We start from the raw sequence: 141,203 nt of genomic DNA, 5'->3' as shown, positions 1-141,203 counted from the left end.
AGTTAGAATGTGAGAATCTATTACAACAGTGGCAAACTCTTTCTGTGACATCAACGGAAAGCGTATTGATTTCACGATCTCCTCTTCCAAAATTCGTCTTTTCGCCTCACCATCAGGAGTAATTCTTTGCCTTTCACTTTCCTTTATGGCCCAGCGATCAACAGCTTTAAACAGTTCCACTTCCTTTATGTTCAACATTTCTCTCTTCACGACAGACTCGACAAGGGATCGCTCAAGTGTGACAAATTCTTCTGACGTCACAGCTTCTTCTGTCTGCATCTCAATCACTTCCCAGCATCGATCTTCCAAATCTTTATCTTCAGATTTCTGAGCGTGCGGCAGAATGCAAAACACGTTTGATGCTTTCAAGTTGTCTCGCAGATATTTTGTACATTTCCCAGCGAGTGAAGGCACCATATATTTGTCCGCCAAATACAGCACTTGCATTACATTATTTCCGCTCAAGTTCACTTCGTCGCTGTACAAGAAACGAAACATCTCAAACAGACTCTCGTAGTCACAGTCAGGCAGTTCAATAGAGTCTGTAGTCTCCGCCATTTGACCATAGAACATGGCAAAGAACACAGGACTGCTGATTGCAAGCACAAACTTGTGAGCTGGGATCACCATCTTCATACGCTTACTTTCACTGTCGCCATTCGATGCTCGAACAATAAATTTCACATCGCTCAATAACTCCTTGTTGAATATAAACGTGGTTCTCTCGACGACAGTTGATCGTTTCGTCTGCCAATTCTCTTCCACAGCAGCCATCGTTAGTACTCAAGTGCAGTCTTTCTTCCTTTAGTTTTGTCCGTCAGCAGATTTATTCGATCAGTCGCACAACTGATCGCACTCGAAAACAGGAAAAGTTACCGCTGAATTGACCATTGTTGCGACTGCTGGCTTCCAGCTTGTCACGCAACTGCGTGACGCGTAGTGTGCAAATGTTCAGAGTTTCCTGCAGCAAAGAGATATGAAAACCGCACAAAGGTTACGAACACAGCAGCAACTAGCAATTCAGACTCTCGATATATTTAAGCTAAATGCAAACTAGTCTTTAAAGATATTTATTTTTAAATTTAAGGCTGTATGGAAACTGTTACCATAGGCCACCCCTAATCTCTGATTCCCTTTACTGCAGTTGACCGTTTACGCATTGCAATCCATTTACGCCGCAAAAATGTTCAAGTCACCCAAAGTTCTAGGGCGGTAAAATAAGGTGCAACTTTTGACAAACGAGTGAGTTCTGATTATTTATAAGTTTCTCTCTTTATTCCGATCCAAGAGGGAATTTGCTAAGAACTTAAGTATATTTGTTCTGAGTTTAAAAACAAAAAGCTTTCTTCACTCAGTAGGAGCTTGAACAGTTATTACAGTAGATCAGTTCGATCACCTTGACTGAGAAGCGAGGGATAAACTGGAATACGGCGTAGGTTTTCTTGGCGATTGATCGATTGCTAATAGAATACCGTTAAATTCCGGTTATAAGCCCCCCCCCCCCCCCCCCCACCCTACTTGGTTCAAGGCCCATCTTCACAAAAAAATACATCCAGTTGTAAGTCTCCTCGTATATAAGCCTCCCTCTGCTGGATTACCGACAGCACTGTCATCCTTTGACGCCTTTTGTTAAATCAGTAAAGTAAATTCTTCCAAGGATGCTTCGTCCCCAAGTCGTAAGCGGAGTCTCGACGGAATCGGAGTCAGCAGAATCAGAACGCTTCCATTTTCTTTCGATTTTCGCCGTTTTCGATTCAAATCTATGACTTTGTCGGTTATGTAGCAGAGGCGGCAGATCAGAATAAACCCGGAATTCTCGGTTTTTACGTGACGTCATCAAAATCATACAATCTCCAGCCAACAATATTTCAAAAACCCATATCGCAATCGATACCTTCTTTTGTATTTGCTGTGTTGTTGAAATGTTCCTTTTTTATTTCTACGCGATCGATTATCTCAGTTGAAAGGCGAAACTCCTATCCTTACCCAATCCTGACCTTACTATAGTATAAAACAAACCGGTACTATCCGAAAGCTGCCGACACTTAGGGCGCTTTCCATTAGTCAGAACTGGCTGGTCAGACAGGTATATCCGCAAACAGAGTTCCGTTCTAGTTGTTAGTCAGATTTGTCCTGTCAAATCTGTTAGTGTATAAGTATTATACACTGTTGTGGATTTGTGGGAAAATTTCGTGAAAAAGGCTCATTGCACATTTAAAACCACTGGATCTGCCGGTCAGTTCTGACTAATGGAAAGCGCCCTTAGACATGGTCCCGGACACATGCAAATACTATATATTTAACCTCTCATAAGCGAGCTGAGCAGCTGTCTTATAAGTGGTCACCTGTCAGACTGCCCGCTTACAGGAGGTTCCACTATTACTGGTGTAGTTTTAGGCTGGGACGGTCAGTGAGTGCTGTCAATTGGTTAATAAAAATGGATGTGGAATCTTCTGTTTAATAAAGGTACAAATCCAATATGCAACTGAACATTTATTCTGGTTTTATTTGTAAATTCGTTTAACTTACTTGACAAGCTACGCAGCGAACGCAAAGCGGAGTCTCACGTTCGCAGGCCTGGGGTCACATTTGGTGCACTTCATTTGAAGAGACGTTAAACAAATTTCCATTAATGAGCGTATTACTCTTTTAAAACTAGGAAAACGCTTGACCAGCCGTTTGGACGAGTATAATACAGCGGGGCTGGCTTTTCAAGCACAAGAAAAATAACAGGACTAAATTTGAACTTTCCAAGAACTAAAACAAAACAAGCATTGTTAGGGATTGTTAAGCTAAAAACAAAAGCTGGAAACTGGCCGCCTAAAGAACTTAAAAAGTCAGTAAAATTAAATTGTACTCCTTCGCATTCAACAGTTTTTTGCCCTTGTTTTCCGCTCCATGACACAGGACCCTTGATAACCGACACTAACTTGTACTTCTTATTTTCCTCTAAGCAAACTGGACGATTAAAAAATACATCAAAGCCATGATATTCATTTATATGGTGTTCTTCTGAAAAGTAGGTTCCCGATTGTTTTACAAGAGAAGAATCGTTGGTGATGTCTTTTAGTTCTGTAGAAACTGTGAACTTTCCACCTTCAAAACCATAATGCTGAACTCCAAGTAACTTGATAGGCTTGTTGACAGTAAAACTAATACAGTCAGGTTTACTCAATACGTATTTTGGGGAGAACACTTTGCAAATCTGTAGCATCGATGGAAAGATGCAATTCTAGGAGTTTTTGTGAATGTTAAAGTGGATTTTAAAACATGATTGTCAGGGGCGTAGCCAGCTTTTTAAGGAGTCGTAGGCCTGGTCAATCGGTCCGTAAGGGCTGCGTTTCGAGGAGGTTAGGGCGCAAGCATTGGAGGTTCGCCAGGGAGATTTTTTTTGGATTAAGACTCTCGAAAATACTTTCTCCTTCACTTTCTGCTGATGTTATGTGTATTTCAGAGCACCTAAATTGTAACATTTCATAGGATGGAATAGCTGCAGTTTTCACTCATGCAATTGTGCGTTTGTCTATCATCTGGCAAGTCTAGAAGGCTCCCAAATTTGCACTTGCTAGATGACAGAGCCTTGATCTCATCGCGAAAGGGTAGTTGCAAAATATATAATAATAAGATACGTTACAAATTGCTTTCTATTTCATCTTCAAAGCGTTTCAGTCTGAATTTTTGCTATCATACATTTTAAAAATACGAGAGGGTCGAAAAATTTGTAGGCCCGGGCCTACGGGCCTATAGGCTGGCTACGCCCCTGATTGTAGTGTTTCATCATGTCACTTAGCTCTTTGAAGGTGAGAATATTACAATCAAATATATACAAGACAAACTCTTTCTCCGACATCAATGGAAACCTTATCGCTTTAATTACTTCTTCTCCCAAGATGCGTCTTTTCACAACGCCGTCTGGAGTTATTCCTTGCCTTTTACATTCTTTTGTGGCCCAGCGATCAACAGCTTTAAACAGTTCCACTTCCTTCACGTTCAACTTTTCTCTCTTCACAACAGACTCGACAAGGGATCGCTCAAGTGTAACAAATTCATCTGACGAAATGGCTTGTTTGGTTTGCATCTCAATCACTTCCCAGCATCGATCTTCCAAATCTTTCTCTTCAAATTTCTGAGCGTGCGGCAGAATGCAAAACACGTTTGATGCTTTCAAGTTGTCTGACAAGTATTCGGTACATTTCCCAACGAGTGAAGGCACCATATATTTGTTCGCCAAGTACAGCACTTGCATCACATTACTTCCGGTCAAATTCACTTCGTCGCTGTACAGGAAACGAAACAATTCCAACAGACTCGCGTAGTCACAGTCAGGCAGTTCAATAGAGTCAGTAGTCTCCGCCATTTGACCGTAGAACATGGCAAAGAACACAGGACTGCCGATTGCGAGGACAAACTTGTGAGCTGGAATCACCTTCTTGCTTTCACTACCTCCAGTCGACACTGGAACAACAAATTTCACATCGCTTAATAACTCGTTGTTGAAAATAAACGTGGTTCTCTCTAGGATAGTTGATTGTTTCGTCTGCCAGTTCTCTTCAACAGCAGCCATCATCGTTGTTCTCTTGGTATCTTCCCAGTTTTATTCGATACAGCAATGTTACCATCGAAGGACCCGCTAGTCGACTACTGTCTCATCGAAAACCGCTGAACAAGTGACTGTCCAAAGTGTCACACAACTGCGTGACCCGTATCCTTTGTCATGAAAAAAGCAATCAGATCGATATACGCATCTGAAAACTCGCTCAAATTCGCGCATCTTAACTAGGCGGAATAGCTGTCAAAAACTACTGCAAAAAGAAGAAAAATCCTTGCATGCACACGTTTTCTTCAAACCTGGTGTACTTGCTAAAGGCTATAGGTGGTTTTCACTGTCACGCCACTGTCACGCCGCGAAAAAATATATCCAAAACTATTTATTTAGTCCAAAAAATCAAGAATATTACAGGTTGTAAAAAACTACTGTATAAACTTATTGTCCAAGTCTCAGGTCAGTACGTTATTCCGTACTCGAGTTATCCGTCAAAATGTTTCACGCAAATTTAGAGAGCACAGTATGGAAACGCTATGCTGGCTATTTTTGAGCTGAAAAACCCTTTTTAATAGGGAGCGTCAATTAAGTATATGTTTCCAACATGGGGGCCGGAAATCAATGCCGAAAACATATGGCATTAAATTCTGCTATAAAAAGCGGTCAGATCACCCTTCTCGAAAAACCTCAACTATTCAGATTGGTAATAATCACAGGATGAGGCATTTTTTTTAAGAGAACGTGACAGCCTCATGGCGCCATCTTTGATCTCGTGTGGCGCGAAACTCCGAAATTCAAAATACTCTATCTAAAAGACGGCCAATGCTATCGAGCATAAAACCTTCAAAAAGATATATTAAGGACTTCTAATAGCCAAAGAAGGATAAAAACTCATGGGTCTTGCCATTCTGGATTTTAGAATTTTGATGACATCACGTAAAAACCAAGAATAAATACTAAATGAGGCCTTCCCAGCCAGGGTCAGGGTAACAGTTCATGGCCCGGTAAACTTGAGTAGCGACAACACATAAAATAAATTCGCGACAAAAGACAACCCTTTTCGGCAAAAATTCCAACAGCAACATCAAGGCAGAAAAACATGGGACAAAGAACAGCGGTTTGGTGTATTTTTAATTCGTTTGAAGACCAAGAATGGTCAAGAATGAGGCTGAAGTAATCTCTTGTTGTTGTGCTATAAAAACGGAACATTCGAACGATCCTCCGAAAATCTCCTACCCCTTCCCCGCTTAAAAGTCTTATTGACATCTGAAACGGTGGAACTTAAATTCTGACAAAGACAAACCATTTTCCTTTCAATTTCCGACAGGGACGTGAAGTGCGATAAAACAGCGACACGGGACATTAATTCAGATCTAGATAAGCAACACGGCCACCTCCCCCCAGAATTGATAGAAATTGAAGAATTTTGGAAAATGAATTGAAATAGTATTGAGTTGTTGTTTGCAGTTGTCATCGAAACGTGCATGCCGATTTTCAAATCTCCTTGCTGCTGGAAGATCGCTAGCTTGCTGCATGCTTGCTAAAGTCTCCTATTTCCTTTGCTGCGAAGCAAAGGAAATACTAAGGATTAGACGATTAGCAAGCCACTGTGATCACATCCCTTAGCAATCTTTATTTCTTTATTTTCATTTCAGGAAGGAAGTTTAGACTCAAGGAAAGTTGAAATGCTGATGAACTGTTTAGAAACTTAAAAGGACATTTGGTCTGTTGAGCCTCTCTATGGGTATTTCAGAACAAATCGAAGAAGCGAAGATCACCGCGGAAAAAACGAAGATCTCAAGATTGAAGCGAAGATCTGAAATTGACCAGAATTCGCGTGATCAAATTAAACACGAAATATTTATATCTCAGTGTTCAATTTGATCACGCGAATTCTGACAGTTTTATAAAACTGTCAAACTGTCAGAACTCGTAAACACTACGGAAAATATCTGGAATTTCTGAATTTTGGCATTTGACCACATTTCACGAAAACTAAAACCGAACGAAGATAAAACGAAGATCTGCTTAAAAAAACCGAAGATTTGCAAAATAACTGCGAAGAAAACAAAGACCATGGGTACCCATAAAGAGGCTCTCTGTTGGTCTGACTGGAATCAAAGTTTGCTTCAGTCCACAGGAACATGACCACTTTATTTCAGCAGAGTTTGGTTTTCCTGCGCGAAATACTCGAAAAGAAGATGTACCTTATTAATCGGGCACGGCCGATTCATGTTTTACCCTTTGGTTAGCCTACGTAGCAGGCGCGTAGTTTCGAGCGCGTGTATGGGAAACGGGAAAGACAGCCTTCTCGCGATCACGCACTCTTTAAAACGCGCTGAAAAACGTACACAGACACCTGCTACGCAGGCTTCCCTTTGGTCTCAATAAGTAAATTCTAATTGCAATCGATGAAATTAAACTGGTTTACACGTATGCAAGCGAGCACTTGTGTTTGTTGTTTTCTATTGTTATTTTGCAGTTCTTGATAATCACCTCTGAAATTATACTAAAACAATTATTCGCCTCAGGCTCCGTGATTATTGTTGAAAACCCAGTTGTTAAATATTGAATATCACAAGAAAGATACGCGAATGTACAGTACAGGTCACGCTGAAAACTTCTACTAATCTGTTATTCTGTTGTATAGAACTTTTTGGACCAGCCTCTATCCTCTGAGTAAAGGGGCAAGACAATTTTCGCCCTAAATTTGTTACTGATTAGTCATAGTTATTTGAGGGTGGTGGCTTTTACGGTTAACGCTTAAAATTTTGGCTTTTTTACGGCTAACGTTTAATTTATTTTTTCTACTTTCCATTATTTTTTGAAGTTAAAAATTAATTTACATTATTGAAAAACATATTTATGTCTCAGGGCCATTCTGGTACGATGAAGTGAACTATTCTCTATTATTTAAAATTACTGACCGATTTTTACGGTTGACATATTTTACGGCTAACGGTTAAAATTATCCAATTTTTACGTCTAACAGCTAAATATTCGGGCGTTTTACGGCTAATGGTTAACCCCATTGAGACCCTCTTATTTGATGGCATATGCTAACAGCTGAATGAACTTCTTTTGCGCATTTTTTTTACGTTGTACTGTGTCGCTTTTATGAAAGCTTCACATAAATTAAATAGCACATTTAAATGGCTCCAATCTTGAGGGATAGGAGTTATCAAGCTTGTCATTGCTGTAGGAGAACTGAAGGCTACCTGAAAGCATCGATATATACAACATAATCGACATTGCCTTTTGGAACTCAAATATCGTTTTATTGTTATCGCAGGATGTACAAAGTGAGATCAAATGGTTTGAGCCCTAAAGAAAACGTTCATTGAATGTGATCTTAGGCAAGCGAGTAGTTTTCAAACCGCCGTAATACCATGGTAGTACACACCTTGCAATCTGTGGTGCATAGAACTGTAGATTTCTAACTGCTCTCCTTTAAGCATCTACAGAACAACTAGACCAATTGCACATGTCTTCCATGAGCGATGTTTTAAAACACGGCTGCGCCACAATGACTGCCCGCACATGTAAAACTTAGGCTCCCATTCTCGTCCCCAGAGTCCATGATCCTTTTGGTCTGCGCCAGGGATTGAGAGCTCTGGCCGGCTCCAACACCGGAAGTCTGCGATTCACGGACTCATTGTCAAATCTGAATCTGATTAGCTGAAATTACAATACTTGTTCACGGACTCATTGTCAATTTTTGAAATATCTGATTGGCTGAAATTACAGAACGAGTACTCTGGGCATGCTCAAAAATCGGGAAAAGAGGTCTCAATTCATGGCGCAGACCAGAAGGAACGTGGACTCTGGGGACTAGAATGTGAGGCTCCTAGTCTGAACTGTTAATTATAGTGCTTTCTTAATGATATTTCAGGACTACTGTCAAGGCTCATGATGCCTGACGTTACATTTACATCGGTACAGTTAAGATCTAATAATAAACCGGTAATAAAAATGATCAGGTTATAATATTAACAATCAAGCTTAAACGATTTGCTAACGAGGTTAATTATATATATCAGTGTCATGCTTTCCAACCAAAACGTTGAGTTCTCCTTTTTTTTTTAATTAAACTTGTGTTGCTGTCGAAAGAGCCGCGCCCAAGCTAAATTATGCTGCTAATAAATTACCACTGATCCATGACTTCCGAGCTGAATTAAGTCAGAATCTAAAATCACGTCTACCCACATTGCTTCTAAATTCTATCTCCTTGCGATACGGAGATATTTCCGTTCAAAACTAATCGTATGGTCAGCACTGGTGCGCTTAGTCGCGTTCAATCGTACACTTAATTCTTCTTCTTTGAACTCTTCAGATTGCAATTTTTGACATACCAGCGACGAGCTCTGAAACAAAATAAAAAGATAATGTTAGAAAACTGAGTTACATCAGCTTTTGCTTGTATGTGGCCTGCGTGACTTTCATCGAAACGGGAGGTGAAATAATTGGGGCAAAAGAAGCGCAAGCTAAGGCGCGAACAGAGGGCGCAAAGACCATTTGTTTTTGCGAATAGGCCATTTCCTATATATTAAAATTCTAACTTGGATCCGAGGCTTGGGAAAAAAAAAAGAAATCACGTCGAGGTTCAGGGATGAATTAATCATTTCTTTTGTTTCATTCCCCAAGGCTCGAAGCCAAGTAAGAATATTAATATATCGGAATTGGCCTATTTACAATCTCGAGCTTAGAGTAGGCCTTTCTCGATTATGCTAGCATTTTTTTTCGGCATTTTTTGGGAAAACGAGCATTTTTTTCGTTTTTTCTTGAAAAAGAATTGCTAGCATTTTCTGTCATTTTTCATGACTGTGATCCAGATTTCAGCACTCAGAACTCAGAAGGATAAATAATCCTAAAGTTTCACAATTTTGATTACTTAATTTGATTGTTTTCTGTCTGTTTCGACTGTTTGTGCGTTGTGTTACTTGTTTACTTGTGTTGTGTTACTTGTGTGTGTTTTAAATAATTTTTATTTTTTTTATTTTTTTTTATAAACAAACAATTATTAAGTATCACCTGTTGTTGATATGAGCATATAATGTAAGAGTTTGTACGTTTTGTTTGAAATAAAACAAAGCATTCTTTGGAATTCAAGTGGCATTTGTTAAAGAAATCAGGCATTATTTTAGCATTTTTTTGGCTTAATGCGAGAATTTCTAGTAGCATTAAATGCCAGTTTTACTAGCATAATCGAGAAAGGCCTAGCCCAGAGTGTCTTCCGGCTCCGCGGTCCGTCAGCGGTTGGTCAGCGGTAGGGTCGCCGGTACACATACCGCTGACCGACTAGATGAACTCTGGGCTCGAGATTGGCCTATTTATGCAATCTTCCTTCCTCGTACCCAGGCCGTCATTAGGAATTTCGTATGAGAGCGGCCAAGCAAGGCCCGTGGGCTGTTCCTCTTGGCCCGCCACTGATTCACTTATTTTCTGGGGAAACACTTTTGACAGCCGCAAGATAATATCCTCTCTGGATCCAATCTCTCTGATTTGTATTCAGCTACCACTTAAATTTGCATAATTTGTTCGAGTATTCGATTGCCTTGTTACACACTGAAAAAAATCCATAATATGTTTTCATGTTTTCAAGTAAATGTTATCATACCTGCGACAGGTCTTACGACCTATGTCATCACACAAAACTTTCCACACAACTCTTCCACCAACATATTCTGTAGTAATAGACTTGACGGACTGTCCTGGGAAAGACATCAAAGCCTTAGGCGAGGTAACAATAATTCTGTACAGTTTGCAAATGTTTTCAGGGCCTCAACATGTTTTTTATTTATAATGGGAGGCTTTGCCCAAGCTCTAAATCCTTATCCTTTCATGTTTCATTTTTAACAGAAAAAGTAATTCTTTGGTAAACGTTCGATAGAAAATGGCGCCACTTTCCAGCTTTAGCTAGCATTCATATACCTACAAAAGGGGTACTCCGTATCACTTTTCTTAATTTGTTCACTTAAAAAAAACCCTTATATATACCTCGGTGGGTCTATTTAGTGCGTCTCTTCAAAATATATTAAACGATCCTTCAAATACCTAGATGGCAGTTTTTCCTATCTTTTTGCGTTCTTGTCTCGTACAATACCAACCCTTTTATCAGTACAGTTAACTCTCGCCTTGCGGACACCCCGCTATTGCGGACACTCGCTATTACGGACAAAATCCAGATCCCCAGCGAAAGAGGTTTGACTGGAAATGACTCCCGCTATTACGGACTCTCGCTTAACGGATACCAAACGACGCCCCGGGCGTGTCCGGTATAACGAGAGTTGACTGTACCTACGAACTAAAAAGGTAACCCTTTGTGGGCGTAGCCTTCCCGTACAGTCCACAATAAGAAGTGCAGCCCTCCCGGGAAGCGTTTCTGCCAGTGAATATGCTAGTGAAACCATCCTTCCTGGTATACACATTTTGAAAATTAAAGTGTTTAGGAAAAGGAGAAACCCTTTGATTGAACAAGACAGGGCAATCAATCCTTAAACAAGATTCAGGAAGGACAATTTCTCTTGCTGCCATGTTGCGGTCATCAACGACGTAAACGATTCAGAATAATAAACAGTTCATCGAAACAATCGCTAATCAACATTGGTTTTCGCAACAAAAAGTAATACAGTAAAAACCCGCGAGTAAGAACCTATCATTTAAGAACCTAAAATTTGCAAATTAGATACCATTTTTATAAGAAGCTATTTAGCCTTAAATTTGTAAACAGGTTCTTAATTTCTAAAATGTATTAAAAATGTTTACTTTTGGGAAACTAATGATATGATTAGTGCTTCAAATTTACATAAACACTATGTGTTTTCCAAATTTTATACAAAAAAAGGCCAAATACCACTAAAATCTCATTAATAACATTGAATTTTTCCTTATAAATTAAAAACTATTAAGAACCCAATTAGCCTAAAGTTGTGTTAATAAGCTTTTATTCGCTATTTTTCAATTGCCCATAATGCACTTTGTTTGCCCCCCAAATTTTGCATAAACTATTGTTTTGGAAATATGCAGTCCTCCCAAAAGAATTTGAAAACAATAGTTTATGCAAAATTTGGGGGGCAAACAAAGTGTATTATGGGCAATTGGAAAATAGAGAATGTAAGAACCTGTTTAGGCTAACCTGAAAAACAATAGGTTCTTATTCGTGGGTTTTTACTGTACTTAATATCTGTTATTACCATTTGGGCATGCGAAACGAAGATAGTTCCCTGGCCAATCAACGACATTCAGCCACCCGTAGTTGTTGTTGTTGTTGTTGTTGTTATTATTGTTGTTATTATTGTTGTTGTTGTTATTGTTGTTGTTATTGTTGTTATTATTGTTGTTGTTGTTGTTGTTGTTGTTGTTGTTATTGTTGTTATTATTGTTAAAGAACCAGCGTTTGCTTATTTCGTTTTCATCGTCGTCGATGTTGTCTGGGGTCACTTCAGAAGCCAGAGTTACTGACATCAATCCAACAAAGAAGAAGACCACCAAGATAATCCAGCGAGTCATGATCTGTGAGAGAACAGCCATATATAAATGAACAGCAATGGAGTAAGGACTAAGTCAAAGAGTATTACCTGAGCAAAAAGCTCACAGTTATCTGAAAGGATGTTTCATGCGATTGGTCATTTCCTTATTTCTTTTTGTGTGCACCATTTTAAAAGAAGAAGAAGATCCTTATAATAACAATCCTCTTTAGATAATGTCTGGTGGAAAATGCTAAAAATGTGTTAACGATTTTTTGGGGGGGGTCTTGAAGTGAAGGGTGGGTCGGGGGTAGGAGTGGGACAGGGGTGGGTCCGGTGAGAGGAGGAAATTGAACCCTCCCCCCCCCCCCCCCTCTCCTCCGAGTGAAAAATCCTGCGTAGGAAGGGTGAGTACGGGGGAGCAGGAAGACATGCGTCCGATTCCAGTGGAACGCCTTTTATTTGAGAATTTTTTATAGTGTCCTAAGTGTTGTTTTGAATTGGTCAAAATATCAGAGACAGGTTTCTTTTAGTTTTTATCCAGTCATGAATATCTCGTAAAGTTATAGATGCCAGTCGTTGCACTTTGTGCTTACGCTTTAAATAAATGCATAATGGTGAGTCTAAGGTGTCCCCCGCGACTTTAAAGAATATAATTTTAATTTGACTTGACCCATTTAGAACTATTTTCGTTTTCAATAATATAATTTGCAGACCTTATACTTTGATAGATCAGTACACAAACACTTTATCAACTACTATTACAGAAATGGTATGAAGAGTAAATGCCCTATCATTAGTCAATAAGTTGTGATCATTTTCGTGACACGAGTGTTTACCATAGGAACAATATAACCTGTTAAAAAAACCTTACTTTTAGCTTGCGGTGCTAATAACTCGAAAATGAGCTTGGTGACCCCAATTTTTATTGTTGAGTTATGATTAGCATGTCATGATTCAACTGTTAGCAAAGTTTAAAGAAATTCTGTCAGAGCGGTTTAGAGCCTTCTTAATATTTTGAAAATTTAAGGTGGCTCTGCAACAAAAGTTGTATCATAACATGTTGATCATAATTCAACAATAAAAAATGGGGTAACTGACTTCATTTTCGAGTTATTAGCACTGAAAGCTAAGGGCGCTTTCCATTCACCCAAAAATTCCGGAAATTTCGAAACAAGAGCGAATGGTACAGAAATTTCCTGGGAACTTTTCTAGAAAATCCATAAAGTGTTGACATTTCGAAATGCAAACCATTCAACCGAAAATACCGGAAATTACAGAAGCAAAATCGATTGGAACTGAAATTTCCAGGAAATTGTTTTCAAAAATTTGGGTCTACCTTGCGAGAATAACCTCTTTTCCAGAAATTTTGGAAAACGCCGCCATTTTACACTCAGCCTAAGTGCCTTCGGCCGAGAATTCATGTGTTAAGAAAGCGTTCTTGGAACTCCAAATAAAAATTAAATAAAGGCATCGTGGTTAACTCGGTTGTTTTTTTTTTTGTTTCTTCGATTATTGTTTTGCAGTCGGCAGCAATGAAATGTGAAGACATTTATAATGCACGCGCAGGCTACGCCATGTTGCTCATTAAACGTTTTCGTTGCTTGTGTGCCTTTTGAAAGATCCCTGTTGTTGTGGCGACGATGACAGTCATTGCGGTTTATCAGTGCTTAGAATCATTTTTTAATTGCAAACATATCGAGTTATTTGTGCAGCAAACCTGGCACAGTGCATTATTCAAATACTGTCACACTGTGGAAATTTCCATATTACACGCACTACCTTGTGGAAATTTTGTTTTGCATTCCGTGCAGTTAACCTTGAAATGTTGTTCCATTCGCCACTTTCTTGGTGGAATGGAAAGCGCTCCACAACTCAGGTTGCTTTTAACACGTTATACTATTGCTATGGTAACCAATAATGTCAAGAAAATGATCACAACTTGTCGACGAATGATTGAGCATTTGTTTCATACCCATGATAAGTGTAATAGGGACTTGTAGTAATGAAGTAGAATTGTATTAATGACCTATCAAAGTATAAGGACTGAAAAATATGCCTAAAACCGCCACCTTAAGAGAGTAAATAACTATTATGAATGAACTTATGTATCACGACCGATACGAAACTTAGGCCCGGTTCAGACGCCGAACTTTTTATGAGCCGAACTCAATTCGAATTTGGACCGACCCAAATTGACAAAAGTACGCCTCTTGATTCAGACGCCATACTTTTTGGCCGTTCCGAGGCCGGTCCTAATGCAGTTCCAATAAAACCAGTCAAATACATTATAATAATTTATGAATTAGGATCGGCACATAAAAAGTACGGCGTCTGAATCAAAGCTGTTCCAAAGGCGTTCCACAGGTGAGATTCTCGGCCAAGCCAGGCGGGAAGAACGGGTGAGCCGATCCAAATTGAAATAGCCGTTCTAATTTGATTCAGACGCCGATCTTTTCATGTACTTAATTCAAGGAATTAGGTTCGGCTCATGAAAAGATCGGCGTCTGAACCGGGTCTTACTTACCCTTTGCGGAAGAAATTAAGGAAATCAACTCTGTAGTTTTTGTCAGCTTGACCACGGAACTATCGAAGTGATGTTAAGAAATAGCCTTTTATTAGCATACACTAATTGAAAGAAACAGCTTTGAATTGAAAGTTCATTAGTGACCCTCAGTGAGTCAGGGTTGATTGGGTTTACGTCATAAAAAACAACAGAGGGCGTAGATTTGCGAAAGAAAGCCGATTTCTAGTGTGTTCAGAATTCTCTCTTTTGTGCTTGGTTGCTCGCCTGTAAAGCGCCGTCTTTGAGCACGATGAAAGATCTTGTGTCAAAAGATCGATTATCGTTGTTATTCTCGGAATAAAGCACAACAACCGTAAGTTCTAGTGCGTTCTGTCTTTTGTGTTTTTAGAACTTTGCGGCCATTTTATGATTATCCCTTGACTGGGGTTGTAGGCTGGACGAGTTTTCTCTATCTTTAATAAACCAGACGGTCACATTTTTTACTAAAATCGTGCAAGCTCGATTTCTAAATTGACTCGAAATGAAGGTGATGGAAAAAAAGAACAGTTGAAATTTCTGTTCAAGGAGGAAACTTTAAACAAGGGCAAACTTCTACACGCGAGACTTTAGATACTGCCAAAATACAGATTTGCAGAGAAATAAAGAGGATTGGACATGGTGAATGTACTTAATTTAATAACAGTTGTTTTTCAAATTTTAACTTCTTTTATCATTGATCGAGTACGCGATATGGTAAACCGCTGCAACAGCGCGTAAAGTGGCACGTACTGATACGTAAGTCATTTCACTCGCCAAAAAACGCCATCAATACTGCAACTCACGTTTTGAATTGATTTTAAAAGAAGATGTAGGCATATATCGTAAGAGGAATCCATGAAAACGGAAATGTTTGTGGGCGAGCTTGAAGTCAGTGATTTCACTAGCACTGAGCAATTTTGCATTTTGTTGACCCTAATCAGCCAAACTGTTCGCGGCCAGTGATAAAGGATTTTACGATAAGGCCAATTAAAGAACAGAGGCAGCTAAAGTATCCTATGTAACAAGACCATTAGAACTGAGGGAAATGAAAACTCACCTTAAAGTCTCTGATGATCGAGAGATCTCAAACGGACTGTGTAAATTTTCGAAGCAAACTGTTAGTAGGGTTGCTCCAACTAATAATTTATTTCTTCATTAAAGCATTTTTGTTATTAATGGACCTTAATGGGGTCTCGGTTCCTATTGGTTAAAGGATTGATATTTAACAATTCGAGTCTTCTATGGAATGAATAGTCAACGAGGCGCGGCCGAGTTGACTATTGTTTATAGATAACGAGGGCGAGTAGTCTAATTGTTTTAGTAGAAACACTTAAAGATGAATTACAGTCCGTACTGCGCAATCTCGGCTGCAATGTTTATGTGAGCCTCACAAACAAAGCAAAACTAAAAATTACGTGACAAACTTACCTGTTTCTTCATTATTAACGCCAGATATCCTTGCAGAACAAATAATAACAAGTAGAAGAACCTTGACGCTATTTCAAACCGACGTTTCAGCTCATCGGAAATTCTTGAACGATGCGAACTGTAATGGCGGACTAAAAACCTTCATGTATGCTGTCAACGAAGTGTAACGTTTCAACGAATTCAAAACAAAAACGAAAACAAACCCCGAGTCTGCGCAGTACGGACTGGAAATCAGCTTTAAAGGACTGCAGTCCAAAAACCTACAATTTTACGTTCTTATAAGCCAAAAATGAAGAAAAATCGATCTTTAAAGGAGCAACGAGTGCGCGATTGTTTTCTATCAGCGAATAAAAAACAGCGCGGATTTTCAATAGAACAAGGTTGAGTTTCTACTATATTCCAATAACACTAATGGACCGAGACAACTTTGGAAGTTAATAACATTCCAGAGCTTGTGACTCTCAGCTAGTGGTTTAGGGTTGATTGGGTTTTGGACAGGAATCACAAAAGAGGGCGTAAAGTTGAGAAAGCCGAAAAGCCGGCTTCTCAGCTGGGTGTTTAGCTAGAATTCTCTTTTTTGTGATTAGTGTACTGTAAAGCGCCAATTTATAATTATGCCTCGAGGGGCTGTAAAAATCGAAAGCAGTCTGTACGAATTTGCTCTCTCCTACGTAAACCAGGATTCATACTTATCAAGTAAACTTTCTATCGTGAGCAAACGCGCTGAGCCCGCTCCCTCTTTTACTTTTGAGAATAACATATTCGATATTAAACAAAAAAGATCAAAAGATTACTATTCTCTCTTATTATTTACTACAAAACTTGAAGAATTCGACAGTGCTGATCCTAGCAGTATGCAGGACGCGTGTCACATATCAACCTAGTAAAATGGCCCAGCTCCCAACGAGTCTCTCGTAGCTCAGTTGGTTAGAGCGCCCAACCGGTATCTGGGAGGCCATGGGTTCGATTCCCGTCGGGGACTCAGAATTTTTCTTTGTCCCATGCTCGTGTCATGTAGAACATCTTATCTTTATTATTCTCTACTTGTTTCCAGAAAGGCTTAACCTCCCAATATCACCTTCAAATTGCAGAGGGATTTTGATTTCACAATCGACCAAATCAATTAAATCTTCCTATTACCACATTCTGTTGCACTTGAATCTTATGTTAAAGCTTTCCAATATAAAGTTATAAACTCTATTTTTTACACGAATACTAAATTACTTAAAATTGGTTACAGAAGCGATGATTTGTGTACGTTTTGTAAAACTGAGTCAGAAACCTCGTCATTTCTTTTATAACTGTTCCCACACTAGACAATTCTGGACAGATTTTTATACCTAATCGTACCTTTTTGGTACGCTTCGGCTGCATATCAGGCGAGTTTGGTCGAGCCATGGTTCGTATTTTGGCGAGACGCAGTCGAGCCAAAATACCCATGGCGAGACCAAACGAGCCTGATATGCAGCCGAAGCGTACCAAAAAGGTACGATTAGGTATTTACCGTATCCAAATTCAGCCAAAAATCCGATTGTATTTATCTGTCTGTTGAAGCCATGCTTGCAAGGTACGTACTGTAAATTGTGCTGACTTGGTCTTCACTGAACACTTTTACCAAGTTCCTCTTCTGCTTTTTATCCTCTCGTTTGTTTAGAGTACCGTTCTCTAAATTTTCAAAATCAAAATTAAGCAAAAATTCGGAAATTCCGATTCCATTTTTTCAGTCTGAATGTCTCAGTACTCGTCGGCAAACATCGCGCAATTGGCGAGCGCGCTCAAGTTTAGTTTTGGCGCGAAAGTTTTTCTCATTTTACGACCGCTAAAGTTAAACTACGAAGCTCTGTTTTATTTGCCGGTAAAACCTCTTTTCAATTCATCGTACAGTAACACTACGTTATACTTTACTTCAAAGTGATCGTGATATGGCGGCATATCATGTCAGTGACTTGATATCGTAGGATATCAGGACAGTAGATCGCGCTTCTGATTGGCTACTTGCGAATTTGGGTACGGTAATGCATCTTACCGTACCCAAATTCGCAAGTAGCCAATCAGAAGCGCGATCTACTGTCCTGATATCCTACGATATCAAGTCACTGACCTGATATGCCACCATATCACGGGCACTTTAAGGTAAAGTAGTGTTACTGTACGATGAATTGAAAAGAGGTTTTACCAATAAAACAGAACTTCGTAATTTAAATTAAGCGGTGTTTAGCGGTCGTAAAAAGAAAAAAACTTTCCCGCCAAAACTAAACTTGAGCGCGCTAGCCAACTGCGCGATGTTTGCTGACGAGTACTGAGACATTCAGACTGATAAAATTGAGTCAGAATTTCCAATTCTCGCTTAATTTTGATTTTGAAAATTTAGAAAATGAAACTCTAAACAAACGAGTGGGGATAAAGGCAGAAGAGGAACTTGGTAAAAGATTTATAGACCAAGGTCAATCAACACAAGTACATACCGTTAGAGAAACTGCTGGAAGACATTACCTGCGTTCCAACAATGGTTTACGCCTTAATTATAGCCAATGTAAATCACTCGCAACGCTTGGGGATCGCTCTTTTCATGTGGCCGCCCCTAAATTATGGAACGATCTTCCAAGTGAAATAAGAAACATGCCATCTCTGCAAAGTTTTAAGAAAGCCATCAAGACCTTTTTATTTTTAAAAGCTTTTTAATTGTACATTTCTTTTTATAGTCATATACATTTTAATCTTTTTTAGCTTGTGAATTTAAATTTTAAATTTGATAATTGCGCAATATAAGTAAATTATTTATTATTTATTATTATTATACCTTGCAAGCATGACTTCAACAGAGCGATAAATATAACCGGATTTTTGGCTGAATTTGGGTACGGTAAATACCTAATCGTACCTTTTTGGTACGCTTCGGAAGCATATCAGGCTCGTTTGGTCTCACCCTGGGTATTTTGGCTCGACTGCGTCTCGCCAAAATACGAACCATGGCTCGACCAAACTCGCTTGATATGCAGCCGAAGCGTACCAAAAAGGTACGATTAGGTATAAATACTGGCACCTACTATCAAAACAGCAAATCCACCTTTCCCTAAAAGAATTCTCTTTTTTGTGATTAGTGTACTGTAAAGCGCCAATTTATGATTATGCCTCGAGGGACTGTAAAAATCGAAAGCAGTCTGTGTAACAAATTTGCTCTCTCCTACATAAACCAGGATTCTTACTTATCAAGTAAACTTTCCATCGTAGACTTGTCGTAAGTAGAACTGACCGCTTACGACAAGAAGTTAGCTATCTCTGCAGTTAGGATCAACGTTAGGGTTGTTCAACAAAAGGTGCCCGGCCGGCTGACAAAAAGGCTTGAAATTCACCAACAGCCACCCTCCCTCCCCCTGAGGTCCCCTGGCTAGACCAGGGGGGCTAGGAGTGCCTAGTCAACCCCGGTGACAGCCAAGCTGCCACAGGGCTGCAGCTGACTGACAAACACAAGACAATCATCATTAAAATGCTATCATGACCTTCCTGTGACTGGCAAAGTCTGATAAAAAAGACACAAAAAAACTCCACTATGCCCACCCCCCTAGCAAGCCAGCAATTCAACCCCTGACCCTCGGCTCCCTAGGGCTGCTGGCTCTACCACTCAGCTACCCGGCACAACCTTCCAAGACGTTGCCCCCCCCCCCCCCCCTCGATTTTTTTCTCGCGGAGTCTACGTTTTGTCAAATCAGTGTAGACATTTAATCATTTTTACATAGATCGCTGTGTTGTGATTATGTTAAATTTGATGTTATTAAGGTGGTTGGTATTGGTTTACAGCACTTTCAAGCTCTTATACTTTGACGGATCAGTAAAACAAATTTTTATTAGTTACTGCTCAGGGTACTGCTACAATAATGGTATCAAATAAATGCCCAATGGTGATTGGTGATAGCCTGCGAATACAGCCGCCTCTCATTCGCGTCCGCAACGAAGAGCGAAACGTCTTCGTGTTTCGCTCTTCGTTGCGGGACGCGAATGAGAGGCGGCTGTATTCGCAGGCTAGATTGGTGAATACGTAGCAACACCATAGCAACAGTACGACTTGTTCAAAACACGCTTAATTTTGGCTTTATTAAGTGCTTATAACTAAAAAACGAGCACGATTACCCCCATTTTTTATTATTGAACATTGATCAGCATGTTAAGATGCACTGATTGAACTTTCTGCACAGTTAAAAAAAAAATCGACGAAGCCGTTTTAGAGCCACCTTAATTTTCAAACATTTAAGGTGGCTCTTAACAGAAATCCACTTTTGTTCCCGTGTTCTCAGCTTTATTTTCCTTTTGTTCCCTTGCTCCCAATTATCTAATGGTCATGTACCCTTGTTCCCTAAAAACCCTGGGAGGCCCTCAGTAACATCCCTGCTAGCAGCTTTTGCTCTTGATGGGGTGAATAAATACCTGGTTTAAACAATCACGTGACGTTCAATGTGAGACATTGCGGAGCTTAAAAATGAATAACTTAGATGAGCCACTGGCTTGGCAGCTGGTATCCGTTGCACTATGCCAGAAGTACACGGAACTTATTCTTTCGCCTTATTCAATGACAACGCAGAAGAAAATCCACGAGACTTCTTTGGAACTCATTGAAACGTCTTTATTGTAGTGGAAACCTTGTCAATACCTCACACTAGTTCATAATACAAACTTTTAAAGGTAATTTATTTGCAACAGTTAATACATGTTGCTTATATACTACCCTTGGCAAACACAGGTATCTTTTGCTATTGATTTCTAGTGCAAAAGAAATGTATGAAAAAATTTTCTTAGTTCGGTTCCTTATACTTCGGTAGGGATCTAATTCCCTTCGTGCCAGTACATAGCAGTGCACATTACAGTAACAATTGCTGGCTTGCAGTGTACGCTACAAAAAGAGTGATAATGATTCTAACGTGAAGAAGCAGCTACAAGTATTGTGCTCACCACTGGTCATTGGATGGACACAACAAAGCCTCAAACCCATCACTGGGCGAACAACAAGGGAGAGTGCAGTGGAGAACTCAAAGCTATATTATTTAATATCACCGTTCAGAAAAAACCGAGCACTAAGTGGCAGCAGTTAAAAAGTTGATTTCTTACATTTTTACCTCATTAATAGCTATTTGATATATGTGAATCCTGATTTCGTTTGTTTCCGCCAGAAGTCCATTTATATCTCGAGAAAAAATACACAGAAAAAGTGAGGGTGTTAAAGAACACCGAGGGTAGTATAAATTTACACCATGTCCGTGTTACCACAACACCAACATGGTGTAATTATAACAATACACTAATTCAGTGTTAACAAACACCAAACTGGTGTAATCGAAACACTGTGCAACACCTTGTTGGTGTTTTTTTACACTGCAACCGGGTAACAAAAACCTTGCACGGGTTTAACACCGCTAGTATGTAATTTAACACAGAATCGTGTATGCCAACGCGAAATAGTTGTGAAATTACACGAAATGCCAATTACTTCTTGTGCCGGGCAATGTTCAAGAAAGACACTTATGTAAGATTATTTGATGTGCTGCAGACCGATATACTGAAATAGACCTTACCCAAATAATAAAGGAAATGCCGAATAAAACCTAGCTGACAAGCATGCATTGGTGTCAGTAAAGCTGAGAAGAGTAATGAGAAAGATGTCACGTACAACACAATAAGTCATGTTTAATATACTTTTTCATTATACATAGTAAAGGGATGAAACTGAACAGTTTCATTTTTGCTGGATAACCTAGACCTTACTCAGACGGGGGAGGGCCGTTCATAACTTTGTCAATATTTGATAAAAAATAATCTAAATTTACATGCGCCTGGGAACAATTTGTGGTCAGTAAACCACATTGGAGGAACAACTTCACAAAGCAAGAGCGAGAAGAACTTCGCGAACTGAAATCCAATCTTAGCATTAGAGTTTTACCTACGAATAAAAATCGTGGACCCGCTTTTGGGCCCGCTCTTTTGTCAACGGTTTGGGTTCAAGTTGAGGCACTTAGACAATTGTATGACAAGCTTTCATGTCGCCAAGTCACGCAACAGGACTGGTTTGCTTATCGCACAAAATGAAGTTGCTGTTGTTCTACTACTGTTAGACGACTTTGATTGTAAAAAAATGTAATAATAACATCAAGGCGATACGAATAAGAAAACAAAGAAAGCTTTCTCCTACTGTGATCAGCAATATTAAGGTTGTGTGCATGTTTGATCGTTCGTGATTGCAATTTGATAGGCCAATGATAGCTAAATAGCTAATTATGATACAGAACAATTTTGAAGACTTCAAAACAGCAGCAAAGTATGTCACGAGATGTTTAGAATCGATCTAGTCTTCTAACTAAAGAACAAATGCAAAATGCAGTCTAATGGAATATTTGCTTAAATGAATAAGGGTAGCATTAGGTGACATATCTACGATGCCTCGCTGTGGCCCTCGGTGTGAAAAGGTGGTGTACTTTGGTGACCAAGCCTTCGAATCTAACGTCATTAAAGAAAAAGGCGGGAATGACGTGACCAACCTTTTATTTCGGCAACCGCTCAAAGAGGGTTCGTTGTTTGAGCACAACCTTGTTAGAATCTGTTATTCACCGTCATCTTGTAGGAATCTCCGTGCATTTTCCGTGATCAGAGGTAAGTCTTCAATTATTCGTGTTTTACTTGGTACTGATTGTGAGTACTGCAGTGAGTAGTGAGTAGAAATACATTGTAGAGGATACTTCACGGTCGGCGAGAAGATATGAATTCTATGTTCGAGCAAAAAACTACAGAAGTGAATCGAAAGCACAACCTTTTATATGTATAAAGCTATTGCAGCTCGGCGGCTGGAATTTTCCTTTTATCTCCCCTTTGGTATAATTTTCACTCCTTGAATTGATTTAAGTCATGTGAAGTTTCCTTTTTTACTTTTTTGCATTTTCCTGCTCCTTGCGGGACGATTTTATGTCAGCTTCGGTGAACGTAACTTCTCGATCACGCAGTCATCTTTCAACCGGCGTTTGACATCGACAATGTTTGGCAGCCGTGCATTGGCGCGAGATGGTTGTTGATCGAGCTTATGCGTTTATGCGTGCACGCAAATTTGCGCTAACTGAATTTTATAGTTCCCAGTAAATATTGGAGAACAATGTTCTCGCTTCATGTCGTTGACCGAGACGAATTCCTTTGCCGTGAGTTAAAGCCGAAAATTATCGGAATTTTTTCAATCAGTAGTTAAACTGAATTGAAAATATACGAGATTAACCGGCACAGACTTCAAGAGCAAAAACTTGCGTGCCAGTTAGGAATCGTCCACATGGATCGATTTCCGGTCTTAATTATTCACTCGCAACATGCTAGGAATATGCGGCCGTTTGTGTCTTTGCAGAACATCATACAAGAAAAACATATGTTTTATAAACTCTACATGGAAATGATATATATTTTATTAACTGTTATTGTTACGTGCAAATGTTTCCAAAGATCAATTTGAGTTCTTAAGGTGCAATGCCCACCCCAATTCCAAGTCTGTACAACCCCCCAACCCCGGGAAACCAATTTCTTGCTAAAAAAAATGTGGGGGGGGGGGGGTTACATCTTTAAGAGGGTGGTGGCTCGATAGAAGATTTTACAGCATTTACATTGCAAATTAAAATACACAAGCACTGATATACATGTAACCTAAAAAATAATGATGCCTTTGAAAATGATAATTATAGAGAATACCCCAAGCAAGGGGGATGGAAAAGCTCACAAATGCACAAATGACCCCCCCCCCCCCCCACCCCTGGGATGGACAGAGCCATGAATTTGTCCAATTTCATGATGGGAAAACCTCACCTTTTGCAATAAAACGCAAGATTGTGTGTTCCAGAAAATATCCATACCTCTCCCATTGAAGGTTTTTTTGCTTTGAATCCCCCTCCCCTCTGAAAATTGCAGTAAAGCCCCATACTTTCCTTTAAAACTTTTGGCTTTTGAGAACCCCACCCCACCCCACCCACTCAGAATTTCAATTTACCTTCCATGAGGTGGTTATGGATATTTTCTGGATATGCACATTTCAGGGCCAACAAATCAGACCATAGACACTATAGGTTTCAGTACTGAGCAATAAATTTTGCAACATGATCTATACATTTCTTTCTTTCTTTCTTTCTTTCTTTCTTTCTTTCTTTCTTTCTTTCTTTATTTCTTTCTTTTAGAGAACCATTTTTATTAAAATGGCTTCATCTATTTTTTGTGCGAGGATGTAAGAGAATGGATGAGGAAGGAGGGATTGAGGAATATGATGACTTTTTCTATGGTAAGACAAGATTAGATTGTAAAAAACTATTGGTGAAGACGTGAAGTTTAAATTAAGGCTAAAATTACTTTTGGATTGTCAACTAAAATCGAAATGACTTTGTACTGATTTCATCTCCCAGTAGATTTTAATAACTGAAAACGCAACAAAATAGCAAAACAGGTTGTAAAGTTTTTAAAAGCCTACATGTATTTTGTGAGGTCTTGTAATGCTCATTTTTTTTGTAATGTTCTTTTTTTCTGTGGTATCAACAAAAGATCAAGTAATTGATGGCGAATCACTAAAGTGCATGAATGAAGAAACTCTTAAGACCCTCGTGCCCCTTGCCGGTCCCAGTTTGAAAAGTAATGGGTAAGATTAAGAAGTTGAATGCCCAGGAAAGCATGGAAAATTGTTCATTTCAATCGATGTCATCTGGAATTCCAACCATTATGGTTCAAGAGGACGAACCTCTGGCTCCTGATAAAGGTGAACCATAAGGCACAAGTGACAAAAGAACAGGTATTATCAAGTAGGACTTGACTGTAATAAATATTTTTAACTTTAGTTAATGTTGTGGGGTGTAATCATTCACATGGAAGTCAGAGCCACTCAGAGGCAGGGAGGTTAGATAAATAATGTTGCAGGGAGGAGGCTTTTCTTTCACTTTTCTATTACTGATTTTCTCTCACTTGCTCAAGACGTCTGTCCAATACTCCAGTATTAAAATTACTTGTTCATTTATTAATCAGTTCCAATTTTTTTTTTCTTTTATGACCTGTCTACTAATATTTGGCCATTAATCGTTATTTTCAAGCAGCATTATAGATTATCACTAGCAATTTGACTGTATTGAGCTTTTTGTCAAACTTTAATCAATTTTAAATTTCCTGTTCAGTAGTTTAATGTGACTATGATTGCACTACGTTTATTGTGCCACTGTTATTCTCGACCAGTTCATCTTGTTGTGGGCTAATCCATAGCTATGTAAAGTGGATTTTCCGCTTTTGACTAGCTCCAAAGTTGAGTCGGATTAATTATTTAAACCACTCATTACTTGGAACATGATGAATTGGCAGATGGTAACAAGTGGTCAGTAACAACAAAACCGATAACAACTACCAGTACCACAACAACAAATTTTGCCTGAAAAATGAATTTCTATATGAGCAATTTATTCAGGAACATGACCAATCGAACGAATTGTGACCAATTTCTTTTCATCTCCAAGCTTAGATTGAAACGGTATTATCATAGAATAACGAAACAACGTACTTTATTATGGGTCTATTTTTATTATTTTTCTTGTTGTTGTTATGTTGTGGTTATCCATCTTTAGCTTTTTAGAACTCCCTAGAAAGGTGTAGTAAAATGATTTAAATAGTGAAATATTAGAAAGAGTTTAAAAGAACTTCAGCGGCAGGGGAAACTTGAGTCTGCTGAGTTGTTTTTCCTCCAGCATTTCACGTTCTTCAAACCAAGAAAATAATAGAGGTGGGCCCATAAAAGTTTCAAGAGCTTCATTCAACTGAAGGTGTACATATCTCCCATTTCATAACACTGTTAATCAATGTTATATATGGTATTGCTTAACTATATAAATCATAATTAACACGGTGTCATATCCGATTTTTTTGTCTTGTAGAATGGCAGTGATGCAAAAGAAGTGGCAAAAGGCACAAGGGAAGGAATGTCTCCCCTATCTTCCCTCCCTTATCTTTGAAGTAGAAGTTCACTCCCCAGACAATATCTTTATCAGTGGGGAGCAGGATCTCATTTTGAAGATAAATGGAAGGGCATACCAGTGCCCTGATCACCTTGCTGTTCTTATATTTCGTGTGCAATATTCAGTACCCAAAGGAATGCATGAACGTATATATATTTCTACAGATACGTGCTTAACGTACATGATAGCGTAAGACTTCTTACGAAAGTGATGCAGCTCTTGAATGAATTGAACTGTAAGGGCCACTGAATTATAAATAACTATTTTGGTTTAGACATTGCAAGGTTTTTTACTGAAACCTGTATGTATGTTGATTAAATAGTCCGTCCTAAGTGTGTTTTTTTGTAACTAAAGTGAACAGTGTTTTTGTCACTGATTAAATACTGAGAAGGAAACTAATGAAAACTTAGTAGCCATTACTGTACGTACTCTTAAGTTACCTATTTTCCCTGTTTAGTTCACTACAAAGAGTGTTAACACAGCACCTGTATGGTGTTGTTATAACACAACTAAAAGTGTTGATTTACACAAATTTAGTGTAAAATACTCATTGGTGTAAATTGACCTAATTTCGGTGTGCACACAGCTGCAAGGTGTTTTACACCATATCAGTGTCATTGGTACACTTTTTTAGTGTAAAAGAAACACTAAAGCAGTGTTAAGTAAGCGCCATTGTGGTGTGTTTCAACACCTCCATTGGGTTATATAACGCGACTTTGGTGTTAACTTACTCTTTTTTGGAGTAAAACTACCCTGATTATGTGTTGTCATAACACTGCGTAGGTGTTTTTAAACGCAACCGTAATCGTAATTATTTGTAATTTACACCATGTTGGTGTAAATGTACACTGTTGCAGTGTTAATAAAACACTAAATTGGTGTTCACACAGCTGCAAGAATTTACACTTTTTTGGTGTTACCATAACACTCTCGATTTTTCTGTGTAAATAAGAAAATTGGTTTTCTTGCCTTAACTCGCAAATTGGCCAAAATTCACCCTGAAATTTTAAACATTAAATTCGCTATCATAAACAATCCTCGTGTTCACAAACCAACCGTACAGAAAAGTTTGCACACTTTCTACCAACAAAAAAATCTTTCTCTAGAAGATAATTTCGTGGTGGTAGCGAAACTAGCCTGCAGGTTATACCAAACTGAAACAATTTAAAAAAAACAATGTGGAGGATAACCCAGAATGGAGTAGTTCCCATACAAACACTGTTAGTGTGTTAACACCAAATACAATAAGGGAATAAAATGACCTTTTGAGGGAATATTGTTTATTTGCGCCCGCGTAGTGTCATTTGTGGCCCGAGCGCGAAGCGCAAGGGCCACAAATGACACTACAAGGGAGCAAATAAACAATATTCCCGAAAAAAGTCATTTTATTTTCATTATTATCAATAAACAAGGCCAAATAACATCCAGATAGGTAACACATTCAGTTTAATGAAGTTAGCATCATGATTTTCAATTCAAATAACACAAGTACTTCGTCGCAATGAAAATTATACACGATGCTACGGAGGCTTTTGTCTTATTGTGTAGTTGAAGTATAAAAGAGCTACCTGCAGTGTCTCTGAAAATAATGAGCAATGGGTTGATTCATGGATAATAATACTTTACAAACTTACATTTTCCGATTGAACTTCGGCGTAAAATTCCTGCAACTGCTTTAGCTAAATTAGCTCGACCGGAGATACACAATTCAAGTGAACGATGTTTCGTTTCTCGCAAGGCAACAAGGAGTTGCTCTCTTTGTCTCTTCGCCTTTTGCATTTGCTTCTAAATCCGATTTTTTGGCTGTATTTTGCCCATTTAAAACAAATAGACTTTGATTTCTCCTACCGAACACAATTCGCTTGTCGAAAAACTGTTCTAGACTCTTGCTGTACGCGTACGCACCTGAATGGTTTTCCCGCGTCAGCGACGCTGATTGGTTAACGTTAATCGGATGATGAACTGAGAACCAATCAGCTGCAGGGCCGTTAATGCATTAACAGCCCGCTAGGAGTCATTTGCGGCCCGCAAAGCGCGTGTTTTCAATAGGGCGGTTTTCAATTTGGCCGCGTGTATTGATAATAATATGGATTACTACAGTATGTGGCCCTAAATCCGGACAGCCCTTGGTCCAGACACTTTCGATTCATCGTGTACTTTTCCGAGAGCTGACAAAGTTTGAATAAAACCGAATGTTTTCAAAGATTTCTTGATCTGTTTGCTGTTTTAACCTCGCTCGAAGGCTTTCCTGCTGGCGGTGAAGAGTGAAGGTAGGTGAAGTTTGTTTCCGCCATGTTTGTTTGTTCATGGCGCCTCAAATTAACTGGTTTTCTTTTCATTCCGGTATATCAGAAATAAGTGCGCTAAAAAAGGTAATTTTTGGTGTAATTGATGTTTAGAAAATATTATTTCGACTAATGCAAAAAATGAGATTGACCGCTTGAGTTTCCGTCCAAAGTAACGAATTAAAATTTCTAAGTAATTTTGCTGACTAGGTCCTTGGTCCGGACCTGACGGCTAACAAATATAACTTAAAAACGTCTGAAGGTGGCAAGCTAAGTTTTACTGAAAGAACAAGAGTCTGACAAAAGTTATACCTTTCTTTCGTCTGTGTTCTAAGGCATAATAAACTTCATTTTACAACAATTAAACTATAAGGAGAATTTAAATTCAAACTTTGCAAATCACATTTATCAGGATAGTAAGAGCTATAGTTTATAATCACTGCATATTGTGGATGAGACGAAATAAACCTCTCTTCTCTAAAATTTTTATTTTATTTTTCTGAATTCCACTAAAGCATATTAAAAATATGCAAAGCGCTTCTTAAGATTGGATTTTAAACAATTATTGCGTAAATATTGGGTGCTGTCCGGACCAAGGACCCGCTGTCCGGACCTAAGGCCGTCAAACCAAACCATCGTTTTCAAAATTTACAGAGTGATCGGGTAAGCACAGAAGCTGTTTTTCCACGTGTTAGCTGGATGTCACGGTCGATCACTTACAGGGCAAATCTCAGCTCACTGCTCTTTTTCTAAGCAAAGAAGTTCATGTTCGCGTCTTTTTCGTCCGGACCAAGGGCCACATACTGTATATGCACACTCACCAAAACGACCAATATTATAAACAAAAAATCAGGGCAGGAAATTGGCCAAGAGCTGCACTAGTATAATTAGTATAAAAGGCCGAGTTACCGTTACTAAAGGTAAATGTCACACCAGAAACCTCGACAGTTGTTTTCCCGTCTCTTCCGTACCATGACGGGGGACCAATTATTCTCGCTAATATTTTATACCCTTTACCACTTTCTACACGAACTGGATGACCAAACAACACATCAAAGGCATAGTATGCTCCAGTCTCGTCCTTCTCTGAAAAATACGATTCAGATTGTGTAACCAAAATGGAGTTATCAGTTATATTTTTCAACTCCGCGTGGTTACTTTGTACTGGCCACCTGTACAGCCAAAGAGCTGAAATCCATGTAAGATACATGCTTTGCTAGCAGTTACACAAATATCGTTATGTTGTTCGCCAAAAAGGCCATCATAGTTCCACCCGCCTCCTTCGAAGACCACCCTTTCAAACCTTAAACATCGCTGAAACTGTCTTATCCTTTTGACTTCTATAAATGGCAACGGCGATGATAATACATCGCCGTAGTACTTTATCATGTCGGCAACCTCTCTCGTCGAAAGAATGTTGCAGTCAGGGACAACAGAAGCAAACTCCTTCAGTGACATCAATGGAAATCGTATCGCCTTTACGATCTCTTCCCCCAGAATACGTCTCTTCGCATCGCCGTCTAGAGTTATTCCTTGCCTTTCACCTTCTTTTGTGGCCCAGCGATCAACAGCTTTAAACAGTTCCACTTCCTTCACGTTCAACTTTTCTTTTTTCACAACAGACTCGACAAGGGATCGTTCAAGTGTAACAAATTCATCTGACGTCACAGCTTCTTCTGTCTGCCTCTCAATCACTTCCCAGCATCGACCTTCCAAATCTTTATCTTCAAATTTCTGAGCGTGCGACAGAATGCAAAACACGTTTGATGCTTTCAAATTGTCTCGCAGGTATTCGTTGCATTTCTCAGCGAGTGAAGGCACCATATATTTGTTCGCCAAGTACAGCACTTGCATCACATTACTTCCGCTTAAATAGACCATTTCAAGGTTACCGACGCCATTTTGCAGGAGGTGCAAAACTACTGGGACGAGCGCAAAGTTTACAGTAAATGAATGGAAAAAGTCGGGAGTTTGATGCTCAATAATTTGACTGAAGGTCGACATTCTGCAATTTCTATTAATTACAAACTAATTTAAAAGATACCAGTTGAAAGAGTTTACCGATCAAATTTGAGAAATTAAGTCTCACGAAGAAAGCCACAAATTAAGATTTTGATTTTCCATACATTTGTCTGTAAAATCGACCGCCATTCGCAGGAAAATTTAGAAGCATTTGTATGAAAAACTAAAAATACGATTTCTCGCTTCCCAGGGTTCCTAAACCCTTCAAATTTAATCGTATAAAACTTTTGCTATGTATCCTTACTTCGTAATTCATAGAAATTGCAGAATATCAATATTTTCTCAAATTATCGAGCTTCAAACTCCCGATTTTTTCCATACATTTACTGTAACTTTTGCGCTCGCCCCAGTAGTTTTGCACCCCCGGCAAAATAGCGTAGGTAACCTTGAAATGGTCTATTCACTTCGTCGCTGTACAAGAAACGAAACAACTCCAACAGACTCTCGTAGTCACAGTCAGGCAGTTCAATATAGTCTGTAGTCTCCGCCATTTGACCATAGAACATGGCAAAGAACACAGGACTGTTGATCGCAAGCACAAACTTGTGAGCTGGAATCACCATCTTCATACGCTTGCTTTCACTGTCGCCAGTCGACGCTCGAACAACAAATTTCACATCGCTCAACAACTCGTTGTTAAAAATAAACGCGGTTCTGCTTCTGATAGTTGATCGTTTCGTCTGCCAGTTCTCCTCAACAGCAGCCATCTTCGCTTTCTGTATCTTTGAATATCTTTCCAAACGAATACATGTACTCGGACAACTCGTAACGAGAATGGATTCGATCCCGGGAGGCCTGGACTCCATGCGGTTGACTGTGGTCATTTGAGACTGCGGGCTCGTTATAAGTCACGCAACACCGTTACCGTGATTTAGCGATCAAATGCAAAACTACAACGCCACTTCCGCCACTTTCTTAGGGCGCTTTCCATAAGACAGAACTGGCCGGCCGGCCCAGTGGTTTTAAATCCACCCATCATTGTATAGTTATAATATTAATGTATTGACTGATTTCATCCTCTCTTGCTGATTTGACAGGACAAATTCGACTATTAACAACAGAATTTACGTTCTCGAATGTACCGGACCAGCCGGGCCAGTTGTGACAAATGGAAAGCGCCCTTAGAGTTCGAAGCAAAAATGTGCGAGACTTTTTAGTATAGGCAAAACGTTATAAAAACTGCGAAAACAGCGAGAATCTTCCCCTCCCCTACTCATGCACACCTTCTTGGGTAAAAATATACTGTATATATGTCCCGACAACGCTCTCTGTAACTACGGTGGAACTCCGTTAATACGGACGCCACATGCCAAAACTGGAGTGTTGCCGCCCGTATTATTGGGGTGTCCGTATTACAGTTGTAAGCGGGTTCTCAGCCCGAAAAGTCACGGACACATGTTTTATCGACACAAAGACGAAAGCAGTTTACGCTGAACAAAACTTTCTTCAACTGTACTGTAACTGTAACAAGTTTAAACTATGGAAACCTTACGGTAATTTATCATACTCTCTGAATAAAACAAATTTTATAGTACTGCTTTTAAATTTAGTTGAAAAAGTCCGTGACTTTTCTTCGCTTTTCTTTATACAAGGAATAAAGCAAACATTTTAACAGCAACAAAATGTTGTTAAGTAGACTAGGGAAAGCTTTCACTCATCTTCTCGTACTCTCGGACTAAAATTACTTTACTGATCTTAAATCTCAACAACGTGCACAGATAAATAATGTCCTGAAACAGGGTTAACGATATATGACTGGTTTCACTCGGTTAATTTTTGAGAAAATATACGAGCTTTTCGTCGGGACAAACGAAACTGTCCGTCATATCGGGGTTTCCGTACGAACCAAATGGGTTTTCAAATAATGAATTGATTACAGTGGTGTAACTTAAGTGTCGACCGTCCCCCAGCCCTAAGATAATTTTCTCGCCAGCGCTCCTCGGGAGGCCTGAGGGCTAGAAGACGGCCGATATTTTGCACTAAATATGCCTTATTGTTACTCGTTTTCGCAATCAATTGGAGAAAAAACGCGACAATTGTGTTCAGTGTCTCCAGATACTTTTTTATCTGAATCATATGTAATGATACCTTATGGAACAATAAATTTACGTATTTACTTGTGGTTGTGAGCAACGAGGGTCTTCCAAGGGGGTCCATGTTCTCTTGTTCCCCCCAAAAAATTTCCCTTATCTTTACTTGTTCATTAAAAGTATTTTGTCGATTTTTGTGATCCCTGCTCCCTAAAATATGAGAAACGCACTTTTGTTCCCGTGTTCTCAGCTTTATTTTCCTTTTTTCCTTTTGTTACCAATTAGTAACCCGGTTGAGCCCCCCGGGGGGTACTCGACATAATTTCGGGTAGGGAGCTCGAGGTGCGGCCCGGCCTCCGAATCCCTGACCCTGTTTAAGACAGATTGTCAATATCGCTACCCCGTCTAAGACATAAACAAGCACCTCACTAGCTTTGATGTGATCGTGAATTAAACTAAGTATCAATGCCAAATTCAACGTAAGTCAGCAATACGGAACAATTTGTGAATATTTGGCTGCAGGCATATAAGCCTATCCTGTTTGACATTGGTTCATGCAAAGATACTCTGTTTAAGACGAAAAGGGGGAAATATATACCCCGTTCAAGACAAAAAAGCCTGAAAACCATACCCTATCGGGCCGCACGTCCCCGTTAAGCCCTAATAAGGGAGTTTCCCCCCCGGGGTTGAGCCACTTGCTTGGCAGCCGGTACTCGTTGCACTATGCCAGAGGTAAAGAAACTTCGCCTTTTTCCGTGTTAACGCAGCAGACAGCCAGATGACTTCTTTGGTACTCAGCAAAACGTCTTTATTGTTGAGAAAACCTTGTCGATACCTTACACTAGTTCACAATACAAACTGCTAAAGGTAATCGATTTGAAAAAGTTCATACGTTTTGCGTATATACTACCCTTGCCTAGGTAAATACAGGTATCCTTTGCTATTGATATCAAGTACAAAAGAAATGTATTTTTCAAAAAAAAGTTAGTTTTTCATGCGGAAAATTGGCTGGGTTTCCGAAATATAATATTCTCATTGGTTGAGTTATAATTAAAAATCCAGTTTAAAGTTTATACGTTTACCGCGAGGAATATATAGCAAGAATAAAAGATCTCTTAAAAATGCAAAATCTATTATGCTCATGAATAGCTCATCCCATTAGTATATTTTCTAACCATAGTAGGTGTTCTTTTTAAGTCTTTTCCTAAAGTAAACTTCGGTAACATTACTGTAATTATTGTAACTATTCTACAAGTATTGTAATCAGTGCCTTTAATCTATTCATAATCATGTGTAAACTCACAGGTATTTTCTGAGTTCGTTTCCTTATACGTCTATTAGGTAGGGGTCTATTTCCCTTCCTGCCACTGCAACTGGCACGACTGACATAGCAGTGCACGTTACAGTTACAATTGTTGCAGCGTACGCTACAAAAAGGGTGATAATGATCCTATCGTGAAGAAGCAGCTACGAGCCGGTTTTGTGCTCTCCATGGATGGACACAACACAGCACCGTTCAGAAAAAACAGAGCATTGAGTGGCAGCAGTTGAAAAGTCGATTTCTTTCATTTTACCTCAATAGCTATTTCAGTTACTTCATATTTTCTTGATAGATAAGAATCCTGATGTAGTTTGTTTCCGCCAGAAGTCCATTTATCTCGAGAAAAATAAGAAAATCGGCTAAATTTTTAACACGAAATTCGCTACCATAAACAATCCTCGAGTTCACAAACTATCAGTACAAAAAAGTTTGCTGACTTTCTACCAACCAAAAAAATTATTTCTCTAGAAGATAATTTCGTGGAGGTAGCGAAACTGGCCTGCAGGCTACACTAAACTGAAACAATTTAAATAGTAATGTGAAGGATAACCTAGAGAAGAATTGTCCCCACACAAACACTGTTCGTTGGCATGCACCAAACACAATATGGATAACTATTTGCACACTTGTCACAATAGCTAATATTACAAGCTAAAAATCAGTGCAGGAAATTGGCCAGTAGATACAGAAGAACGAAGGTAGGTACATTTACTAAAGGTAAATGTCACCCCAGAAACCTCAACAGATGTTTTCCCGTCTCTTCCATACCATGACGGGTCATTAGCATATACTGAAGACGTACACACGTGTTTTATTTGCTCAACGAATTTTTCAATTTTACTACTTGAATATTGCTACAACTGACGGAATTTCCGCTCCAATGGCCAATATTACAATTCTCTCAAGCAAGCTTGGCTATCTGGAAGCAAAAGATCAATTTAAATGGTACGGAAATTTCGATGAACTCGTCACGCTTGTAAAGACCTTGCTGGGAGCTTCTTGTGATGGTGCCATCTCGAGCGACCCTACACACAACTTATTCGTGTACAAAACGGATGCCGTTATTGTCAAATGGTATTCTACAACCAATACCCTTCAGACACAAGGCTCGGATTTCACCACACTCAGAGAAAAGCTACGCAAACTTTTCGATGCGAAGGATGAACAACTCGTACTACAAGCCACCGGCATGGACATGTCAGGTTCAGATGACTCGTCTTCTGCAGCGATTAATATCAGTACACCGTTGGATATAGAGTCATCAAATGCCTCCCCCCACAAAACCAAATGTGGAGGCTGCTCAGTTGTCGAATCAAAGCTGCTTAACCTCGAAAAACAATTCGAAATCCTTCGTAATTCAGTACCTCTGAATGATAATATTCAAATTATGGATCAAAATAATCACACCTTGAAGCAACAAAACAACGAGCTTTCGCGTAAGAACGACGAGCTAAACATGAATCTTAAAGCAGCCGAAAAGAAAATACGCGACCTGGAGAATGAACGTCTAAGTTTAATCACTGCTCTACGCCTCCTACACGAAGAACTAAACACAAATGATTCTGGAAAAAAGGAACATCCAGCGAACTCGATTCAACCAGAGTGGCAAGATGTACCATATTCCAAAACAACTAAATCAAAGACTCAAATCCCAAAGGAGCGTGCACCCTCAAGCTCAACGCGAGAAGCTACCAAACCCAGCAAAAATACCAAAAAACAGCCTTCGGAACCCCAACCAGAGAGATCTTCAATAACTAACTCCGCTGTCATTATCGGTGACTCAATCATCAAACATCTACAAGGCTATAAGATGAAGAAGAGAGCCGGCTGTAATGTCTTTATTAGATCGTTTCCTGGTGCTCAGACAGCTGACATTGCTGACTACATAAAACCAACAGTTCGAAACAAACCTAAATCGATCATCATTCACACAGGCACAAACGACATTCAGACCAAATCTCCACAACAAGTTGCCGACTCCCTCGTCGACATAGCACAAAACATCAATCACGACCATCCACACATTGAAATAGCCTTTTCACAAATAATAAACAGATCCGATGACGCAAATCTCAACCCGAAGATTGCTGATGCAAACAAACGCCTACAAAAGTTCTGCGCTCAACGAGGCTGGGGCTGGATCTCCAATGATAACATTGATGAAAGCCACCTAAACAGAAGCGGACTTCACCTAAACATGTCGGGAACCAAACAGCTGGCCACGAACATGCTGAAATATCTTTCTCGCCAAAATTGATCGCCTATGGCTACTACTCCGTTATTAGGTGAGACTCCTACTAATAAGTATATTGATAAAGGTGCAAATTCTCCTGCCGAAATTAATTCCAAAACAAGTCCTCACCCTCTTCATGAAATTAATAAGTTAAAAGGTTTCAAAATAGCTAGCCTGAACATCACAAGTCTCATAAAACATATCGACGAGCTTAAAATGTTAATGGAGAACAACTCCCTTGACATACTTGCAATTAATGAAACAAGACTTGATGAATCGATCAATGACAATGAAGTAGCACTACCAGGCTATAGCATAATACGTAAAGATCGCAACCGTCAAGGAGGCGGTGTAGCTATGTATATTAAAGAAAACATTGCTTTTGTCGAGAGGGAAGATCTTGGATGTGTACACCTGGAGTCACTAACCATCGAAATCTCAGCTAAATTTACCCAGCCATTTTGTGTTAGCACATGGTACCGACCTCCAGGATCTGACCTCGACCTCTTCGACAAACTTGATGCACTCTTAGCTAAACTAGATAATGTAAATAAGGAATCCGTGATACTTGGTGATTTTAACTGCAACTTATTAGAAGCTAATGCAAGTTTACATACGAAAAGGTTGCTATCACTTTACGATGAATATCAATATAAGCAACTAATTAAACAACCAACCCGCATAACTAAAACATCCAAATCTCTGATTGACCATATAATTACTAACTCGCCTCAACATATATACAAGAGCGGTGTGTGCCATATTTCAATTAGCGACCATAGTCTTATTTATACTGTTCGCCGCTTAGTTTCCCCAAGGGGGCAACCTAGAATAATAGAAAAAAGAAGCTTTAAAAACTTTGATAAAGCCTCATTCTTAAACGATCTAACTGAAGCACCCTGGGACACAATCGAATCTTTTGATGATCCAAACAAAAAATGGTCAATCTTTAATAATATTTTCACCAATATTCTTAATCTGCATGCGCCAGTTAAAACCAGATATTTGAGAAATAAAGGGGTGCCGTGGCTTAGCTTCGAGCTTAAAAAGCTTATGTTTCATAGGGATGCCTTGAAGAAACGAGCCGTAAAAAATAACTCCCAAGCGAACTGGAACGCTTATCGCAAAGCCAAAAACGAACTAAACAGGAAAATGAAGGAAACTAAACGTGATTACTTCATAAATAAGATAAATGAAAGTTGCAATGATATAAAAAACACCTGGAAAGTCTTAAATGCAGCTATGAGTAAAACATCGAAAGTAATCCGAATTAATAAGCTAAAGGCGAATGAAGATGACATTACTGACCCCAAAGAAATTGCAAATCTGCTCAATAAATATTTTGTAAACATTGGACCATCTCTTGCAGAACATCTACCTACTCCTAACCATGATTCCATAGAACTCCATACAGAAAGATCACAATCCTTTAAATTTGAGCAAATAAACTGCAACATAGTTGAAGAAACCATCAGAAAACTCTCAGCAAACAAAGCTACTGGTCTGGACAAGCTCCCGGCATCGATTTTCAAGCTTGCCTGTAATGTTATTTCCACGCCACTCTCCCACATCTTTAATGCCTCAATTTCAAGTGGCATCTTTCCTGATGATTGGAAGGTCGCTAAAGTACTTCCCAAGTATAAGTCTAAAGATAGATGTGATCCAAGTAACTACAGACCAATCTCCATCCTACCAATAGTCTCAAAAATTATCGAAAAAATAATTTTCTCCCAAATTTATAAATATCTAGAAGAAAATAATATTCTCTCAGATCACCAGTCAGGGTTCAGACCATTAAACTCAACACTAACAGCCTTGCTTAAAGATACCATTGTTTGGTTAAAAAATATGGATGAAGGTAAAATTAATGTTGCTGTTTTCCTGGACCTTAAAAAGGCCTTTGACACAGTTGACCATGATATTTTAATTAAAAAAATGCAAAGTTATGGCATAATAGCAAACGAATTAAAATGGTTTAGATCGTATCTAACTAATAGAACGCAATATTGTTATACTAATGGGAACATATCCAACTGTGAAAATATAAAATGTGGAGTCCCTCAAGGCTCTATACTGGGCCCTCTACTTTTCTTACTATACATAAATGATTTGCCTGGTTGCTTAACTTATTCCATTCCAAGTATGTATGCTGATGATACCAGCATAACATCAAGTGGCATCGATACCCATTCTATTGAGCTTAAATTGAATGAAGACCTAAAACAACTAGAAAATTGGCTTGATGCAAATCGCCTCAGTATTAATGTGGTAAAAACTGAATATATGATAATTGGCTCTAGAAAAAGGCTAAATCACGCAAATTTAGACCTAAACCTAAAGATTGGAGATACCAATCTAAAACGAGTTGAAAAAACAGTGTCGCTGGGTGTCACCTTAGATGAAAACCTTACTTGGAAGGAACATGTTTCTAATATTAGTAAAAAAGTTAGCAAGGGCTTAGGTGTCCTAAGGCGAACCCGTGAAATACTCCCTAATGATTCTTTAAATCAAATCTATAAATCAATTATACAACCTCACTTTGATTACTGCTCGCCTGTTTGGCACACATGTGATAAAGGGTTACGGACAAAATTACAAAGACTACAAAATCGAGCAGCAAGAATTATCACTAGGTCTGGCTATGAAGTCAGATCTGCTGATCTAAGAAAGGACCTAGGATGGCAGCCTCTAGAAGATCGCTGGTACCAACAAAAAGTAACAACTATGTACAAAATTGCCAACAATCTGGCACCACACTCGTTGGCACGAAACTTCATTCCAGTTAGAGAGACTCATCACTATGAAACTAGAGGCTGCCATATAAACCTATGTGTTCCAAAACCTAACACAGAGTTCCTTAAAAGGAGCCTCGCCTATAACGGAGTAGTGGCATGGAATGCACTTCCTGTAGAAGTCAAAAAATCGAAAGACCTAAATATTTTTAAGAGAATTGTTAATTATTAATATATATATTTATAGATTCTACACATATTTGAATTCATTATTTATTTTAAATTGTAATTATATTAGAGCACGGATCTCTGGAAGACCATTAACTGATGAATGGGATTCCGTGGGTAAATAAAGTTTTTCTTACTCTTCTTCTTTCTTCTTCTTCTTCTTACTCTTTTCTTACGGGGGACCACTTACTGTTGCTGATATTTGATACATTTTACCACTTTCTAAACGAACTGCATGATCAAACAACACATCAAAGGAAAAGTAAGCTCCAGTCTCGTCCTTCTCTGGTAAATACGATCCAGCTTGTGTAGCCAAAAGGGAGTTCTCAGTCCTATTTCTCAGTTCCGTGGTTACTTCGTACTGGCCACCTTGACAGCCAAAGAGCTGAACTCCATGTAAGGTAAATGCTCTGCTAGCAGTTACACAAATATCATTAAATTCTTGGTCCAAAAAGGTATAATTCCACCCACCTTCGAAGACCACTTTTCCAAACCTTAAACATCGCTGAAATCTTCTCATCCTTCTGGCCTTTATGAATGGCAACGGCGATGATAATACGTCACCGTAGTACTTCATCATGTCGGTAATCTCTCTCGTCGAAAGAATGTTGCAGTCAAGAACAACAGAAGCAAACTCCTTCAGTGACATCAATGGAAATCGTATCGCCTTTACAATCTCCTCTCCCAGAATTCGTCTCTTCGCATCGCCATCAGGAGTTATTCCTTGCCTTTCACCTTCTTTTATGGCCCAGCGATCAACAGCTTTAAACAGTTCCACTTCCTTTACGTTCAATACTTCTCTCATCACAACAGACTCGACAAGGGATCGCTCGACTGTGACAAATTCATCTGACGTCACAGCTTCTTCCGTCTGCTTCTCAATCACTTCCCAGCATCGATTTTCCAAATCTTTCTCTTCGAATTTCTGAGCGTGCGGCAGAATGCAGAACACGTTTGATGCTTTCAAATTGTCTTGCAGGTATTTGTTGCATTTCCCAGCTAGTGAAGGCACCATATATTTGTTCGCCAAGTACAACACTTGCATCACATTACTTCCGGTTAAATTCACTTCGTCGCTGTAGAAGAAACGAAGCAATTCTAACAGGCTCTCGTAATCACAGTCAGGCAGTTCAATAGAGTCTGTAGTCTCCGCCATTTGACCATAGAACATGGCAAAGAACACAGGACTACCGATTGCAAGCACAAACTTGTGAGCTGGGATCACCTTCTTGCTTTCACTTTCGCCAGTCGACACTGGAACAACAAACTTCACATCGCTCAGTAACTCGTTGTTGAAAATAAACGTGGTTCTCTCGACGACAGTTGATCGTTTCGTCTGCCAATTCTCTTCCACATGAGTCATCGTTAGTACTCAAGTACAGTCTTTCTTTCTTTAGTTTTGTCCCTCGGCAGATTTATTCGATCGCATTGCACTCGAAACAGGAAAAGTTACCGCTGAATTGACCATTGTTGCGACTGCAGGCTTACAGCGTGTCACGCAACTGCGTGACGCGGGCGTAAATATTTAAAAACTGCATTGAAACTCTGAACACAGACCACCCCAAACCTCTGATTCTTTCTACTGTTGTTGATCGTTTTGTCTGTCACAATCTTACGCATTACAATCCAATTTCGCGTATGTGATCAAGTTCTAGGGTGATCAAGTTCTATGTAATCAAGTTCTAGTTCTAGGGTGGCTAACAAGTGAGTTCTGATTATGCATGAGTTTCTCTCACCGGTCCTAACCCTAACCCTTGGGGTTTAGGGTTAAGCTTTTTTCGCTAGGGTTAAGCTTAGGGGTTAGGGCTAGGCCTGTAATCCCAAAACTGTAGCTAGTTTCATTGTTTTGCGAAACAAAAGGTTTCCCTTCGTTTGTAAAAGAAAAGTCAAAAAGAAGCCATGCGGATTAGTCAAATTAGAAGGGAGTTCGGCCTTCACTAGTAAATCGCGAAGGTTAGGGGAGCGCCTGATAATAATAAAAACCTTTATTTAACCACGATCTGTTTTAAAGCAAATACATGCTTGAGGGTTCGTGTGTACGTGTGACTAACTACCTACCTAAGAGAAATTAATATTACATTGTAAGAAACTAAAAAAGCAACAACAGGCAACGGTTGAAAAACGGTTTTGCAGCGGTTAGAAGAGAGTAAATGAAAATGTCTTTTGATAATGTTAGAGATGTGAGGAAGCGATGGATTAAAAGTAGTTATGTAAGGCAAGTCTACGGGGGATGTCGGTCGTGCGTTGTATTTGTTTGGTGACAAGGTTACGGTTGTAACCTCGTTTGAGAAGGTACGTTGTAAGTTGGGCAGCGCGAGTATTGAACGTTTCGTCGGTAGAACAAATGCGTCGTAAACGGAGTGCTAGACTGAAAGGAATGGCTTTTTTAGTATGTGAGGGATGGCAAGAAGAGTAAAGTAAATGTTGGTGTTTGTCGGTAGGTTTGGTGTAAAGGTCAGTACTGACAGTACGTCAAGAAAAGGTACGTTAGTTGAAGAATGTGAGCTGGTGAATTTGATGGTGGGATGAATGCTGTTGAGATAATCGATGAAGACTTTTAGGTTATGCAGACCTTCAGTCCAGATCATAAAAATATCATCGATATATCTAAACCAAGTGTGGGGTTGGAATGGGGCACTTTCTAAAGCTTTGGCTTCGAAATAGCCCAGGAAAAGGTTGGCATAAGATGGAGCCATTTTGGTACCCATGGCTGTGCCGTGGATTTGAAGGTAGTGGTTATTGTTAAATGTGAAGTTGTTAAAGTTGAGAATCATACGAATGAGGTCACAGAGTTTGGTGGTAGGAATGGTTTTATGAGAGGAAGTACTAAGAAAGTGGTCACAGTCATAAATACCTTCATTATAACAGAGAGTTGGCGGGTAAAGTACTGATGGTGAGGAGTTTGTTAAGGAAGTCGTTAATATCTTTAACAAAGGATGGTATTTTATGAACTAAAGGTTGAAGGTAGCAGTCAACGAAGTGGGATATGCGTTCAGTGGGATGGCTATTAGATGAAACGATGGGGCGTCCTGGATTGCCGGGTTTGTGTACTTTGGGTAGTATGTAGAATCGTCCTGGTTTTACGTCATCCCATTGTACCTGAAGAAGGCTGGTTTGGCCAGCCGAAATAAAGTACAAAACTAATTCTCTCATTCTACGTTTTATCGGTCTCTGCTTTTCAATTTCAGTTTTCTATGTGTTAAACCGATTAGATCACTCAGTTGATCCAACGTATACCGGTAGGAGATCGTACACAGGGTTTGCTTGCTGAACTTTAAATATATGGTGCCTTCACTACCTGGGAAATGTACGGAATATCTGCGAGACAATTTGAAAGCATCCAACATGTTTTGTATCTTATCGCACGCTCAGAAAGAAAAAGATTTGGAAGATCGTTGCTGGGAAGTGATTGAGAAGCAAATAGAAGAAGCTGTGACGTCAGATGAGTTTGTCACACTTGAGCGATCCCTTGTCGAGTCTGTTGTGAAGAGAGAAGTATTGACTGTGAAGGAAGTGGAACTGTTTAAAGCTGTTGATCGCTGTGCCATAAAAGACGGTGAAAGGCAAGGAATATCTCCTGATGGAGATGCGAAAAGACGAATTCTGGGAGAGGAGATCGTGAAAGCGATAAGGTTTCCATTGATGTCGGAGAAGGAATTTGCCTCGGTCGATACTTGCATTCTAACTTTCGAAGAGGCTGAGGACATGATAAAATACTATAATGATGTTTTAACATCATCGTTATTTTTTATACAAACTCCTATAATTCAGTCTTTTCATCGATGCTATAGATTTAGACGGTATCTTTGTGAGTGGGAATACCAGCGCGGAAAGCCAGGCATTCTTGATTTCACTGTCGACAAGCCTATCATGTTACACGGAGTTCGGCATTTTGGTTTTCTTGAAAGTGCCGAGTACACAGTTTCTATAGAAGTTAAAGATGCCACAAATGGCTCTTTACTGGGAAAACAATCAGGATCCTACATCTCAGAAAAGGACGTGACTCATTCTTATTATACCTATTTTGGCTTTGTTGTACTGTTCGATCGTCCAGTTTTTTTAGTGGAAAATAATGCGTACAAGTTAGTGTCACTTATCAAAGGTCCTGAATCATGGTACGGAATAGAAGGGAAAGCATCTGTTGAGTGCCAAGGAGTAAAATTCGTCTTTCCTACTATTGAAGATATAACCAACAATGGAACCTCTCAAATAAAGGGCCAGTTTCCCACCTTACTGTTCAGCTAATAAAGTTGTATGGGTTTTTGATATGCAGTTGAACCTCTCTAATACGGACACCGAAGGGACAGAGCAAAGTGTCCGTTTTAGAGAGGTGTCTGTATTATAGAGAGTTATAGAGGTCACCACTATGACGTCACTTTTATGACTTCACTGACAGCTTAAAGTGTTCAGTAACTAAAATGAGGCTCACACTCGTCTTTCAACTGAATCTAATTATAAATTGATTGATATGCAGCATTGAGACACACTGTCTATCAGTAGAGTACTACATTGTACAGCCCAGCTACATGTACTGTATACGAATCGCTCGTACGGAAAGGAAGGGCAAGCGTTTGTAGAGTGCCAAGGAGTACGATTCACCTTTTGGCGTGCTTCAGCTGGTAGCAGTCATGGAACCTATAAAACAACGGGTCAGTTTCCCACCTTACTGTTCAGCTAAATATCTTATTTATAACGCTTAGATAGTTGAATGGTCTATTGATGACTATTTGTGTATGTAGAGCTCCATGTTCATAGCCTTTATTTTGTGTTACTACGTATATTATTAACTTCATTACCGACCTTGAAAAAGGCTGGATCAGAGCGAACCGAACGTGACGTATAAAAGATGACCGTGACAGGAGCCAAGCTTATTTTTTTCGCATTGAAAACATCTCAATAACATCTCAATACTGAGATAATATAGTTCTGTATGTTAATTCATGTATATCTTAGAATCAATTAAAGAAAGGTATCAAAGCCTTATTGGAAAATTAATTTTTGTACCGCTTCGCAAATGTACTTAACTACGAACTGAACTGTGAAACCGCTGATCAAGCGGATCAAAAACACGCTTTATTTACACCCGGCCCTAAATGTGAGGATGTGAGATAATGATATGAAACAAATCGTGTGAACTGCAGTTACAGCTAATTTGATGAAGGTTGCAGTCGGAAAAAAGCACAAAAGTGCACGTGACAAGACCGAAAGGTGGTCTGGGTATTCACTTGGATTTTGCATATTGGCCTTGAGGATATGTACAAGTTTGTATTTTTGCACGTTAAGATTTTGTTTTTTCCTCTCAAGAGGCCTTTTTTTTGTTGCTTTACTTTTTCTGTCGCATGTGTTTGTGTTTTGAAAATTTTTCTAAAATTCAGGGGGCTAAAAGTACCCTTTTTGCACATGCAGAAGCGCGTACAGAAGCTCTCTACTCCTACCCATACTACCTTTCGGTCTTGTCGCATGCACATTTGCGTTTTTTCTGACAACCTTTCTCAAATTAGCTGTAAACATTTGTAAAGCAACTCAGGGAGTTGCAATGAAAGCCCACGACTTAACTTGTGCCATGACAAATTCGGCAGACACTTCCAACACTTTCGGTTTGTCTAATTTAGAGTATCGTCCTTACTTGGTACCAAAACACGTAAAAAGCAAGAGAAAAATGTCTTGGAAAAAGATCTTGAGACCTTTGTTTTAGTGGCTGGGTTTTTTTACGGTTAACATTTTTTATGGCTAACGGTTAAAATTTTTCAATTTTTACGCCTAACGGCTAAATTTTTGGCTGTTTTACAGGTATTGAGACCCTCAAAAACTACCCAACCTCGTTCCCAGGGCTTTTCCCTTGGTGATTTGGAATCAAGGGAAAAGCCCTGGGAACGAGGTTGAAAAACTACCAAGAAAATGTGCTAATGTAATTACTTACCACTACCGCAGTGCTTATCCGGCCTCGCTTTACGGCAAATTTTATTTTATTTTTTTGATTTGTAATACAAGTAATTACGATGTTGTTAATGATTTCTTTCGACGAGTGGAGTTTTCACGAAATAAGCATTGCCCTTCAACTGATCAATTCTTGGTTTTCACATGACGTCATCAAAATTCTAAAATCCAGGATCGCAAGTCCCCTTAGTTTTTATCCTTCACTGGCTATTAGACGTCCTAAATATATATCTTGTTGAAGGTTTTAAGCTCGATAGCATGCGCCGTCTTTAAGATAAAGCATTTTGAATTTCGGAGTTTCACGCCACACGTGATCAAAAATGGCCGCCAGAAGGCTGTCACGTATACTTAAGAAAATTCTTCATATTGTAATTTTTAACAATCTGAACAGTTGAGATTTTGTAAGAAGTGTTTATCTGAATGTTTACTTGTTCATGATGGTCATCTGACCGCTTTTTGTAGCAGAAGTGAATGCCAGTTGTTTTTGTTGATTTCCGGCCGCCATGTTGGAGCCCAAGCAGTTGGGCTCCAACATGGCGTTTCCATACTGTGCTTTCTAAATTTGCGTAAAACATTTTGATGGATAACTCGATTACGGAATACCGTACAGACCTGAGACTTGGACAAGTAGTTTATATAGTAGTATTGTACAACCTGTAATATTCTTGATATTTTTGACAATAGTTTTGGATTTATTTTTTTGCGGCGTTACAGTGGCGTGACAGTGAAAACCACCTATAATTCCATCAACTTTAGTTTAAACGAAAGCTCTCCGTAACTTTCAGAATTTACTTCGAGGTACAAGAAGGGGTGAATAGGGGTACGAAAATCCGCCGATCCGTGCTATTTTTTGGCCCAATCCGTCAATGATCCTTCAAGCCGCCGTTATTTTCGTTAAGTGATCCGAATCCGCATAACTTGAAAACTTTATGAAAAATATTGAAAAAAAATGTTTGCGGGCCTAGAAAGGTAAAATTTATTGTTTGCAAACAAGATATGTATAACAAAACATAGTTTGTATTTCGAAACAAAAAAAGGTCGCAGAGAAAAATTTTTCATCTCTCCCCCCCCCCCCCCCTCTCCCCCCTCCCTCCAAGAAAATAATGCTCCGTCCCTTAGCTGGCAAGGTCTAATATGAATTCTATTTTTTTTTTTAATTTGGTATCTTTAAGGGGTCAAAAAAGCTTAATCCAAGCCCAGATTGCATGATCTCTTTAGGAGTTTAATTAAAAATTTCCGATGAGCATCGCGTCTGTTTCATATGGGAGTCGTCCCCCCTCAACCAATCCCGCGGAGGGAAAACACTGTAAAGGTCATTAACAATTTAGTCAACAATAACCACGATCACCTACACAACTCAGTTCATCGAAAGGATTTCAAAACAAGTACGCACAGTCACAAGTCGGATTATTATTTGAAATACATGTGAAGTTCAGTGGGCTTTTCTAATTCTTGGGCCTTTGTTCTCAGAGCTAATTTTTAACTGGTAAACTGATCTTGGTACTTGACCTGTTTTGACGTACATCGTACAATAACATCATGATTAGCCAACATGCAGTAATGCTGGCGTAATTCTCGGCAATAATGTACGCGGCAACAGTTTTTGAGCTCTTCATTTTAAATCTACTTTTACCATCACCGAGAATCAAAGGTACTGTGTTACGAATTTCTTATGAAATATTATCGTGCAGTGTTTAAATATTTTTATTATAGACTAGAGGTAATTAAGCCTATGTAGCCGGGGGCGTAGGGAGAGGAATATAGGAAACTTTTGCACATGTTCCGGCAGTATGCGTTTTGCTGCGTTTTGCTATTACACGTGAATCTTTGATGGGACACCTAAAAACTCCAATCTCAAATCCTGACCAGAAATCAAGAAAGATAATAGCGTTTGTGAATTTCTGAGCACAATATCTTTGCATGCTGAGCTTGTGGCGCCACTAGCAATCTGTCGTATTGAGAAATTCAACTCACATTGCGTTACAAAAGGCTACTAGCTTTTCAATCAATCGATCAATCAACCTTTTTTTGTAACTTTTTGTCCGAATTCTAATATGCTCGGCACGTTTTTATTAGCAGTCATTTATGTCGTTTTTGTCGGTTGGACTGTTTGTTTCTTTGTTTTGCATGGATAATATAAAAAACCTCCCGTGGTGTCGTCTGCACGGAGGTGTGTTTCTCTTATGATTCTTTGTGTCACGCACTCTCCGTTCATTGGAAAGGACTGCGTTGCGTGACGGACCAGAAGAGAAACGACAGACATGGGCGCAAAACGCGAGTCACTTGCGGTCAGGAGTGGAATATGCAGAGCTCAGCTGAGGGAGCTTATGACATGTAACGCATTCTCGTCCTCAGAGGCCACGATCCTTCCGGTCGATCCCTGGCGCTGACCGGAAGGATCCCGGCCTCTGGGGACCAGAACTTTGTGGAGATACCATGTTTGCACGATATTTTGGGCCTGTTTATATAGACTAAAAAAGTTGTCTCTGGTAAGAGGGTTACCCTTCATACCGAGCTACCCTAGGCGAGAGAGCTTTCCATACATTTCTTTTCATGCATTTCTTTGTCGGCTGATAGCTGCAAACTGGCCTGGGGGGAAGGTGATCCTGGGTGGAGGGTCACTCACTTTGAAGACTGGCTTGCCCTGGGGAGGGGGAAGCCAATGCAAGTACACATAAACGTTTATCGATGTAACCACTTTGGCTATTTTTATACGGAGCAGGGACTCAAGCTTAGTAAACGTACTTGTGTGAATGTAGCTCACGAATTGTGGTTTGGTTGTGAGGTGCATATGTGTCGCGTTTTAGGAATGACAGGTTGGCCGGAGGGATTATATGGTCTACCAATGGCTATTAACGGTTGTCCCTCCGACTCATCCATAAAGTGGAACACAGGAACACTGTATCAAGACTTGGAGGATACAGACCCGCAGACGAGACATTCTCTGCAATTCCATTTAAATGCTGCCGTCAGACCGAACGGGGATGTCGAGCGATCGTTTTGTATGAAAACATCTACTATAAACGATTCTCAGAGGAGCAAGTGGCCTTCTGGGAAGTACTGTATTTATTTGTGGGGCCAGAGATGCCCCTGGGGTATGGACATTGGCTGGGTCCAGTGGGATGATGAAAATACCGCTATATCTTACAACAAGAACTCTAAGTGGGGAACAGTGCCGAAGGGAGTTTACGATCAGAATACGTGAGTACAAAGACTAATGGTGGATTTCCACTGACGCGTAATTTTTAACGTGCGTGAAAAATATTAGACACAATGTATAAACGGCTTGCTTACACGTTTACGCTAGACGTTCTTACATTTGCTCTAAATTTTCTCACGCGCGTAAAAAATTACGCGTCAGTGGAAATCCACCATAAAAAAATTTGTTCTAAACTATACTAAATACCAGCGATGTGATTCTAATTTCTTTTTTTTTCATTTTCATTTTGACCCAAGTGGCCCTCTGAGACCATTGAAATAAAAAAAACTGTTGAGAAATGTATTGAGCAGTGCTTTCGCGTGGTACTGCGCAATGTTATTCTAACTTTTGAATTTCAGAGGCTTCTGTTGTATTCGCGTATTAGTGCGCGTGCGAAGATTAGGGAGAGAAAAATTTTAGACTCTCGATGCACGACTGACGCTCCCCTCCCTCCCCCGTCCTAAGATTCTCTCAGCAGCTTCTGCGGAGGAGAGAAATCTTTGAAAAAAAAACTTTTGTACTGTTATGTGGTACTGCTTATTATGCTTTCAAGTGCGGTCCTAACTTTAAGTCTCTTTATGAAACCTTAATGTGTGACAATTAAAATGATAGCAATTGAAAAACAGTTGTTAAACCTTTTCAAGAGAAAATTCATTGTAGACTTGGAAGCAAATGGGTAAGAAATCGTTTCGATGTATGCGAGGAAGTAGTACAATAGCTTTCGAACAAACTATGGCAAATTCAATATAATAGACCTATATTATGGAATGAAATTGATGAGAGATTTAAGATTCTAACCCCTTACTCATTTAAAAGAGAATTATCCTTGCATTTCATTAATTTCTATTAGGTTTTTCTACTAATTGCTATATTCTGGCATTTCTGCCATTTTTCTTTTTTACTATTATCTTTTTTATTGTACATACATGCTTAAGAATTATTTGTTCTGTAATCTACCTCCTTAATTAAGTGTGTAAAATGTAAAATGCCTCTTTTCTAACCTTATACTTACTTTAAATTAATAAATGGTGGTCACCCAACTAGTTGCCAACGAGACAGCCGAGCCAAGAGGCGAGGCTGTCGAGGCGGCAGAATCATAGAGCCGTGTGCGTGTGAGTGTATAGGCAGAGAAAATCTTAAGTTCTGCGTAAGGGACTTGTTTTGACCATATTTGGGTGTAAGTAAACCCCATATTTGGGTTGTATTGTTCTTCCCAACTGGTTCTCAGTCTCTCACTCCTTGCTAGAGAGCAAATGACCAAAATGGCGTCCACGCGGCTCGCTGTTAAAATTTTCAATGTGGTCATTCATCCCTTTACCGATAAATACACCTTTAGGGAATTATTAATCGAAAGAGAATACCCTACAGAATATTCGACCGCCGAAAAAATGAACATCAAGGTCTTCAAAGCGACGAAATAATCTTTCGACTTTGGAGTCCTTTGATTTACGATCGAAGAGAGACATGAAAATCAAAAGCGGACTGTTGACTTCAAATAGAGTTTTCTTGACTTATGAGAATGCTGAAGTCGGGTAAATGCTTCCTTTTAGTGTTGATTGTGTTTATAGTAATTGTTTGACCGATGATTTATTCCAAATCAAATACCGTTTATATTTTATTTGGCACGTATTTTCGCTACGCGTAGGAATAACATCAATACAAAGCGACGCTCACTAAAATTACTGCATGTCATACACACAAGAAAGTCAAAAGTTTTTTGCTTCTAACGGCAAATGTAATGTTAACTTGAATAAAAATTTTGTCTCCAAATAATCCTTGACCGTTCAAGTTTTGTTTTCTGTTCAAATTTTTCAAGTTTTGCGTAACTGAACATGACACTTCGCATGCGAGACTGAAATCTGACCCGTGCATTACTGTCTCTGATTACTGAAAATTATTTTTAAAAAAGCATCTTAGCAGTTTTGATTTTGGGATTTGATTTATAAGAAGTTCTTGAAACATTTAAACCATCGCGTGTTGTATTTAAAAAACAGTGATTAAACCTCATTTATTGCCTACATTTTGTGACATTTTAACGTTGAAAAGAATTTAAAGATTTGTCAAGAGTTATCAATCTGTCAAACCCGTAGCCTGCGTAGCAGACATCTGTGTACGTTTTTTAGTGTGTTTAAAAGAGTGCGCGATCGCGGGAATACACGCGCTGGAAACTACGGCGCCTGCTACGCAGGCTATCAAGCCTGTGTCATTTATGAACACCAGAGACTGAAATAGTAGCACTTTTTCGCATATTACCTAAAATACAATTTACCTTATTTTGGTCATTTCAAATATAGTTCTATCAAAAACCATTCAATATCTGTTCTTATGAACAAACATGAGTATTTCGCTCGTTGGCACTTACCGATAGGTACAACTAGTTTAGCTTTCTAGTTATTTTGGGTGACCAGCAACTGTATGTATTTTTAATTTATTTATTGTTTAGGTAGTAACTAGTAATTTTGCAGTTCAAATAAACCTTGTTGTTGTTTCTGTAATAAAACAACACACGTATTGCGCTTTTTATTAAGCAAATGCATTTGCATATTCCAACAGGCGCATCTACTACTGCTGCAGCACTCGTGGCTCGGCCCTATCTCCCATCAGCCTCCCTCTGGACTGGCCGTTCTATCTGATAGCTTACGGCAGTAAAACTTGCCAGGCGGTCAGAGGGGCCATGTCAAACTTAGAATACATTTACTACGAGACGGAGTATTTGACAATCCTGTCAAAGAACGATTATGCTGGTGCTCATCCTTATGGTGTAACAAGAGACCCTGTTGGTCACGTGATCTACTACTGTTACTACAGACGTAAGTGACGTTTGATTCTTTAATCGTCGAAGGTGATAAATGTCAATTTTCTCCTTACGTGTATTGACAAGTAGGCCGGCGACACTGATAAACAAAACCAGTTCACGTAAACCTGATTCGACCTGATTGTCCAACAAGTTCTCATTAATTACATTTAAGAAAATTATAACAATAGGTGAAGAGAATTAACTGCTCGACTACGCTTTTGTTTTTGTGATTAGAGCTGATGGTTTTATCTTGCTCCTGTCATGTTAGATTTTAAAAAATGCAGGTTATTGGCTCGGCCGATGCTCTAGACATATACAAAAATGAATTGTTAAAATAGGAAAACAATTTAATGCAGAGGACCACGCAATGAAGAATAAAACTGCTTGACTTGTCTGTTTTCGGATCTCTTGCTCAGGAAATGCTCGTACCACATCTGACGTCACTCTAAGTGTACTAAATAAAACCAATATTGATTTCGAGGCTTGTACCACTGCAAAAGGGTACAATGAATTTATTGGCCAGTGTTTCAACTAGCAGAGCTAGTGGCTCCAAAGACTAGCACTGCTAGTTGAAATACTGGCCAATACATTTTGCGCTATTGCCGAGTACCAACCTTGCAATCAATTTGATTTTGAATATTTACAAGTAAGGCTTTCAGGTGGCCCGAATTGCAGCAGTCGCTTGTGGAACATAATTCCTGACAGAGTAGCTTGTACATATTGCTCTGCAAAGTAAATCTGCGGGTGCTATATCTTAGCGGTTCTTTATGTTTCTCCATGCAGCTATTTACTGTCCCCCTTTAAGAAAACCTGACAACGGAGAATTGAAACCCGATCGCTGTGGTGAAAGTAATCGCAACAAGTTTAACGATACATGCTCGGTTACCTGCAATCCTGGGTTCACTCCCGAGAATCCCGCGGGACAGACCACAACATGTTTAGAAAGCGGAACCTGGAAGTTTCCCTTCGTCACTAGCTGCAAACGTAAGTTTTACATTATGCCAGTAATTTGTAAGTTTGTTTCTTCATTATATCGATAGCAAAAGTATGAATTTCTATTCTTCAAGTAGGCTATTGCTGTTGAATCCGCTTTAAATAAGCCCTTCTATCCGATCAAGATGCCCCCCCCCCCTCCCTGGTGAATTCCCGACCCCAAAAAGGATGGTGCAGAGGTGGAGGTGCTGGCAGTGTAAGTAGCTTTTCAGTGACCGTCAGAATATCTTTTAACTTCTATGGCTGAAAGTTAATTATGCTCTTGCGACTTGCTTTAATCAATCACAGCAAAGTTGTTAGTTTTCCTTGTTTTGCGAAACCATAACCAATAGCCATCACCGCGGTCCCTATGCTTTACATCGGTTTATGGAGTTGCCATCAATTACCTTATTCTTACTAATTTTCGCGAGCACATGTACTAATTTTCGCGATTTCAAAATAATCGCGAAATTTAATAAGCGCGAAAAAACATTGCGAAAAATCAGTCCTTTGTATATTAGTTTCTTTTAAAAAACACTGACGAAATCGCGAAATTTAATACACTTTTGCTCTAATTTTTCTTACATTCACGAAAATTAATACTCGCGAAATTTGGCTTCCGACTTTTCGCGAAATTAAGTAAGCGCGAAAATTAGTAAGAATAAGGTAGTTATATCGTTCTGGGCCCAGTTGTTCAAAGGGGGGATAATGCTATCCACTGGATAAACCACTTTCCGGTGGATAGCGCAGTATGTTTTGTAAACACTTATCCACTGGATAGCGATTTATCAGGCCCCAGTTTCTCAAAAGGTGGATAAGGCTATCCACCGGATAAATCACTATCCGGTGGATAGTGCAGAATGTTTTGTTAATACTTTTCCACTGGATAGCTATTTATCCTGTGGATAGAGTTATCCACTTTTTGAACAACTAGGGCCTGGTGGATAGCGTTATCCACCCTTGAACAGCTGGGCTCAGTCACTTACCTATGAGACACTTATAGTGGCGACGTGGCCAGCTTACTGAATAGTAACTTGGACAAAATTTTAGGAACACTACGAGAGAGTATGTTGGTTCCTTTTGTGAAAACATTCTAATTGACAAGTAGTTTATTTTCAGAGCACGCCATTGTTTAACTCTATCTTAAAGGGACATGGTCAGCGTTCACGTTTTGAAAAAAGTCCACCTTAACCCGAAATCAAAATACGCGTAGAGAACCTTCAGAAATCTGCTTCAATCTTCTCAGTGTTTTTTTTTTCTTCTAAATTTTCCCATTTAGTGAAACACTGAGAAGATTGAAGCAGATTTCTGAAGGTTTGTTTTGAAAAAAAGTCCACAGTGGTCTTTTTTCAAAACGTGAAAACTAGTGTCCAGGTCAGCGCGGTAAGAACGCTGACCATGTCCCTTTAATTCCTTTTTAGGTGCTTCTTCTATAAATGTTACAGCCTCGCCTGTCACTTCCGTTTCACACCACTCAACCGCCAGGACCGTTTCAACTCAACCGACAACGTTTATACCCATAACACGCCCAGTCTTTCCATCAAGCTTTATAACATATCCCACCGCAGTGTCTTCTGGTATAGTTAGTGCTCAGTCTCCCTCTCGGGGCTGGAACCAAAGCGAGACTAGACTGTGGACTGCTACTGTTTATTCATCGGCGATTCAGGTTTCCAAAGTTACAGCATCGCTGAGTGTTGTGTTATCAGCAAGCACGAAGTCCCCTACCCTATCCAGTGTTGGTAGTAGTATACCGCCCCGCGGGAACGAGGCTAGGTCATCGCGTAAACTGTTTCATGGGACTAATTTCCTGATCGGGACGGCAGTTGGTGGTTTAGTTCTACTTGGCGTAATAATCTCCATGTTTGTTTTATACAGAAGAAGGTAAGGTGATAATAAACTAACACACTATCCTTCCCGGCCACATGGCGTATAAAATTGCTCTGTACGTGGCCATCACAATTGAACACGATCTCTCCCTGTCCACCGTAGATGTTGTTGCAACTGCCAGTCCCAGTCCTCATCACTTTTTTCAACCTCGGCCCAGGGAAAAGCACCTTGGGCACGAGATTGAGTCACACCCTAGCTCTCACACCCTAACTTGAACTTAATATGTCCTGGTTTAACAGTTGAGATCAAATGGCTTTTACTTGGGCTTGTTTCAGTGTCGACATGTCGGATAGACGTACGCATTTGTATATGAACGCAATTTACGTCGAAACAACTTTAAAATAAAAATTTGAAGGACGCGCTATGCACAGAAAAGAAGCCATAACTGTAGGAAACTTATGTGAAGCCCAATATAAACGTATGGTGATGTTTTGTTTTGTTTTGTTTTTTTTTACGGTGTGGGGGAGTGATTATCAGAGGAACTTTTTACAGACTAGTTTTTTAACCCAGAATATACTGAGTGGACAGTCCTATATTTGTGGCCAGTGAAAAAAGATTGAACAGTTTATTTCGTTCTTTTTACAGAGTGAAATACATAAAACCACGAAAAGGATCAAATGTTAAAGTATACATGAGGTACATAGTATTAAACATCACTGTTATTGTTAACATAAGGATGTTAATTCTCTTTACTGATTGCCAGTCAATTATTTTGATGTTCATTTTTAAATTTAGTGGTACATCATGACAAGATCTGCCAGTTGATGTTTTTCTTCATTTTCGTCACTTGTTTGCAATGGAAAAGACAAAATTAAGAAGTCAATTTGGCAAAGTACCATGATCGGATCCCTGACGTACGATGACCGGTAATCCCGACAGTTTCTATTGTCAGCAAAGAGGGGGCTAGGGGGACCTAGCCATTTAAAAAAAAAACACACACACATTTTCCTGTAATAGTTTCAACCACAGTAACCTGCAACCATGGCGCTTTAAAAACACTACGCATAAAGTAAAATGGTAAACACTGAATCAACGTATCGTTTGCCTTCTGTAACTCTATTTCTTTAGTGCACATTAACTTTCTTTTCGTTTTTCCTGCACAAGCGATATTGAGAAATCTTTGTCCATGGAGGATCTCGTTTCTGGCAGGTTTGTACGATGTTTGTCCTTAAAAGGGGTTTAAAGTGAATTTTGCGAGCTGTGGTTTACGGTTTTTACTTGGCGTGAAATATGAAATCACTTAATTGGCTCCAAGCTTGCAATAAATTAATTTTCAGTTGTGGTCGTCAAACAGAATTACATAAAACATTAATTCTGAACTGGAGAAAACGTAAATGTCTATTGTTTCATTTCCCTATAGCTTTTTTAAAAACATGGAATTAATGTTATACCGACAACGATTCGTTAGACTACTGCATGAGTACACTACTGGCAGTATTTTTCAGATTAGTCTCGACCAAACCAATTAATTTTTGGTCTCTTTCTTTTATTTTCAGGCAAGTCATGGAAAAGACATCTTCACAAGAAAATCTTTTATACGATAGGTATGTTTATGTCCACTTGGGTCTTTGCCTGTAGGAGACAATTTAAAAATGTTTCATTTTTAATATATTTGCAGCGTTTGCACACAGCCACAGAGTTATGAGGACAGATCTTCAGAAAACATACTGTATGAAAGGTAAACTTCGTCTTTTTTGCTTCGACAAGAGTTCAAAAGAGGAATTAATATATACTCGAGTTTAAAAAGGACACGACGGTGAAACGGAGGATTCTTGGGGTTAAAAGGCGTTGATTTTGGTAGCGTGTTTTCAATGTCGTAAATTTTCGTGGGTATTTTGGGCGTGAGTTGTGTTAAAATATATTTTGGGAGGAAGGGTGTTTTAAACTTGACACTTTTATTATTATTTTTAGAATGTACGATATTATTGTAACTTTATTCGAACTTTAAATTGGCTTTCTTTTTCAATCTGTTTTAGTTGCAATCCTCGCTTCTCCGTTACAAAAATAGAAGAAAACGTCCTTTATGAGAGGTGAGAATAAACAAATATAGTACCGTTGTACCAAATTTGGGGAAGGATGCTTGCTTGTCTTTGTCAACCGATGGACTAACTTGTGAATGGTTGCTTTTCTAGTGTGTCATTTGGTGAAGGACCAGAAGACGAGAGGGACTCGGGAATAGCCAATCATCTCCACTACAAAACAATCACGTGATGGTATATGCACTCTACTAACTTCAACATCACAGCCGGCATCTCGCACTTGCATGCAGCTTTTTTTACCTCCCGGATTTTGTTTTGGTTTTTTTCTTGTTGTTTTTTTTCGCTTCTCGTTCGACGAAGTGAGGGAAAAGGAGGACTTCTCGTAGTCTATTAGCTTAAGAAAACAAAAAAATGTACTGAGGTTTAATCGTGTCAACCTTAGCGAAATGTGAAAATAAAAAATTGACTGGTTTTCCAAAATGGTCGCCTTATTACATTTTATTAATAGTTTACTAAAAAGTCTATGGCGCTGAGTAATATAGGGCGCGAGTATGAGAAGCGCGCGAGGGAAGAGACGAGGGATTCGCGAGCAAGAGACAAAAAGCCAATAAAGGTAACTTCTGGTCAGGTGTACCAATAATCTTCCATTTGTGTTCTATGATTGACACCTTAACTTATTAACAGATGGCTATGGTTTAATAAACCGTTTATTAGAATTAAAGCATAAACTTTTTAAAATATTGCGCAAAAAGAAAATCAGTAATAGTTATAAAAATTAGCTGTTTGTCACTGTAGGGAATAAAAGGTTTTTTGTGCGTTAAGCGAATAAACTTTCCTGCGTTCTGAGTATTAATGTCCGGGACTCTCAGTATCAAAAATGTGATTGTAGCAAGGACATTATTGCTTTGCGTTTAAATTCCCTACTCTAGCAGGCATTTGATTTTCTCTTTCCTTTGCACAAGGTCCTTATAAGCAAGCAATCTTATTGATAAAAGAACGCCTTCCAAGTGACGAGGTACACTGTTTTTCCTTTTACTAGCGTCTGTAAGGTAGGATATCAAATTGAAGTTTTTGTTTTCAAGCCCAGTCACATAAACACTGCTATAAACCGAGCTTCTCGGCTTCTTTAGCCTCGAAAAATGTGTACGAGAGAGTGATGATGTCCACTTTAGCCATGGCAGGGTCCTCGGTGAATTCAGGATCAATGTAGAAAAACACGGGCATATCAACCTGCCAAGAAATAACAACACCAAGATCAACCAAATGTCTGCAATAAAGCACACACTTATGAAGGTACGTTGGTGAGCCCGTGAAATCTGACTTTAAACCAGTCAGAACAAAACTGCTGTCTTCTCTGCCAATCAGGTGTAAGACCAAACCAGTCACGTGATGTTTAACGAGAGTTTTTTTGTTTTTTTTTACCTATGATGCCAGTTTCATGTTTCCTCTGGTAGCCTGCATGACAGGTATTCAAAGGTGAGGGAGAATGGGAGTTCAAGCTCAAAGCTCAAAGCTCAAAGCACGAGGAGAGCGCGCACCTCTGCTCCCTCCCCCCCCCCCCCCCCCCCGCTGCTTTGCACTTGAAATCCTATTCTCCCTCCCCTTTGAACGCCAGCCATGCATGCTTCGTCTCTGATTGCAGGTTTCTCATTGGCTTATCATCGGTTACTCTCTTTTGTGAACGTCAAGAAAAAATAAATTATGAGCAATGGTAAAAAGTAGGCCATGAAGAAATTTCAAAAAAAAAAAAACCCTTGAATTGAAAAAATCTTAAAACTGATAAGAACTGTAACTTGCAGTTAAAAAGTATGTGCTAGGTTGCATTCCAATAAGAGAACAAATTGATCTTACCTGTTCATGTGGATTGAGTCTCTGTTCCTCAAAGCAAAAACACTGTCAAGGAAATAATAGTACTGTAAATAACTTTAAAACAGTAAATCTGTTTCTTTTAATTGCACAATAGCACAGAATTTTCAGTGATGTTTTTTTGACCTTAGGTCTTTGGAAATTCCTGAAATGCCACTGGAGAGTTGGTTCGATGAAAATGAATTTATAACTAAAGATGTTTTAAAAAATAAGAATTTAAAAATAAGTATTTAAAATAACCATTTTTACAAATGAAAAACATCGGCCTATAAAATAATACCCTCATCTCCTTGACCATACCATGGTAAAATTAATAATTCAACCCCTGATAAAAACAACAAGACTTCCACTGCAAATTTAAGACTCAAACTGCATTGTATTGGCTTACTTGGATTTTGTTAAAATACTGTCCAGCTTCAAATGGAATTACATTATATGTTGAAATTCCAGTTATGGGTTCGTCAGTTGGATTAGTAGCTGTGTAAAACGCAAGAGCTGTTTCCCCTGGTACGAGCTGAAACAAACAAAAGCATGCCAAGTAAGAAATTCCTACCAAAATGAACACCTTGTAAGGGCCAGTTAGTAGGGGCAAGGGAAATGTGAAACTGTGGGACAAAGATTCAGCATAGAAAAGTTGGAGCCATTGAAAGTTTCCCCTGGGGAAAGAGTCTTGCCTTTGAATGCTGCCTCCTGATTGGGCAGAAAAAGTCTTTTGTATTCCCTTTGTATTATTCTGCCCAATCTATACTATAAAATTCCGGTTGTAGCACCCCCCCCCTCCCCCACTTATAAGCCTTTCCCCCCTAGTTATAGGCCCATCTACCTGGATACAAAAAAAAATACATCCGATTATAATCCCCCCCCCCCCGGGTATAAGCCCCCCTGTGCCGGATGACAGTACTAACCAGGGCTAAATGTTGCGTTATTACGCGTATTTCGATCAACACTCCCATGGCTCGTTTCTCAACGTTTTTTTATTCCGCTTATAAGCCCTCCCGGATATAAGCCCCTCCGGTTATAAGCCCACACAAAACCCCTTACGAAGTTGTATAAGCCCAGGGCTTATAACCGGAATTTTATTTTATGGAAACCAGTTCGCCCAGTATCTTGCCTGTCGCCAAGATTTTGTTGGACAAGGAAAAAGTTCACTATGGATTCAATGCTGAATTTTTTTCCCCGTATTTACGCATTTCCCTCACCCCACTAACCGCTCCTGGGTCTATCCATTCGTAGGCTGACACCTCTCATGAGTGGTATGGCCACTTTTTTCTGGTCCCAAGCCTTGTCTTGTCATGGAATGTTCAACTGTACAGTTAATTATAATAAAGAAATATTATAATTTCTAGCACTCAAGGCCTACCCTGACAGCAGCTTGCTGAGGCCTGAAGTTCCACTGCATGGATGCACTTTTATCTGCATTAAACCTAATAAGAAGGTCTCTTTCTGGCTTTCTTTCCATTTGCTCAATCTTTTCCCCAGCATCTTCTCTCTTCACTGTTCCACCTAAGCCTGTTGCCTAAACACACAAAAAAAGGAAATATACAATAGATGCCATTAACACTCTCAGAAATCCCAAGTTAGTGTTCTTGGGTACAATACTTTACTGTCAAAGTGCCTCACTTCACCCAGCTATTTTAATACTGGCAGTTACCCTGTAACAGACTTTTATCCCAAAAGGCAGTAGAAATAGTTGATTATTTTAAAAACATCACGAAAAACTGGGATAAGTTCCAAGATGTTTAGGTACAATGCAGATATTACTTTTACACCTTCCTCTTATACCACGACAACCATTCTCTAAAGCTGAAAGAGCAGGACCACTTGAATGCATGGCTGGGAAGTTAATACCCAAGAAACTGTACAACATAAGACCATCTTGAATCACATATAAAATCAAGTTCGAACTCGATTCTTGCAAAAAGTATACTTACATGGTTATAAAATGTTGTTCCTGAAAATATCCATACTCCTTCCACGTAAGTTTTATTATTATCCAACTAAGCTCCATAATTTCTTTTAAAAACTTTGGCTTTTGAGGCTCCCACCCACGCCAAATTTCCAATACGTAGTTCCATAAATTATCCATACCTCTCCTACGGAAGGGTTTTTCCCAAGACCCCCTACCCCTCTGGAAATTCTTCCTTTAAAGTTTTTGGTCTCTGAAACCCCCAACCCCCAGGAAATTCTAATCCCTTCTGTAGGGGAGTATGGACATTTTCTGGAATCACACAATGAGCTTCCATTGTTTGGGTATGGATATTTTCTGGAACTGCACAATAGCAATGATAATGATGATAATCTAATGATTCCCCAGACGGATGCTGGGATTACATAAGTTCCGTTTTCTGAACTGCTCTTCCCCACCCTACATAGGATATAAACCACTTCTCAATCTGACAAGGTTTAATTTATTGCCTGTGAAGGGTAGGAAAAGGAGAGAGTTAAGCTCAGTTTATACAGGACGTAACAAGTCGATCAAAGTCGATCATCGGAAACGTAGTCGATAAGTCGATAGTGCTCGATATTTGTCGATAATCGTCAATCGACAAGTTTAATTTGTCGATAAAAGTCGATAATCACAAGTTTTTCAACTGATTATCGACCTTTATCGACAAATTAAACTTGTCGATTGACAATTCAGTGACAATTATCGGCAAATACCGAGCACTATCGAAACCAGTTATAGCTCGAACGAATTTTATATGGAAGTGTATTATTCCGTCCGTATGGCAATAAAGTTTAATAAAAAACTAAACAACAAAGTCGTCTGTTATTCATTACAGCTGACTACAGAATTGAATGTTTAAATTACCTTGCGAAATGATGGCAAGAACTTCATGCAGCTTCATGCTAGCCCGCCGTAACACTGCAACACCACGTAACACCACAGTTTTTTGTATTTCCGATACTTGTCGATCGCAGTCGATCAAAGTCGATAATCACAAGAAATTGTGTGATCGACTTTTATCGATTTCCGATATCTGTCGATTGATTAGTATCGAATTCGATCGACAACGATCGAATTTTATCGACTATCGAAATTATCGACTTGTTACGTCCTGGTTTATATGGCTGGCCCACCACGAACAACAACTTACTAACCTGACAGTAAAGGCGATAAAGAGGTACAGCAAGGTAGGAAAATCCCACAACTGTTAGTACTAGGGCTATTATGTAGATTGCTGTGGTTCTGTTCCGCATATTAGAGCCTGAATAACTTTTCCTTTGCGAGTCCACGCGAGTTCCAACAAAACGTCGGCTTACAACTGGTAACAAACTTGAAAACTTGTTTAGACATCTCGCCTGTTGTAAGGTAAAACTCTTTGCTATATCCAGTTCTTTGTAGCATCTACTGCAAATTATCCTTCGCTGTGAGCCATACCAAAAGTGACTTGAAATGCCATAAAAACGTTCACTTGAAATCTTACATAACCTTGAGCTCTGAAGGCGACACAGAGGAATCGAAGAAAACCCCCTCTGAGTGGCAGTTCGAAAAAGCGACCAAAGCATCATAAAACCTGCTTAACAAAACAATCTTTACACGCGATCAACTTGAATTGTCGTCTTTTTTGGCAATTTTCACGATCGACGCACTCGCACGTCCGCCATCTTGCATTTTAGCTTCTTTAGGACAGAGGAGACTGGGTCGAGAACATTTTAATTTTAGCGCTGGGAGTGGAGGGCGAAGTGGCGCAATGACTTGACCGCGAAACTTGGGCCATTTAACAAGTCCTTGTGGGCCACTTTAGGGACCGTTCATTTTTTATGGGGTATATGGATGGGGGGGAGGGGGAGGCGCTGGTGGGATTTGATAGGTAGTCACCTCTTCAATAGATTTTTTGACCTGCAACTCACTCAAAATCCAATTTTTTCCAATGCCCCCCCCCCCCCAAAAAAAAAAAAAACAATAAAAAAGTTAACTCAAACGTTGTCAAGTCTTGTGACTAAAGAATGTATCAGGGTACATTTCAGAACCTTTAGGAATGTTATTTTGGGCATTCTTACAAGATATCTTACTATTACAGTTGCCCTCATAACACTTACCCCCCCCCCCCCTACAGACCATATTCTTTTTGCTGTCCTCCCCTTTGAAGCAAAAAAATGTGATGAACACTTTCAACGCAAAACAAATCCTGTATACATCTCCATGCATGACATTCATCAAATTTTGATATCAATCCCTACAGCAAACCAAATACCCAATTCTACAGTTTTTGATACCAGTTTATTTACAACTTTTATGTACAAAAGAATGTACAAGAGATCTATACATAAACATGGCAATAGGATTATAAATATTTATATTTCACCCTATGGATTGATCATTAAAATGAAATGGCTCTTTTCTTTCTCTCTTTTTTCCTAACACTTAAAACTTCATTGTTCAATAGTTACACTTACAAAAAAATGTCAATACAAAATATTTCTTTATTTCATAAATACATATGATACTGGCTGCAGTTGTTCAAAAAGTGGATAACGTTGTCCACCGGATAAAACACTATCAGGTGGATAACAAAGATAGGTTTTGTATGATAGTTATACACTGGATAGCAATTTATTCGGTGAATAGCATTATCCACCCTTTGAACAACTGGGCCCCGGAATTTTTATATGCTCTGAAGCCCTACCAAGGCAATCAATGTCACCGATCTGATTTTCAAACCATGCCACATTGTTGTCTGGTCATTGCTTTTCAACTAATGTTACCCTGAATGTCAGGTGCAAGAAAGAATGAGAACAAGGGAGTAATGAGAATGAAATGTCATGTAAGGTGTTGTACGAATTGCCAGACTGACATTAGGCATTGGTGCCAACAACATCACCTACAATACAAAATTCAATTTATGTTACCAGTGGCAGATCTGGGGGAGGGGCCTGGGGGCCCCTGGGCCATCCTTATTTCTGGTTAAAGTTAATCATTATTTTTTTTTCAAAGACTCCTTCTGCGAAAATTTTTTGGGGTGTACACACATAAAAGGGGCCCCTCCTTTGTTCAAGGTCTGGATCTGCCAACAGGTCATCAGTCCATGGATGATACACTGGTCATCAGTCCATGGATGATACACTGGCACAAACCTTATGACACGCATTATTTCAATAATCTCTGTGTGACTTTTTCTCTTTACAAAACAAGGACCTTATATTACATAATATTATGTAATGGAGGCTGTGCTTTAAGCCCATTTTAATTTTTATTAAAAAGCTTACTGTGCTTGTCGAGTATTTTTAAAAATAGTCAAGCAGTTTTTTTTAATAATTGTTTTAAAATAGCTAGTGTGTAACACTGTGGAGAGTTCTAATGAAGAAACTATGGCTAGGAGATCTCTTCCAAGGCACTGCACATTATTTCATCTTCTCTGCTAAACTGCTCGTCATCTTCTGTGTGCTTATTTGACTCATCAACCTGAGAGTTAGACAGCACAAACTCAATTTCAAACTAGGGTAACAAGAAACATTTACTGTACTGTAGTATAGAAGACAAATAATTAAAGACCATCATAGGAAAAATAATAATTGTGCTAGCCTACATTTTTACATCACCAGCTGTATAGCAAGCCCATGTTGCAGGGAGCACATGCATCTGTTATAGGTGGCAGATGGACCCTCCTGCGGCTACCCCATTCATGTTGGCGGTGGGAAGCAGTCTGGACCCTTCTACCTAATCTTAATAGGAAAAGCCTGGCGGGAGCGTTAACCCAATACCTTTAAATTATGGGAAGAGGGCAGTAAAGTTGCCCCTCTACTGTTTTGGTCTCTTTCCCAAGGGAAAAAAAAATCCATCCACGCATCAGCATGCTCCCAAACCTTTTTCCTTTGTATCTAATACCTTTTTCACCTTGCTAGAGTATGATCTGCATGTATTTTACTTCCCTGTACTAAACGTAATGTAGGCATTTTCTTTGAATCTTTAGCCAAAAAAACAAAACTGCAGTGTACCTGCATTTGTTCAAATGAATTGTCTTGTTGCCTGGTGGCTATCTGTAATGAGGATAAACAAGACTGAAGCATTGCCACTACTCTGTCCAAGTGTCTGTGGCAAGAAATAAATAATTATATGTCAATATTGATATGTATCTACCAAAAATGCTTCATTAAGCCATCCCTCTCTATGAAATGCCCCCTTCATGATGATCCCCCAAGTTTTTAATAAGCCCCACTGTCTATCAAGTCCCTGCCCTCTGACAAACTATGAACAGAAAAACATTTGTATTGAAGTAACTTTAAGGCAAATTAATTTCCAACTTCAAAATAAGCCCACCATCTAAGATGCCTTCTACATGGCACCCCCCCCCCCCCTCCCATCTATCCACACCGTCAAAGAAATCATCCACGGAAACCAATGAACTGTTGTTACTTGCTGGCATTTTGTAATGAACAGGCAGTTACAGTGAACATCTCTTGGAGTTCTAAGAACACAAAATAATACTGTGAAAAATAGAAAATGCAGTCTTTGTTTGACAAAGATATGATCCAAAAAAAACACTTAGTTTTACACAGTTCTGCTCCATGGCAGCTGAAAAATAGGTGATGTTCACTTCAATCGGAGAAATCAATTTCTTTCAGATACTAGTAATTAGTTTTTCGAGATTTTTCTCAGACTACTTCTCATATCTATCTAATTGAAATCAAACACAATACTTGTTCAGTTTGTCTGCTGTTTCCAGTCGCTGCTGCTTTTGTCTTTCCATCATCACTCTTAATGTCTCTCGTGCCTACAATGTAACAACAGGACTTGACTGTCACTATTGATAAAAAAATTTGCTAAGGTTTTCCGGCATCTTATGCCGTAAAATTCCGGTTATAAGCCCCCCCCCCCACCCCCCGCTTATAAGCCCCTCCGGTTATAGGCCCATCTACCTGGAAACAAAAAAATACATCCGATTATAAACCCCCCCAGATATAAGCCCCCCTCTGTCGGATGACAGTACTGAACAGGGCTAAATATTGCTTTATTATGCGTTTTTAACTTAAAAACGTATTTCAATCAACACTCCCGTGGCTCGTTTCGAAACATTTTTTTTATTCCTCTTATACGCCCTCCCGGATATAAGCCCCTCCATTTATAAGCCCACCCAAAACCCCTTACGAAGTTGTATAAGCCCAGGGCTTATAACCGGAATTCTACGGTATGCTAGTTCGTTTTATGGTTGCTTGACCAATCAAGACCAAGATAGCCAGGTTATTAGCTCTTTGATTGGTCTAGGAAATCAATCAATAAACAGATCAATCAAACTTTATTTATTGAGGGTGACATATAATAGTTTTTCAACTAATAAATTTGTGGCCCTAAAAATCTACTGTAAACAATAATCTAATTTAAAATCTACTAAAACCCTAATTAAAAATCGACATATAAAAACAACAGAAAATCAATCAAAGGCTTAAGCAAGAAGCAGCAACAACAATGATAATTTGGAGACAGAAACATTCGAACATGACTGCTAAGAGCAACCTTGAATGCTAGTAAAAAGAACCGGCAAAGTCAGGCATTGGGCACACTCTGTGAAGCAGAATGGCAATTTTATGCAGCTGTAAAATGGTAACCTGCAGCAAAATTTTTCAAACTAAAATTTTTATTGAATCATAAAATTAATCTCAATCAATAAAAATAAACAATTTAAACAAAATTTACCTGATGGGGTCTGAGTTCATTGATTAAATGATGGATATTAATAAATAACAAATTCAAGTCTTCAAGTTTTTCTTCTCTCTAAAAATGAAAAAGAAAAACACCATGTCATTAGCAAGGTTAATAAAATCTTGAAGCTTTTTATGCACTACTTGTAAGATGTATTCATCACTGCATCATACTATTTTTGTTATAATTAATTTATGAGGGCACACTCTAATAATAATTGTTAAAATTTGCAAGGGGGTAGGTAGGTAGGTAGGTAGGTAGGTACTTTATTTAGACACATGTCACCAATGAGCCAGGAGCTCTTTTAAAAGTGAATGTGTATTCTAAAAATTACAATGTAAAAAAAATTTAAATATGATTATCTATTCAATAAAAATACAAAAATTAGACTATAAAATTTAAAATTGAAAAACTAGACTATAAAAATTTAAAAAAAAACTAATCGATACAAAGATTACAGGAACAGTTGGCCTCGGTGGTCAGGTTAATATTGTTCAGTAATTTTTTAAAAATTCTAAGAGAGGACGCTCCTCTTATATTGTCAGGTAGGTTGTTCCATAAACGTGAAGTTATGTAGCGATAAGATTTATGCAAAAACTTTGATTTAAAGGTAGGCTGATTAAGCTTACAATAGCCTCTTAGATCATAATTGCTAGAACGCAACGCAAGTCTGCCTCAAGTGTGTTCCTACAGTAAGCATACTAGGAAATGCGTCCATCTCCCGTAACATGTCCTTAACACACTGGGGTGGAGATCTAGAGAAGTGCTGTCGGAGTGTTTTCTCAAGGACACATAGGGGGACTAGCTTGAATTTAAACATCCAAATATGCACTGACCAGTTTAACAGGCCAACATGCCAGGCTAGGGCAAGAAAAATATGGTCTCTGCCCCATTTAGCTTTTTTCTTTCTTTTTTTTTGTCACTAGAGACTACTGTACCTTGGTTGATGAAGGTGATTTGATAAGAATATCCAGCAGCTCCAAGAAGTTAATAAAAATGGAATGATTTAATTTCTTGAGTTCTTTTATGCGATCTGAAGAAAAAATGTTGAATTCAAACAGTGGCTTTAAGATTGAGTACAATAAAATAACATACCATCAGTATATAAAATTATACATCTATAATGTATAAGCCCTTCGATGGACACCTCAGGGCAAAAGGAACCAAGGAAGGCCTAAAACAACATGGAGAGGATCAACTGAGGCTGAAGTACAACAGACTGGAATGAGTTGGAACCAACTGGAAAAAGAGGCCAAGGACAAGAGAAGATGGAGATCTCTGGTGGATGACCTATGTTCCACAGGAACTTAAGAGATTGAATGAATATTCAAGTTGAATGTTTTATATTTTTTTATTTTTTTAGCACTTTAACAACATCCATACATGTTTAGATTTGTATGACATCTGATCCTTATTGCTCTAAGATTAGTAATCAATTTTAGAGTGATAAAGACCAGATGTTATGCTGCATTTTTACCTTTAATTTTTCTAGCATTTTTCAAATTTGATAATACAGTCGAAGCTCTCGTAAGCGGACACCCTCGGTACGCAGAAAAAAAGTCCGTAACTGGAGCTGGTCGCTTACGAGAATGGTTCTCGTAAGCGGCCACTAGAGGTGTAGGGGATAGATGTCCGCTTACGGGAGCTTGCCCAGCTAACAATAACCGGACGGACGTAGATGACGATAAAACAAACACTGAAATATGGTTCTGTAATTACTGTAAAATCATTGACGAACGGCGATGTAAAGTTCATTGATAAAAATAAGATAAAGAGGTTGTAGATAGGATTTTCTATGGGTCGGGAGCTTAAAAACAAAGAAAAAAGTCTAAGTAGTAATCTCTGAAAGTGTCCGCGGCCGCTTACGGGAATGTCCGCTTACGAGAATGTAAAAATACAGAGTTTGTATGGGAATTAAAACGGGGTTTCCAACAAGGCGGCCGTAAGTAGAGCTGTCCGCTTACGAGAGTGTCCGTTAAGAGAGCTTCGACTGTAATACTACAGGCTACGCTAGCATCAAAATCAACTTATTATCGACTTATTCTATCATGTTAGAACTAACTATGGTAAATTTACTTTGCACTTCTGTGGTAATTCTATTTTACTTATTTTTTATTTATTTTTTCTTTCAAGTTGTGTTAAAATTTAAACAAACTATGACTAAAAATATCTTAAGTACTACCTATTCGGTGGGTCTGTATTGAACACTAACTATTGCTTCAAACAACATCCATGATACAATGCAGCTATTGTTTAGATTTGTACAACGTCTGATCCTTATTGCTCTAAGATTGGTAATCAATTTTAGAGTGATAAAGACCAGATGTTATGCTGCTCTTTTCCTTTAATTTTTCGAATTTTTCAAATTTGTTTGGCTACCAGCTGATCAAATCTGAACAATAACTGGCAGTCTAAGGAATACGACAGTTACACCTGCCTTTTTAATATTTAAATATCGTCGAAATTTACTGCCAATGGCCTTTGACAACTTTTTCTCAAGTACTGGTATATCATCTTAACGCAATGATTATTATCATGATAGGTACTACAGGTTATTAACTATTAATAATAATAAAACTATTTATTTATTTATTTATGTAGTAATAATGATTTTGTTATACACGGACAAGCAAAAACTAGCGATATTGACTGACAAAGTAATTTAACCTCACATTAGTAACTTATCATGTAAATTTAGCGTAACATATCATCTTATTGAACTCGCAGAACTTATTTAATCTTTAGACACTTACCTTGACAATGGCGTCGTCAAGACACCGAAACATTGGTAAATATTGCTAGTTTTTCACTTGTTTATTTATTTATCCATTTATTTATTTTTTAACTAGTTGTTTGTCTTGTTTTCTGTTTTTTTTTTGTCCTTCAGTGTCTAACATGTACCACCCAGATAAAGAATGTTAATTTTTGTAACTACTAAGCTTGTTTAGTTTTTACTTTTCTGAGTAGTTTTGCCTACCATTAATTTAGTTACTTTTTATTCTGTTTTTCATGTACTTTATATTCTTGTGGATCACAAACAATATCAAGTTTTCTTATTCACCTAAAAAGTTTACAAATTATTACTACTCCTCACATTTATTAACAGTTACTATCAGTTCCAATTAGGACTTTGCACCATCTAATTACCGGTATACTACAGTCAACTCTCGGATACCTCTATAAGACGGACACATGGTGTTGGTCTCTGCCATTTTTCAGTCATTTTACTGTAACCAAACTCCCTTTAAGATGGACACCTCTCTAAGACGGACAGATTGAAACCATCAACAAACAGTTGAGAAGTATTTCTTTTCGTCGATAATAAGTTTCGTATCAACATAATGCAAAGTTACAAAATTGGTCAGTCAGCGCTCTAAGCATACCATTCTTACTCACCCAAAACAATCCGCTATAACGGATCACTTCTCTGCAGAAGTGTTTGCCGGGGCACTAAGGAAGTCGCTGTCTACTTACAGTGCTACAATAAAATTGCTTGTAGAAGATCTCAACTTTTGCTTCAACAAGCAAATTCGGTCTTTTTATCTTTTATTAATTTTTGTTTTGTTCTATTTTATCAAGTGTGCACAGTCAGTTAAGGTTTTAGACTAGAAGCCATGAAAGTTTGCTTGAACAAACGACTACATAGAGACATTTCACGGTTTACCACATATACACTGTATGTACTGCACACTTCTGAAAAGCATATTCTTTATTCCAGTTTGTAGGTTTCGTTGAAGTAAGCGACTTTAAACACACTTAAAACAGGCGTGTATTTACTGTGCATGGCTGTTCAGCTTTATTATTTTGGAATTACTGGTGTCACGTTACCTCCACTCTCTACTAGCTGGACACCCTTTCTAAGATGGACAGTTCAGACCAGTCCCAAAGGTGTCCGTCTTAGAGAGAGTTGACTGTACTGATTAACAAATCAGACTCCTGCTTCATGGAACCCAATTTTGTCAATATGGTGGATTTTACCACAAAAAGGTCTACAGCTTAAACTTATATCAATACAGGGCAAATTGCTCTCTTCCCAGACCTATTTAAAAATTACTGAACAGACAGTTTTTTTTTTTTTTGCTTCAATCAGGGGCGGATCCAGGGGGGTGGATTGGGTGGCTAGCCACCCCCCTTGATCCACCAGAAAAATGAAAACAAACTTTTAAAATAGAAAAATAATAAGGACAATTTCCATCCACCTTTCATAGTCAGGCGACCGTTCAAAGTTAAGGACGACCATTTTTCCAAAATAGGAGATTTTCGACAGCCTGTTTTACGAACTTCTGGCTTAATGAAGCAAAACATGTGTGTATAATTTTAAAAATTTAGAATCCTTTTAGTTTTCAAGAGTTGTTTTAGCCTTGCTGGAATGATTTTCTTCTCCTTTTACATCTTTTTTAGCGAGTTTTCTTACCGTTTTTCGCATCAAAGCGATTTCACAAGCAAGCAAAGTCGCCAAAGTTGTTCCCAGGCCACTTTGCCAAGGGCTAAAAATTTCCACGCATGTGGGTGAGCAAAAAAACCCGCATATCTGTTCTTTCCTATAAGTTCGTGCCCTGTTAACTTTAAATTTCAATCACAGTTCATTTTTATAACTGAGAACCAGTCTTTTTTCTCTGAAATATAACCCAAGGTAAGTTGAGGAAAGAATATTTTGCTAAAATTTTAAGGAAAAACAGTGGTTTAATAACTTAATTGACAGCTGTATAAAGCTTTTCAGAATCGCGGAAATCACGTCTCAGAGGCTTCAACTTTTCAAAATTTTCTGAGGGGGCATGCCCCCAGACCCCCCTAGGGGGATGCAGCCTACGGCTACATGAAATATGGGCCTCAGACCCAAAATAATTTACACTTCTTCTTTCAAAAAAATTGCCTAAAAGCCTGAAACCCTCTCCCCCCCATAAAAAAAACTGGGGCTTGAACAATATAGTTAACAAAAATAATCGAAAACAGCCACCCCCCTTTTAATAATCCTGGATCCGCCCCTGTCAATATGGTTTTCTCTCTGTCTTAAAATTATAGATCTGGTAATTTAAATTTCTACAGATAAGCCTTACCAAATCTGCCTTGAGTTGTATATAGTCTAGTAATACCCTGGAGTTCTAAAGGTCTGATGATAGATTCGTCGGTCTAGAACAAGAATAATACGGAACAAAACTTTACTACACTGTGCATTGTCTGCGTGATGTTTTTATAAACTTCTTCTGATAAGATCGCAAACCTGCAAAATTTTGAACGATTTTATGAAGTTAACAATCAATGTTTATAACAAAACCGTACCTCAAACGTAGCCCCAAACATCGAATAAGCGCCATCAAACGGAGGTGGTGGATCAGGAGCTATTTGCTTTTCTACATTTTCGTCCGTATATACCTTATAGTATTGACTTGGAGGCAAGGGAAATGGACAAACTCCTTCGGCGGCCATACTGCCAGGAGCTTTCCCAAAGGACAGCTGAAACCTCCCGAAATGGTTTGTGGGTAATGTGTCGTTTCGTACCCAGTCTTTAGAAAACGCGCGGATTGTCGGCAAATAATAAAAGACCGCGTGGTTATCCCATAAAGACAAAAAATGTAGTTTGTGGAAGTTTGTGGAGATGTTACTTTCTTTCAAAAGAATCTACTTCTTTATTTATGGTCATTCAAAAAAGTTTCCCATCACAGTGATTGCAAAGAGAAGGTGCAAAGGTGCTTTTAAATTTGTAATATTTTAGTACATTGCTATCTTTTTCTTTTATATAAAATTATTTTTAACAAGCCTATTTATTCTTCAAGTGTGCTTTTAAAAAGATGATTTCCAGTCCGTACGGCGCAGTCTCGATCTCAGTCCCCAATGTTTGTGAGCCTCACCTGATGGAATGCGAGGAATGTTGATTTCACACAAACAAAATGGCGGACGCTTCTGTGCACGGCGCGGGGCTGTCCGCCAAAGCTGAAAAGCCGCGCTTTTTGTCAAACGAAGAAAAAGCAAACCGGAGAAAAACTTCATATGCGCGAAGGGATTCTTCAAGGATAACTTTATTGGATTGTTTTCCCCGCTGGCGTGAATTGAGAGACCACTTGTGTCTCCCAAAGGACAAAGATCTTGCGGAGTTTCTTATGGACTTCTATGCGCATGCACAAGAACAGAATCGCTTTAGGTAAGGTTTACTTTGAAGGTCTTTTCATTTATGATATAAGCTTAAGTTTACCGGTATATTCTACAATACCAGAAAGCTTATTTACGTCCATAACGGATTTAAGTAAGTTTGGCTTGTATTTTATTGCTAGGGATCCTGTTGATCAGTCAACCTGCCCTCCATCTTCGCCAGCTACATGTACACCATTACGTGATCAGCCGACACAATTGCATCATATGAGTAGGTTATTTCTCCCTCCAAGTGTCTATCTTTTTCTTTATTGCAGTGCAGTATGTTTTTTCCTCTATACACATTTCATAGCCATTGGCATTTTATGTTGTATTTTGTGTAGTGACTTCAACCCCAACTGTAACCTGAAATCATACCCTCCCTCCCTACTACTGCTGCGGGGAAAGGAGGGCATGATACATTTGCTTGTCGAAAGTCATGTAAAAAAAAAACAGATTCTGGTTTTTTGTCTGATTGGTCGAGAAACAATACTCAATGAAGCGGTGTGGACTGATTGGTTGTCGTATTTCAACGAGACTTCCGGTCAGAAGCTGGTAATGGCAAAGACAAGTCACGTTTACTGCGAGGACGAGTTCTTTTCTACGTTTAATAGCTGACTCTCTGAAGGCAGAACAAATAGAGTGAGCGACAATGCATAATAGTTTTGTTTCCGTGAAGATGTTTTTGTTGTTCTTCGAAAACAATATTCCAGAGATGTTGGAATGTTTACAAAAGCGACCGATCCTATCTGCCGTAAAACAGCTCTTGTCAGTGAATTCCTTTTTTTGTGTGTGTAAGATGAAATAAAGGGACGGCATCCAGTACAACCCCTGGTACAACTGATAAATATATGTTCGCAAGCGCCATCTCACCTTGCTACTAAAAGCATTTTTATCTCAACACGGCGAAGTTTAAATACAGGCTGTACATATGTACAATTTTTCTCCAGACGTTTTTCACGCCTTGTGGAAATCCAAGTCTCGAATTTGCCGCCAACCACAAAGAGTGGTTTGACAGTTTGACGACACATTAGTTTATTTAAATTAGGGGGCGGCTGGCGGCTGGTTAAATAAATGTATCAGGCGTTCTTTTTTCCCTCTCGCTTTCGTAAAAAGAAAAAAGAACGCCTGATCGCAGGTTACCCCAACTGCAGCAAAGGTGGTACATAAAAGGGTAAGGGGTTGAACCTCTCAGGCAGGACCATGCTCCCGGGGGGGTGGGGGGGGGTACTCCCATATGTGGTCTATATAGGTATGTGCCGCCCGATAGGGTATGGTTTTTGAGGTTCTCGGTCGTTAAATAGGGTATCATTTTTGCTCCCTTTGGCAATGTGTTCCCGGTGTGATCCTTAGATAGGGTACCTTAATTCTATCAGCTAAAATTAACACCCAGCTAAATGAAAAAAAGGTATCTTAAAACTAAATTTTCTGTTAAGGTATAAGTAAAGCGATTTTATAAAGAATTTGTGTCTTGCCGTGCGCGGTTAGCCGTTATTTGGGTCGTCACGGAACGCCTCTCCTCCCCTTGAATAGGGTGTCATTTTTCGGTTTCTTTATCCTTAAATAGGGTCAGGGTTTAAGAACCTTGGCGGCACATCCCTATCCAAAGTTTATGAGAGTACCTTGTGCCAAGGCCCCGGCTACCAGCTTAGAAAAACAAAAAGGGCTATGCATGGGGACGAAAATGGAGCAGCTGGGCCTTTTCTTGTAAAACTTTGTCACATGCCCCAAGCCTCTATGCCAAATGATGGCTAATATTTTGCACACAGTTTCTTTAGACTTGGAATGTCATAGTCTAGATGGTACACAACATTTTGCTAAGCATTCTTTGTTTATTTAAAGGTATGGCCGCAGCAAGTCCTAATAATGGCTCTCCATCAGTGAGGATAATTATTCAGCAGTGTCTGTCTGCCAGACTTCAGGTCCAACCACCAACTGAAAATGAGGATGCACAGTTGGTTGAGGTGGGTAGCCTGGGGAAACACAGGTACCCCACCATTAGGCATTAAGGACAGAGGGTTGACTGCCCTTATAGTTGCTGTTGAAACACCGATGTTTAGAAAAATTGTGGTCAAATGTCTTTTAAGAAAGTCAGTCTAAAAGTGGTGTTTCTACAACAATAGAAACAGAACTAGCATGAGTGGTTTAATTGACCTAAACCCTCTGTACTTTTCAGATTTCCAGGGGGATTGTTATTTACCTTTGTTTTCTCAAGGGCTCAAACTTGGATCTTGTACCAAAAGTTGGTAAGTTTGGGATAAGGTACCGTAAGCTTGGTAAGCTCCAAATCATTTTGTACGCCTTGTGATGAGTTAGGGAAAATTTTGTAATTATCTCTGGGGAGATTGTACGGATTGGATACTTGCAAATTGCCGGGCAAACCTGGCTGCGATTATAATGGGATGGAGGATTCCGATAGCATATGACAACATGATGCATCCTATTAACACCTTTGACAGTATATTTCTTCAGCCGCATGGGCCACTTGGCCGTAAATTTGTTCAGTAGAACATCTTATGCTTTTTTAAAGCATTATAATTTATTTAAAATTTATTCACCTGTATTCTTTTTGATAGGTTATTTAAATGAATGAGTTTTGTCAGGTCTTTTGTCTTTCATTTTTTTTTTTTTTGTTATTGTTTTTTTCTTTCCAGTTAAATCAATTCTGAATGTGCGATTAAGTGAGATCACAGTCAGACCAACCAATGTGTCTGTTCTGGAGTTACCTGGTGATGTTCTTATTGTTCCACAGGTAAGTCAATGATGTTGAAAATTTACTGGACTGGACTTTTCATGTGAATAAAAGATCAGCCCTAAACCATGAAATCATAGCATAATTATAAGTTATTTTTAAATTCCAAGATAAGGAAATAAGAAAGAAGCGTATATTCTCTTTTTTTAAGTATTGCATTCTCAAGGGTAAGTACAGTAGAACCCCGATATAACGATCTTCAACATAACGATATTCCCGATATAACGATGAGAAGTTAGCGAACCGAACGTAAAATCTTCCCCGATATAACGATATTAACAGAACACAGTCAAAATTTAAGCAAAACCCTGAATTTAATACAATAACTTTACTGTTATCGAGTAATCTCTAACGTTTTTGACAACAGCTTTGTATGATGATATTCAATTTTGATACTGTGTTTTAAGCCTCATTATCCAGTAAAGAAGTACATTGAAGTACATGTTAGCTTGACCCCGATATAACGATATTTTCGGTTATTTTACGGCCATATTGTTATATCGGGAGTTTCGATATAACAATACCCCGATATAACGATATAGTTTTACTGCTCCCTTGGCATATCCTTATATCGGGGTTCCACTGTACTAGGAAAAATGGTCCTTTTATAAACTGTTGCAAGAAAGGTTGTCCTACAGAAATGTCAAAGCATATTATGTGACAATGCCAAAAGGTATTATGGATTGTGCGGTTTACCATTGATTGATTGAAGATCCCGTTAATTTCACTCCCACACAAACAAAAAATGGGAGTACAACCCTTATCATAGCCTGTGTACAGCCATCCCACTCCCCTCACACGGCTATACACAGGCCACACCCATCCCCCACCCCCACCTCCCTTCTTAATTAAACCAGGGGGAGTTGACCCTGTTAAGCCTACTAGAAATAAATGGATTAACTGTAGCAGGAAAATTTGTTTCTGTTTTACCAGGCAACTCTTGGTGGAAAGATGAAAGGGAAAAGTGTACAGTATCATTCTAATATCTCAAAAGACCAGGGAAGGATATTTTATGAAAAGTTTATTACCCTTTGTGAGGTATTTAACTTCAATTGTTTTCAGTTATTTTAGTCTAATATTAGGAAAGAACCTAATGCAGTACATCACTAATATGGATTTTTTTTCCAGCTAGATTAAGCCTTTAGACCTCTTTCTGGGATCCTGCGAGGAAAGCGCCTATTTATTTAGGTTACGCTCTATCAACAAAAAATCCCCAGTAGGAAATTATCTGGCGTTTGGGATAGTCCCTACTCTCTACCCTCTACTTTAATTAGTCCCTCTGCTCTCTAGCCCTACTTCTACTACCCTCTGGTTTCTATAAGCGCCTTTGGATCGCTAAGAAAAGGTGCTGCAGAAATTCATCATCATCATTAGCGTCGTCGTCGTCGTCATCATCATCATTTATTACTCTCTGGATGAGATCCCGATTGCTGAACGCACGTTTGGCGCTTGTAGACTCTGCGCATTGTAGACGCTTCACCGACGTTGTAGAAACTTTGCAATTTGTAGACACTTCTTACCTTTTTATCAGTATTGTAGACCCTTTGCGTGCGTTGCAGTCTCTCTGTGTGCGTTGCAAACCTTTTGCGCTCCTTATAGGTCCTTTGCGCACGTCGTGGACCGTTTGCGCAAGTCGTAGCCCTGTGCGGAGATTGTTCTATAGAAGGTATAGGAGATGTTTGCACGCAGGCTACCGATCTTCCAGCAGCAAGGAAACTCGAAAATCGGCATGTACGTTGCAATGACAGCAGCAGACAACAACTCGATACTATTTCAACTTTTGTTACAAATTTCTCTTTTTCTATCAGTCCTAAATTTGGTTTTAGAAGACTTTACTGGATTAACTCGGGCTAAGGCTCCGCTGTTATGTTACACGTTACAAGCGATTTTTGGACAAAATGGCAGGGCCGTAGAGTATCCGAATTTTGTGTTCGCTCTGTAACGTGTGTGGATTTCAGATCAAGTCCAAAAAGTTCCAGTGAAAATTTTACGAGTCTTTGGTTTGAAAGAGTACACTCTTTTTTTTTTTTTATAAGAATACAGTTTTTCCGACCCAGGCTGAATATTCTTATTTTTCTGCCGATTTTAGGCTGAAATATTCTTATAAACATTCTTAGAAAATATCGTTTGACATTTCCGTTTTAGCAAGTATTGGGTAATCAATTACAAGTTTTTGGTGTCCAGAATTGTTTCGTGTTATATTGTGCACATGTACCATTGCTTTTGGTTGCAGCCTGATCGTTTTGGCTTTAAGTAAAGCATTCCTCGCAAAGATAAAGTGACGGAAATGAAAATACCTGATTTTGTTTCAACTAAAAACATTTAATTGTATTGTATTTACAAATCTTCAACTAAAAACTATATTCGTTTCAAAATCTCAGCCTCGGGTTTATTCTTAAGATATTCTTAAAAGTTCGCCAATTTCAGCCTCGATATTCTTATAAACTACATTCTTATAAAAAAAAAGAGTGTACCGTAAATGATCTAATAAACGCCCGGGGCGTCTATTAAATTTTCGGGGTCTTAGGGGAGGCGTTAAATAGATATGAGACGTTTATTTCAATTTAACTGTAACAACTTCAGCAAAACAAATAGGATGCGTAGTTTGCTAGTTGAGTAAGTTACAAAACAGAGTTTTTGGGTAGGAGACTAATCTATTCTGCGCTAATACAAAACCTAGAGATGTCGTTCATAGTTCGATATCGCCGTTTTCATCGTCATCAGGGTCAACCACGTTGGCGTACTTGGTCTCTTCGATGTCGGAGTCAAGCAAGAAACTAACTATATTGCGTGATTTTATTCTATGGAGCATTTTTGAGGTGATTCTTCGAGGGGGGCGTCTGTTAGACACGGGGCGTTTATAAGAGGGGGCGTCTAATACAAACTTAACACTTCAAGGGAGGCGTTCATTAGGTACGACGCGTTTATTTGAGAGTGGGCGTTTATTAGATCATTTACGGTATAGACCTTGCGGGGAAAATGTCGTGGTTGATTTGTTAAATACATGCTAGAACAAAAGCAAAAACAGACGAACACAGCAAGCAAACAAGGTAGCTATAAATGAACCTGTCGGAGGTGATCTAAATCATCAACATCGCCAAGATTGGGTGTTACCATCTCGTTCTATCTTCTGGCTTTATTAGGAAAAAAAGATTGCCGACCTAAATAATAGTTTTTAGACAAAAACAAATGGCACAACATGTGCATTGTAACCCTAGTAGGCAGAGGAAGAGCTTTGAAGCAAGCTTTTTCAAGTCAGATCAAAATTCCTTTCCAGTTTTCAAACAGTTACGATGCAATGTCCGTAAAAGCGGTCTGGTCTATCTGGCGTGAAAAGTACCTCCATCTCATCCCATTTCTTGTGTGTTGTAAGACTTTCATGTACTTATACTTACACCACAATCCGCTGGATCATGTGGATCGGATCTGGGTTTTTGTGTTTTTTTTTTTCGTGCTTCCGCGAGCTGAAGACCCAACGAACGCTTGTAACGAATGTCAAGGTTTAAATTTAATACAACTTTGAAGATAAATTTAACGAGAATTTGCAACTTAGACATAGACTTTTGTACAGAACAAACGCCACAGCCAGTTCGATTATGTTTGTTTAATTTTACCAAACCGTCTTTCAAGGACATTGAGTTTCGAATCAAGCTAGCAGTGACACATAAACGATAACCGTATAACACAGCTTGATCAAAAACGCAAAAACGGGAAAAATTCAAACTGTATTTTCGAAAGAACTGACGCGGTCTATTTCAATCAAACCAGCGCAGCTGAAAATAAGATACAATCGAGAATGCCAATACAGAGAGAAAACCTCGCGGTATCTCCTTGATGAGATATTTTTATAGCTGAACTTCCCAAATTTTGGCAATCTCATATATTTTGCCTCAATTTTGATAGACGCGCCATTCAGTTGCATCAGCTTGTCTCGCAGATATATTTAAAACCATCAGAACTTTAGGAAATCAATAAACCAAACTTAAGGAAACTAGCTAGGCTTCAACCAGGCTTGAAAAGTGCGTGATCCAAAGGTTTGCCTCCTTTTTTGCAGCAGTTTATGACAGTTATTCGAGGCTCCTGCATTGGGGCGGAGGCGGGATCGGTGGGGTATAAATCCCATTTCCCAGGCCAAATTTTGCCCGAATCCCATTTCCCAGCCTATTGTTTTCCTGATTTTCCAAATCCCAGTCCCAGTTCTATTGTTTCTTTGTTTGTGATTCCCAGTCCCAGTGACCCAAACCCAGTTCTCGTTTTACCCCTTCAGGCCCCTCTTTATTCTGCCTAATTTGAGCGTATGAAACGGGTCACGCTGTTGTGTGACATGTAGACCGGTCTCTTGTTCAGCGGTAGCGCTAGCACTTCCTCTTTCCTTCCTCTTTCGTTTTCGATGAGACAAGAGTGTCGACTGAAGAAAAGCTCCTTCGATCGTAACATTGCTATATCGAATAAAACTGTGAAGAGACCAATATAGCAAGGATGATGGCTGCTGTTGAAGAGAATTGGCAGACGAAACGATCAACTGTCGTCGAGAGAACGACCTTCATATTCAACAACGAGTTATTGAGCGATGTGAAATTTGTTGTTCCAGTGTCGACTGGCGAAAGTGAAAGTAAGAAGGTGATTCCAGCTCACAAGTTTGTGCTTGCAATCAGCAGTCCTGTGTTCTTTGCCATGTTCTATGGTCAAATGGCGGAGACTACAAACTCTATTGAACTGCCTGACTGTGACTACGAGAGTCTGTTGGAGTTGTTTCGTTTCTTTTACAGCGACCAAGTGAATTTGAGCGGAAATAATGTGATGCAAGTGCTGTACTTGGCGAACAAATATATGGTGCCTTCACTCGCTGGGAGATGTTCCGAATATCTGCGAAGCAATTTGAAAGCATCAAACGTGTTCTGCATTCTGCCGCACGCTCAGAAATTCGAAGATAAAGATTTGGAAGATCAATGCTGGGAAGTGATTGAGAAGCAGACAGAAGAAGCTGTGACGTCAGATGAATTTGTCACACTTAAGCGATCCCTTGTCGAGTCTGTTGTGAAGAGAGAAGGATTGAATGTAAAGGAAGTGGAACTGTTTAAAGCTGTTGATCGCTGGGCGACAAAAGAAAGTGAAAGGCAAAGGATAACTCCTAGTGGTGGTGCGAAAAGACGAATCCTTGGAGAGGAGATCGTGAAAGCGATAAGGTTTCCATTGATGTCGGAGAAGGAGTTTGTCTCTCCTGTATTTGATTCTTACATTCTTACTTTGGAAGAGGTCGGCGATATGATGAAACATTACAATGGTGTTTTAACATCTCCTCTGCCATTCTTACAAGCCCCAAGATTTGGATCAGCTAGATATCGATGCCATAGATTTAAGTATCTTTTTCCGCCAAGTGACCGTTGGAACTACTCCGGTAATAATGACTGCATTAATTTCACTGTCGACAAGCCCATCAAGTTACTTGGAGTTCAGCATTTTGGTTCTCAAGGTCGTGAGTACAATGTTTCCACAGAAATTAAAGATGCCACATGTGGCTCTTCTCTGGTGAAACAATCAGGATCCTACGCCTCAGTAAAGGACCAGATTTATTTTTATTACGGCTTTAATGTACAGTTTATTCGTCCAGTATGTTTGGAGAAAAACAAGGAGTATAAATTAATTTCGCTTATCACGGGCCCTAGGTCATGGTATGGAACAGAAGGACAAAAAACTGTGGAGTCACAAGGAGTACGATTTACCTTCCGTACTTCAGAGGGCACAGCTAACGGAACTGGTGAAACAACAGGCCAGTTTCCTGCTCTTTTCTTTATCGGCTAGTGTTTCTCCTTACGTTTCCGGTAAATTTCCCGTTCGAAAATCCGAAGTTTCAGTTGGCAAAAGTCCCACTCAATATGTCAATCAATCCGCGCGCGCGAAACCTAACTTCCGGTGAAGTTAATTTCCGGTTCGCTCCACAAAACTGAAACTCTTTTATAGAAAATGGGGAAAAGAAAATAATCCTGAACAGCTAAAGCTTTCCTTCATAGTTCTTAGAAAGTGGCCCGGCCTGTCAGTTAAACCTTGATATAGAGTTTTCTGTTCACGAGTAGAACTTCGTTCCCGGGGACCATGACACGTGGTTGGGCCCCTGAAGTGCTATAAATTTATAGTTACACTTGTAAAAGGTATATGAATGTTAACGCTGAAAGTGTAGCAACTGAATACGAGAAAAAGATGACTGGGATACTAGGAACTGGTGTAGTTTAAGAAAACATTTTGACAACCGGTGATAATTGTATTTCAGTCCTACATGCAGGTTTAATGTAGAAAACAATAAAGATAGTCAAGCCATTCAAAATAGGTTTTCAATTGCAAGCAAGCTAAAGATGACTGGGATACTAGGAACTTGTGTAGTTTAAGAAAACTTATTGATAGCCATAATTGTATTTCAGTCCTAGGTTTAATTAATTAAGGCATTCAAGGCATTAAAAATGGTTTTCAACGTAAGAAAGCCTAGTTGGAGTTTATACGATGTACGAAACAAATTATTATTATATTTCATGATCAATGACGAATTGAAAAATTGCAAAACAAATTGCAAATTCGACAAATTGCGAAACAAATTGCATATTTCAATGGTGGGGTGGGAGGAAAGGACAGTGAAAGTGTAAGTAATCTTGTCAAGTAGGTTTATAGAATTAATAAACTAAAATAATATTCACTTGTATGTTGGATTAGAACTGTTATTGATGTATGAGAAAGTCTGTATTCCAGTTTAGCACATGTCTCTCAGATGAGATGGTTGACCGCCTGTACATCATCTTTCCCAGTATTTCGCGCAGGAAAACCAAACTCTGCTGAAATAAAGTGGCCATGTTCCTGTGGTCATAAGCAAACTTTGATTCAATTCAGACCAAATGTCCTTCCCAGTTTCCAGACTTCTTATCCGTATTTCAACTTTCCTTGTGTGTAAACTTCGTTCTGGCCTGACAAAATAAAAAACTTAGAGGTAGCAAGAGATTAAGAGGGGCGTGTTATCACGGTAACTTGCGATCTGGCCTGCGCATAGACGTCGCCCTTTAATTGGCTTTACCTTCCCTTCCCTTCCTTTCCCTTCCCTTCCCTTCCCTCACCTCGCCTTACCTTAAGGCGGTGTCATTACACAGGACAACTTGCAACAACAATTTTTTTGCGCAACATTTTACTCGGCAACACGTTGCGAGTTTTTGAATCCAAGTCAAAAACTCGCAACGCAAGGTGACGAATATTTAGAAAGCTGGCTCGTGTAACAGGGTCGCCGTCGATTTTTTGCGCAATACCTCCCCAGAATTCTGTTTAACATGACCTGGACGCCCGCGTTGTTCGGATACGCGAAATGTTGCGAGTCGACGTTGCGCTAGTAATTGTCTCGTGTATCATGCATGTTGCCAAGTACATTTTGTACGATGTTGCGCGAAAAGTTGACTCGTTTAACATACCACGAAAAGTTGACGCGGTGTTGAGTGAAAAATAATTGTTACAAGTTGTCCCGTGCAACACCGCCTTTACAAGTTCATTTATCTTACCATTGTGACATCGATTCAGTACAGTTTTCCCTTTGTTTTGTAAATCTTTTTCAGGAAGCAGTCCATGCTAGTAACTCAGCAGGTTTATCAGATTGCCCTCCTAAACAAGTCAAGCACGGTAAGATACAGTTATACAATGACTAACTTAACCACGAGCACCTGTTCCTGAAGCTGCTAAAACTAGATGTATAGCGATTCTTGATTAAGTGGTGTAAAACCAAAGCTGAATTAATCACTCTGGCCAATCACAAAGGACACAGGCTTCCCAGTGAACCAATCAAACATGAAGCGCGGGAAAACATTAACCTGTAGGAGCGAGTCGTGATTGGTTTGGGTTTCATTTCTTATTGGTAAAGAAAGTAGTGCGAGTTTTTTTGAACCAATCACCAAGTGTAGTAATGCAAAACAAAAGCAAATGCGAAAAACTTTAGACACTCAAGTGAAAATCGCTCTAACACAACAGTAACTACTGTAACAGTGAAGCCGACGTCGCATACAACAAAAGCTTTTCTTTGGCTACAAAACTATATTGCGTAAAATAGAACTATTTTCCCTGGCATTCAAACACCTTGGATGTTCGACTTACTGTCGCTGCAACAAACTGACTGCTGTTATTCCAGGTCTGGCAGACCAGCATTTAAGATTGTAGTAAGGAGTCGATTTACATATTTTGAGTGTTGTACTTTTCAAGTCTGTTTATTCTTTGTTTGTTTGTTCACTTATATTTATATTTTTATTTTCAGGCACGTATGGAAACAGACAAGTTCTGAGTGTTGAAACAAATGGACCATTTACACACGTGTTTGACTTTTAAGTTACGCCATTTCTGAAGCTATCCGGTTTCTTTCCATAAACAACATAACGTTACTATTTCATCTTTTCCTCGAGTTGTTTTCTTCCACAGTGATGACTAACAAAAATAAAGCGGATTCCTATGTTAAAGTCTAATGTACATGAGCTGTAACAACGTAGCGCCCATTCTTACGACTCGCTTCAGACTTTGATGTAAGATGCCAGTTGCTGTAAAAGCAAACTAAGTAATCGCCATTCAGAAAGAGAAAAAAAACTACAAGCTGCAGACAACAACAAACTCATACCCAGGGCTTATAACTCGAAATCTATGGTAATTTTATGTCGGACATAAAAACAATTTTGATAATTTTTCGCAACCTCACTAATATTTTGTCTTGTCTAAATCAAAGGATTCCTGTATGAGTTTGTAAAATCTAACCGTCTCGTGTCAATCTCGTGTTCTTATTTCGTTAGAAGAATAAGTACCAGTAATGTACTGATGCAAGATCCAGTCTTCAAGAGTTGTCCGCGCCCGCTGTTTTCGCCAAAGAATTTGCTTAGCAACATGTTGACGTCACGGTATCCTCACTGTTTTCTGATTGGATGATAAGAATTGGAAATTATTCACGCATACTTAAAAGATGTTTTGTCAAAATGGTGTTGAGGCCTCAAATGTAATAAATGTCCCTAAATGTAATAAAGGTCCTAAGTGTAATAACTTTTGGTCCTAAATGTAATAAAGGTCCTAAGTGTAATAACTTTTGGCCCTAAATGTAATAAAGTTCCTAAGTGTAATAACTTTTGGTCCTAAATGTAATAAAGGTCTGTAGTGTATTAAAGGTTCCAGCTTAACATGAAATCATGCTCGGTGCTTTTCTATGTATTCTATTCAGTTTGAAACCTGTTTTATGTTTACTAGACTAGACGACTTTCATAAAATTTGAAAGTTATGACGCATTTTTTAGTAAAAGTCGGTAACAGGATTTTTCTTAAGTAATTTGACCTGCTGAAAATGAAAATGCTTGTTACCAAAAATTCTTTTGCGATCTTCAGTCTGAAAATGACGTCACAAAAAGGGCACCTAAAATGACGTCATTGCACCGTTAACCCTAACCGTAACTTGCAGAATATTAAAGCAATCACAATGAAACTTAGAGGATATATTGTTTGTCCGAAAATCTATCTTTTGTTATACGTCACGTGGGATGATTACGTCACATCACCTGACAATTACATCATAATGTCAAAACAGGCGCCATCTTGGATCCGCCATCTTGAATTTCAATTTTTTTTCCAAAACGTCAGAAAATCGCCCAAAATTCACTGCAAAGTACTCAAAATAAATAAAACGGTGCAAAACAAAAAACCTAAAAAGATTTTGTGTTTTATTAATTTCATTAACAGAACACAAAAATCACAAATTTTGGAAACCATTCCTGTCAAAATGCCATTGCCATTGTAATGTCAACTTCCCCAAACAACAACCCATCCTACCAAATTATTCCCAGATAAATTTTAGATAAACTCGCAAAGTTGGCAGCGTTCGGTTAAATCTTGAAAAAGTTATAAGCGTTCAAAGTTAGCGCGGTTACTTCCCCCTCCCACCTTCCCCTACCGATCTGGATAGGGTTAACTTTGTGGATAAAAATAGGTTCTAAGCCGTATGCACTGTATTTGCATCTTTTTATACCAAATAAATTGCCTCCAACCTAGTTCCTTCCTTTTTTTAGAATAGGCCACAGAAAGCATTCCAGGCAACCTGTGGCGTCATGTAATGACGCCACAGATAGCTTGCCATTTCACTACACAGCGACAGGATAATTGAAATTCTGAATGAAAATTATAATAAATACTGTCGACTTTATAGGCTGTTCAACTGTGGCTAAAATTTAAAGAAACAACTGAGATCTATACCTTTACCGTTATGGAATCTTCGTTGGGTCTATAAAAAGGAACGGTTTCATTTAAAAAATACGAACACATTCCTTGGACGTTTCGCTATTAGGAAATAGTCATTTGCATCTTTGCCTTATACTTATTCATATTGGCGGTGTTTTTGCTTCAAATGTATCTAAGAAGAAATAAAAGTACTGAACAACCAGCTTTATAGGCAATGAAAATTAAGTTATCGAAAGTTGGAGTTTTATTCTTGTGCATCGTGTCCCAGAATTTCATCTTTGACGATTCATCTTGCTTTTGTCAAGACACAGTTTCCAACCTTTTGCACCACAAATTCTCTCTCCTGTTTTTGCTTTTTTGACCAAGCTCTTTGGTATTTAACAGCGACAGATCGTTCGTGGCAATGCTATAAAGTCAGGTTTGATTTTCTGGTGGCGAAAATAATACTTTTTTTAGGAATGGCGAGCAATAAAGGTTCATCCTGCTTGCCCCAATCTTTCCAACCAGGAGTAGACTTGTTGCGGGAAAACTTCTTGGCTCAATCCAAACATTGTGTGTGTAATTTCAGCAATCTGTGACAGGGGATTATAGAACAGTACCGCTCTACTCAATGCTGATTACTTCTTGGATATGTCCACGATCCCTCTTGCTCTTTTCCCTATCTCATTTAGCCATTCAAGACTGTGATCATTCCATTCCATTTGATCATTCCATTCCATTTGAAAAGGAAGTTTCCCTTCATATGGCAACATCGGGCGGAAACTTGCAAGTACAGATGCCATATCCCCTCTCTATGAGCCCGTGTGAGAATTAAGAGGATAGAGTCCATTTCCATGTAGTTCCAACAAAACGTGAAATTGACCTTTTCTTCGGATCTTTGTGTTACAAATTCGTCGTCAAGGGCATATTTTTCTTTTCCAAAATTTGCAATTTTTGTGTTCTATTAATGGAATTAAGTTAACATTAATGCAATTATTTTCACCTTTTTATTTTTTTGCAACGTTTTATTTATTTTGAGTACTTTTTTTAGTAATTTTGGGCGATTTTCTGACGTTCGTTGGAAAATTATGAAAATCCAAGATGGCGGATCCAAGATGGCGCCTGTTTTGAAATTATGATGCAATTGTCACGTGATGTGACGTAACTATTACACATGACGTATTACAAAAAACAGATTTTTGGACATACGATGTATCCTCTAAATTTCATTGTGATTGCTTTAATATTCAGGAAGTTACGGATAGGGTTAACGGTGTAATGACGTCATATTAGGTGTCTTTATTTGTGACGTCATTTTGAGACTGAAGATCGCAAAAAAATTTTTGGTAACAAGCCTTTTCGTTTTTAGCAGGTAAAATTACTTAAGAAAACCACTGTTACCAACTTTTACTAAAAAATGCCCCTTGATTTATCTGAGAATGACTTTACGCAAATACCGACTAGTCTATACTTGCTTCATTTTCACATTGTCAAGCGCCCTTGAACGTATAAAAAAGGGGGCTATACAAATGATGATGATTATTATTATTATTATTATTATTATTATTATTATTATTATTATTATTATTATTATTATTATTATTATTATTATTTTCTTTCCAGTACTGTAAGATGCTATTTCGATTTTGTCATGAAGCAAGCAACTAAATCACGTGACAACGTTCATCCACGCGATCGGGACACTAGAGTAAAATTTTTTACCTGACTTTTTAGGAAGTTTTCGATTGTTTGAACCGTCCTGCTTTATAACCACTTTCGTTAACTCGAATTTTAAAAAGACTATTGAAGCAACAAATATGATACTTTTACTTTTCGTGCAAACGTACTAGACTTTTGTTTTCTTTTAAACCGCTCTGACACTTCCAAGTTCAATTTAATTAAACTACAGTTTTACTGGCGGCACAGGTCTACAAGAATTCTACAGCATTAACAAGCACACGACGTCAAGCTTAAGAAACCAAATTTTTCTAAACACGTCCCTGTTATGTTAACTTTCTGTAAACTGGATTTTGATTTGAGGTTAAGACAGTAAACGTGATAGTCTTCAGCTTCTTTGCAAACAAGTTTCATTTAATTTTTTTGCGGTTTTAAGTTAGTGCCACAGAGTCTACAGGAATCCCTCCGCAGGAAGAAACATGCAACGTTTGTAAGTGTCTCAGTATATAAAGTAGACTCATCTGCGCATGCATTTAGCACAAAGTGTTTTGTTCCACAAGGAGAGAATATTGCTTTCTGAAACATATTTATACCTGCCTTGTACCCTGACGCCTCTCTCTTGTTTGGGGAAATGGCATGGGCGCTTTCTTTCTCCTTCGCGTGGTCCCTCGCGCTTCGCGCTCGTCACCAGTCACTCGTGTTTCGCGCTCGCGAATAATTAATAATTATTGGTATTTTAAATAAATAAATAAATTAATTAATTGACTATTGAAACTTTACACCTTTAGCCTTAGGGCGTAAGGGGCTAAGTGTTTTAGCGGGCTACAAGCCCAAATAGTCCAGCCATATGGTGAAAAAATTGTGCACTTCGGGGTAAAAGCACCAAATTTGGCATGGTGATAGTATTTAAGTTGCTGAACAATATTAGCTATGGACCCCAGCCAGGGGGGTGATTTTGTACTTAGGGGGGTGGGGTGGTTACATTTTTCAAAGAAATGACTGTAATTCAAGAAAAAAGGTGTACAGTTGAGCCGAATTTGTTATATGTAGTAGTACTTACTTACTATCCAGGTTGCTGAACAATATTAGGTATTTAACCCAGCAAGGGGGGTATTTTTAGTACTAAGGGGGGTGGGGTGGTCACAATTTTCAAAGAAAGTACTCTAATTCAAGAAAAAGGTGTACAGTTATGCTGAATTTATAAGATGTGATAGAACTTGCTTACTGTTCAAGTTCCTGAACAATATTGGGTGTTGTCCCCAGCAAGGGGGGGAGATTTTTTGTACTTATTGGGATGGGGGTGGTTACAATTTTCGAGGAAAGTACTGTAATTCAAGAAAAAAGGTGTACAGTTGAGCCGAATTTGTTAGATGTGATAGAACTTGCTTATAGTCCAGGCATTTTGTAATCAGACCTACTACTAATTGCAACAGAAGCTTTCTCAACGTAAACTAGTTAGGAATGGCCTATACAATAACATACTAAAAGTCTCTAAAGATTCAAGCTTGGGAACACCTCCAAATACGATCAACGTCTAACTCGCTTTCTGCTGCAACATGAAAACGAGGCTATAAACAGGAAGTTGCTGTTTACGGCTGTTTTATTGGTATAAATCATGCCTTTTCTTTAAAATTAAGAACATACTCTTAATACAATGTTTCCCTGGCCTTAATCTTAAAATAAAGACCCATAAAAGAGCAATTTTTAAAATGCTAAGTTATTCGAAAGTTTACATGAGGGTGTGAATGGGGGGGTCCACATGTCGGTAGTCGGTTAAAAATTCCTTACTTTGTCGGTTGTCGGTTAAAATTTTCGACCTTTGTCGGTTGTCGGTAAATCTAAGTTAATCATTAAAAGTGCAAGTTAATTATTAATTTTTGTTATTTAATTTACGCAGTTTTAAGACTTTAAACACTAGACTTTATGAAAATTTGTAATAATTCATTATTTGGTTGCACTTAAACCTCGTTAACTCAGGTTTTCTAAGCAGCGTGTTCGTCTAGTACCGATAAAATCAGTTTGCATAAGCAAATGCTCGTCAGATATTACTTACACATCGAGCGCAACTGAAATTTGGACCGCTCTCAGAAAAGAATAAATGTAAAGGCAGTGTTATTCATTTACCAATAAAACAGAAAGATGCTTATAAACTCTTTTACTCGCTTCTTCCATTTGTAAGGGATTTTTCTTTTCAATTTTGCTTTCCTGGAAAATGGACGGTGTATACAAACATTCCGTTCAACAAAACAGCAAATAAAAAACCGACGTAGAACCAAAGGTTAACCACGTAACCTGCGATCAGGCGTTATTTTTCTCGCGGCGGAGGGGTCAACGGAAAAATGAACGCCTGATTTTCTCCTTCCCTCCGCCGCGAAAAAAAGAAAGCCTGATCGCAGGTTATTAACCACGTTAATGTTTGAGCTTAATACTTAACTATAGAACTACATGTGAAACATTTAACTTCGCTGCACACTAAAACTAAAACGGCTAATAGAACGTTCCACACACCGTTGAGCTCACTGCTACTTTCATCCGATATTAAATTTGGAAGCTCAAACCGCCACTGCCCATCTGTTACAATTGCAAATTTTCGCATTTTTCCCGTAAGCGTTTTCGCCAGGCGAAATAACTTCAGCGAAAACCTGCCAATGCCAAATTAATGCGCCTGCTCCTTTAGCCCTAAAAAACTCCGTTAGATGTTTTTTTTAGCTTGGAAACACCTTTATGAGATTTTTTTTTTCCACCGGAACCCGGCTACGATGGCGTTCGATGGCAACCTCCTCGCCTTACAATCACTTTAAAGTGCCTATGAAATGAAAATCAAGTTAAACTCATATGAAAGGCCTTTCAAAATGAAGAAAGATGGTGTTTTCCTTTTTCTGATATCTTTTCTCGTTCCAGAGATATTAACGATTTTGTATTATGCAAATTAGATAACTGATGACGTCATAAGTTTGACAGAAATTGGTGTAAAAACACAAAATTAGTAATATCTCTGTAAATACTTAAGCAAAATAATTGAAACTTGGCACCAGTATTGTACTCCAAGAAATACACCACATGATGCATATGTTGATGTTGCTATGGCAACAATCTCGGTTCCAGATCTCTTTCATGTGGATATAGCAATCCCGGGTTTTGATCCATTCCAAACCTTATCCCCAATCTTTAGGGTCATTTGGGTGCCTAGCGCAATGAGCACATTACGTATGTTTGGAATGACACCATTTACTTCTCACTGTAAAGCCATAAATCATGATATTTTATTCAAAGAAGAAATAGACTGGGACCAAAAGTGTTGCCATAGCAACATAATTATATGTACCGTGTGGTGTATTTCTTAGGGTACAATACTGGTGCCAAGTTTCAATTACTTTGCTTTAGTATTTACAGAGATATTACTGATTTTGTGTTTTTACACCAATTTCTGTCAAACTTATGACGTCATCAGTTATCTAATTTGCATAATACAAAATCGTTAATATCTCTGGAACGAGAGAAGATATCAGAAAAATGAAAACACCATCTTTCTTCATTTTGAAAGGCCTTTCATATGAGTTCAACTTGATTTTCATTTCATAGGCACTTAAACAATCATGGCCTGTCACCACATGAATAACCAACGCGCAATGAAAATACAACAGCGGGACGCCTTGTGGACTCGATAACCAGCCACTGTTCTACAAATGAACCTCCGCTGCTGCTCGAAAAAGTGACAGGAAACTTTATAATTGACTAAATTTTGAATTGGTGTGGTTACTTCTGAACTAGACATTTCCTAAGCTAGACATAAATTCAAAATGCTGTTCTTTCTGAATACAAACGTCCGTATAACATCGGACCATGTCGGTTGTCGGTTAGAATTTATTTGTCGCTAATCGGTAATTTTTTCCTCGTTTTGTCGGTAGTCGGTAATATTTTTCGCCCTTTGTCGCTAGTCGATTAACCCCATTCAGACCCTCTTACATTGGTCAAGACACGTTTATCACTTATCTTCAAGCATGCTATTCAAGGAAGTCTTCCGAATCTTCACTTTCGTATTCCAGAGCGTTGGTAAAGTTAGTGCACGCGGACCCTTTGCACTGGTCGCATGCTGGAGAGCACTGCATACCATTCTTACGGCAGATGCACCTGTAAAAGCGAGTCTGGCGCAGGCTGCAGGTCCGTCGCAACAGGAAACAATTGACAGCCAGTTGCTCATCCACTTCATAAACTTGAGTTCCTCTTTGTGCGGAAGTTTACACTGCAGGTCTGGTGGTAAACCGCGTCAACAGCAGGCAAATCATGACATTTAGAAGCCTAGCTCTTATCGTGTCAGACCACTCGTCCCCTCTCTCTGAACAAATTTTTAATATCGTGCCTTTCGTTTCAATTGTTGTAACCCTGAACGCTTCCACCAGTCTTTTTCTCTGTTTCCCGAACTCAACTTTGGTATCACAAAAGAAACAGTCAGTTTTGAATGAAATATTGTTCTACTTGGCGAGTTAGAGAGCGACGATTACTCTAGTTGTTTCAGAAGTAAGAATTTTCTTGGCTCGCTTGATGTTACTTGGCAGACAATATTCTCGCCGGCAGTTCTGATGAACCTGCTGCACAGGAACCGTAGTAATAGAATCATTTCGCTCTGTGCTCGCCCGATTAATTCCCGCGCTTCTCTTTTCTCTTAGCGTTACGACCTCGCCCGCGCCGTCAATTTTTTTTTTTGTTTTACAAATAACACACTTTTCTGTGTCATACATAGTTGAGTATCTTGTTTTCTGAAATTACAGGCAGATGGGAACGCGTAAAAGACAACAAGGCAACGATAGATGTATCAACAACGCTTTTTGCTCAAAACAAATCTCAATTCTAATAACAGCTTTGTGGAAACGTCTAGGTTGATTGCGTAAATGTGACTTAAATTGGCTTTCGTGAGTTTTTGATAACGTTTTTGATAAAGTCTTCAGTGAAAATGAATTTTAGGCAAAATGTTTTGTGCTCAACACGAATTTATTGTTCGGATAAATTTTCATTTTAGAAAAGTTTTAATTCAGATCTAGAGATTTCTAAGTTATGAGAAAAAGATAACGCACGAAGCGCGAAGCGATAAATACAATATCAGTTTTCGTGCACTGAGTTGAAACTCAATTTGGGATTCACTACACAGGCCACAATGATTTTTTTTGAACTGCATAACCTTAGCACATGACATCCATGTTTATTTTAGCTTAAAAACTTCTTTTTTTATGTTTTAACTTTGCTAGCGGAAAACAAATTCCTTCGCTAAATACCTCAAACAGATAAGCAACAGCGCAGACGCTTTCTACAAGCTTTGTGTCGATTTGTGTATTTTTATAGAATTAATCATCTTCTTAAAGCAATTATCTGATCTAATCTACATGTAATTGGAGTTAACTATCAGGAAAACACACAAACATATTTCTTTCCCTGCTAGCCCATGCCAAACGTAGCATTAAACTCGAGCAACACAGCAGATAGTACAGTAGCCTCGTTTCCATGCTGCATTATACAGGGACGATACAGGGTTCTAAAAAAACCCGTTTTTAGTCACCTTCCCCTGCTCAGATTTTCAGAGACTTTTGATATGTTATAGAGGACATGTTTCTGGATCAAAAGCCGTTAAAAAACCTTCTGTTGCAATTAGTATCAGGTTGACCTATTTTATGCGATAAAATGCCTGGACTATTACTGTTCAAGTTGCTGAACAATATTACGTATTGTCCCCATCAAGGGGGGAGGTTTTTGTACTTAGGGGGGGGGGTAGTTGCAATATTGAAACAAATTGCTGTAATTTACCGAAAAGGCGAAGAGTTGAGCTGAATTTGCCATACTAACAGTGCACGATGTCCTGAGATATGTCATCTGGCAGGGGAGGGGTGGGGGAGTACATATCATGTTTTTTTTTACTTTGTAAAGTAAGCAAACTTAATCCTCTCCCTCGCATTCCCCACAGCATGTACGAAGCGCAGTCCAAGACATGCCAGTCTTGAACAATGTTCTGCAACCTAACTCAGGTTTGCACCCTCATATCACCAGCACCCTGGCATACTGTTGATGCTTCAGGTGATGTGGTCCACTGAGGCTTACATGCATCTGACTCAGATTGTGCCCATCCCCATGCCAAATTTGGTGCTTTTACCCCGAAGTGCACAATTCCAGTATTTTTTTGCACCATATGGCTGGACTAAAACAACCATCACAATACTTCATTCTGCACTATTGAGGATTTTGAGTAAACTACTTCTGTTGTTACCTATAAGCGTCTGTTTCCGTTGGCCCATGTCCAATAAGACATGCAAAATAAAATAGAAAAGCACCGTGCATGATTTCATGTTTAGCCGAACCTTATTATTACACTGAAGACCTTTATTTTATTTAGGGCCGAAAGTTGTTACACTTAGCGCCTTTATTTCGATTTATTACATTTAGGACAAAAAATTATTACACTTAGGACCTTTATTACATTTAGGACCAAAAGTTATTACACTTAAGACCTTTATTACATTTAGGACCAAAATTTATTACACTTAGGACCTTTATTACATTTAGGACCAAACGTTATTACACTTAGGACCTTTATTACATTTAGGGACATTTATTACATTTGAGGCTTCAACAATGGCCCGATTTATACTAGAGACGGATGATCCGTCTGGATGAACTTGCATTTTAATTAGGCGAGCATTTTTTAGTTCGTCCGATAATTCGTCTGTGTATAAATACGGGAAAACAGACGGATTATCTGTCCAGACCAACTATCTTCATCTTCAGAAAAAATACTGTTTAGTGTTTGGAGGGTTTTTCATGAAAAAATTTAGCATTGTAAATTCTTATCCGATATTCAAAAATCGGATATAATAACTTATGAACTCAGAGAAAATGTTCGGACTTCTCACCGGAAATCTTCGGTAGTCTTCGGAAATCTTCGGCAGTATTTGGGAATAAAATAATATTGGCTTTTTTGAAGCCGTTTTTTTTTTCTTTTCTGGATAAAATTTACTGTTACAGTGACTTTTTTACTGTTAGTGTTAAAATGCCTAAAATTTAACTGTTTCATGTTACAGAGCCAAGAAAAAATAAGTGTTTAGTGCTATCTAGGTACCCCCATTCAGACCCTCTAACAACCGTGAAGATTTTTTTACTGGCACATCATTTAGTTTGTTGTCTTTTGCTGTTGGTCACAAAAATAGGGCATTTCCCAATGAAACGGGTCACGCCGTTGTGTGACATGTTGGCCGGTCACTTGTTGAGCGGTTGCGCTAGTACTTCCTCTTTCGTTTTCGATGAGACAAGAGTGTCGACTGAAAAGATCCTTCGATCGAAACATTTCTGTATCGAATAAAACTGCGAAGAGACCAAAATAGCAAGGATTATGGCTATTGTGGAAGAGAACTGGCAGACGAAACGATCAACTGTCGTCGAGAGAATGACCTTCATATTCAACAACGAGATATTGAGCGATGTGAAATTTGTTGTTCCAGTGTCTACTGGCGAAAGTGAAAGTAAGAAGGTGATCCCAGCTCACAAGTTTGTGCTTGCAATCAGTAGTCCTGTGTTCTTTGCCATGTTCTATGGTCAAATGGCGGAGACTACAGACTCTATTGAACTGCCTGACTGTGACTACGAGAGTCTGTTGGAGTTGTTTCGTTTCTTGTACAGCGACCAAGTGAGTTTAAGCGGAAGTAATGTGATGCAAGTGCTGTACTTGGCGAACAAATATATGATGCCTTCACTCGCTGGGAAATGTACCGAATATCTGCGAAGCAATTTGAAAGCATCAAACGTGTTCTGCATTCTGCCGCACGCTCAGAAATTTGAAGATAAAGATTTGGAAGATCGATGCTGGGAAGTGATTGAGAAGCAGACAGAAGAAGCTGTGACGTCAGATGAATTTGTCACACTTGAGCGATCCCTTGTCGAGTCTGTTGTGAAGAGAGAACGGTTGAACGTAAAGGAAGTGGAACTGTTTAAAGCCGTAGAACGCTGGGCCATAAAAGAAAGTGAAAGGCAAGGGACCGCTCATGATGAAGAAGCAAAGAGACGAATTCTGGGAGAGGAGATCGTAAAAGCGATAAGGTTTCCATTGATGTCACAGAAGGAGTTTGTCTCTTCTGTATTTGATTCTTACATTCTTACCTTTAATGAGATCGGCTTTATGATGAAACACTTCAACGGTGTTTTAACATTTCCTTTGCCATTCTTACAAGCCTCAAGATCTGGATTACCTACACATCGATGCCACAGATTTAATAAGATTGTTTCTCCGCCAAAAGACTCTCAGGGTTGGAACTACTCCGGTTATAATGACTGCATTAATTTTACAGTCGCCAAGCCCATCAAGTTATTTGGAGTTCAACATTTTGGCTCTGAAGGTGGGCAGTACAAGGTTTCCACGGAAGTTCAAGATGCCGCAGATGGCTCTTCTCTGGTGAAGCAGTCAGGATCCTATGCCTCAGTAAAGGACGAGACTGATTCTTATTACGGCTTTGATGTACGGTTTGGTCGTCCAGTCTATCTGGAGAAAAATAAGGAGTATAAGTTAATGTCACTTATCACGGGCCCCAAGTCATGGTATGGAGAAGGAGGACAAAAAACGGTGGAGTCACAAGGAGTGCGATTTACCTTCCGTACTTCGGGCGGCACAGCTAACGGAACCACTGAAACTAGAGGCCAGTTTCCTGCTCTTTTCTTTATCGGCTAGAGCTTTCCATTGTAGGGCCGGTCTTTATAGGTGTTAGAGAGTGGCCCGATCTGGCAGTTGTACATATAGAGTTTTCTGTTCACGACGGTTCTTGGAGTACTGCTTGTAAGAACGTAACTTCAATCGGGGGGACCTTTCTACCAATCCTGGAATGAGGTTGGGTCCCTAAAATCCTATAAACCTTTCACGCTTCCATTACTTGTAATTACACTGTAAATGTAGCAAATACAAGCTTACGATGACTGGGATAGAACTAGTATAATTTAAGAAAACAATGTTTAGAAAACCATAACTGTATTTCAGTCCGAAGTTAGAGTAGAATACAATAAAGGCAGTTAAGGCCATCCCAATAAAATGTTTCGTTTCCCATCGCCCCGTCTCTTGTGATGGTGGGTCGGTCGGTCGGGTAAAAAAAAAATAAAAAAGAATGAACACTTGAAAAGGCCGGGCTGCTAAGTAAGAAAGCCTGATTACAAAGTCAACTCGAAAACGTGGTCTTTTCGTTCGTTATTCCTTAAGAGTCTTTAAATAACGTAGTATCGATGTTTATTAAAGACAAAGAGATCATAAACAAGATCGTGTGCTTGTAAATTGAAGTACTTGCTTCTTTGACTAGTGAATATGGATTTTTTTTTTTTTTTTTTTTACTTTTCGAAAAAAATGGGTCGGTCGGGCGATGGGAAACGAAACATTTTATTGGGCGTAAGGCGTTCAAAAAAGGGTTTCAACAAGCAATGCCCAACTATCTAAGCTATGAATCCGTAAGCAAGCAGCCAACAGCAAGCCCTACTTAGTATTGTAATCAGAAGTACAATATATAGATTTAGGCACGCCTAAAAGCGGAGCTCCCCATTTATTTAATTTTCACTGGAGCTTACAATGTTTTCATTCTAGTGAATAAGCGGCCAAAGTACTAATGTTTATGGTGGTTTATAGGTGCAAGACAAATTTAAATAGCTCACGGTTAAACTGAATGTCAGCAGTACGACAAAAAATAATAATCTTAAAGCGGGGCAAAATCATTACTCATGGCACGAAAAATTACTTTAGAGTACAGTAAATTATCTGCTTTCTAGCAATAGAAAATAGTTTCGCGATCCTGTTATAGTTTCGCAGCAGTTTAGTAGACTCCACAATATCTATTACATTGATACAGGATATATTCAACGTGCATTACAGAGTCTGTCGGATTAGCTCAATCGGTAAGGTGCCAGTCTGCGGCTCGGGAGGTCGTGAGTTCAAATCCCAGAGGGTCAAGTTTACCCCGTAGCGTCCCCCGTAGTAATGAAATGGTTTGTTTATTATATCAACCCGATTTAGCTTTCGAATGCTCCTTCATGTACGATGCTGGCTTTACAGATAGACACGAAAGTCATCGATCGATTATGGCTCTCAATGTCCACTTTTCTGGCAGTCGATTACTTTCTACACGTAATTTTCAGCCACATTTTGTTTCATTGCTTCTTGTTTTTCTTTTCAAACCTCTTTAAATTTTAAAGGCCGCCTTTATACGGCCTTCTTGCTTCACTCTTCACCGTCACCGTATGGCCGCCATGTTGCGCGACTCCGTACGTACGTATGTACGCCGTACGCGCCCGCGAACCATGCCGCTATCCATGTTTACCATGAAAACTCATTTCGATAGTGTTCCTTCTTTCATGGTTGTGGTGCTACGCTTAGGAGCTCCGCTATAATCCAGAAGTCTACATCTCTGGTAATGGATGTTGTGCTATCAGATTCGCGTGTAGGCTATTTTTAGAACAAGCCTCGCGCAAGAGGCTCGCGAGAAAATGACGTAGACGGCTTTTGCCGTGAACTAGTAACCAATAGCGTAAAAGTATTTTTTACAGCGCGCCTTTGATTGGTTGAACAGATTTTTGAAGTTGAGCAAGAAGAGCCGAACTGCTGAAAACAAGCGCACGGCATCACGAAATTTCTTACTGTTCAACTTGTTGTTTATCAAAACGTGCATTTAGTGAGGGTTTTAACCTACCGGATTCGAATCACTGGTCTCCTCTTCTGTCGATGATGACAGCATTGAAGTCGCTAAAAAAAATCGGAGCATCCAGTAGAATGTGTTGTGTTTTGTAGTCAGATCAGAGTGGAGATGGCAGCGAGCGAAAAAGAAACTGACTGCCTCGACTCAAAATGTAAAAACACTTTAAATGAATGGAAGTCAAGAGAAAAAGACAGCTATTACATATTGAAGATGTCTTTTTACATCTTGGCACAGGTTTATTGCTATTGTGGAAAATTTCCGGCTGTCCCTGTCCAGAGCGGTCAAAATCGAGCACGACGACTATATACAAGGTACACCAGTTTAATTGGTTCATGTGACAACAACTTTCTGCTTCATGATCAAGCCCTTTTTCGAAGTGTAAGGACAGGACGGCTAGACAAGAAAAAGAAAGACTTTAGTGACTATTTCTGTGGTTCTAAAGGGTGTCTTTGTAGACCATTTGCGTGCAGAGCGGTGAAAGCATTATTTCTAGACCTGAACTCAAAGTTCGAGAACCGCATTTTAATAGAAATGCAAGCCTAATGCTCTGCTTCTCGGATTCGGAAATTGGAGCTTTTTTTCGAGAAGTTAATCTGAGAACTTTAAGGTAATGTACTTGTTTATATATAAATGAAAATACGAGTTAAATTCACTGAACAATCATGATTTCATTCATGCTTTTCGAATATACTTCAAAGTGTGCAGCTAGTTTATTTCTTGTCTTGCTGCCGGCGCCGCAAATAGATAAATTATAAATTTTCTATGTGTTGTTCAGTAATTAAATACGACGAAACTTAATAAGGACATACTTTCCATGTGAACGTTTAAGGTACTTATGTTCATAACTCTCTCGTTAAAATACGAAAGTTCCTCATGTTTGTTTTGTGAGCTCGTCTATGGAAACCGGCGACGGGTTGCCTTTTCACTTGCCTACAAACTTTAAATTTCAACAGACGGTTGAAAACACTATTTAAGACTTCTGCGACTGTCAAAACGTTACAAGTTAAAAAGAATGGCAAATGAAAATAATGTGTTTTCAATTGTTGTATCGCTCACTTTCCAAAAATATTCCCAAACAATTTTCAGTTAGCAATTTATCGAAATTCAGAAAACGAGTTAACCCCAAACGATCTTCGAGTCGTGGTTGTTTTTGTAGCTCAGGAGCAAGACACTATAATTTTGTTGATGTAAAGGCGTTCAGCAAAGCGAAACATACTTTCTTTAACCAAAAATAAATATTTTGTTCTACCAAAGGATGCGTTTTCTATGGTTTTTAGTTCGCCCTTCGAGTACGCATAAATTGCCTGTGTAATTGATGTAATATGAGACAAATTGCATATAGGTGTTACTAACCTTGTCAAGTAGGTTTATAAAATTAATAAGCTAAAATAATATTCACTTGTATGCTGGATTAGAACTCTTACTCATTGATCAATAAGAAAGTCTGTATTCCGGTTTAGCTCGCGTCTCTCTGCTGAGATAGTAGGCGCCCGTGCATCTTCTTTCCGAGTATTTCGCGCAGGAAAACCAGACTCTGCTGAAATAAAGTGGTCAAGTTCCTGTAGACTGAAGCAAACTTTAATTTAAGTCAGACCAAATGTCCTTCCCAGTTTCCAAACTTTTTGTCAGTAGTATTTCAACTTTCCTTGAGCCTAAACTTCTTTCCTGGAATAAAATTTAAAAAAGACGCAGAGATAGCAAGAGATTAAGAGGGGCCTGTGATCACAGTAACTTGCGATCTAGCCTGCGCTCAGACGTCTCCTATTCCCTCGCCTTCTCTTCCCTTCTCTTCCCTTCCCTTCCCTCGCCTTGTCTCACCTCAACTTTCCTTAATTACCAGTTCAGTTACCTTACCTTTGTGGCATAGATTCAGTACAGTTTTCCTCTGTAAAACTTTTTTAGGAAGCAGTCCATGCTAACTCGGCAGGTTTATCAGATTCCCCTCCTAAACATGTCAAACACGGTGAGTTACTCTCAGTTATGCAATGACTAACAACCACGAGTACCTGCTGTTTTTTCCCCTTTAAAGGCTTAAAAACTGCTAAAACCAAATGTATAGCGATTTTTGATTGATTGTTGTAAAACCAAAACTCTGGCCAATCACACAGGACACAGGCATTCCAGTGAACCAATCATAAACGTTACGCGGGTTTCATTTCTTATTGGTTGAGAAAGTGGTGCGAGGTTTTTTTTAACCACTCACCAAGTGTAGTAATGGAAAACCAAAGCAAATGCGAATTACTTTCGACACTCTAGTGAAAATCGCTTTCAGACAAAAGTAGCTACTGCAGCGGTGCATATGTGCAGCCGATGTCACATACAACAATAGCTTTTCCTTGGCTACAGATCCATACGCGTGAAACAGAACAATTCTCCCTGGCATTCAAACACCTTGTATGTTCGACTTACGTTGGCTGCATTAAACTGACCGCTGTTATTCCAGGTCTGGCAGACCAGCATTTTAGATTGAAGTAAGGAGTCGATGCACTTAAATTGAGTGTTATACCCTTCTTCACTCTATTTTTTTTTGTTCACTTATTTATATGTTTATTTTCAGGCACGTATGGAAACAGACAAGTGCTAAGTGTTGAAACAAATGGACCATTCACACACGTGTTTGACTTTTAACTTAAATAAACGCCATTTCTGAAGCTATCCGGTATCTTTCTATAAAAAAACATAACATTACTATTTCATCTTTTCCTCGAGTTGTTTTCTTCCACAGTGATGTAATATACAAAAATAAAGCAGATTCCTAAGTTAAAGTCTAATGTAGATGAACTGTAACAACTTAGCACCCATTCTTACGACTCACTTCAGACTTTGATGTAAGATGCCAGTTGTTGTAAAAGCAAACTAAATAATCGCCATTCAGAAAGAGAAAAACACTACAAGCTGCAGACAACAACAAACTCATACCCAGGGCTTATAACTCGAAATCTATGGTAATTATATGTCGGACATAAAAACAATTTTGATCATTTTTCGCAAACTCACTAATATTTTGTCTTGTCTAAATCAAAGGATTCCTGTATAAGTTTGTAAAATCTAACCGTCTCGTGTCAATCTCGTGTTCTTATTTCGTTAGAAGAATAAGTACCAGTAATGTACTGATGCAAGATCCAGTCTTCAAGAGTTGTCCGCGCCCGCGGTTTTCGCCAAAGAATTTGCTTAGCAACATGTTGACGTCACGGTACCCTCACTGTTTTCTGATTGGATGATAAGAATTGGAAATTATTCACGCATACTTTTAAAAAAGATGTTTTGTCAAAATGGTACTTGTTGGGGTTGAGTGCAAAAAGTAAGCGTTAAGAGACAAGAACTATCTGACAAGAGGGTCTAAATGGGGTTTAGTGTTAAGTATTATTTGCCCATAATTTTTAGTGTTTGCTGTTCCATTGGCCAATTTAATTTTTGAGTACTTACTGATTTCAGAGAAAATACTGTTAAGTGTTTGGAGGGTTTTTTTTTTTCATTTCAAATTTAGCATTGTAAATTCTTATCTGATATTCAAAAATCGGATAAAATCACTTATGAATTCAGAGAAAATTTTCGGACTTCTCACCGGAAATCTTCGGCAGTATTTGGGAATATTCTTCATATACTAAATAAAATAATATTGGCTTTTTTGAAGCCGTTTTTTTTTTTCTGGATAAAATTTACTGTTACAGTGACTTTTTTACTGTTAGTGTTAAAATGCCAAAAAAATTAAACTGTTTCATGTTACAGAGCCAAGAAAAAAATAAGTGTTTAGTGCTATCTAGGTACCCCCATTCAGACCCTCTCACAACCGTGAAGATTTTTTTTACTGGCACATAATTTGTTGTATTTTGCTGTTGGTCACAAAAATAGGGCATTTCCCAATGAAACGGGTCACGCCCACACAGCGGTCAAACGCAAAAGTTGATGTCACATCCGGTCTTCGCCGCCTCGAACTTTCGACTTGAAAGTGGGCAAACTTTTGTAAGAAATTGTTAAAGAAATAGTACGTTGAAAGAACAGTTCAAGCTGGGACACTCAGTGAAGATGAATTGTCAAATTTGCAATCCATAAGCGGCGTATAAACCTTAACTTTCCAGGGACGGCGTTTAAAGCGAAAGTTTTCGGAAAATTTTAGACTTTGTATCATTCTCGTTCCCAGAGCCCGCGTTCCCCTGGAGTTTCCCGACCGCTGGTCCAGGGGAACGCGGGCTCTGGGAACGAGAATGACTTTGTATGGAAAATTTTGGCGGGAATTACACAGGAACTGCGCACGCGCGCTGCGTTTGACCGCTGTGAAGGTCACGCCGTTGTGTGATTCACAGCGGTCAAACGCAAAAATTGACGTCACATCCGTCTTTGCCGCCTCGAACTTTTGACTCGAAAGTGGGCAAACTTTTGCAAGAAATTGTTAAAGAAATAGTACGGTGAAAGAATAGTTCAAGCTGGGACACTTTGTGGAGATGAATTATCAAATTTCCAATCCATAAGCGGCGTATAAACCTTAACTTTCCAGGGACGGCGTTAACTTTTGGCATTAAAGCGAAAGTTTTCGAAAAATTGGGTGGAAGGGGTATAATGAATAATGAATAACGGGCTAAAACAGAATTAAATGAATAAGGAATATTTGAGGTTTCAATGCTTGGAATAATGAATAAGTCATTTCCAGTAAAGGAATAATGAATAGTGGTTAGGTCGTCGTGCGCAAACATTATCTTCTTATCTGATCCTGATATCTGAATTGTGAATTATCCGTAGGAATGGTTCATGAGTCCATATCTATCTGTAATCAGTCACATTACTGAGGGTGATCTGCATTCAATCAAATACCAATTTTTTTTCCTGTGGATTTTCGCCTGATTGGTTCGTCCTTTGTTCTGTTTGATTGTTCATCTGTCAACAATGTAAATTCGTCTACACTTGGGATGTTTGACCATTGATATAAAAAGTGATCTTCAACCCCGATACTTTTAGGACCGTTCATTGTTTATGGGGTGGTGGGGGGCAGGCCAAAAAAATATGGCTTCAAGGGGATGTGTGAGGGGGGACACTCAAAATAATTACCTATAAATGTTGTACGTTAGTATCTAAAATAGTGCAAAACTTCTACCAGAATGCCTAAAATAGCGCTTCCGGGGTTAGAAAAATGAAAATTTTCCCGGAAAGTATACCCCCGGACCCCCCCCAGTCGACACAGTAACAATCAATTGTCTGATATTCGAAATTTATCTTGATACGTTTTACTTGCTATTTTTTTCGGGGGGGGGGGGGAGGGGTCGTATAAAAAGTTTAGGATTTTGAAGGGGGTCAGGGTAAAAATATCTGATGACGAGGGAGGGCCATTATATTTTTCACGCACTGTTGATCAAATCCCACCCCCCCCCCCCACCCCATAAGAAATGAACGGTCACTTAATTTAGGCAATAGGGAATAATGAATAACAAGAAAAATTTAAAAACGAATAATGAATTTGTCGAGAAAAATGTGCAGGAATAATGAATAAGTCAGTTTCAATAATTCCTTTTCCACCCCCGATAAGACTTTGTATGGAAAATTTTGGCGGCAATTAAACAGGAACTGCGCACGCGCGCTACGTTTGACCGCTGTGCAGTTGTGTGACATGTTGGCCGGTAACTTGTTCAGCGGTTGCGCTAGCACTTCCTCTTTCGTTTTGGATGAGACAAGAGTGTCGACTGAAGAAAAGCCCCTTCGATCGAAACATTGCTGTATCGAATAAAACTGCGAAAAGACCAAGATAGCAAGGATGATGGCTGTTGCTGAAGAGAATTGGCAGACGAAACGATCAACTGTTGTCGAGAGAACCACGTTTATTTTCAACAACGAGTTATTGAGCGATGTGAAATTTGTTGTTCCAGTGTCGACTGGCGAAAGTGGAAGTAAGAAGGTGATCCCAGCTCACAAGTTTGTGCTTGCGATCAGCAGTCCTGTGTTCTTTGCCATGTTCTATGGTCAAATGGCGGAGACTACAGACTCTATTGAACTGCCTGACTGTGACTACGAGAGTCTGTTGGAGTTGTTTCGTTTCTTGTACAGCGACGAAGTGAATTTAACCGGAAGTAATGTGATGCAAGTGCTGTACTTGGCGAACAAATATATGGTGCCTTCACTCGCTGGGAGATGTACCGAATATCTGCGAAGCAATTTGAAAGCATCAAACGTATTCTGCATTCTGCCGCACGCTCAGAAATTTGAAAATAAAGATTTGGAAGATCGATGCTGGGAAGTGATTGAGAAGCAGTCAGAAGAAGCTGTGACGTCAGATGAATTTGTTACACTTGAGCGATCCCTTGTCGAGTCTGTTGTGAAGAGAGAAGGGTTGAACGTGAAAGAAGTGGAACTGTTTATAGCTGTTGATCGCTGGGCCACAAAAGAAAGTGAAAGGCAAGGAATAACTCCTGATGGAGATGCGAAAAGGCGACTTTTGGGAGAGGAGATCGTTAAAGCGATAAGGTTCCCACTGATGTCGGAGAAGGAATTTGTCTCGGTTGTATTTGATTCTCGCATTCTTACTTTGGAAGAGGTTGGTGATATGATGAAACACTACAACCATGTTTTAACATCTCCTTTGCCATTCTCAGAAGCCTCAAGATTTGGATTACCTGTACATGGATGCCACAGATTTAATAAGAACGTTTTTCCGCCAAATAGCTGTTGGAACTACTCGGGTATTAATAATGACTGCATTAATTTCACTGTCGACAAGCCCATCAAGTTATTTGGAATTCAGCATTTTGGTTCTCAGGGTGGCGAGTACAAGGTTTCCACTGAAGTTAAGGATGCCACAGATGGCTCCTCTTTGGCGAAACAAACAGGATCCTACGCCTCAGAAAAAGACGAGACTTATTCTTATTACGGCTTTAATGTACAGTTCAATCGTCCAGTCTGTCTGGAGAAAAATAAGGAGTATAAGTTATTGTCGCTTATCACGGGCCCCAAGTCATGGTATGGAGAAGGAGGACAAACAACTGTGGAGTCAAAAGGAGTACGATTCACTTTCCGTACTTCACGCGGCGAAGCTAACGGAACCACTGACATAAGAGGCCAGTTTCCTTCTTTTGTTATCGGCTAGAGCCTTCCTTCGTAGGTCTCAGTAGAAAGTTGCCTGGCCTGTACGTATAAAGTTTAATGTTCACGAGTTCTTGAAGTACAGTTTGTACTACTTGTATAAAAAAAACTTCGCTCGCAGGGACCTTCCTACTCAATGATGACACGAGGTCGGGCCCCAAAAATCCTAAAAAAAATTTAGATACACTCCTATTGCTTGTGAAAGGTATATGTGTATTACACTGAAAGTGTAGCAAATATGAGATAAAGACGACAGTAGAATAGAAACTGGTATAGTTTAAGAAAACATTAAAATAACCCTAATTGTATGTCAGCCCGAGGTTTAATGTAGAAAACAATAAAAGCAATTAAGGCATTGGAAATAGGTTTTCAACAAGCAAGGCTATACAAACTAAGCTATGAATATGCGAGCAAGCCCTACTTAGTTTTGTAATTTAAATAATATGAAACAAATTACATACAAGTGTAAGTAATCTTGTGAAGTAGGTTTATAAAAATTAATAAACTAAAATAATATTCACGGGTATGCTGGATTAGAACTTTTATTGATCGATTTGAAAGTCTGTATTCCAGTTAAGCTCGTCTCTCTGCTAAGATATTCGATCGCCCGTGTATCTTCTTTCCCAGTACTTTGCGCAGGAAAACCAGACTCTGCTGAAATAAGGTGGTCATGTTCCTGTGGACTGAAGCATACTTTGATTCAAGTCAGACCAAATGTCCTTCCCAGTGTGCAAACTTTTCATCTGCATTTTAACTTTTCTTGAGTCCAAACTTCCTGAAACAAAATTAAAAACGTGCAGTTAGCAAGAAATTAAGAGGGGGACATTGACTACAGTAGCTTGCGATCGAAATGTTAAAATAGTGCTTGCAATCTTCTTGCCTGCGCGTGTAGACGTCTTCTATTTTCTTCTTGCCTTACTTTGCTTCACGTAATTTCACTTCACTTTACTTCGCTTAACTTGACTTGAAATAAATTTACTTTACTTTTTTTAAGTAAGAGTAAAGTTTTGCACGTTTTAGACCCTTCACGCGCGTTGTTGTCCCTTCTCGCAAGTCCAAGGCCTTGTGCACTTCGTGGGTGCGTTGTAGACCATGCGCGCGTGTTGTTGATCTTCCGTGTACGTACAATAGACCCTTTGCGTGCGGCCGTGGGCACGTCGTTGGTCCTTCGCACACTTTGTAGATCCCTCGCACCCCGTAGACTTTTTGGGCACGTTTTACACCCTTCGCGCACGTTTTAGAACCTTCGTGCACACGCACAAATTGTAATTCCCCAAACTCTTGCGCATGTTCAGTTGTAGCCCGTTCGCGCACGTTACGGATGTTGTGAACGCTTTGCGTAAATTGTTTGCGTTGCACAGACGCTTGTTGACGCGTTTTCACGCCTCGCACGTGTCTTCTAATATAGTAAGAGGTTTATGGTATTTTTTAATCGTTTCCAGTTAAACATATTAAGTTTAAAGGGGCTAGGTCACAGTATTTCAGGTCATTCTATTTATTTTCTTTAATTTAGATCTTTATACTTTAAAGTCATTTATTGGTAACATCACGGCCACATAACAAACAAGGATGATTTTCGAGCATGTAAATGACACTTTCACACAAATTGTGATAAACCGTTAAAAAAAATCGGGCTGACGTTTTTCAAGTGTAAACAAACACAATCCATTTTAATCTTCTTAAATTTTGCCTATCCATGCCCATCCATGCCCATCCATAAATAAAATAAATGTAATAAATAAATAAATAAATAAATAAATAAATAAATAAATAAACCGATCAGTACGAGTCAGACTAGTCTGACTTATTCATATATACCGGACTTAATACAAAATCTTGTAGCTGAAAGCTACTGTTTACATGAGGGGAAGCTTATCCCGATTTCTGTAGCATTAAGCGGCTAAGAATATTTCTACTCCCCCTTGAATTGAATACTAGTCCATCGCAGGGCACCCTCTCAGCATTATGTCGCTGGTACCCATTTATACACCTGGGTGGAGAGAAGCAGTATGAAGTGAAAAGTGTCTTGCCCAAGAACACAACACAGTAAACCCCGACCAGGGCTCGAACCCGGACCGCTCGATCCGGAGTCCGGTGCACTAACCATTAGGCCACCACGCTTCCCACAACTGTTTACATGAGACTGGTATAAAAAAAACTTTTTTAAGACTCCGAGTTTTTCTTTGGTGCTAAACCAACACGGCTCAACTTTATCAGAGTAGTATCGTCACGACATAAGTTTCATTCCATGTCCTCTAAAACTGACTCAGTCCTGTCTGGTCTGTTGTACCCACCCAGGGTCTTTTTTCCTACACCGGTAGTCCCGCGAAACAGTGAAACTTATATCGGCCTGAGGCTTTTGTAGTAGCCAAAAGGAAAATTTCTATAAGTTAATTAAGTCGGCTGAAGTCAAGTTAAAGGTCACTGGTATAACTGTTTTCTATTAAGAAATGTGACACAGATTCAGTAGGGTTACTCAAATTGTTTTTGTGATTCTGTTCCTAGGAAGCAGTCCATGCTAACTCGGCGGGTTTATCAGATGCCCCTCCCAAAAGAGTCAAACATGGTAAGATACAGTTATGGCTGCAAACTTTACCACGAGCATCTGTTGTTTAGGATACTGCGCTTATAATTTTTTTGAAATAAAGAAAGATGGTACATTTTAAGCTCGGTACGTGAATAAATGATAACGAGTTTGGGACAAAAAGTCTGAGTCCCCGACAGGAATGCGACCCATTTTATTTCTGCGATATAAGAAGAGAATTTTGGCAGACGACCACATAAGATTGTGGTGAGAACGGGATCGATTCATTCCAGCGGTCAAACATCGATGTTGAGTGTTCTACTCATCCTGTCTGTTTATTTTTGTTTGTTTGTTTGTTTGTTTGTTCACTTATTTATATGTTTATTTTCAGGCACGTATGGAAACAGACAAGTGCTGAGCGTTGAAACAAATGGACCATTTACACACGTGTTTGACTTTTAACTTAAAGTTGCGCCATTTCTCAGAAAATATTTGGTATCTTTTTGTTAACATAACATTACTATTTCATCTTTTCCTCGAGTTGTTTTCTTCCACAGTGATGTAATATATGAAAATAAAGCCTGTTCAAGTTTTATCCTGATGCCATTCTTACGACTCACTCCAGAACCTTCGGGTTAGGATGCCAGTTAAAAAAAAAAATGCAAGTCAGAAAGTGAAAAAACTACAGGATGCATACAACAACAAACTGAGAAGCTACTTAAGCCCCCAATACTTTATCTTGACTATATCAAATGATCCCTGTATGAGTTTGAACAAACTAACCTTGTGTCCATCTCGTGTTCTTATTCGTGTGAGAAGAATTAGTACCAATAATGTACTAACTTAGACGTATTTACATTTAATCAGAAATCTAACCTACTTCCGAAGAATACTTTTTAACTTTTTTAAGCAGTTGGTACTGGAAAGCTCCCTTGTTTGCGTATCCAGAGAGTTCCAAAAGCTTATTGATTTCAGCGGGAATCAGTTAGCATGAGCTAGCATCTTATCGCTGGGTGTGTACAAGTCTAAACCGTAAATTATCTTCGTGTATCCTCCCAAGCTCATCAAAGAGGGTTTTCTCACAGGAACCCCACAGGATAGCACAAAGATCACCGAAGAGAGAACAAATAGTAGTTGACAATCCACCATGAATTGGTTCAAGAGGATAACGGGGCGTCAGAAAGGTCCGGTCGCCATACCATTTACTCACACTTCTCGCCCCTATCTTGCCTAAGGTAGTGCATGTCTATCGCCTCTTTATGCTTTAGCTATTGCAAATTAGTAGAAACTCATCGTGTTCTATTAAATATCCGCGAGTCTGATTGGTTCTCTTTTCTCTCCCCGTTGTCTGTTGTCGTCGTTTTCTATCCGCTGACGGAACACGGTGGTGCAACTTGAAAGGGAAATTATTCTATATTACTTTTTTGCTTCAAACTACCTAAAACTGTGGCTTTCAGACTTTCACCCTTCATAGTGTCTATCTGATAACAATTAGACAACTCACCCACTCCCCCTTGACTATTTACTTATAGAAAACCCAGGCTTGTTATCAAAATGTTAAATATTGCGCAGTGTTGCGATAATTTTTTTTGCGGCGTAAACCAAGTAAAGTCATTAGATTTTCCTGCGTCAGATGTATTTCGAGTCTAAAACTTTATAGGCTGGGATGCTGGGATATCAAAAATCTCACAGTTTGGACTAAAAAGGAAAATGAAAGAGTGCACGTGTTCCTAGCGTGCTTAGCAGGCGCCTGTGTAGTTTCGGGCGCGTATTTGAAAAACGGGAAGGGCTAGAGACGGCCACCCCGTTTCCCAAACGCGCGCTCAAAAACTACACAGGCTAACGTGTTCCAGAAAGTTTTCAAGCAGGAGAATACGTGCTCCTGTTACCTCGTCAAAATCTGCCTTGATAAGCTGTCTATATTGACAGGTTTTCTTCTATTCAAGGGAAAACAGAATGAATAGATGGTGTAAAAAAGAGACTTTTATATTGTGACGTACTTTTCGTGTTATTAACCAATCAGAAGGTATCTTTTTCTGGATAATCCTAGGCTGTCCGTGAAAACTGTACGGCCTAATGGGACTGGTACGAGGTGTGGCTGCGTTCGTGCACACTATGGCCAGCGGCGTAACCCCAAAGGATAAATTCAACATGGCGGCTGCAACGAGCTGTTGAATGGTTGTCATTGATTTAGCTAGAAGTAACTGCTCAGCCAATGTTTCGGAGCGAAGTTTTGTCATTATATCGCCGAATATTTCGAGTGGCCCGTCAATGGCAAGCCACAACAGCAGCAGATACCGAAGCAGAAAGACAATACATCAAAGACGAAGCTGGGAAATTGTTCCGTAAGAACAAGGAAGTGAGTAAGCTTGGTTGGTGTCTGCTTCGCGTTTGACTTCAGCTATTTTTTGTCCTTAGGGCATATGATTGCAGAAGACGTTATCTATGCAGAGCTACTTACTTAATTATGAATTATATTATAGGTAGAATTTTGTATTTCGATTATGCTATAATAAACTCAGTAGACTTGAATTTTACTACCTTATTGTTACTTATTTTCGCGGGGCTTAATTTTCGCGATTTTTAAAATATCGCGAAATAAAAGACCCACGAAAATTTATTTAACGTTTTTGACGTATTTTTAATTGTTTTGACGTATTTTTTGACCAAATCGCGAAAATAAAGTCCCGCGAAATATGGCCGTTCAATTTTCGCGAAATTATTAAAGTTCCCGCGAAAATTTAAGTAACAATAAGGTAAATTGAAATATAGTTTCACCCCAGGGGGGGTACTTGCAGTATACTGACGGAGCTTTATATTGGGAACCCAAAAAAATGCATGAGCCTGAAATTTTACACCCAAAAAAATACCTGACATCAAAATTTTCTACCCCAAAAAGGACAAGACCTAGCACCTCTATACTGATTTATTCAATAAAACAGACTTTAAGACCTAAAAAAATATATGACAGATCTCTTGACCCAAAAAAATACCGAGGGTGTAAATTTTCAACCGAAAAAAATACGTCGGACCTCCCCGTCATGTATACTGCAAGTACCCCCCCCCCCCCTGGGAGTTTCACTTTTACATGGTCGAAGAATAATTGTTCCTTTATTTACAGATTATTAACCCAGAGGAGATAAAGCTTTGTATTCATGAAGCCAATTCCCGAGTCGAAATTGGTATGTGTGCATACACTTGTATTTTAATTGTTGTTAACAATATTCAAGTTAACATTCTTTATTGTTCTTTGAAAATTTCACCTACAATACGTTATTTCGGTTCTCCCCTTCATGGGAGTGAATGATGTGGCTATGATCTTTATCAAAGTATAAAGTTATGGAATCTAAGGGTGTGTTTCTTTGGGAAAATCCAAAATTGGATCATTGATCTTAGATCACAAGGATACTTTGCTCCCAAAGAAACGAAGAATCCGAAAATGGATTTTTCGCCATGACAACCCCGTAAACACATTTCGCACAGAACATAAAATATCAGCACAAATTTATTTTTCGTCGAATGTAACCAAGATAAAATAATTTCAGCATACAAAATCTTTTACAAAAATCACACGTCGAAATAGTTCTTCTTTAGCCTCAAGCACAGTGTGGGGAGAAAGCATCAGAGAGCGAAGAATGTTTGCGAATGATCAAATGCAAACTTCACTCGTGACAATTTCAAAAGGATACAACTTCCGTAGGCACACGGTGGCTGTTCTAGAAAACCTGTATCCAGTTTAAAATGACACTTCATAGCTATCAAGCAACCGCTTCCTTTTATCGTGAAATATTTTTGTATTTTGATCGAAATAACCGCCTGAAAACTTACCGTATGACAATGTTTACAAAGAGCGAACCTGTATTTTCACAGCAAAGACCGCTGGGCCAAGGTACTTTTTTCGAATCCTTTCCCAAAGAAACGCACGGATCATGAATCCTAAAAATCCGGATTCAGATATGATCTGATGTATCCACTCCGAGTGTGGATTCTTCAGATCATTGATCCAAGATTAATCCATTTTCGGATATAGGTAAAGAAACGCAAAATCCGTTTTTGGATCAAGAATCCGGATTTGGATTTTTCCCAAAGAAACGCACCCTAAGGCTCTATTTCTTTTATGAAATGGTTATGGAATAAAAATGCAAATGAACTAGGTCATGACAAAAAAAATTATTACAATTCCAGGCACAGAAAATTTGACACATACTCTGATAAAATGTGTTTTCAAGAAAAAATACCATCCCCCCTTTTGATCTTTTTTGAGTTTGCCACCCCCCCCCCCCCATCCCTTCTAGAAATTCCAGTTGGCTTTCAAAACTTCCCACCCCTTTGGAATTCCCAACAAGCTTCCATGGGGTAGGTATGGATTATGTTCTTAAAGTGCACAGTAGCTTATTCTGTAAGAAGGGTGCACACTAAAATCTTGCTTTTATTAAAATTTAACTACATGTAAATGATTGCAATTTCAAATCATTTTTGACTATTTCAGCCCTTCACTATGGAACACCTTATCCTAGAATGGTAAGCTTTTTTAGTTTTAGTAATGCTGAATATGCATTTGGTTAGATAATACAGTTGAATCCCGATAACTCGAACCTTCAAGGGAAATCGAAAAAGGTTTGAGATATCAGGAGGTTCAAGTTATCGAGGGTCTAAGTTATCGAGATTCAACTGTAGTTATATAATAACCTGCTGCAGGTGTCAAAAGGGAAGGGAGGGAGAAAAAGGAAGACTGAGGCAACTGACATTATTTTCTGGACTTTCTTTACAACTGCATGTACATGTATCTCTGATTCATAGTATTATGGATAATAACTGCTATTAGAAACATTCAATTTTGGCTTCATCTTAGATACACATGCCACCAACAGCTGTGCCAAAAATCAGTACAAAACAGCGGAAAACCCAAGAACGCATCAGAAAACAGGCCAAGCCTGTTTACATGCACTCTGATGAGGATGTTGATAAATGAAAGGCTACACAGCATTACTACTCGGGGTCAGAGTGCTAAATAAGACACATCAAACGAATGATATAGAATGCTGATGTGGTGCCATTGATGTTGTGTATTTGTCAGACAAGAGAGATTTAAGGCTTTAAGAAAATTTAATACTGCAGTGTTGAAACATGCAAGAAGAAGATTGGATGACTGACTCAGTGGTCAATCGAATGATTGATTGATCAATTGCTTAATAGGCCATTTTCAAAAATACCATAATACTCTTTGTTGTCCCTCCAAAAGTTTGCATAACATGACAACAAAGAGTATTATGGTATTTTTGAAAATGGCCTATTGCCATTCTCATTAGTGGACAGACTCTATGAATGATTTAATAGATTGCTAACTAAATTGATTTATTGTTCACTTATTTTTCTGTTTGTTTGTTTGTTTGTTTGGTTGTTCATTCATTTGTTTGTCATTCATTTACTGAAAGAAGTTCATTCATTATTATTATTATTTCCTTGAAAATATTCTACCTGTTCAAGCACAATCAACCATCTTCATATCAAAATCAACAACACAATAAACTGCTGTATGATTTTAAAATTATTTTATTCACTTTTAATTCAGTCTATTTACACACAAAAATAAAGAATATTAAATTTTTGTGAGCTGTGAACTTCAAAACCATACTACGTACACTAGTACGTTCCAGAGTCCAGCTGTACATGTAGCCATTTATGTAGCTAAATTACACTGTACATTTTTTATAATCTTGTGACAGTGTCTAATATTTTACATAAAATAAACAGTCATGTGTAATGTGGCACACATTGACAGATTACGAAATGACTGAAGTTGATGAGAGTAGCACTAACAAAATACCAGTTATTTTATTGTACTGCCACTCACTACTGGTATCTCAGTAGCATGGTGATTAATTCTTTAAGTTTTTGGAAGCCATTTTAATTAAATAATGTTTGTCAATGATACTGCATGGTCATTGAGCGTTTTTGTATCAAACATTAAAAATAAATTGATTGAAGAATAATAGTGATTTTGCGACAAATAATATAATGTACAAAATGGTCTTAAAACTGAATGAAACCCATAAAATTAATGGCTTTAAATTCAACAGTGTGGTCTGTACAAAAAAAAAAGTCCATGAACTGATATTCCCCCAGTATATACTGTCCTAAACAAGCACCAAGCTTAGCTTCGTCAATAAGAAATTTGTTACATGATAGAGATTCAACAGCTGTAGAAGCTTGACCTAGTGTGTGTGTGTTATAATGCTCAAAAACTGATGTCTGTTCATTATTTCAATGTCATTGAACTTTGTAGCTCAAGGAATTAGGAGAGAAAATCACTGTAAATACGGTAACATAATGTCTTTTCTCCTTGCGAAAGATTAAATAATTCACACATCTAACTACTGATAAGTTGGTAAAGATTCAAAATATCATTGGTCTTGCACTTTGTTAAAAATAGACACTGTGCAACTATTTGATATGAAACTTATGATAAAATCAATGATGTCTCATTGCATTTAATTTATAGAATGAATTGTGTTGCTAACAATCAACCGAGAGATCAAACTATACATGTAAATACTGTAATTTCTGTAAGAGCTCTACTAAAACCTTGTGAGGAGGGACCTTATACACCATTTTAATAATTCAAGTGGCCATTTTCAATTTTTATTTTTCCGCGAATGACGTCATTAATAAAATATTCAAAACGACACTTTGGCCTATTACAATGGTAGATACTTTATTTTAATATGTCGAGTCACAAATGAATATTTCATTAACGACCTTTTTTCATCATGTTGTTTAAGTGCTGATTGAATCTTTATAAGTTTTTAATTACTGTATATCTGCAGTCAAATTAAAGAACAGTTGTTTAGAAGTGCAACAAATTATTGAACATCACTTGAAGTAGACCCCGGGAGTAGACCAGTCATGAAATTTCCATAACCGGTTGGTGGCCGTATTAACGGGGTTCCACTGTACAACTGTGAGTAAAGTAATGTTACATAATGCAGGATGTTTTGTTGTGTAATATTTAGTGTTTTGTAGTATAAAGAAAAGAAATAATGTGTAATATAATGTGTCGTGTTTGTTTTTATAAAAAGATGCATAAAAAGACCTTTAAAAAATATACAAATAATGTACAGGAATACTACACACTAAATTTCAAGCTAAGACTTTAAAAAAAAACGCCAACAGTCTGATCTCACACCTCATTGATAGCAACACAAAAACACATTCCACAAATAATTCAAGTGCTCGTGGTTTCCCAAGTTGCACTGTTAATTAATCATTGCATTGGTAATTTTTGTGAAAAATTTATTAAATAAAAATTAAACGTCTGCAGCAACTTTATCATTTGTTTTCTCTTGCATTTCTTTCTCATAATCCCTGACATCATCTATGGTCATGCCTGCAATTAAATGAAACCTTTGTTTAGTCAACATCATACAAAAGTTAAATGACAGTAATCAGGCTTTTAGCCAGGATTTAAAAAGTGGGAGTCCAAAATATTTATTAGGCCTGACTTTATCCCCATAGGAGGGCCCGAGGAGCATGCAAGGTGTTTTTCTGCACTTAGACTTTGTATGAGTGCAAAGGTATCTAGAGATTTCCAAATTTGCTTTAAAAACCTCTGTTTACAGTTATTCTCTGAAAAGTGGCTGTCCAGCTAAAAGCCTGGAAGTCAGCTGGGTGGGTAAGGCAGGCAGGAGAAGAGAGAACGGGAAGGGAGATTCCCACGGTGGGAGGAACTCGGAGAAATTGAGAGAACTTTTGCAGCATTTTGCAATAAAAATTGCTCAAAGAAGCAGGAACAGCTAATGAGGGGGTGCGAACCGGGAGTAAAAGACATGGGGGCAGGGGTTCATAACTTCCCAACTTCCACCCCCCCCCCCCCACTCCACCACTTCAATATCAATGGACAGAAGGATTGTGAAGAGTAAGGGCAGAGGGATGGATGGCTGGGTATTTTAACATTGCTAAAAGCCTTAAAAGAATACTGATGCTGTTTTGCAAGCAAATAATTTGTTTACTAGATGAGATATATGTATTTACAAAGGCCAAAAATCTCCCACTATAAAAACCGGAAGAGTTTGAAACTGCATATTACTAATTTCAGTATTATTTTTGAGAAAAGGCCAGCCCTCTAACAAATTTTTCTAGTCTGAGTTTCCCTTTCCCCATCAGAGAATCAGCACTTACCAATCCAGTCGTCAATCCATGCGAATGCTTGTCTATGACCAAGTAATAAAATGTCCTGGATAACCTAATGAGCAAGTGACAAATAGGCATTAATTGCTATTTATGTTATTGGGAGGAAAGAAGTAGGAGGGGGACATGGGGGAACCCTAAACACTGCAACAAATTACACAATCACTGCAAGAACATTCGAGGAAACACCGTCACTGCAATAAAGTCAAGTTACTTATCAATGAAAATGCCTTGGGATTGGCAGCATAACAAATAAGGACCAATTGATGAAGATATTAGAGCTAAATTTAGTTAAAAACACCAACATCGCACACCGCAGGGTTTGAGACCACTGCAACACCGCAAGATGGATTTTACTCACCGCAACACCACATAAAAAAATTAGCATAATAACATTCTTTTTTACTTTTTTAACTTCATAATTCCATGTGGAGATGCTCATCAGAAAATTAAACGAACCAATCTGGCTAGGTTCAAGCTTTCTTTGACACCTGAAATATTCCATTTTTCCTGCCTGATCTTTCTAGACCTCAAACACAGGATGACAGAATTTTCTATTTTTTCATGTGCCACCCTAAACGAGATCTTGACGGCTAAAATTATTGGCATTCTGTCCTGACACACCCTAAGTGAGACCAAAATCCGTAATTTACACCCCTAGGCAAGACAACTAGAATTCACTACCATACAGAAGTCCTCCACCCAAGCGTAATTGAACTCACCTTGTGAACAAATGATTCTACTCTTGATGCTAATCCCCAGACATCAAACTGAACACTGACTAGCTTGTATGAGCACATGATGGGTTGTGTATCATCCTGAAATTATTATACAACAGGATTTATTTATTACCAAAATCGAGACAAATTCAATGCCAATAATTTTCATGTATAGGTGATGACAAGCATCATAGGCATGCAACACGTGCAAAGGGATAAAGCTGTATACCAATGTGACAGAAATCTGGTCTGTTTATCACCGTCAAACCTCCAATAAACAGACAACTTTGGAGTTTGAAAAGGTGTCTGCTAAGGAGGGGTGTCAGGTTATAGAGCGGTTTTCACTTGAGTGTCGAAAGTAAATTGCGTTTGCTTTGGTTTTGCATTACTACGCTTAGTGATTGGCTTAAAAATCTCGCGCCACTTTCTCAGCCAATCAGGAGTAAAACCAAAACCAATCGTGACTCGCTCGCAAACACTTTCCCATGCTTCGTGCCAGCTACATGTATTTGCTTCGAGTTTTGATTGGTTCACTGGATTGTCTGTGTCCTTTGTGATTGGCCAGAGTAATTACTTTGGTTTTGGTTTTACGACACTCATTTGAAAACCGCTCTAGGAGCTTAAAAATGCAATGTTATATAATTTATGGCTAGGACCAGGGAAGGTGTCCACTCATTTGACATGTGCATTGAGGGGGGGGGGGGGGGGGGTGACTGTGCCTATATTAGACTATACTAGAGTGTCCTAGTCTGTTGCAACATGGTTGCAAGTTCTTATTCAGTTACTGTTGTATCTCAATCTTCCTTGATCAAATACCTGAACTATCATTCATAGTCACTCCTGTTATTGCCAAAAAATATCCTTTAGATAAATATTTCATCGCATTCCTGAGACTTTTTTAAAATATTTTGAACTGTTTCGGGGTTTTCCGAAAAAAAAAAATTAAAAAAAAATTAAATTTTTAACCTCGGAAAATTCAGGAAACTTCAAAATAAAATATTTTACTCACTCTCCAGCCCTCCTTTAGTGGACCTCTGCCCGTTTTCTTTGATTTAAAATACCTACAGTCCTTAAGAAACAAAACACAGAAAAATATATTTTAGAAATAAATGTTACATAGTATCATAAAGCCACATGCACACTGTACCTGCGTGAACAACTGTAGCTTCTGATCATCTAACACTTAAAGGAGTTATGTCACGATAAGTACTTTAAGTCATTTTTCTGAATACTTTCAAATTGAAGAAAACCTCAATAATAGTTATCTTACATACAAAATCATCAATGGAAAAATAAGGAACCAAAAATAATTGAGGATGGTTTCAACTGACGAAGCTTAAGATTAAGTCGGTTTAGAAACAACAAACTCAAAAAAATTGCCTATTCTTTTAAGTTGCGTAGTCCATGATGTAGCTCCTTTAATATTCTGTACCTATTTATGTATTAAATTACTTGATGTAAAATTGTGTTTGCATAATGGATTATGTAGTTCAGGATAAAAGCTTTATATGGCAGACATGTAACACTGCTTAATTTATGTGTTTCAAAAAATATTGTCATAAACTAGCACCCTTGTACTTCTAATCCACATCTTGTCTCCCTTCAGCAAGCAGCTTTCAAATTTTGCTTGCCCTTAGGGCAGTTGCATGCTTGTCTTAATTGTATCTTAAGTTTAGTCTGTTAATAACTTGCCTGGGCCCTTGCCTATCGGGCAAATAGGAAGTGAAACATTTCTGGCCCAGCAGGAAAACCTACTTGTCCCAGACAACCAGATGGCATAATTTTGACATAATTTTATAATTAATTTTAATCAATTTTTTATTCAATCATATAATTCTCACCTCTTCAGGAACATAATGTTTTTCTGGTAATTCATCATAAGCAATATCAACGTCTACAACTTCTCTAGTTTCAAGTGTCTCTTCACTTAATTCAAAACACTAAAGACAAAGAAGTCATTTGTAAGTTATTAGGTTCTCCTTACAAATTCATGCCCCCCTCCCCCCCCCCCCCCCACAGTTTATCTTATCTTGTGGAAACTTGGCAGAACACTTGCCATTCTTATGAGACCCATGGAGATTTAAACAGCTGTTCACATGACTGCTAGTTTCTTAGGTTTTATTTTTTATATTACAAAAGCTAAAGCCTGTCACCACAGGTCTAACAACAAATTAAGCAGAGATTCAGACCTTTTTTGAAGGAAAAAAGGGAGTATTTTTAGCGCTGAAGGTGTGCGCCTCTAGGGGGGTCTGGAAGCATGTTCCACCGGGAAATTTTGCAAATTTAGGTTCTCTCAAGTGCCATTTCCGGCATTTTGACATCATTTCTGAGTTATTCTATAAGGTCTTTATTCTTTTCACAAACATTTTTGGTAGTTTTCTTTACTTTTGCTACACTCAGATCGCAAAAACTAAAAGTACTAAAAATTAGCAATTTTTCTCTTGTTTTCAGAATTTCATGATAAATCGGGAGAATCTGATATAAATCGGGAGAGCGGGAGGCAACGCATCAAATCGGAAGGGTTGGAATCTCTGATTATTAAGACTGTTGGTACATGTACATACACTGTACATGTTACTACACCCAGGCTTGCTGTAAAGTATAAACCTGCGAGTATAAGAACCTTATATTTAAGAACCAGCTGTTAGGGGAAATTTGCAAATTAGACCCCCTTTAATAAGAACCTATTTAGCCTAAAATTTGAAAACAGGTTCTTATTTTCTGAAATAATTGATTTAAAATGTTTACTTTTGGGAAAATAAGTTTGGGCAAGGCTTTACTGTACATGCATACAATGTCGTGTTCTATTCAAATAGCATTAATGTAAATTTTTTTCTCAGAAAATATAAGAACCTATTAAGAACCTAAATAGCCTAAATTTGTGTTAACTACACTTTATGTAAGAACCTGGCTAACCTGGATAATTTAGGTTCTTACTCGCGGGTTTTTACTGTTTTTCTCATTTTGTATAAAGTCTCTATTGCATGCTTTTTGTTAAATAAACATGAAAAAAAAAAAAAATCTCGATGATTTGGTAAGTGCAGAATCCAATATGGAACAATTGAAAGTATGATGTTTTATATATGTTCGTGTTTATTTGCTTTATTTTACTTTCGGAAAAACTGTTCACAGGCTACTTGTATTCTTTCCCAGGTGTTCCTTACGCTAATCTTTGCAAACGTAACACGACACTTTTGTTTAATTAAGTTACGGTTTAGACTGCACGAAAGACGATTCTCAAAAACTAAAGAAACAAATCTAATCAAAAAACATATTTTTCGACAGGTTTTTTAAAACGCAGTACAGCTAGAATATTTGTTTCCTGGTTATCAGGTGTTCACGCCGAAAATCCCGAAAGCGCTGTGAAAGTCTCAAAATCTAATTTAATTAATTTGCGGTTTTTACTTGGCGCCAAGAAGTCTGCAGGAAGCCTACCGCAAACACGCAATACAAGCGATGTTCATGATAGTTCCAGAAAACAACGTAGACTAATCTGCGCATGCGTTTGGTGTAAATTACGTTGAGTAGTACCACAAGGAGAGCAAAGGGTTTTCTGAAACAAATATATACGTTTGAGATCTTCATATGAAAGTAACGTAGATGTGCTCCGGGTTTTACCTAGGGGTACGGTCAGGTGCTCCCCACCCCCACCCCCTTCACAAGAAATAATTAATTAATTGATATTAATGAATTAATTGACTATTAAAGTTTACACCATAGCGCTTTAGGGGTTTAGGGGTTTAGGGGTTTAGCGGACGACAGCCCCAACAAACCATCACAATAGTGCATTCTGCACTAATAATACTAGACAGTTTTATTTAAATACATACATTTTCCCTACTGCCATTGTCATTGAAATATTTTGTTCTTATTCTAATTGAAAATCTTGGAAGAAAGGAGCACTGCAAAGACATACAAAATATTATAACCATTAGATATTTCTTAAAACTAGAGTTTAGAATGTAAGAAATTAAACATAACGTACAGTATTTATATCAATTTATTTAAATAAACTTAATAAGCACATTTAATACTTGCATGGCTGAATCCATTTCAAATGACTAAATACCAGATTTCCTGCTTAATTAACGAAAATTATTATCACCTAAAGATAAATTCTAAAAATTTGAAAAAGTGCATGGGCTCAAAATCTCAACTAGTCTAAATTGTAGCCCATGTGATTGACTGGCACAACAGAAATTGGATCAGTTAGGATAATGACTTGAAAAAAAAATCCGGTGGCCAAGTAAAAAAAAAATAATTTGAAACACCAGTACATGCGTGTCAGGGACTTGTTGATTTATACTGAACTGAAGGGAATCTTTTGAGGGTTTTCTTGCCATTTTTTTTTCTGTGCTCTAATTAGAGAATGAGAGCACCACGTTTATATGTAATTCAATCAAAGTTGTTACCTAGCTACCAACTAAGATTCGATGAATGCCAAAAGAACAATATATACAAAACCTCTACGTGGTGATTATGGATTCTGATAACATTAAAACGTAACGCATTAACAGCAAATGTTACATTTATAATAAATGGTAATGATAATCTTAGTTTTACAATTTATAATGGCAATACTCACACAATATTCTGTAGATACATTGTCAATATGAAGTGATGGAGGATGTCATATAAAGGAAAGAAAAACGAAATTCATCATTTTAACAACTACTGTACTACCAGAACACTGTAAATATTAAAATAATTCCTTTCTGTTAACTACTTGTTATTATAATATTATTTTGAAACTAATATTCATCTACATTGTAGCAATGAGAATTTAGCCAGAGAGGGAGGATGGGCTGAACGTCCAAGCTGAGATTTTCTGTTCAATAATGAACCTCTACAAGACATTTGTGAACCACCAAAACAGTCACTTATTATCACTGAATATTTGTTAGAAAGCCTCAAAGGTCCCCACTACGTCTGTAAAGGTTAAGCCTGTTGTGGAGCCTAGTGGCCCATCAGAACCAGAGTTTATTCCGGTTTCTGTAGCATTGAGCAGTTGGGAGTAGATGTATTTCTACTCTTCCATGGATGGGATATGAGTCCACCGCAGGGTTGCCGCCAGCAGTAAGTTTGCCGGTACCCATTTTTACACCTGGGTGGAGAGAGGCACTATGAGAGTAGAGTGTCTAGCCCAAGGACACAATACTGTGACCCTGCCAGGCCTTGAACCCAGACTGCGCAATCCAGAGTCTGGCGCACTAGCCATTTGGCCACCATGCCTCCCATGGTAAGCTTGATGTTTCACAGGTAACAAAGAACGTTCCCTAGACATTTTATCAAATGCATTAATTAATACATGTAGTCTCTTTCTGCACTAACCTGTTATAGTGTAAGGATAATAATTCCAAGCTTTTTCCTCTACATAAAATATTTTTGGAATATATGAACGTATCCAGGAAGGAAGACGGCTGTGGGAAAAAACTAACAATAAAATTCCCTTTTACACAATGTTGCCTACTGTTTACAATCAACAAGACAACAGAAAAATCTAAGTTTGCTTGAAACTGGCACATTTTTTCTGAAAAAATTGTCATGTCTATGTATGCACAACCAAGGAGAATTACATGTACATGTACACATATATGCTTGACTTTGTCTCATTTCTTATCGAAAATAGACTGCAAAACAGTTTTTTTCTCTAAAATTGTTAAACAATCACTTATCCAAGGCGCAAAGCACTGATTGTTGCGGCGCGACATGCTGATCATCCTGCAAGGCATCTCTCCCCAGTCTCACTCTCAGTTTCGTCATTGGCTGCAGACCTCTCATTTGTAGACCGAGCCCATTCGCAAAGATAGACTGTTTTGCAGTTTACATGTATATTGAAATGAATGCAACAAAAATAGGCCAGGGTAAAAATGACATCTAGAAAATCTAGCTTGTATTAACACTTACATCTCTGACTCCTATAATATGTACAGTCATGTATTGAATACATAGTACAACAGTTACTGTAGTCCTTCACAGGTTACACCAGGCGCTTCTCAGGGTTACCCAAGTAAGCGAGCCTGGCACAGGTTTTGCTAAAAGCAGGCCCATGTCCCGACAGCCCACAGCCCACTTCACAGCCCATGGCCAAGCAGCCTGCAGCCTGCAGCCCACATCAAGACCTCAAGACATGGGCCTAAATTTTTAGGAACAATCCAGTGCAGGAGTTATTTGCACCTCACCTGGATAGATAAACCCTCTTTTCTGTGAATTGTCCCTTGCCGTATTTTTCATCCTCGCATGGTTCATTTTTCACCACATGGACGCCTTCACCTCGTTCACTTTGATCATGGCTGTGTTTGCTTATCATGTATAGCTGACCTATATGATACTAAATATAAACAAAGTAAATTTAGGTTTTTGACCAAGCACAAGGCTCAAGATAGCCATTCTCATCCCTAGAGTCTACGCTCCTACTGGTCTGCGCCAGGGATTGAGGCTTCTGGCCAGTCCCGATTTGTGAGCATGCGAAGAGTGCTCATTTGTCAGATTTGACAATGAGTCTGTGAATCACAGACTTCCGGTGTTGAAGCCGGCCAGAGGTCTCAATCCCTGGCACAGACCTAAAGGATTTTGGACTTTGGGGATGAGAATCCAAGATGACATGATATTGGCCAAGATCTTCTTGAGTTCAAGAACCCTCAGATCATCACACTCTTCACGCCTTAACCCTGTCAAATTCCACCTTAAGTTGTATGGGTCTTGAGCTTTTGCTGTTTCGTCGCCTGAACTCTGGAACAGTCTACCTCTTTTTATCCGCTCATGTGACAATTTAAGTTCTTTTAAATCAAAACTCAAAACTTATCTTTTTAAAAAAACTTATTACTCTTAGCGATTTTTACTTTTTATTACTTTTAATGTACATTTTTAATTTTTAAGATTTATTCAGCTAATTTTAACGAATTTTTATATATTTTATTATATTGTGATCATACAGTATTTGTAAAGCGCCTAGAGCAGGCCTGGATAGGCGCTATAAAAGTGTTTATTATTATTATTATTATTATTATTATTATTATTATTATTATTATTATTATTATTATTATTATTATTTATGGATCATGATGAAGTCCAGGTCAAAAAACACGCAAATAAAAAACAGATCAATGTCCCACCATGCATCTTGACAGAACAAACTTGGTCAATATAGGATTTATTTATATATGCGCAATTTGTGAGAGCCTACACCTATTTATTTGGCTACCACAACAAGTTTGCAGGAGAATTGCAAGCAAACCTGAGTAGGCAAGATAGGCCTAACTTGCCCACTCGAGTAATAACCAATCACAATGCAGGGTTTACGCTGTATCTTATCTGGTCCCCGCTCATGAAGCCAGCCATATAATAAATCCTATTAATAGTACATTGGATACTCAATCAGTCGAACTTAAATGATGTACCATTTGTGAACTTGATTACTTTTATACACAGGGGGTGGGGGGGGGGGGTTGAGGTCACAGTCCTGCTCAATCCAATGTTCACTTTGTTTGCTTGCAAGTCATGTTCATACTTTCCAATAAAATATTTTTAATCAGTTTGCAAGAATTACAATGTGAGCTTGTTAAAATAAGAAATCAGGGATGTCGTTAAGGGCCGGCTGCCATCTAATTTCATTGGCTGAAAGAGAACTTAAAACCCGGCTTAACAGCAAAGCCAGCTGGGCTTGTTAATGAGCGGGCTTAGTGTTTTCTTAGCTACATCCCTGACAAATAGAAGACCAAATTTGATAAAAAAAATTATCACAACTAGCAGAAGACTTTACACTTAGAAATCTTGTTCATAATTTTCTTCTTTTATGTCATTTATAAAAGGTCACTAACAAACTGTAAAAGTATTGGTTTGTATAGCAGAATTGAAAACTAACAATCAAAACTAACAATTTGAAAGAATGATCTTAGCCCATATTAAAAATACATACTGTAGCACATGTACATAACATTTAAATGAAACCAGTAAAATAATAGTTAAACGACATGTGTAAAATATTTCATGTCATATAGAACGTTCCCAAATGATATTGCACTCTGAGTGGGAAATGATATTTCCATCAAGGAAGCTGTTAATTAACAAAAATTAAATCAACTGAAACTCGAGATAAGGAGAACCTTTCAAAGAAAAAGAAACATAAAAAAAATAACAAAATGTAGCATATTTGAATAAAATTACAACACTGTAGATTTTGATTCCAATCTCGATCAAGGCAATGTTGAGAGATCATCTGTTCGAATATCAAAATCGTCACATATGGCAGGGTCGCTTTAATACGGCCAATGCCGCATATTTTCTAGTTTATTTTTGTATAAAACCCCTGTGGCTATATTCGCATCACAATAGCTTTTTTATTTGACACGAATGATAGCACAACGGATCAATTGCACCATATTTATCGTTTCAAACAAATCGTTTAATTCATCAGTCGGAATCATTGCTTAATATTGATGGAGTTTCATGACTTCACATTCGCTTCTCGCAATAATCTTGTACCTCACCTTTCGAAACCACACTTCGCTGGCTTTAACCTTTCTGAAGTGTTATTAAACATGCAAATAACAAATAACCGTATTACACAAGACTTTAGATCTCGCTGCGATTCTTCTGCACTATCGAGATTACTGTCTTTCATGGCGGTTTCCCCCAAATAATTGCTGTACAGCCAAAATAGTGATCGCGACTCAGGGCCTGTTTACATGGAGGGAGGGTGCCCCGGCTAACCGAGTTACCCGGCTAGAAGGGATAAAACCTAGCCCGCCTTTACATGCAGAATTCACAGCCCTTCTACCCGAGATGAGACAGCGTCATTGAAGCGTGTCACGGCGTGGGAAAACAATGTAGCTCCAAATGATTGAAGAAAAATATGACTTTTTACTGAATAATCAAGGCTTTTCGTCTTCAAACCAATTTTAATTTCATGTGCAAGTTCTTAGAAATTTATTGCGTTCATTTTTGGCGAAATTCAATCGAAATTCAACAGTATTTGGCCGCCAAATTGAAATTAAATTTGTTGTGTCGTGAATTAGGATAATCATTCCCACGAAAATTTCGAATTTGCTCAAACAAATGTTTCCAGCCGACCGATAAAACTAATTTTGATCAAATAGCACTGTTTGGGTCCAGAATTTATACATTTTATGCAATTAACTTCAAATTTAGTTTAAAACACGCGCGAAAACTTATCCCGGCAAGCCGGGATAGCTCGGCCATAACCGTTTACATGGCAAAAAGCTATCCCGCCTAGAAGGGTGCCCCGGGCAAGTAGACCGAGTGCCCCGGCAAGGCGGGTTACCCTTCTAGCATGTAAAGGCTTCAATACGTTTGCTTAAGAAACGTATGAAAAGTTGGCTCGCCCAGGGTAGCTCGGTTAGCCGGGTAACTCGGTTAGCCGGGGCACCCGCCTTCCATGTAAACAGGCCCTCAGATACCGTAAACAATCACGCGCACGCGAACTCATGATCAACCAAAGTACAAAATTCGATTTCGTTCGCTAGAGAAATACTGCAGTTCGACTTTGCAGTTAAAGAAAGCTAGGTGTAAAAAGGAAAGTCCAATTTCGAATTATTCATTCTGTAGATGTGACGTTTTGTAGTCTCGTGTTTAATAATCATAATATGTTGTCATTTCGCCTACCGGCAAACTTTTTCATGCATGTCAAACCTTACCATACATATAAACTTTTACATTTAAAAACGTACCTCTTCGACCGTCATCGGCATACAGATCCTGTACTCCTTCAACATCATGTTTACTAGATTAAAAATAAAGCACACTAACAAATGACTTACGAGTACGCTACTATAAAACTCTTACCGCAACTCGTAAACAATGACGATTGTGAATCGATTACGAACAAATTCTTTGAACAGCTTTGTTGCCAGGCCTTGTGTAACACCCGAGATTACTGGATCTGATCGGCTGGAAAAGCTAGGGCTTTCCGCAATTTGCTCGAGATTTTCCAAAAAGTTGCTCCAAAAATCCAAAAAGTTCTTTCTGATAATAAAAGTTGCTCCAATAAATCCAAAACGCTGCTTCTTATCAAGAGAATTTCTCTAAATACATGCTAATTTCCCTGTGACGGTAAGATTTCTAACGAAGTAGTTTTTATGAAATTTTAATAAAGCAAAAAAGTATCTAAATAACATATTAAGGGGAAAATTTGTTAAATAACAAGAATTTCTTTAACTGAGAAAAATCGTGAAGAAATCGATGACGTCATGTTTGCTGACGACTTTTTTAATGTTTTAATGCAGAATGAGCCGAAAGTTGTAACGTCTTCAGATGTTCCTCGAAAGTCTTCGGCAGACTTCGTAAATCTTCGGAAACGTTCGTATTGCCTTTGAACAACACTCGGATAACCTTCGGAGATCTTCGGTCTGGAAATTGCTCAAAATGCAACAAGTTGCGCGAGAGGAAAAAAGTTGCTCCAAGGGGAAAAAGTTGCTCAAATCCTAAAAAGTTGCCAAAACGTTGCCGAGCAACTTGTGGAAAGCCCTAGGAAAAGCTTTGAACCGGGAACTCGAGAAAACCGCCAGTTTTACCAGGCTAAAGACCTTCCGATTCGAATAACTCGTTTTCCTGTTCGCCCCTCCCTAAAAGACTCCGACTTTAAGAAGACCGACGCACATGAGGAGGCAGGTCCAAGGGGCATGTAGGTCGACAATGGTGTGCTCAAGTTTGTAGTTTGTAGTTCTGACACCCGGGGGGGGGGGGGGGACTTCCTATAATTGGGCTAATGGGGAAGTGCCGCTGGATGGGGTCGCATTTTCACGACTGGATTGACTATAATGGGGTCGCCTTTTTAAGCATTTTTTATAGGGTGACTAGAATGGGGTCACACTTTTCTGGGATTTTGAGAGTAAGAAAATAGACCATTTTACAGTTGTCTGCTCAGTGACCTGGCCGTTGAATGTAAGTGAGGCTGAAGGTGACCTTGTTTTGATACAGACCTCACTACTTTTGTTGTGTTAATCATGTTGTTCTGATGCTAACTAGTTTGCATTTACATGATAAAGCAGGGAGGTTTGTATCAATGCAAGGTCACCTCCAGCCTCGCTACAATTCAAAGGCCAGGTTACTTGGAAGGCAACTGTAAAATGGACTATTCTGACAAGTTGTGATTTATAAACGGAAAGATTCGCCGAAAAAAATATTACCGTATTTTATTGCTGTTGTTTAGTATTTGACAAACGGCTCCCAGAAAGAGACTAAGTTGGGGTCGTGAAAATTACATTTACCCAAAAGTGACTAAGATGGGGTCTATAATTGGCCATAGAATATGACTATAATGAGGTAGGGGTTCTGAGAGGCCAGCGGCACATACCTAACAAAGATTGACCCAAGTACCCCCCCCCCTCCCCCGGGTGCTGACACAAGGTCATTCGATCATGATGTGACCGGGGACGTGAGGTCACATGAAGCGCGGGGCAAGTTCCTCGCGATATTTGTACTCCACGAGACCGGTTTAACAGGTTCTGTATTCCTCTTGACCACGCGAATGATTAAAAAACGGTGGAAAGTCAGCATTTTGGGAAAGAAAAAATTGGATAATAAATCTCTTATAAGACATTTTTATAGTGTGTAGCATTTGTATCTCGTCACTGTGATCGTAAATGTACAGCGATACACAAAAAATATATATCTTGTTAAAAATTTTTAACGAGATGGCATCCGCGGTCTTTAAGATAGAGCATTTAATTTCGGAGTCTCACGCCTCAAGACAACAAGATGGCCGCCAGAAGACTTATCCTGTTATTTTTAACAATCTAAACAGTTGAGGTTTTGTGTGAAGTGTTTACGTGAATTTTTACTTGTGATGAGGGTGAACTGGCCCTTTTTTATAGCAGAAGTGAATTCCAGATGTTTTCATTTAATTCCGGCTGCCATGTTGGTGCCCCTCCACATGGGCACCAATATGAGGGTCTCAATGGGGTGGTGGCTTTAACGGTTAACGGTTAAAATTTTGGCTTTTTTATGGCTAACGTTTAATTTATTTCCATAACGGTAAACAGATGTTAAAAGTTAATTTTCATTGTCTTAAAAAGTAAAAAACTTATTTCCATTGTTGAAAAACATATTTTAGGTCTCAGGGCCATTCTGGGACGATGAAGTGAACTAGTTTGGTTTATTTATAATTACTGGCCGATTTTTTACGGTTAATGTATTTTACGGCTAACGGTTAAAATTTTCCAATTTTTACGCCTAACGGCTACATTTTTGGCCGTTTTACGGCTAACGGTTAACCCCATTGAGACCCTCCAATATGGCGTTTCCATACTGTGCTCTCTACATTTGTGTGTAACATTTTGACGGACAACTCGAGTACGGAATACCGTACACACCTGAGTCTTGGACAAGTTCGACTCAATAGTTTTGGATTTACTTTTTGCGGCGTGAACGTGGCTTGACAGTGAAAACCAGCAACACAATATGTGACAGAAAAAGTTAAATTTAGGGACTTGCTTGTAATATTTTTAGACTAGCAGAAATTGGAGTCATACTGGTAATGAAGGGTTGTTTACCATTTCGGTCGGCCTGGGCCGCGGCGCTCCGCGCCCCCTCCCTCCCCCCCCTGCTCCCGGTCTCCTCGGCTCTCCCGCGCCCCCCCCGCCCCCCCCCCCCTCTGCCCCCCTCCCCCCCCCCCCCGCCCCCCCGGCCGTCCGTCCCCCCGCCCCGCCCCGCGGGCCCCTCTCCCCTCACCTCCTCCCTCGCCGCCTCCCCACGTCAGGTCCGCCCCCGGGTCCGCCCCTCCCGTCCCGCTCCTTCCCGCCCCGCGCCCCGCCCCCCGGCGCCGGGGGTCCCGGCGGGGCGGGAGGGACCGGTCCGTTCGGCGGCCTCCCGATCGAGTGTCACCAAGGACTATTTTTCAGATTTACAGTGTCCTTTGAACAACCTATCTCCGCAACGAACTCGTTGCCCCTCATTTTTTGGCAATACTGACATGAGTAACTCGTAATCTCACAGTGGTGAAAGATGTAAAAAAAACGTCGATGTTAGAAAATGCGTCAGTTTATAGCAGCATTGATATTGCACCCACAAGAAGATCTGCAATTGCCATGCATGCTAGCTAACAAATAAAGCATTTGATTTTGTATGTTTGTTTGTTTTTGTTCAGCAATCTCTTTTGCTTTACAGTTAACCAGCGCGTTTAAAAAAATGGTAGCAAGAGAAGCAATAAACGTGGCGGGGAATTAAAAAAACCAAGGTATTTTTCTTTCGTTTGAATCACACGGGAAGTTTGTTCATAAATCATTGACCTGGCATCGGTGGAAGAAGTGGTGCTTGTTTCTGTGTCATTTCATGGGGGGGGGGGGGGGGGGTTAAAAAAAAAAAAAAAAAAATTCCCCAAAAAAAAAAAAAAAAAAAAAAAAAAATAACAAAACCATAAAAAAAAAAAAAAACCAAAAAAAAACCCCCTATACCGTATACCTAAAAAACCCTGGCCGACCCTGCATGTTGATTTGGAATACTGAACACAGAGGCCATGTTCGATCAATAAGGATCCTATTTCAAAAGGGGAATCTAATTTCCTAGTAAAACACGGCTACAGCTTCCTCAACAGGGTGTCGAAAATACAGGAAAACTAGATATACAACTATTTGGTTGATTGTACGTGTCACAATGAGATTTTTCATGACGATCACATGCAATTAAGAAACAACTAGGCGAAACCAATAAGTTGAGATAATTGTCGCATTAAGTACTAGTGTGTGAGTTTTCAGGAAATCAGTCTCTTCCATCACACCAGCTAAATTATAAAAGTGTCTTCAAAAAATTCGAAATTGCTGTTGTAAGCTTTGTTGATGGTGGATATGTAAATGATACTGGAGATATTTTAAAGCTTCATTGACTCACAACATAATCATTCAATCCAAGAGAAAGAGAGTTTAATTAAAGCACTTCATAGTATACAATGGCCTTCATATATAGTTGATGCCTTGATATGTAGAGAGTTGCATTCTTCATACTCTATAAGACTCTATATTCCCTTCGAAAAAGGGACTTTTCAGGACACTGTTCAGTAGCGCTATTAACAACCTCCCTTTTTTTACTTACTTACTTATTTACTCAGACACTCACTTAGGCCTTTCTCGATTATGCTAGCATTTTTTTCGGCATTTTTTGGGAAAACGGGCATTTTTTTTCGTTTTTTCTTGAAAAAGAAATGCTAAGCATTTTCTGTCATTTTTCATAGGACACTGTGATCCCAGATTTCAGCACTCAGAACTCAGAAGGATTAATAATCCTAAAGTTTCACAGTTTTGATTACTTAATTTGATTGTTTTCTGTCTTTTCGACTGTTTGTGCGTTGTGTTACTTGTGTACTTGTGTTGTGTTACTTACGTGTGTGTTTTTTTATTTTTTTTTTTTAAATTTTAATATTTTTTTTATTTCTTATTTTTATAAACAAAGAATTATTAAGTATCACCTGTTGTTGATATAAGCATATAATGTAAGAGTTCGAGTACGTTTTGTTTGAAATAAAACAAAGCATTCTTTGGAATTCAAGCGGCATTTTTTAAAGAAATCAGGCATTATTTTAGCATTTTTATTGGCTTTATGCGAGAATTTCTAGTAGCATTAAATGCCAGTTTTACTAGCATAATCGAGAAAGGCCTACACTCACTCACTTTCTTACTTACTTACTTATTTACTTACTTACTTACTTAATGAAATTAATTACTTACTTATTTACTTACTTACTTACTTAATGAAACCCTCTTAATTACTTACTTAGTTACTTACTTACGAGCCCCCCTAAACAAAAATGCACCGTCAGCACCTTGTACTCGATACAAAGTACCAAATCCACAGTCACGCCGTGTTCCATTATTTCCAGGTTATGTTGCGGTGAGTTCAGGTCTCATCCCACCTATAACCTTCCCTTCTTCAATAAAGCTAGACTACAAACATGGCTGCACATCTGCGCGTTAGCCTTATAACTTGTGGGACCCTGACCCGGACAGGCGCCACACACGTTGTCTCGTTCATTACCTTATTCTTTATACTTATTTTCGCGCGTACTTAATTTCGCGAAAACTGGGAAGCCAATATCGCGAGTATTAATTTTCGTGATTGCAAGAAAAATTTGAGCAACAGTGTATTAAATTTCGCGATTGTGTCAGTGTTTTTTGGGTTAGCCGTCAATGACAAAAGAACTTTTGGAAAAGGTCTGGTTCAATGTAACTACAAGGAGCCTGCAAACGTAACTTTGGTGACTGCACTATGCTAAAGAGGTTTTGGCCAATTTACAAGCTGAAGAAAACGGTAATCAGAGGAAGGGTGTAAGTCAAAAACAAGACGGAAAGATATTTTCAAGGATGGAGAGTTTCAGGTCCAGAAATTTAAAATTTAACTGTTTTGTTATAAAATATGGTATTAATTTTTGCGTGTTTAAATTTCGCGCAATGTTTTAATTTTTCGCACGTATTAAATTTCGCGATTATTTTTCAAATCGTGAAAAACGCGAAAATTAGTAAGAATATGGTACATGCGGAGTGTGCTGATGTCACCCCTATTACCTTCACTTTATAGGGTGGGTCACTATCAGCCCTATTTTATTCCAGGGTGAACCCAACAACCTTTACTTATTTAAACGAGCGACTTTAGTTGTTAATAAGCAGCTGGTATACCTGAAGCGTTACATTTTCTCTGTAGTATTTCAAACAGCAACGTTTGAACATTTTTCATAGTTTTTACTTACATTATTATCGTATGTTACATTATGTATAATTACAATGTTATGAAGTAGTACACTCAACAAAATTTCTGGATTCTGATTGGACGAGAGCAGTTCAATTAATCCTAAATTGTACTCCCTATGAGTACCTTTTTAGCTTTTCTTTCCGAAATTGATCCGTAATCTTCCGAAGATTTTCAAAGACTCCCGAAGTTGTACCAAAGACCTCCGAAAATTTTCGAAGTTGACCCGAAGACTTTTGAAATTGAACCGAAGTCTTCCGAAAATTTTCCGATGTTGACCCGAAGACTTAGAAATGTTTCTAAAGATTACCCATAGTAATTTGAAGACGAATCGAGGAGTTATAGAGCTCACCGTTGCGAAACGTAATTTTGTTAAATGTACTACAAATAAAAAATAGCGCGACCTTGATTAATAGGTTCTTACAAAAAAAAAAAACCATTGGCTCGTGCAATTTTTGAGAACTTTCAAAACATCACTCGTACTTATTTATCACGATTTGTACTCAAGGTCGTGCGATTTCCTATACAAATAATTTCATCGGGCATTGTGGGGTATTTTGTGGGTTAAAAAATATATTTTAGCCCGCTGCCGTGGACCAATCAGAAACAAGAAAATAACAAAGCCAGCCAATCAGAGTTGAAAACCATTCAACTGTTCGCGCCGCTTTCTTGCTGGCTAGCATCACTTCAAGCTCCGTTTGAGCTGCACCTACAAAAGCTTACAAACTGGTGAAAATACCGAAAGCTCTCAGTTTTCTGTGATAGATTAAGATGAATTACAGAAATTCGGAGAAGAATCCAGGCGCGGCAAATTGAACGCAAGTTTCTCAAACTGTCAGTTCAGTTCACTGCAAAATTAATTCAGCTTTTAAACTGATTATTTCTTTGCTGTCCATAGAAATCCGTTATTTTCTTTTTTAGAGAACTTAAGGAATGTTTTGAGTTCTGAGGTTTTTCTGCCAAGTTTTGTAAAAATTTAACCTTGCTTTTCAATCAAAAATAGACGCCAACTCTATCCCGGCAGTGTTCAAGATATCGCTTATTGTCTTTGATTCCTTTTCTAAATGCCCTTTGAAATTATTATAATGGTAAAGGAGTTGATGTGGTTGATATATAACCCTTCCCAGAGCTCATTTGAGCCTGAGTAAGGGAAAAAAACAATTATTGTTACTGTTACATCAAAGCATCGTGTAATCGCATATTTACATATTTACAATAAATTTTCTTCCTTGACACTGCACACAAAGAAAAATATTCTCATTGCTGTCGCATGTAAATAAAATATACCTGAACTTGTCATTCGTGATGTTAAGCGATTTATATTTAAACAAGAATATTGAACTTTCTTCCAAATTCGTGTTGCCTGTTTTTGGCTGACGATCTGTACTCTTCGAAACTCAAATTTTCTGCAGTTCTTTTCACTTTCTGATAAGAAATTTAAGATTAGCAAACACGTATTCGTTTATGCCATATAACGCAACATCTGCAGTGAACACGAATAATTATAATTCATTGAATCTCTTTTGTCAAAAGAGAAATGAAACGAAAATTTTCTCTAAGTCCGATATTTAAATAGCATCATTACCTATTTACAATCTAATTTTTCGTCACCATCAGAGGCAAAACCCTTCCTTTTTATTAACCAAAGGTTTTTGAAAATAATTTTTTTCTTTGTTTCCGCTCGAAGTCTGCTATGGGTGGATATGTATTGGTACATGTAAAGAATGGAACAGAGAAATCGTCACAGAGTTAACCTTTTTGTCGTAAGCACTATTAAAACCCGAGAAAAGAGCTTATTAAATCTTGTGAAGCACAAATGTAAATTTCCAAATAGGTTAACGTTGTTTCCTGAAAAGAAGTCACCAAAGAACCCTTGACTACTTAGTGTATTGTGTCATCGCCTGAAGAGTGTCTCATAGTTTCATCTTTGTCATAACATATTCATTTCACGTAAGCAGCAAAAATGTTTTCGTATCTTTCTGGAAGTAATTTAAAATTCCTGGGGCTAATTTGTGAAGACAGAAGAAACTAGGGTAACTAACAAATAAAGTCATGAAACGAGAAATTAAACGTAAATTAATTAAATGTTAAAGAAATCTCGGTTCGTCCGACGCATGGAAAAAAAAGCTATTTTTTAACATCGCAACGTCGACACAACGAACAAACGCAGTACAGAAATGATTAAACACAGACAGCCCTGATTCTCTATGAAGACATTTGACTCAGTGTAGTTTTTCTTGTATTTAAAACAAACTCCATTATGCGATCTGTTCTCGCTCGGCACGAATAAATGCGTTGTTCGATCCACACAATTTAATTTATTGTTAATTCACTCTTTATATAGCGAGTTGTGTTTTATACTCCAAGAGATAGCACTCAATTCTTCACAACAATTTTCAAAAAATATTAAACTTTGTCTCTATTTTTCATTCATAATTTTAAGGTATTTTCTTAGAAATACATTTAGCCAAATTTTTAACGATCCAGCTAAGAGACCTAAGACGTCTTCTCGCGTTTTACGCTCGTGCTCAGCGCTAAACCACCTGTCCTACAGACTACATCTTTTGCTACTCGGCTATTTTCTGTTCCATGCATGTTGATTTCCAAGTGATCGATGGAAATTGAAAACATGACTGATCGTTTTTTTGAACGCTTCTCCTATCACCAAGTCAAATTAAAACTAAACATGGTGACGGGATTTTGTTGAAGAAAACTCTGAAAACCCAGGAAAAAAATTAAACACATATGCACGAATCATTAGCATGCTGACGCAGATGGCTTTCACGCCTGTAGTGTTCCACGCCGAACGATCGATAGAAAAATATGACTCATTTTATTTTATTTTTCCAAACGTTGCTCCCATCGACTGAAAACTACGATATTGTGCCGGTTTTTTGATTACGAAAACTCCGAAAACCCAATATATCACGGGAATTCGCAGGTTTTTTGTCTAAGCTGTTCTGAAATTAGTAGTAGGCAACTAAACCCCCCCCCCCCCCCCCAAAAAAAAAAAAAAAAACATTATCTTTGAACATCTAAAGGAACATTTAACCTTAATTTGCGGATAGAAATCAAGATACGGCTATAAATATCGGAGTTTTCTTTTTAAGACGCGCGGAAACAACTTGAAAAAGAAAGACTTAATTTTTCAAGTTGTAAGCCATTTCCATCCGAGCCATCGCGGCCAAAGATGCCCTTTAACAGTTTCAGTGCTCTAATATAGCAACTTTTAATAAAATGGACTATTATTTTCAGGTTCCCTGCGACACAAATAAAAATTTTGACTGTTCAAAAATCTGGTTAAATCCGTGACATATTTCTTTTTTAATGTAAATTGAACACATGCACACATCATGCGAACGCAGATGGATTTAGCCTGTTATTTTCTACCGCCGAAAACTAACTTCTATTAATTTAAAACAAAATATCTGTTATTATGGTCTGTTTTTGGTGTATTTGTAGCTATATATACGAGCATAAAATAATCGAATTAAAGTAGTTGGAGTTTAAATTTGTTCACACGGAAATCTATGGTTAGCACCACATTTAAAAACCTGTTTGTAAATCCTGAATCTGTCACAGTTCTGTCGTTATTGTTTCCAAACAGTGTTACGTTCGCTGTGTGGTAATGGCGCCGTTGTCGTCTCTTCTAGCATTTGACAAGTACGGTTGGCACATTCTTCAGAGGTACTACCATCCCAGGACTTTGATCTTGGTATATTACGGACGAGGTGGAGTGTATCTTGAGGCTTGATTGCCTCTTGGGGGAATTCACGATTACTGGTCTTCGCTTGATATCGCCCGGCACTCTCGGTGTGGATTTTTGCAGTGACTACCATGGACGAGGCTTGCTGCAGTTGCAGTCCATCTTCGGAGGAGCTGCTGTATTCATCAAGCGTGGGAGCTGACATCGATCTTCTCAAGAATACCTCACCAGACTTTTGATCAATGCTATCTGAAACCACAGTTTGGACGCAGGATGTTGCCGTCTTAGAGGTGGTGTGTTGTTCCGCTTTTTGCCGTTGTGGGGCGGCTTCCAGTGAACCGAACGCCTCCTTTCGCCTGACATTTCGCGCGGCGGCACCCACTGCTGGCTGGATTGCTCGAAGTCTTCTGACTCCTAACAGCTCTAACGCGGCATTTCTTAAGCGGGGGTCTCTGTAGAAGTAAATCAGTGGATTCGCTAAGGAGTTTAGCATAAGCAGCGACTCTGGCAAACGGCATGCCTTGCTGGAACGAAGAACTGGGAAAACTTCTCCCAAGCCAGCGACTACAATCACTCCAAAGAACGCGCTAATCAGGACAGCAGTTATTAGGCCAGTCGTCATGGCAACTTTGGATTCGAGTTTCGCTTCAACTTGAGCAGTGGCTTGGCTGATATCGTTTATTTTGCGTTTGCGCACTCCAACGAAGACCATAATGTAGAAGTATCCTATGATAATCAAACAAACCACTGCCACAACACTCTCACCGATATACCAGGCTTCTTTAATCTTCTTGTCCGCGCCGACTGCTATCATGACAAGAGGTGGAAAAGAAGTAAAAGCTGCCAACACCCAAGCCACTATGGCGAGCTTTGTGAGGCGGCTACTTGTAATGATAACCCTGTAGTGAATCCCCTTTCGTATCGCCACGTATCTCTCCCATGCAATTAATGTCAGATGATAAAGAGAAGACCAGGCGAATGGGAACATGGAGTATTCAGTCGCTACGCGTAATGCACAAAAACCAGAGTAATACACCTGGCGGATAACTAATATATCAGCAGCGACAGTTAGCGGCATTGATATTGCGCCCACTAGAAGGTCTGCAATTGCCATGCTAGATAAGAGTATAGTTGAGTTTTTCTTCAGCCTTCTCTTTTGCTTCATGGCTAGAATCACTAGCGCGTTCAAAAAAATAGTAAAGAGAGAGGCAATGATTGTGATGGGGAATACAATCCAGGGGATTGTTGTTTCGTTTAAATCCCATGTGAGGTTTGATGTTTCTGAGCAATAAACCACTGACCTGGCATTGCTGGAGGAGGAAGTGGTGCTTGTTTCTGTGTCATCTGTGGCCATGTTGATTTGGAATCCTGGACACCGATGCGGACGAGGTTTGAACAGCAAGGAGTTCTGCCTAGACTTTGGTCGGGTTGAGTTGGGCAACGTGCTATAAAACCGGCAAGAGTGTTTTCGTGTGATATGCTTTTATGTTGAAGTTCCGGCCTTATCATATACTTTGGAAGTTTATTTCTCACTTAACGCGTTACAGGATTATAGGTGGCTTATTTTTAGTGAATTTCAAACACACAGGTGACTAGATAACAAGAAAAAGGGTTTTAAAGAAAAAGTCCCTTAATAAATAGGCTGAATAGGGCCGTGCTTCAAAATTGACTGATCGAAACCAATTGTATTTTAACCTCAGTTTACAGGGGAAGTTCATTTCTATACTGAAAGCGTTTCAGGATTATGGGTAGCTTAATTTCAGTGGACGACAGACACGAAGATAACTAAATAACAAGAAAATGGGTTTTAAACAGAAAGTCTCTTTATTAATGGGCTCAATGTGGTCGTGCGTCATAACCGAATGATCGAAACCAATAAACTCAGTTTACAGGGGAAGTTCATTTCTTACTTAACGTGTTAATGAGTATGGGTCGCTTCATTTCATTGAAAGACAAACACAAAAATAACTATGATAACAGGAAAACAGGTTAAAGTTAGACAAAGACTCTTAATTAATGGGGTGAATGTAGCCGTGCGTCATAATTGACTAATCGAAAACAATTAACTCCGTTTGCGGCTGATCAGTTAAGCTTTCAAAAATTGTTAGCAATTGGACAGTAAAATCTTCAAAAACAAAAGAAAGAAGAATTCACCTGCAAGTGCAAAAAGTACAGAAAGGTTTATGCCACGCGTCATTTCCAAAGAGGTCTTCTTCCGCTGTTTGCGGGCGCGTGTTGTGTTTGAAACTAATTGCTTGCCAAAAGGAGAAAGTGTATTTATTGAAATTCAGATTAAAAGACTCTCAATTTAATAATGGACTGAATGTAGCCTTGCGTCATAACTGACAAATCGAAACCAGTTAAAGGGACTGTGTCACGGATTTTAGCCAAATTTAGTGATGGGAAATGACTATCAAATTCGCTGAGATGTAACAAATAACCACTAAACACAGTGAAGAAACATTTCAATAACACAGCAAATACAAAAGAAGGCACGGATGGCCAAAAGTGACGAAGATTGAAACGGATTGCGATATGGGTTTTTGAAGTATTGTTGGGCTGAACAGTTTTCAAAGTTAGTCTCGTTTGCTTAAAACTGTAAAATATAACCTCAGGGATACACATTTGGTTGCTATGAAGCTATGGTTTTGTCATTAAGATCCAAAGAATTAATTTCTTTGCAAAAATTAAGTTCATGGAAAGCATTTGGCAAAACTAAATGTAATACAGTAAACTTAACTCATCCGTGACACAGTCCTATTAACTCAGTTTGCGGCTCATCAGTTAAGCGATGAGTAATTATAATTAGATTAAACCCACAGTAAAATCTAAAATACAAAAAAAAGAAGTATTCACCTTCAAGTAAGAACACTTCATTTATTTAAAGTGTCCCAAATTAGCACAGCGGTGCTAAATACATTAACAATTATTATTTTATATTCAAAGTACAAACTGGATTTCTACTTCCCTTTTCAAAGAAGTTTTCTTCCGCTCTTGTGGGCGTGTATTGTGTTTCAAACTAACTGCTTACCAAAAGAAGGAAGTGAAAAAGTAAGTGAGTCCGTCTTTATTCATATACTAACAAACTTTTTTGGGGTTGAAGGGTGGTAAGGGGCCCTGGTGGAGTGCACTGGGGCCACCAGGTGCACTTCGCAAATGCCAGGAAATGCCCACCGTGTCATAGGCTCTGCCACCAAGTCGGCTGTCGCATGTCCTCGTCATAACCCTGGTAATGCAGTTGTACTGCAGCTGAGCGACAACGGCAAAAGGCGGGTATCCGGCGCCTTTCAAATAACGGGATATTGTGGCTAAGGGAAGGACACCCTGACAGAAAACCCTGGTCCTCCAGGTTGGGGGTTGGGCATGGGGCCAATCCCCCCATCCCGTAAAAATTATTGATTACGGAAACCGGAAATTCTAATAAGCAATGTTACATCGGGAGCAGCACAACCACTTGCCTGACTCCAAATGATGATTTTATCATATGGGAGGATGGGTTAATGACGGGAACAGGTGCCGGCCCTTTGCCCACTTAGGGCTTATGGCCATAAGTAAGTAAGTAACAAACTTTTTTGAGTGGAAGAAATTGTATACTTTTTTCTGCATTTATTGAAATTAACTGAGTTTCATTAGCCAGTGATATCTGCATTGACCGTAACGCTAATTTCTCATACACGTCATAAGACATAATATCAACGAGAAACTACTTTCTCTGAGTGTTGATTAAAAACCATAAAATTACACATTACAACACTAATTGCATTCTTCAGGGAAAAAAACACGGATTTTAATTTAAAAAAACATGTTTCGGATATCCTGCATCCATCTTCAGTTGCAAACAACAGTAGACCGCTAGTCGGTGCGATATAAATACAAAAATAGAATATTAATTATTGAACGACAACATGGATATACTAATTGCAATACATGTAGACCTTATGCAAAAATGGCTGCCAGTATAGCTGCCACTATCTTCCGTTGTCTGGTCAAGTTTCTAAAAAATTCTGATGGTGAAACTTGCAAATAAAATATGTTTTGCTTCTCTTAGAAGTTTTAGTGTTTTTTTCTTTCTTTTTTTGTCTTTGCCTGCAACGTTGGGACTAATTTATGAGATTTGCATAAAAATCCTCGCTCGTTTTAAAGCTTTTGGCAATATAAATGATCCCGTAAATTCCCATTAGATAGGTGTATAGCTATAGCCTTAAACCTCTAAACACTGATATCCGTTGAATTGATCTTTAAGGTATAGAAAATTCTCCCGACAAATGTTTCTTCTAAAGGCAAAACATAACGGTGGCAATATTTGCTTTGGGTGTATGATGTTTGATTTATATTTTAGCAAATAATTTTAAAACACCTGCCAATTGTTTGTCTTTTTACTAAAAGAAACGCATTGAATCGTCAGATAGCAAGTAAACTTTTATTTTAGTTGTTTTTACCGTTTTAACAGCAGCATATAAACTCAATTAATCAGGACGCATTTTGTGCCCCTCCTGATTCGTGTCTCGGTCGAGCTTGAAAACGCAAACAAAAATAGATATGTATCTTAAAAAACTCGATAAACCTCTCACAAAAGACTCGAATAAAAGAACCAGTAACAGAATGGACGATGTTATACCATAGTTATACCATTCAGCCAAATTTCCCGAATCTCGCGATCTCAGCTAAGACGTCTCCTGGCCCTTTTTCGCTCGTTTCTCACGGTAAACCACCTGAGTATCGTAGTTTACTTCAGTTCCCCTTTCAGTTGTGCTAGTTAACGACACATTTAATAACATAACATTAATGAGTCATTGAAACACGGCAATGTTTTACTACATTTTCTTTAAACCTGTTGACCAAAAGCGAGATGTAAAGTGGTTGGGCCGACAAACCAACACCAACATCAGAAACAGCAAGACTCGTGTGCAATGCTTTTAACGTCTTCGGCAGCCCAACGACGTAGTTCTCCTTAATGCGTGGATTGTCGCAATGTGGAACATGACGACATTATAAAATAAAAAGCCGTTGAAGACACAATTAGCGATGTATGTTGGACGGAAGTCCTCTATTTCGGAGATTAATGGAAAGTTTTGCGACACCAATAATTCATGTGTTTCTTCACAAGATGTTGATTTCATGATATTTTGTTAAGGTACTGAGCGTTGTGTGCAGATAAAATATTTCACGAAGCTAGGAGGTTTTCCCTTTACGCGTCATTTGAATATTAAGCTAGAAAGCGTTCATTTGCACAGATGACTTTCTGCGTTTTCTGTTTTTTCTTGATTGCCCGGTTTGTCTGCTAAGGCATTCAGGTGCTTATGCTACTGTCTGGCTGTTCATTTTTCCGTTCACTCGGTTTGCCGTTGGTGCAGATTGCGTCTGTTACTTACACAAACATAACTATATATAAGGATTCTCCTTTACCACTTAGTTAAACCCTCTAGTCAGACAGTCTTGTGGATGGCGTTCTGCACTTTCGACCTTCGTCTGCCCGTTCTATTTGTCCAGACCTTTCATGTGCTTATGCACATGTTGGGCTGCTCACTCAGCCGTTCATTCGGATCGTTGTTGCCGCAGTTTTCATCCTTTTTTAACGTAAACAGTAAAAGCCGAAATATTAAAACCTAGAAAGTCCCGAGACTTATTGGTTTTAATATAAAAATTGGCATACCACAGCGTTGGAACTAGTCCTTCGCTCGACGATCAAACAAAAAACATAGAACTACCAATAGAATAATCCAAAAGGATCATAATGGCCTCGAAAGCCATCATATTACCGCGGTCCAGCAGTTTCAGAGGGATGATCAGGTCTGATACTGATTTGAAAAAAGTCACAATTTTTGATCTGAGACAAGTGTGAGGTTTAACGAAGCAAAGGCGGCCGCACTATCACCAACATTTTGGAGGGAAACATCCGCCGAAGAATTGGCATAAGTTTATAGGTGAAACCAGAAGTACATGATTCAGTTCTAGATTATGTACTTCTGGTGAAACATCGATTTAAAGAATATCCAGACAATTTTACCAAAGCAACATGTTTTATTTTCGCCCAACATTCTATTTTTTTTTATAATTAACAACTTTAAAACATCGAACATTTCCAAATTGGAGACATGTGTAATTATATAAATTAGACATGTCATGACCTCCTGGCCAGTGTTGTTTACGCCTTTGTGGTTATCTAATCAGTTTTTTTAAAACTCGCTAACATCACAAATAACTGAAAACTGACTGTCGAGTGTAGAATTTTATTATGGAAAGCACTGCTTAACAACCGTAAAAGCGAGTTTTGCATTAGTGTTTTCGTTTAATGAGAATTGTCAGGAAGAGTAAGGAATCGTTTTTGGCAGACAAGAGAGTGATCCAGTTGGTCTGGTGCTAAGAGATTATAACTTCCCGCAGAGGGGCTTTTCAAAAACCTATTACAATCGCTGATTGAAATGCTTTCATAATCAATAACGCACGTTATACTAATTCCATTATTATAAAAAATCTATTTAACAAACCCTTAACATTCAAATGACGCGTAAAGGGAAAACCTCCTAGCTTCGTGAAATATTTTATCTGCAGTCAACGCTCAGTACCTTAACGAAATATCATGAAATCAACATCTTGTGAAGAAACACATGAATCATTGGTGTCGCAAAACTTTCCATTAATCTCCGAAATTGAGGACTTCCGTCCAACATACATCGCTAATTGTGTCTTTAACGGCTTTCTATGCTATAATGTCGTCATGTTCAACATTTTAACAATCCACGCGTTGAAG

At 38.7% G+C, this 141,203-nt stretch overlaps 14 protein-coding genes, 1 long non-coding RNA gene and 1 pseudogene across 23 annotated transcripts in view; 8 read left to right on the top strand and 8 right to left on the bottom strand.

Moving 5' to 3' along the window:
- The window catches only part of LOC144633828 (BTB/POZ domain-containing protein 6-B-like), a 2,063-nt gene extending 1,210 nt beyond the window's left edge, over window positions 1-853 (bottom strand). Inside the window, exon 1 of the mRNA XM_078492713.1 lies at window positions 1-853. This exon is cut by the window's left edge and continues 1,210 nt beyond it. Within this exon, the coding sequence (XP_078348839.1) occupies window positions 1-774 (774 nt within the window). The 5' untranslated portion in view covers window positions 775-853.
- A 1,635-nt stretch (window positions 854-2,488) lies between these two features.
- On the bottom strand, window positions 2,489-4,602 carry LOC144632195 (BTB/POZ domain-containing protein 6-like; annotated as a pseudogene).
- A 3,192-nt stretch (window positions 4,603-7,794) lies between these two features.
- LOC144633863 (uncharacterized) lies at window positions 7,795-15,681 on the bottom strand. Its single transcript, XM_078492762.1, has 5 exons — window positions 15,612-15,681; window positions 14,537-14,595; window positions 11,737-12,055; window positions 10,161-10,254; window positions 7,795-8,907 (listed from the first exon to the last, which is right to left on the bottom strand). The coding sequence occupies exons 3-5, from the start codon at window positions 12,050-12,052 to the stop codon at window positions 8,850-8,852; spliced, it is 468 nt and encodes a 155-aa protein (XP_078348888.1). The 5' UTR covers window positions 12,053-12,055; window positions 14,537-14,595; window positions 15,612-15,681; the 3' UTR covers window positions 7,795-8,849.
- An 8,117-nt stretch (window positions 15,682-23,798) lies between these two features.
- LOC144633039 (uncharacterized) lies at window positions 23,799-26,558 on the top strand. Its single transcript, XR_013566990.1, has 3 exons — window positions 23,799-24,269; window positions 24,527-24,770; window positions 25,894-26,558. It is a non-coding gene; the product is annotated as an uncharacterized LOC144633039 (long non-coding RNA).
- A 2,325-nt stretch (window positions 26,559-28,883) lies between these two features.
- On the bottom strand, window positions 28,884-30,988 carry LOC144633084 (BTB/POZ domain-containing protein 6-like). The gene is made up of 2 exons (XM_078491863.1): window positions 30,682-30,988; window positions 28,884-30,133 (listed from the first exon to the last, which is right to left on the bottom strand). Exons 1-2 carry the CDS (start codon window positions 30,986-30,988, stop codon window positions 29,400-29,402), a joined length of 1,041 nt encoding a protein of 346 aa, XP_078347989.1. The 3' UTR covers window positions 28,884-29,399.
- A 3,418-nt stretch (window positions 30,989-34,406) lies between these two features.
- On the top strand, window positions 34,407-36,023 carry LOC144633825 (uncharacterized). Its single transcript, XM_078492709.1, has one exon. It carries the CDS (start codon window positions 34,513-34,515, stop codon window positions 35,887-35,889), a length of 1,377 nt encoding a protein of 458 aa, XP_078348835.1. The 5' UTR covers window positions 34,407-34,512; the 3' UTR covers window positions 35,890-36,023.
- Window positions 36,024-38,982: 2,959 nt separating this feature from the next.
- On the bottom strand, window positions 38,983-40,247 carry LOC144633835 (BTB/POZ domain-containing protein 6-B-like). The gene has a single exon (XM_078492719.1). The coding sequence runs from the start codon at window positions 40,186-40,188 to the stop codon at window positions 38,998-39,000; it is 1,191 nt and encodes a 396-aa protein (XP_078348845.1). The 5' UTR covers window positions 40,189-40,247; the 3' UTR covers window positions 38,983-38,997.
- Window positions 40,248-46,317: 6,070 nt separating this feature from the next.
- LOC144632194 (uncharacterized) lies at window positions 46,318-56,269 on the top strand. Its single transcript, XM_078490793.1, has 11 exons — window positions 46,318-46,413; window positions 47,570-47,963; window positions 50,515-50,771; window positions 51,542-51,742; window positions 53,152-53,611; window positions 54,203-54,253; window positions 54,722-54,766; window positions 55,114-55,161; window positions 55,236-55,295; window positions 55,594-55,647; window positions 55,750-56,269. The coding sequence occupies exons 1-11, from the start codon at window positions 46,347-46,349 to the stop codon at window positions 55,826-55,828; spliced, it is 1,716 nt and encodes a 571-aa protein (XP_078346919.1). The 5' UTR covers window positions 46,318-46,346; the 3' UTR covers window positions 55,829-56,269.
- A 47-nt stretch (window positions 56,270-56,316) lies between these two features.
- LOC144632869 (cytochrome c oxidase assembly protein ctaG-like) lies at window positions 56,317-61,087 on the bottom strand. Its single transcript, XM_078491622.1, has 5 exons — window positions 60,565-61,087; window positions 58,823-58,978; window positions 57,851-57,976; window positions 57,448-57,489; window positions 56,317-56,826 (listed from the first exon to the last, which is right to left on the bottom strand). The coding sequence occupies exons 1-5, from the start codon at window positions 60,973-60,975 to the stop codon at window positions 56,698-56,700; spliced, it is 864 nt and encodes a 287-aa protein (XP_078347748.1). The 5' UTR covers window positions 60,976-61,087; the 3' UTR covers window positions 56,317-56,697.
- Window positions 61,088-61,665: 578 nt separating this feature from the next.
- Window positions 61,666-70,572, bottom strand: LOC144633857 (mediator of RNA polymerase II transcription subunit 7-like). The gene is made up of 7 exons (XM_078492755.1): window positions 70,385-70,572; window positions 70,162-70,234; window positions 66,043-66,137; window positions 65,099-65,176; window positions 64,105-64,178; window positions 63,403-63,496; window positions 61,666-62,869 (listed from the first exon to the last, which is right to left on the bottom strand). The coding sequence occupies exons 1-7, from the start codon at window positions 70,529-70,531 to the stop codon at window positions 62,780-62,782; spliced, it is 651 nt and encodes a 216-aa protein (XP_078348881.1). The 5' UTR covers window positions 70,532-70,572; the 3' UTR covers window positions 61,666-62,779.
- Window positions 70,573-70,953: 381 nt separating this feature from the next.
- LOC144633852 (D-aminoacyl-tRNA deacylase 2-like) lies at window positions 70,954-106,720 on the top strand. Of its 9 annotated transcripts, none has more exons than XM_078492748.1 (9): window positions 70,955-71,243; window positions 71,374-71,462; window positions 73,073-73,194; window positions 73,407-73,476; window positions 73,885-73,982; window positions 74,916-75,020; window positions 98,461-98,521; window positions 106,129-106,189; window positions 106,539-106,646. In XM_078492748.1, exons 1-8 carry the CDS (start codon window positions 70,993-70,995, stop codon window positions 106,143-106,145), a joined length of 813 nt encoding a protein of 270 aa, XP_078348874.1. In that variant the 5' UTR covers window positions 70,955-70,992; the 3' UTR covers window positions 106,146-106,189; window positions 106,539-106,646. The 9 variants fall into 9 exon arrangements, with proteins under 9 accessions (XP_078348870.1, XP_078348867.1, XP_078348869.1 ...); XM_078492745.1 differs by lacking the exon at window positions 98,461-98,521 and adding an exon at window positions 81,566-81,629 and having other exon boundaries at window positions 106,539-106,645; XM_078492747.1 differs by lacking the exon at window positions 106,129-106,189 and adding an exon at window positions 81,566-81,629 and having other exon boundaries at window positions 106,539-106,631.
- On the top strand, window positions 78,313-80,673 carry LOC144633832 (BTB/POZ domain-containing protein 6-like). The gene has a single exon (XM_078492716.1). It carries the CDS (start codon window positions 78,462-78,464, stop codon window positions 79,782-79,784), a length of 1,323 nt encoding a protein of 440 aa, XP_078348842.1. The 5' UTR covers window positions 78,313-78,461; the 3' UTR covers window positions 79,785-80,673.
- LOC144633831 (BTB/POZ domain-containing protein 6-B-like) lies at window positions 92,631-103,714 on the top strand. The gene is made up of 2 exons (XM_078492715.1): window positions 92,631-93,152; window positions 102,225-103,714. The coding sequence occupies exon 2, from the start codon at window positions 102,302-102,304 to the stop codon at window positions 103,625-103,627; it is 1,326 nt and encodes a 441-aa protein (XP_078348841.1). The 5' UTR covers window positions 92,631-93,152; window positions 102,225-102,301; the 3' UTR covers window positions 103,628-103,714.
- LOC144633829 (BTB/POZ domain-containing protein 6-like) lies at window positions 93,080-94,945 on the top strand. The gene has a single exon (XM_078492714.1). It carries the CDS (start codon window positions 93,231-93,233, stop codon window positions 94,557-94,559), a length of 1,329 nt encoding a protein of 442 aa, XP_078348840.1. The 5' UTR covers window positions 93,080-93,230; the 3' UTR covers window positions 94,560-94,945.
- Window positions 106,721-108,184: 1,464 nt separating the features above from the next.
- Window positions 108,185-113,463, top strand: LOC144633866 (LYR motif-containing protein 1-like). The gene is made up of 4 exons (XM_078492767.1): window positions 108,185-108,506; window positions 109,269-109,329; window positions 110,637-110,668; window positions 111,000-113,463. The coding sequence occupies exons 1-4, from the start codon at window positions 108,363-108,365 to the stop codon at window positions 111,117-111,119; spliced, it is 357 nt and encodes a 118-aa protein (XP_078348893.1). The 5' UTR covers window positions 108,185-108,362; the 3' UTR covers window positions 111,120-113,463.
- LOC144633875 (cytoplasmic phosphatidylinositol transfer protein 1-like) lies at window positions 111,678-124,896 on the bottom strand. The gene is made up of 10 exons (XM_078492783.1): window positions 124,743-124,896; window positions 121,236-121,384; window positions 120,385-120,473; window positions 119,639-119,646; window positions 118,884-118,955; window positions 116,895-116,993; window positions 116,063-116,122; window positions 115,057-115,152; window positions 114,326-114,389; window positions 111,678-113,534 (listed from the first exon to the last, which is right to left on the bottom strand). Exons 1-10 carry the CDS (start codon window positions 124,788-124,790, stop codon window positions 113,455-113,457), a joined length of 765 nt encoding a protein of 254 aa, XP_078348909.1. The 5' UTR covers window positions 124,791-124,896; the 3' UTR covers window positions 111,678-113,454.
- Window positions 124,897-141,203: the final 16,307 nt, after the last annotated feature.

The sequence above is a fragment of the Oculina patagonica genome, chromosome 12 (assembly GCF_052425735.1).
Source record: "Oculina patagonica isolate OP01 chromosome 12, crgOcupat, whole genome shotgun sequence".
Lineage (NCBI taxonomy): Eukaryota > Metazoa > Cnidaria > Anthozoa > Scleractinia > Oculinidae > Oculina > Oculina patagonica.
This window is presented reverse-complemented; position numbering and strand designations above follow the sequence as displayed.

What these genes read in the sequence shown, in the direction of transcription:
- LOC144633863 (XM_078492762.1), bottom strand. Translation starts at nt 12,052, where the DNA reads ATGACTCGCTGGATTATCTTGGTGGTCTTCTTCTTTGTTGGATTGATG. An exon ending in TCGTTTCGCATGCCCAAATG is followed by an intron (nt 10,255 to 11,736) that starts GTAATAACAGAT and finishes TGTCTTTCCCAG; the next exon opens with GACAGTCCGTCAAGTCTATT. An exon ending in GGTCGTAAGACCTGTCGCAG is followed by an intron (nt 8,908 to 10,160) that starts GTATGATAACAT and finishes ATTTTGTTTCAG; the next exon opens with AGCTCGTCGCTGGTATGTCA.
- LOC144633084 (XM_078491863.1), bottom strand. Translation starts at nt 30,988, where the DNA reads ATGGCTGCTGTTGAGGAGAACTGGCAGACGAAACGATCAACTATCAGA. An exon ending in CTTGTACAGCGACGAAGTGA is followed by an intron (nt 30,134 to 30,681) that starts ATAGACCATTTC and finishes TTGAAATGGTCT; the next exon opens with ATTTAAGCGGAAGTAATGTG.
- LOC144633825 (XM_078492709.1), top strand. Translation starts at nt 34,513, where the DNA reads ATGGCCAATATTACAATTCTCTCAAGCAAGCTTGGCTATCTGGAAGCA.
- LOC144633835 (XM_078492719.1), bottom strand. Translation starts at nt 40,188, where the DNA reads ATGACTCATGTGGAAGAGAATTGGCAGACGAAACGATCAACTGTCGTC.
- LOC144632194 (XM_078490793.1), top strand. Translation starts at nt 46,347, where the DNA reads ATGTACGCGGCAACAGTTTTTGAGCTCTTCATTTTAAATCTACTTTTA. An exon ending in GAAAATCTTTTATACGATAG is followed by an intron (nt 55,162 to 55,235) that starts GTATGTTTATGT and finishes ATATATTTGCAG; the next exon opens with CGTTTGCACACAGCCACAGA. An exon ending in GAAAACGTCCTTTATGAGAG is followed by an intron (nt 55,648 to 55,749) that starts GTGAGAATAAAC and finishes TTGCTTTTCTAG; the next exon opens with TGTGTCATTTGGTGAAGGAC.
- LOC144632869 (XM_078491622.1), bottom strand. Translation starts at nt 60,975, where the DNA reads ATGATGCTTTGGTCGCTTTTTCGAACTGCCACTCAGAGGGGGTTTTCT. An exon ending in TTTATCGCCTTTACTGTCAG is followed by an intron (nt 58,979 to 60,564) that starts GTTAGTAAGTTG and finishes TTGTGTGTTTAG; the next exon opens with GCAACAGGCTTAGGTGGAAC. An exon ending in CTCAGCAAGCTGCTGTCAGG is followed by an intron (nt 57,977 to 58,822) that starts GTAGGCCTTGAG and finishes TGTTTGTTTCAG; the next exon opens with CTCGTACCAGGGGAAACAGC.
- LOC144633857 (XM_078492755.1), bottom strand. Translation starts at nt 70,531, where the DNA reads ATGGCCGCCGAAGGAGTTTGTCCATTTCCCTTGCCTCCAAGTCAATAC. An exon ending in AATCACCTTCATCAACCAAG is followed by an intron (nt 65,177 to 66,042) that starts GTACAGTAGTCT and finishes TTTCATTTTTAG; the next exon opens with AGAGAAGAAAAACTTGAAGA. An exon ending in ATGAACTCAGACCCCATCAG is followed by an intron (nt 64,179 to 65,098) that starts GTAAATTTTGTT and finishes GTTACATTGTAG; the next exon opens with GCACGAGAGACATTAAGAGT.
- LOC144633852 (XM_078492741.1), top strand. Translation starts at nt 70,993, where the DNA reads ATGGCGGACGCTTCTGTGCACGGCGCGGGGCTGTCCGCCAAAGCTGAA. An exon ending in GGATCTTGTACCAAAAGTTG is followed by an intron (nt 73,477 to 73,884) that starts GTAAGTTTGGGA and finishes TTTTCTTTCCAG; the next exon opens with TTAAATCAATTCTGAATGTG. An exon ending in AGTTTATTACCCTTTGTGAG is followed by an intron (nt 75,021 to 81,565) that starts GTATTTAACTTC and finishes AATCTTTTTCAG; the next exon opens with GAAGCAGTCCATGCTAGTAA.
- LOC144633832 (XM_078492716.1), top strand. Translation starts at nt 78,462, where the DNA reads ATGATGGCTGCTGTTGAAGAGAATTGGCAGACGAAACGATCAACTGTC.
- LOC144633829 (XM_078492714.1), top strand. Translation starts at nt 93,231, where the DNA reads ATGGCTATTGTGGAAGAGAACTGGCAGACGAAACGATCAACTGTCGTC.
- LOC144633831 (XM_078492715.1), top strand. Translation starts at nt 102,302, where the DNA reads ATGATGGCTGTTGCTGAAGAGAATTGGCAGACGAAACGATCAACTGTT.
- LOC144633866 (XM_078492767.1), top strand. Translation starts at nt 108,363, where the DNA reads ATGTTTCGGAGCGAAGTTTTGTCATTATATCGCCGAATATTTCGAGTG. An exon ending in TGTTCCGTAAGAACAAGGAA is followed by an intron (nt 108,507 to 109,268) that starts GTGAGTAAGCTT and finishes CTTTATTTACAG; the next exon opens with ATTATTAACCCAGAGGAGAT. An exon ending in CAATTCCCGAGTCGAAATTG is followed by an intron (nt 109,330 to 110,636) that starts GTATGTGTGCAT and finishes TGACTATTTCAG; the next exon opens with CCCTTCACTATGGAACACCT.
- LOC144633875 (XM_078492783.1), bottom strand. Translation starts at nt 124,790, where the DNA reads ATGATGTTGAAGGAGTACAGGATCTGTATGCCGATGACGGTCGAAGAG. An exon ending in TGCCGATGACGGTCGAAGAG is followed by an intron (nt 121,385 to 124,742) that starts GTACGTTTTTAA and finishes GTTTATATTTAG; the next exon opens with TATCATATAGGTCAGCTATA. An exon ending in TAGAATCATTTGTTCACAAG is followed by an intron (nt 114,390 to 115,056) that starts GTGAGTTCAATT and finishes CTTGCTCATTAG; the next exon opens with GTTATCCAGGACATTTTATT.